This window comes from Pinus tabuliformis, chromosome J (assembly GCF_031772625.1).
Source record: "Pinus tabuliformis cultivar Carrire ecotype Pingquan chromosome J, CPIR1, whole genome shotgun sequence".
In the NCBI taxonomy this organism is placed as follows: domain Eukaryota; kingdom Viridiplantae; phylum Streptophyta; class Pinopsida; order Pinales; family Pinaceae; genus Pinus; species Pinus tabuliformis.
The window spans coordinates 553,707,849-553,817,319 of record NC_142295.1 but is presented as its reverse complement, the minus strand read 5'-3'; the positions used below and the strand labels follow the sequence as shown (position 1 = coordinate 553,817,319).

General features: G+C 39.0%; 1 protein-coding gene across 2 annotated transcripts; it reads left to right on the top strand.

The window, feature by feature from the left end:
- The first annotated feature begins 6,687 nt into the window (after positions 1-6,687).
- Positions 6,688-67,176, top strand: LOC149228206 (uncharacterized). Of its 2 annotated transcripts, none has more exons than XM_089378099.1 (2): positions 6,688-6,738; positions 6,887-8,062. In XM_089378099.1, the coding sequence occupies exon 2, from the start codon at positions 6,986-6,988 to the stop codon at positions 7,607-7,609; it is 624 nt and encodes a 207-aa protein (XP_089234225.1). In that variant the 5' UTR covers positions 6,688-6,738; positions 6,887-6,985; the 3' UTR covers positions 7,610-8,062. The 2 variants fall into 2 exon arrangements, 1 of the variants encoding a protein (XP_089234225.1); XR_016247846.1 differs by lacking the exon at positions 6,688-6,738 and adding an exon at positions 67,038-67,176 and having other exon boundaries at positions 6,760-7,668.
- Positions 67,177-109,471: the final 42,295 nt, after the last annotated feature.

Genomic DNA, 109,471 nt, shown 5'->3' with positions numbered 1-109,471 from the left:
ATAATAAAAAAAGAATATTCCGAGTTGTCACGATCTAATGAAAGGTCATGATTAAATTTATTAAGTTACTTGCATTTTATTAATGGGGATTTATAATTATTTGCATTATTAAAAGGTTTTTCAGCTACATAGACTTATAACCCTGAGATTTGAATTCTTGCCAACTCTTTTGCAACTTTTGTGTTTCTTGATTGCATTGGTATCATAAGTCTATTGGCTTTCATTAACCATTTAACTTATACGATTGGGATAGTATATTTACTAAATATTGTAAATTTCTAGATATTTTTTGGAAAATTTATATAGCTAACTATTATAGTAATACAACCAACTTAATCCAACTCTTTTTGAATTCACTCATACGCAAACTACATTTGACCAAATCTTGTTTTATCATACTTGTTTTGTCAAATTTTATAGAATTTTGATGTAAGACGAACCCGAACATAGTTATGATGCAAGAATTAATATATATATATATATATATATATATATAATTAATTAGATATTAAATTAATGTGTAAAATCCTTGTTTATAAGATATATAGATTTGATTATTTAATTTATATAAATATACCTACTCTATACATTTTAATAAATATATAACTTTTTAAGCGATAAAATTGATTAAAATCAATTATTAAGGATAATTATTATTAACTTTTATTCATGACTATAAGTTATTAATCACTATCATCAACAAAAAAATACACCATTTAAAAGGATTTATTAATCATCTAAAAGAAGCAACTTTCACCTTTGCCAAACGTCTTTTAAATAATCAAAATAATTTATTGAGAGCCTAGCTATGCTTAGGTTTCTGTTGTAAAAGCAGAAAATCAGTAACATAGACGATCATAGACTTCCTAAGCTAGCTTTAAATTCTAGCCAAAACCACCTAAGGCTCAATCGAGGGTGGCATAAAGACACAAGGGCCTGGTTAAACTATTGGGAGATCAACGAAAATGATGCATTGCAAAACATAAATGACATTAAAGATATTGTTACTTCTAAGTTCAAAGAAAAAATGTGGTGTGAGAAAGATTTAGCGGCTAAAAGAAAATTAAGTTATTATAAGAAGGTCATCAACCCCACCCTAGAAGATCAAAAGTATCTCTCTATTTTAACTAGCTCAAAGAAGAAAATTAATATAGCAAAGATTAGAACGAATTCTCATGAGCTCCATAGTGAAACAGGTCGTTGGGCAGTTCCTAAAACGCCATGGATGGAAAGGATCTGCCATATATGTGAGAATAAGAACATCGAGGATGAAGACCACTTCCTCTTAGAATGCCCCGCGTATAACCACATTAGATCTCAGTTTCACAATCTTTGTTACAACACTGACCTTCCTAGCCTTTTACAATGTCAAAATTATAGTGAGCTCGGGAGGCTTCACTCCAAGCTTTTTGAGCATAGGAATAAAATCTTAAATCAAAATAACTAATTTGTTTCTTTAGGTCCGATAGACCATTGTTTGGTCTCAGCGAACGTTAACCACCACCATCATCATCATCATCAAAATCAAAAAATAATTTAGACTTAAATATTATTTTATAAAAATTAATATCTATTATTATTAAAATGGCAGATTTTATACAGTTTAATATTACATATTGGTTTTTTTAATAATAATTTAATTTATTTACCTTTAATTGATTGGTTGAAGTTTTATTTTGTAAAGATAACCAGAGTAATGTTTCTATATCTTATTTTATAATGTTTCCATATCTTGTGATCTTAGTTATTGTAATCAGTGTAATCTAATTTTAATTATTTAATTGATGCCAAACATTTTTTTCATAAAACTATGTTATCATGTACCAATATATTACTAGCAATTTGATTCCCCTTCCACCAATCTTGTGGTGCTTAAATCATGCACTTAATATAACTAAGTTATATGGTCACATTCACCTCATAAGGTTACACTTGTTTTTCTTTATAATTCAAGTTAAGTTTTAACATTATTATACAAGATAAATATAGAAAGAAATAAAGAAATTATTTTAACGTCCACGAGGCTAAAGATAGCCTATGGAATAGATTGCTTCTTCATCTGCTTGATGTATTCAACCCTTTTTCTATGAAGCTTCAAAATTAATGCTCCCAGCTTCTCGACAAACCCCTCGCTAAATAGATTATCCCAAGAGCTAGCTGCCAACATATCTGCATAATTTCCCATGTTGTCTCTGAAGGCCTCACATTCTAAAATGATTTTTTTTGTTTCCACTTTTTCGAAAGAACAAAAAATTCGTACTCTTTCCTCCCACACTTCTTTTGGCATTTTCCAGTGCCCTGTTTCACAACGGAGTTGATGAGAATTAGTCCTTAACTGAGATATAAGAATTTTGGTTCTCCAAGAGATATTGACCTCTATGTATACTTTTGGTTGATGACTATGAGTGGGATTAAACACTTCAATATAGTACTTTTTCTTTCTTCCTAGCTCCTTATCCCAAGTATGCTTGTGGAACTTTTCCATAACAAAAGATTTTATCTCTTTGTTGTTTATGGGACACACGTTCAAGCAAATACCCCATTTACTAAACCATTTGTTATTTTGCTACATCCAGATATTTTTTCTCTTACACAAGCTGTCATTAAAGACAACCTTGGGCCATCTACCCTCTTCCATTTGCTCAATTTTTTTTAAATACCTTATGACTCGCACCATAACAATTGCTTCAATAGGAGCAGTCCCAGTTTCACTTAACAAAATAGCATAAGGCACTGCACTTTTAATCTTGAATTTGTTTGTAATCAAACGCTTTTTAATTTTCTCAATTTGTCTCCGCTGCATGTCGGATGTATTGCTGACCCATAATTCACAACCATAGAGAATCACCAGAATCACTAGAAGCCCAAAAAGAGTTTGAGTGGTTTTCCAGTTTCATAACTCTGTCTCTCTACACCTATTTTGAAGAGCATGAAATGCTTTCCAACCCCCCAAAGTTATTTTCTTTATACAACCATTCCAGCTTAGATTTTTGTTGAATTCAATTCCGAGATATTTGTAATCCACAACTTCTTCTAGAATGTTGCCTTCAAAGTAGAACTTATGTTGGTTATGTTTTATTTTCTTAGAGAAAACCACTACCTTCGTTTTGTTGATATTGACTTGCATCCCCACACTTCTACAAAAATGCTCAAGGGATAGGAAGTGCTCTTGCAAACCAAGAGCTGATTTAGCAATCAGAATAAGGTCATATGCATACAAAAGAAGCCTTATAACAAACTTGCCCAAATAGATACCATCACCCCCTTGCAAATTTAACCACTCCTCAAGCTTGTCGACATAATCCAAAAAGGGTAAGAGACAGTGGGCAACCTTGCTTGACCCCGATATCGCTTCTAAAACTTTCAGAAATGCCTGCTGAAGTTCTAATTTTGACTTTCACCTCTTCATACAGCCTATGCACAATTGCTCTCAAATGTTTAGGAACCCCAAGTTCCTCCATTCTGTGCCAAAGTTTATCCCTATGAACCGATTCAAACGCTTTCCTGAAATCAATAAAGCAACAAAAGACTTATTCCTTTTTCTCCCAAACTTTTTCAATGATGTGCCTTAAAGTTATACAATGATCAACTGTGGAATGTTTAGGTCTAAAATCTGCTTGCCCTTTAGCACGCTTATCTATTTCTTCTGCCCACTTGCTAATTTTGTTTTCTAGCATGCTTCCAATAGCTTTGCAAACAAAAGGTTTATCACGATGGTCCTATAATTGGAGGGATTATTGATGTGACCGCTCTTGAAAAGAGGTATTGCCAGACTAGTTGTCCAATCTATGGGGAGCCCCTGTTGTATGATGTTGTTGAATTTTTTTGTAATGTGAGGTGCAAGAATCTTTGAATCCCACTTTAGATATTCTGCTTGGAGTTCAACTAAGTCTTTTGATTTTCCAACACCCAACTTCTTAATACCCATCTCTGCCTCTTGCATCGTGAAGAGTTCAATATCAGTGTTGACCAAGGGGGAGGGTCACCCTTGGGATCCTGCTCATAGAGTTGTCTTTCATAGTCAAACCATTTAGAAGTTGTAATACTATTTCCAGTTTGTATCTTTTTCAGTTGAAGCTCCTTCCAAAATAATTTGGGATTATGTTCCCAAGGAAGATTAGTTCTTCTCTCCTTAAAACCCTGAAATCGACCCTTTTCTTGCTTAATAACTGCTTGTAAACTTTGAGCTTTATGTTATCCTTATTTGAATCTTTCCACATTCTCCTTGCCTTTTTGCATTCCTCGTCAAACCAAGCATTAACCAGAAAGCAATTTGTTTTAGATTCCTTAATTTTTTATCTTTTGCACTTTGCAAGTGCGCATTGAATTAAATGTGTTAATTCATGATTATGAAGACTGTGAATTGTGATTTTCTCCTTCTCGAAGAGCCTCTCTAGCGTCATTTTGAAGGTATTACAATTTTCTAGGGTCAAAAGAATTCTGCCCTATGGGAGGTTTTGTTGGACATGCTGAATATTTGACTCTAATTGTTTCTTTCCATTCCAAGAGAAACATAAATAAATTGGCTTGTGATCTGATTTTAAGTCCCACAGTTGATCTCCAAATAAAACTTCCTCCATTTTCTCACACAAACCATGCAAGCAAATTACATAATCTACTACACTTGCTCCACTGTAAGTGTTGCAAGTGAAACTACCGGACTTTGTCCATCTAGTCAAGCCATTACAAACGACTAAACCAAAGGCCCCACATAGAGTAAGCAGTTGTTCACTTTATAATCCATATATTATATATTATCTTTAACACTTTCTATATTTTGTCATATCAATATAACCGAATCCCAATGTGAATAATATATATATATATATATATATATATATATTTGCTCTATTATTACATAATAACATATTTGAGAAAATAAACATGAATAATAACATATTTATTTATAAAAAAAATAAATTTAAATAATATATAGGTAAAAAATTATTTTATATGATAATATATTTATTAATAAAAGATAAGTTTAACTAATTCATTTTTAAACCATGTACATACAAATTGTGTCTTATTCTATTTGTTCATACATATAATTTTTTTATATGACATAAATAAATTTTTTAAATTTTACTTCAGATTCCTTATTTTTTATATGACATAAATACAACTTTTAAATTTTTCTCAAGATTCCTTTTTATATGCCCTATTACATATTAACTTTTTTTTTTTTTTTTTACCATTTTGATATTCTTCTTTTAAAGAGATGGATTTCTTTTACATTAAAAAAGATGAATCTAAAAATTAAAAATATATGGATTCCTTTTAAATTAAAAAAGATGAATCTAAAAATAAAAAAAATACCTATAAATTTGTTTTGTTTTCTATTTGCTAGTAAAATACTAAAGCAACTTAAAATTGTAAGTGCCTTTGAGACATTATCAAATCAAACTTGAATTATAAAGTTTTCCATTATATTAAATATATTTACCTATATTTAAACTATGTGGTGGCTACTATGTAACCCTTGTTATTAAAAAAATATCTTTAATAAAATTATATTTAAAAAATACATTTATAACATTATATAGACACACATTGTAATTGCTAAAAATTACTCTTAATAAAATTCGTAATTTATAATTAGAGCTAAAAAAATATACATCTAGGTTATTTGGGCTTGGAGTATGTCTTAAAACTGCTTTTGGCTAAGAGCCCTGGAGTATGTCTTAAAATCGTTTCTGTTTGGCTAAGAGCGTTATTTGGGCCTGGAGTATGTCTTAAAATTGCTTTTGGCTAAAAGCGCTCGAGTATGACTTAAAACTGTTTCTGTTTGGCTAAGAGCTGGTCTTCCTCAAACGTAAGGAAACATGTTCACTGCCCAAGATAGACATCTAGCAAGAGTGAAAGCGAAACGTGTTCACTGCCCAAGACATGTATCTGGTAGGAGTGAAAGCGAAACATGTTCGCTGCCCAAGACCCAAAGCATCTTGCAGGAGTGAAAGCGAAACATGTTCGCTGCCCAAGACCCAAAGCATCTTGCAGGAGTGAAAGCCTGCTCCCTTACGGACCATTATAGACCACCAACAAGTTATTCTAGGTGGCATGGTTTTCCTTGAATAACGGTGATGAGTCAGCGTGCATTCACGGAAATGAAATGAAATGATATTTTAACATTCACAAGACTAAAAATAGTCTATGTGACTATTAGTTCCATGCTTTTCATCTTTTGTAATTCAATCATTTTCTTGTTCAAATTGATGATGACCTGACCCAACTTTCCAACAATCCCCTCAGTGAAAAGACAATGCCAAGAAATCGATGCTAGCATATTCCCATAACTTTCTCTGATGTCTTTGAATGCATCACATTCCAAAATGAAATATTTTTCCGATTCCACTGCCCCAGATGTGCAAACTCTACATACCCGTTCTTCCCAAGCTTCTTCAGGCCTTTTCCACCATCTTGTTTCACACCGAAGTTGATGCGAGTTGGTTCTTAATTCAATGATAAGAACTTTTGCCGTCCAAGGAATGCTAGCTCCAACAAACTTTTTTTTATTATAAATCACAAGTAAAGTTGAATTCCTCAATGTAGAAATAACTATCCTCATGTAATTTAACTAAATTATAAAAAGATTTACAACATGTAAGAAAAAATATTAAAAATAAAAATATTTATTAAATATATATTTTTATATTAAGACATGAAGCACAGAGAAATTTAGGTTTCAAACATTTGGAGAAGATATTTTAGTAGTGGGATCTACAAAATAACTTGACGGTAAGGAGTTCATATCTAAAAATATTTAGAAATTTAGAAACGCCTTGGACTCTGTTATTAATTTAAATGCGATGTGAAAAAACTAAACGCACTGCACTTCACTGCATTTCTCCTCTCATTCACCCCGGTTATGGTTTGTTTTCTGTAGGTTGTAACTAAACTCCCAGGTCTACAAATCGATTTTAGGTGATTGGAAAGCACTTCAATATCACACATTGCAAGCAGAGTGTTGGCCTCTGCATCACCCATGAAAATTCTCAAACCTCAAACCTTGCATTATACCTTTACACGACTCAGGCCATGGCAATGGCAATGGCAATGGCAGAAAAACTACTCATCCGCTTCAGCGAATGCAGCAGTGGCAGAAGAAGAAGTAGAAATAGACCAGAGAAAGCTCCCAGCTGACTACGATCCCGCGACCTTCGACCCCACAGAGCACCGGAGCCCTCCCACCGACAAAGTCTTCAGGCTCGTCGACGAGATAGCCGACCTCACGCTTCTGGAGGTCTCTGATCTCTCCGACATTTTGATGAAAAGACTCGGCATCAAAGAATTGCCTCCTATGGCCGCCCTCAAGCCCGGTGCGGCGACCATAGCGGCGGCCATGGGGGGCGCCTCCGCTAAGCCCTCAAAGGAGGAGGCCAGCAAGCCTGAAAAGACCGCATATAACCTCCGGCTGGACAGCTTTGACGCCGCGTCCAAGATCAAGGTTATCAAGGAGGTTCGGGCGTTTACGGACCTCGGGTTGAAGGAGGCCAAGGAGCTTGTAGAGAAAGCCCCAGCGGTTTTGAAGCAGGGACTTAGTAAGGAGGATGGAGAGCAGCTTGTCGAGAAACTAAAAGCGGTGGGTGCAAAGGCGGTTTTGGAATAAAGGCACAGTCGATTCTTGCACAGGAGCTGTTTTTGCGGCATTTTTCATTAGTTTTTCTGGTGAGCAGAGGTTTCCTTCTGTAATTCGCATGTTCGATTTCTGCAATCTTATTATGGGGGTCTTCGTCGCCTATTAGGGTTTTAAATTAGGCTTTTAAGAACGAGAGCCAATTTCTGCTCTTTTTAGGAAAAAAAGGCGAGTAGAGTTTTCCCGCTTTAAGTGGGATGCCCAGTTTCGAATTCTCGTTTTGGGCGTGTTATTTACCTGTGAAGGTCTCAGCTATAAGGATTTCAAGCGCCATAGTTGTTAAACCCTGAATATTCGATTTGGCAAATTTCCTCAACTGAATTATTCCGAGGGAACATACTATATAGCTTGTCTGGAAAGAATTTAGAATGATTGAAATAAAGAAATATTTATTACATTAAAAAAACTGTATGCTAATGCATGCTATATCTGCGGCCGTGCCTACGAGTGTCTTTTAACTTATCCACATTACAAAATTTTGCCTGTGTTATGTTTTTCTTTAAACTTCCCCTGAGACCTGACTGGTCTATAGAACCGCTTTTCTTAGAAGAATCAGAATCTCATTAAAATTGGATTAATGAAAATATGACGGCAAATGTCAATTTTTAGATTTCGTCTTTTTGATTGAACGTTTTAATTATGAAATTGATTTTTGTAGTTCATTTCGATTTTCTGAATCAAAATAACTTGGAGGGAGATATAACTACAATACTCATGTATATATTTCTCAACTTATCTACATTGCGCGTGCACACACACATATAGCAGATGGGATTGTAGCAGCAACAATCTGGCATTGTTTACGACTCTTTCTTGCAAACATTAAACGCTGTCCCCAGTATTTATATAGTGTGCTTAAGAATGAATACTATTGAACAGAAATACATTAGAATTTAGAATCAATTGTCTTCACCAGATCAAAATTGAAGTATATTGCAAGATATTGTCAAATTCGTCAATTTTCGTTATAGATTACAGAATTTTTAACAGTATACTGTTTGAAGCTACAGAAACAATCTTGCATCCATTATGCTTTCTCAGAAGCATTTGTGTTGTGTGCTAAAGAGCTACTTCATAATTAAGAACCACTTCTGACGGACTATTACTGCATATTATTTAAAATCATTATCAAATATCTCTGAGCTTTGAACTTTGCCAACTGAAAATTGGATAAACAAAACCTTATTGCATTGAATTGTGAAGCATTCTGAAATTTAATCAATTTCTGTCAAAATTTATATCTCACAGAAATTTAACAGTAAACTGTGTGGAGCTTCTTAAAAAATATTTTCTTATTAATCTGCCTGTGCAGAGCTCCTAAAACGAAGTCGACTTATGTCAGTGAAGAATATGTAAATTCAAGCCCTTTAAAGTGGAGGGGTACTTTAAAACTTGTTCAATTTAGCCAAACATAGGGTCCAATTTATACATCACAAAGAGCTTAGTTGGATTCCATGTAAAGTAACTTTTGAGTTTCATGTAATCTGCCCAGGTGTGGTAGCCTTAAGTCAGAATGATGGCAGACAGCTGAGAATTTCCTTCCTGTCTGGTGATGAATATTTTGCCATGTTTTCCACCTGCAACACGCTGTACAAATGACCACTCTGTTCAGCAAAACCAGATTTACAGTACCAACAAAAATTTAACAATGTGAGAGGGAGAGATGACTGAAAATCCTATAACATTTCAGGATAAAAACCTCTAATCTGTATTGAGAAGGAGAGTACAATAACCTATCTGACCCCTTTTTCAGCAGAGAGTAAGTCCCTAATATAAGTGTACTGCACCTGAAAACATTATATGACAAGAATGGACACTTTCAACAAAGACAAATAGGAAGTTACAGCAAGAAAAATGTGTAGGAATTTACAGGGTAAGTTCCTCAGACAGAACACCAAAGGACACCGCTCACAAACAGATCACAGATCAATACACCAGTACTTTTGACGTGGTTAAAACCCTCAAAGAGGGAAACAGTCCACGGCCTGAGCCAACGCGGCCACTTCCGGCAATTTATTAATAAAAGAATAAAAATTTACATAAGCTTCTCTTATAGATGGATTACCCTACAAATGACCCTCCATGCTTTTTACATAGAGATCATGGACCAATCAGGTGTTAAGCCACGGATCAAGTGTTGGTAATACCGAGGAGAGAATGAACCGTCGGATCACTACATATCATGACCGTCAGATTGTAAGTTACAAAATGTACATAGTAAAGAAACACACTTTACCTAACTCTATACTAGACCAAGTTGTACTTAACTATTTCCTATGTGTTGGAATATCCTAAGAAAATGGACAAAAGCAATCTATCTACTTGGCACTTTCATTACAAAATTAAACTGAAAAGAGGAATGCATGTCCAGGTTTAAGAAAAAAATGATCTCTGATTGACTCCTATCGAAATCATCTGCCTTGTTTAAATACTAAATACCATGTTATGCACAAAGCCATTGCTATAATGCGACAAAATGCGGGCAGTGGTTGTTCCAACAAGGATTGAAACTTGAATCATGGACTCCAATAGAAGAACAGGTTCGGCTCTCAAGGGACTGACAAAGTTCAGTATTGCCCATGAAAGCACTTGTTGTTAAGGTTCTGAAAAAAAGAGTGTTGCAGGAAGTGGGCCAGAGAAATTATTGAAGCAGAAAGGAATTGAGCTTGTAATCACCCCAAACATTTTAATATTCTTGTGAAAGGTACAATGTTCGCTGTTGTGTTAAAAAGGAAATTTTCCTAGGGATTTGGACAGTAGATGCATTCCAGCTGAGGTGGAGATTGATTGCCAGGCTAGTAATAGATCCTCTTCCAGAAGGGTCAGCAGAAGAAAGACTATTAGTCTATTACAACTCAAATCAAGCAACGTCAGCTTTTGGCAATTCTTCAATGCGTGGAGAATGTTACCATATAAAAGATTATTGCAAAGAATCAGCTTATTGAAGTTTTTCAGTTTGTCCAAAAGGGATATAATCTGACATTTAAGTAATTTTCACTGAGATCTAGCTGCTCTTTATCAATGAGATTACCAAGCTCAATTGAGATTCTAGCTGTCAGATGGTTAATGGGAACATAGAGAAACTCTGGAGATGTGCTCTTTCCAATCCCTGGAGGAAGAGATCCAGTGAAATGATTTGTATAGAGGTCCAAGAGCCCAAGGGTTTGGAGCCGACCTAACTCTGAAGGAATCCTTCTAGTCAATCGATTTCTTCCCAAACACAAGTGGAGATTCTCAATCGCCAACCACAGCTGGAATTGGTTCAAAATTCAAACAAAAGCATTTACTAATAACATCAAACTGAGTTAGCTTCTGGAGATGAAAACTTTCTTCTACTATAGAATCAGTAATCTGATTATGGAACAATCCAGAAAAACTTCTTCTGGCATAGAATCAATAAGCTGATTATGGGACAAATTGTAGTATGCTAGTAAAATTTTTGCCCTAGTTTACCCCAGGGTTTTCAAATAAAATTCATGTACAGTATGCCACCAGATAACGATGATATATAAATTGTAATAATCAATACTGCAATTATTGCTTACAATAAACTCTACAGTCCATTAAATACAATTGCAATCGCTATATGACTTCCCACTATGTAATTCAACAGTTCATCATCAGATAGTCTGAACCAGATCCACAAATTATAATCAAGGATATCCGTGTATCAACAAAGACTGGTCAGTTCAACAGTTTAATAAACTAATACTCAATGACTATAGTTCATACTAAATATCAATTGTCCAGCAGAAAATAAAATATACTACTGATCTGATAACCCGAAACCTCCAGGCAGTTCTGGTCTTTGAAATTCGACTCTGTTGACAGGACCCGAGCTTCAGTTTTTAACCGCAGAGATGCTTCTGTGTAAGCACAAGGAGACATTCCTTTCACGGAAAGGTACGGACTTATGTAAGAAGCTTCACTTCAGATGAAACTCCTTTTTGACCTCATGTTCAATCCAGAGTGACACAGAATCCCCTCATAGTGCTATAATATGTTCTCCCCAATTTGGACGGCTCCTTAGACTCAAATTGTTCCTTCGCTGATCTTTCAGAGAATCAACCTTCCAGCAAATTCTTTATCCGGCCTTTGAACAATTACAGACCCTGCACAATACTTCTCTGCCTAAATTAGAAGGGGTCTGAAGGCAAGAACAGAAAGAGCCCAAGGTAATTTCGTTGCCTTATTGACAGAGTTCGTTTCCCTTTCAGAAGTGTAATTTCCTGTGTTATCACCAAAGCCAAAACCCACAAGAACTTCACTGTCCTCCAGAAAATTCGTCTGTGCCAGAACAGATTGAAGAGAAGAATGGAATTGTGTCAACCAATGTTATCAAAATCGGACCAGAACCGGTGGAACCGGCCGGTCCGGCCGTTTTTGGTCCAAGACCGGTCGGAACCAGGCCTCCAAACTGGAATAGGCCGGTTCGGTATGGTTCTGTAACGGAACTGGCCAGTTCAGTACCAACTGGCCGGTTCAGGAATGGTTTTGTGCAGTTTGTACCTTCCAGGTCAGCGTAAAAAAATTGCCTTTTTTCATTTTTTTCATTTGGTTGGCCCACTTCTAATTCTCCCCTATGCCAACCTAATATTCAAACCTATGGTTCTCAACCCAATATTCAAGCCTATGGTCCTATTATTGCTATGCATTTCATGGTAATGTTAAATTCTTAAAGTAAAAGGATGGACGCAAGATATTTGAGAGTGGTTCCAATCTCATTGGATTTCATACGGAGAAAGTAGAATTGTTAATTTTAGGTATGTTCTATGCTTAGAGCAATTTATTTCAATTTTCACAGTTAGCTCAATATCTTTTCCAGATTAGCAATCACATCAGCATTAAAGTAATTTGCAGATAGAACATAAATATAGATCGCAGAAGACAAGCCAAGACAAGAGGAAACAAGATGTGGCGCTAGCTAGGGACATACCCCAATGTGGGGAAACCCTTGATCAATTCTTCCTATATGTTCTTCAATAGTTCAGCAGAGAGAGAGAGAGAGAGTACATTTACAACAGAAGTCAACACTTTGACTTATCTAAATAAGAGCATAGATCATCTCTAAGAAGATGATACATGTGATAGTTGAACTCAGTTGAAGACATGCTACTTCAACTGATTCTCCAAGGTGACTCCTTCACCTATCGTTGTGCTGCACCTCGTCATCATGCTGCACCTCACCATGCTGCACACATCATACTGCTGCACCTTATGTTGTCACTGCTGTCCCATGTGTCATAGGTGCACCATGCTAGCCACAGCTGTCCCACGTGGCATACAACTGCCCCGCTGTTAGTGACATTGCCATTCCATGTTTGGCATACTGCTGTCCCATTTGCTATGCTCCAATAAGCACCATTGCTTGGCTGCCCCATTTGGCATGCTGTACCTTGCTGCTGTTGCTGTCCTGTTGTGCCATCATTGCACCATGCCATTGCTGCTGTCCCATTGCATCATGCCATCATACTACTAGCATTGTTGTCCCATTGTTAGTGACATTGCTGCTTCTATGTGGCAGTATTCAACACCTAAGAAACCCCTCCACATGGCCGCTAACAGATTCTCCAAGTCTCTAATACATCAATGAATAATCATTGTAGATGCTGCCATTGGTTAGGGCATCTAACTATCAAGTCTGCCCCTCCACTTTGGCTACTACAGGCTGCAAACAAATCCCATTCAAACTGATCCAAAATCATGGACCCAACATAAGTCATGAATGGAGAACATACATACCTTTGTACTGCTGTTCATGGGCAGAGTTCTGGTCACTGGTTAGGGCAACCTACAGTCCTATATCCAGCCTTCAATTCTTTCCCAGATCTGCTGTTAAGGAGTGCGGTTTCCCTTTGTTAGGAGGCCAACCCTTCTTGTTGTGATTCTGGGCAGTCTAGCCCTCTTTAACAACCTCAACCTGCCCTATATTGCCTGTGGCCTGTTACAGCAAGACATCACAATTCTGCAGCTGCCTGTTTGGGGTCTGTCTTCCCTCCACTTGGCCCTCAAACAACCTAGAATTCCCCTTCACTGCTTCAGCCTCCAAGAGCAGTCCTTCGGCCCTCCTTCTAGCACTTCGGACCCCTGAAAGACCCTCTAAAGAGTCCCTGAATTCTCATGCTGTCCATGACTTCTTTAGGACAACACCTAGGTCATGCGTAGGACTCCTTTCCTTACTGCGTCTAGGTTACCCTTGGGACAGCGTGGAGGATTAGGGCATCTCTTCATGACTGTGGCTAGTTTATGCGTAGAAGCTAGGGCTAGGACTGCAGCTAGGGCAGATTGTTAAGCCTCCTTTCCTCCTGTGTCTTAGGGCTACTTCCTCCTAGATTTCTCTCACACTAAAACCCAAGACAAGTGGAGAGAAATCAAGAGAGTAGTGTGTGTGAAATGACTCTCAAGTCATTTCCTTTTATACTAAAACGTTGAGCACATGTGTGGGTTATTTGGCTGCTGGCTGACCTTGACGAATTGTCTTATAACACAAATAAATTCATAACTCCATGAATACTTATCGAAATCGGATGATCTTTAGATCAATCCTACACCTTTCGATGAGAGGGATCCAAGAAAAATATCAGTTGCCATAAATAAGATGACCCACATGGAGTTTGGCCCTAGTTGCCAATTTTAACACTCCCTCTTAACTGGGAAGAACTCCATCTGCTAGACTGTACTATCTCTGCGATCATTGCCCTGCACTGCTGAGCTCAGCTCTGCTGAACCATGAAGAAAAAGACCTGATCGAGAATGTCTCTTATCATTCTCTATTGACTCAAAGTCAGTTCCATATGAAGAGAGTGTGTCATACCACTCTTACTGATCCCAGATTAGTTCCAAAAGAGTGAGCCATTTCACTCTTATTGACGTGAAGTCAGTTTCATTGATCCCAGATCAATATCGCAAGAGAGTGTCTCAAACCACTCATGCTGATCCCAGATCAATGGAGGTCATCCTAGCATAGGGAGTACGATAGATACAATGATGCGTCCATCGATAGTATTACGATGGTCCCTAATCCCATTTACCTACTCATTGGCCAGATGAGAGGTACTTCCCATGAGTCTCAGACTGCATGGGTAGGATGCCTCGACAGGAGAACCACTCATCCTGTCCATAAGTCGCCACGGGGTATCACAGAGGAAGGCTGAACCATTCACCCTGTACACAGCACACCATTAAGGGAGGGTGGGTCGTCCTATGGTTTCTTGTTGCTCCAAGAAGTACCCCAAGCCCCCCGAAGCTCCCAGAGCTCAATGCATGCAACATGCAGGACCCTCATAAGAGGGTCTCTCAATGACTCCAAGTCGTTCTCGGAAAGTCACAAATTTGACCTTTCCTCGGGGCTTTGACAGAATGTCTACAACTTGTACATCAGTTTCAATGCGATGGAGCCTCCTCGCTCATCGATGTACCATATCCCAGATAAGGTAGTATCTGATGTCTATATGCTGGAGAAATCATAGAATGCAGGATTCCTCAACAATTGAATCCCCCCTGGTTGACACAGAAGATCACGGTGGTATCCATCATGTGTACAAACAACTCACTGAAGAGCTTCCACAACCAGGCAACTTCACATGAGATCATACTCGTAGCTATGTATTCGGTCTCAGCGGTGCTTATAGCAATTGACTTCTGCTTCTTGCTCATCCAGGCTATCGAAGCAGAACCCAAAGAAAACCATCACTCAAAAGTGGTTTTGCGATCCTCCGCACTGCCTGCCCAGTCAGCTTTCGAATAATCATGCAACTTCATATTTCCGGCAGTGTATCTCAATCCATGAGAGATTGTGCTTCGAAGATATCTCAGAAGATTCTTGGCACCAATCCAGTGAGGCTCAACCATATATGAGCTCATCATGCTAACTGCAAAACATATGTCTGGACGGAAGTTCACCAAGAACATCAATGCGAATGAGTTCATGAAACTCAGAGGCATTTCCCAAATTTGGTCTGGCATTACTACTACATAACTTCTGAAAGTTAAGCTCCTTCGAGGTAGTCATGGGCTTGCAGTTTACCATTCCAAATTCGGAATCCAACTCCCTCTTACTTCTACAAATGAAAGGGTCTGCACCTGTCAGAAAGAGGTCGTCCGCATAAGGTGCCAGTATGAGAGGTCTGTCATCCACAACCTTCAAGCAATGGTTTGGATTGGCTTCACTCCTAGTGAATCTCAGCTTCATTAGACAACTATCAATCCTCTCAAACTAAGCTCGGGGTGTTTTGCCTCAAGCCATAGAGGGCTTTCTTCCACTTGCATACATGAGATTCTTGATCATGAATCTCAAACCCCTCGGGTTGTTCCAACCTGCTACATGAGGGGAATGGTCCCCTTGTAGGATTTTCCTTCGGTACATCTCGGACATGTACCTCCATGCTCTTCTTGAATTCAGGCATCCCTGACACTATCTGACTCACATCGGGTAGGGCCTCACAATAAGCAGACCTCCGGTGCTATAGATGAGATGTGTCAACTGACATGGTCCCCAATGGACCATCCTGCTACTTGATACAAATTGCCAACCCTGAACCCAAAAAGCATCTTTGAAAATTCTATTTTCAAACACGTACCTTTTCATCGATGAATGCCACTCTGAAACCTTTGACTTCCATTGCCGAAATGGACACAAGGTTCTTCTTGCGATCAGGTACATAAAAGAGATTCTTGTAAATGAATCGAGTTACCCTCATTCACTTGAGGGGTAACATTCCCTACATCCTTTCCGGGATAGGGGGCATTGACTCCAAGTATAATCTCACTATTGTTTCCATCTCTACCAAGTTAGAGAGAGCACCCTTCTATCCGATGAAGTGCCTTGAAGCACTACAATCAATAAGCCGGATTCCCAAAGAGTTTGAAGGAGAGAGCCAATACAAGATAACTCTTCTTTATCTTATCAGAAACAACATTTGATTTTTCATCCCTGGGGTTCCTTGCTTTCTTTGAAGAGTCGACCCTTTCCTTGATGACCTGCATTACCTGTCATTCCTCCGATCATTGAAGATGTCCCTGGAATGGTTGTTATCATCATCAAGTGATGTGTCCCTACCTCGGACACTCCTTCGCATAATGGCCGAACTTATTACACGCAAGGCATCTGCCTTTCCATCCACCCTTAGATCTAGACTTCCCATTGAAGTGATCTTTAGTTCATCAGAAGCTTTCGCTGACCCATTTTGATAATGTTCTCTGCTTCGACTTCCCCCTTGGTGAATTCGAAGAGGGATGAGGAATCCACTGATCTTATTGCCCTTTCCAAATTGTCTTCGTTGATTGCTCTTTCACTCTTGTTTGGGCTTTGTCTTCACCTCAACTCCGATACCATGTTAATTTTAGGTATGTTCTATGCTTAGAGCAATTTATTTCAATTGTCATACTTAGCTCAATATCTTTTCCAGATTAGCAATCACATCAGCATTAAAGTAAATCGCAGATAGAACATAAACATAGATTGCAGAAGACAAGCCAAGACAAGAGGACATAAGATGTGGCGCTAGCCAGGGACAAACCCCAATGTGGGGAAACCCTTGATCAATTCTTCTTATATGTTCTTCAATAGTTCAACAGAGAGAGAGAGAGAGAGTACATTTACAACAGAAGTCAACACTTTGACTTATCTAAATAAGAGCATAGATCATCTCTAAGAAGATGATACATGTGATAGCTGAACTCAGTTGAAGACATGCTGCTTCAATTGATTCTCCAAGGTGACTCCTTCACTTATCATTGTGCTGCACCTCGTCATCATGTTGCACTTCGTCATCATGTTGCACCCCACCGTGCTGGACCATGCTGCACCCATCATCACTATGCTGGACCTCATGACCATGCTGCACACATCATACTGCTGCAACTTTTGTTGCCACTGCTGTCCCATGTGTCATAGGTGCACCATGCTAGCCACTGATGTCCCATGTGGCATACAGCTGTCCCACTGTTAGTGACATTGACATTCCATGTTTGGCATACTGCTATCCCATTTGCTATGCTCCAACAAGCAACATTGCTTGGCTGTCCCATTTGGCATGCTGTGTCTTGCTGTTGTTGCTGTCTTGTTGTGCCATCATTGCACCATGCCATTGCTGCTGTCCCATTGCATCATGTCATCATACTACTAGCACTGTTGTCTCATTGTTAGTGACATTGCTGCTCCTATGTGGCAGTATCCAACACCTAAGAAACCCCTCCACATGGCTGCTAACAGATTCTCCAAGTGTTTAATACATCAATGAATAATCACTGTAGATGTTGCCACTGGTTAGGGCATCTAACCATGAAGTCTGCCTCTCCACTTTGGCTATTACAGGCTGCAAAAGAATCCCATTCAAACTGATCCAAAGTCATGGACCCAACACAAGTCATTAATGGAGAACATACATACCTTTGTACTGCTGTTCATGGGCAGAGTTCTGGTCACTGGTTAGAGAAACCTACAGTCCTATATCCAGCCTTCAATTCTGCCCAGATCTGCTGTTAAGGAGTGCGGTTTCCCTTTGTTAGGAGGTTGACCCTTCTTTCTGTGATTCTGGGCAATCTAGCCCTCTTTAACAACCTCGACCTGCCCTATATTGCCTGTGGCTTGTTACAGCAAGACATCACAATTCTGTGGCTACCTGTTTGGGGTCTGCCTCCCCTCCATTTGGTCCTCAAACATCCCAGAATTCCCCTTCACTACTTCAGCCTCCAAGAGCAGTTCTTCGGCCCACCTTCCTTCACTTCGGGCCCCTGAAAGACCCTCTAAACAATCCCTGAATTCTCATGCTGTCCATGACTCCTTTAGGATAACACCTAGGTCATGCGTAGGACTCCTTTCCTTAGTGCGTCTAGGTTACCCTTGGGACAGTGTGGAGGATTAGGGCATCTCTTCATGACTGCGGCTAGGTTATGCGTAGAAGCTAGGCTAGGACTGCGGCTAGGGGAGATTGTTAAGGCTCCTTTCCTCCTGTGTCTTAGGGCTACTTCCTCCTAGATTTCTCTCACACTAAAACCCAAGACAAGTGGAGAGAAATCAAGAGAGAAGTGTGTGTGAAATGACTCAAGTCATCTCCTTTTATACTAAAACGTTGAGCACATGTGTGGGTTATTTGGTTGCTCGCCGACCTTGACGAATTGTCTTATAACACAAATAAATTCATCACTCCTTGAATACTTATCGGAATCGGATGATCTTTAGATCAATCCTACACCTCTCGATGAGAAGGATCCAAGAAAAGTATCAGCTGCCATAAATAAGATGACCCACATGGAGTTTGGCCCTAGTTGCCAATTTTAACAAGAATTTTTGATTTCACTCAAAATCTAGCAGACTAAACAATTTTTCAGGATAATAGGATTGTGGAGATTGCAACATTTCCATTGGATTTTGTCATGTACGTGGGTATGGAACAATTATTTAATAAAGAGCACCAATCCCTCTATGTACTTTGATGTTAGTGGCAATGGTTGTCGAACTCTTTTATCGTGACTCTACTAAAAATGTACCCATCACTCAAACAAAATCTTGACTTGACATGCTACACTTTTTCTATCTTATTTTAATGCTTAGAGGGTTATATTGATGACGGAAATCCCAATATAGGCAATGATCACAGACTGGAATGCTACTCGTTCTTCAAATGAGGATGAAGAGGATGATTAGGATGATGACATTGACAATTAGCACTTGTAGGCTGTAGTTGTAGTATTGTAGACTGTAGTATCATACTATCATGTTATTTTGGATTATAAAGGCCTTTTAGAGCCTGCTTCTTGATTTTTTTGGTTCAACGATGTTTTGCACTAAGTATTATTTTGGTTATATGCACTATTACTTGCTATATAAATGAGAGCTTTTGCATATTTGTATATAAATGGTTTGGATTCATATGAATGCACATGAATATATATGTTTTACTTTAAAATATGAATATTTTGTGTTTTTGGTAAACCAATTTTTTACCGGTTCCAACTAGTTCATGGTCCACAAGATTTTGTGGTTCGATCACCGGTTCGGTTCTGATAACATTGGTGTCATCTAGGGTGGAATCTTTTACCGCCGAAATTGATCAGAATAAAAGGGGTCTTAGAAAAACCCTTAGAACTAGTGCTCAAAAAACAAATGAGATGATCCACAATGATGATCCAAAATGAATTCAATCCCTCTCTATTTATAGATTTCCTAGAGGGGTCTCCTCTTCTTAAATGATTAATTAATCCTTACTTCAAACCCCAATTTTGGGTTTCTTCACCGAACCACCCCAAAACTTGCCCCAATAGTATGTGTTTTGGGGTTTTTTCCCCTTCATAGAGGACTATAGCCTACAGGGATGGATAGGCTATTTCGTCCCATTCGTCCTCAATTTGTAGAGGACGTTACACAAATACAAGGCATAGAGATATCACGCTGATCATCCTGCCCTGAGTTTATAAGATTCCTTTCATTGGCTTCATAATTGTCATGTTTATTTTCTAACCTTGGTAACTAACAAATTATTTCCTAGCAAATTTTTTCGTATTAATTTTTCAACTTGTTGAACAAAATGTACTACTGGGATTTTAATAGGTAAATTTAATTTTTTATTTTCAACAGAAGCAAAATAAACAACCAATTTCATGCACAGATACACAGAAAATTTGCCCTTCAAAATTCAGTTTTTCATTCAAATTTCTTCTAAGCTCACAAGGGCTTTTCTAAGCTACAACCATATTTAGAAATTTTCCGGAAAATTTCTGGGCACCTGTATGGGTTGTACAACCTTTGAAATTGTTGGATTAACCCCCCTGCTCTACAAATCTACTGCTGTAGTCGTACAACTACACATGTGGCTATATGATCTCACACGTGTGACACTTGTGCGCTGTACGAATTACTATACTCACACGTGCGATCTGCACAAGTGATTCACAACATGTGTGGAGCTGCTTGGCTTAAACTAAACCCTCCTGTGCTCCCATGTGTGACTCAACCTTGCTATTTCTACTGTATCACTGTTCTGGGATTGATTCCTTGTTGCAAAAATTCTCTTTGCTATTTTCCCTCAGCACGTGGATGAAAGTTCTTCACCCCATCCTTAAGATTTCCTTTTCGTGTCTTCTCCCTTAGACCAGACTTCTTTTTATAAGTTTGAGTTATGACTAAATCAACGACCCTAATCTCCAAAGTGATCGACAATTGAGATTAAATCTCAACTTCACTTGAGATCAACATTTGTGATTTAGCTAATTCATTAATGCAAATAACCTTTACATTTCGATAGATTTACTCACTTTTCTCATAAAAAGAAATTAATTTAATAATTAAAGTAATTGCTAAGGTTAAGAGTCAATTAAACTACTTTCACACGTTTAGACACTTAGCTTTGTGTGGAGGTTTAAGTCTAAGCTACAACATCAACATTCCCTCTTAGCAAGGAAGGTATTCTGCACCACTTCTAGCTTGGCCTTGGATAACACAAACTTCCCTTTCACCAAGGTTTGGTAAGAATGTCTGCAATCTGCTGTGGAGATATACTGAAACTTCACTGCCCGTTTTTGGATCCTGTCTTTGATGAAGTGATATCTGATCTCAATATGCTGTGATATCCTAAGGTTAATTTTCATCCTAGGGTTTCTTATTCAAGCTAGGGTTTCCATAGAAAAGCAACAAAAAACCATTCATTCATTCAGTAGCAGATATTCCTTCATATAATATATAAGTAATTCAACAACAATAAGAGATGTGCATGAATAACCTAATCAACAAAAGTATGATATTCCTCAAATCCACAATAGATAGGACTAATTGTCCAATAAACTAGGAGTGTATACAACCAATACTTCACCAATACGATACTGTTTGTAGGTGTAAAGAAACTAGATTCACTATTGAACTAATTTCATTGATTTCTTCTACAACTATTATATCCTATCCTTCTGCACAAAACCTAGACTGTCCTTTCTTACTCCGCTGGTCTTAGAGAGTGCTTCTTGTAGGCTCGACTGCCTTATTGGTGTACCCACAACTTAGATGTGCGGCTTAGATCTTCATAATGCCATGAAACAACTCACAATTAGGCTTGTACACTTGTGTTGGAGCTCAAGAATCCTTCTGTAATAGTTCGTAGCCGTAGGAGGGTCGAATATCAAAATATTCCCCTGTAGCAGTTCGATCCTCAATTCCTTGCCCTCACTACCTCGTAATGGTGTCCTTTGTGATTAAATTGTTGCCAAAATTGGGGCCTGAGGCTCTTGGCCTTGCGGCTTGCGGGTTTTTGCTTGCCAAATGAACCTTGCTGCTTCTACAGTCAAACCACAAAGAAAACTCTACCTGTTTGCCAGATAAACTAGAGGAGGGGAGGGGTGCTTTGCTATTTGATTCCCTTAAGCCAGGACGCCACAGAGATAACCTTTACTGCTTCAAATTATCTAGAATTGCCTTGACGCTTCAGATCAAGGGGATTTTGTGGCTAAAGTATACTTCAATTTGACCTTCGCTCCAAGAGAGGCCATAGGAATGAACTTTGCTGCCCTTGATTAGCTTCGCTTGACCACATAAACTACTTCCTTACTTCCCTGATTTGTGCAATGGAGTATGTTGTTCCAGAACTAGAGAAGGTGTCTAGGTAGGGTGGGATCAACTCCACAGAAACTAGACAAAGGATTGGATAGGGTGGGATTATCTCCACCAAAGCGAATCACGAAGAAGGGGTCTAAATCCTTAGAGCCTTGGCTTAAAGAAAAATTGAGACAAATCAATCCAATTCAATGATCCCAAAAATGATTCGAACTCTCTTGTATTTATAGATTTCCTTGTGGGGGTTTCTCCATAATTAATTGAGAGGGGTTCATGGCAACCCCTAACTTTGGGCTTTTTGCCCCAGCTGCTCCAAAACTTACCCCCATGTTGCCCATACATTGGGTAGTTGGGGTTTCCCCTTTATCAAATATTATAGCCTACGGGGATTGATAGGCTACTTTGTCCATTGAGGCAATTAATCCATTGGGGACATTACAATACCCCCTTCCCGACATTGCTTGTCCCCAAACAATCACAGATCTAGGTGCTGCAAAATTTTCCCTTCCAAAAACTCCTCTTCAACATCCTTCCTTAGATTTTGCTGCCCAATAATTAAAATGTTGGCAAGGAACACCATCATGCCATAACTGTTGTTTCCACTTGTCACATCATAGGTGAATATCGGGCAAAAGATACAGTTGTGTGTTGTTGATGAATTAAGCCCCGTCTCAGATGATGCTCCTCTTAACATAGCAGTAGTCTTTAGAAAAAATTGTAGGTAGTTGATCCCTCCTTTGGTAGTAAGGCCCTTACAATAATTTCTACAAGCTATCCATGCTTTGCTAGTGTCTCCTCTTCCTTTGAGGGTGACTTATTTCCATCTTTTAGAGTGTTGTCTTCTAGGCATGGCCGACCATTGAAAAACTTCAGCTCTGTGTAGGTGAAAGGCTCATCAACCTGTGAGGGTTCAATGGCAATATATTCCCTTGCAATCTTGTAGTTGTTTGTCCTTGATAAGAATGATTTGGCAGCCTTCATAGTAACTTTCTGACTTCGAGGTGGACTGAAAATCACCTTATTCCTACGGATTAGATCTTCCCTTCCTGTAATTTGGTCACCCCAAGATGCTTTGCAACAACATTGTGAGCATCGGGTGTAAAAACTCCGTAACAGAACTTGGCACGTAGTTCAAGGGCATGAGGCTTTCAAAAAATCAGTAGCTTTTGCTGCCAAATAGTGGCTTTTACATAAAACAACAAACTTTGCATCTTTTATAACACTGTTGCTTACCATTTTTTTTGCTACATACCTTTTTTTATGCCCCTTGAAGTGCTCCTTATAACCAGAACGACTTGTGCTTCTTCCCTTTAGTAGCCTTTGCTGCCAAATAGTGGCTTTTACATAAAAGGTAAAAACAACAAACTTTGTGTTTCTTCCCTTTACATTTTTGGAGGAATCTGCTACTAAAATTTGCTCTACCTTGTGGCCCCTGTTTTCACCAATAGTCTGTTCCATATACATTGTTGTGCAGTCCTTGAACTGAGGGTGAGTTTCCAGAGTGACTTCAACTGGTTTGTCATGTGTAGTTGTAACGAGCTTCTCCTTGAGCGTAGATTCAGGGACAAAATATATCTCATCTTCATAAAAGATGATCTCATCTTCCACCTTGTACCTGTCATCATGAATGAGTCTGTCCAATAATTCGCAAGCAAAATTTTTCTTAGAGTACTCTACTAAGAGGTTGGCTCTCCAATCTCTCATGAGAGTGCATATGTCAGGTCCCACGTCCTCTTTTGCCAAGTTTTCTCCCCGCATTTTCAATTTCAAATGATTCTGTAGTAGCCATTGGATCTAATTTTAGACAATCAATACTGTCTACAGTCAGTGGTACCTGCTTTTCAGAAATTTGATTCTGCAAGTTTGTCTCTTCCTTTCCCTACAGCACATGTAATCTATGATGTTCTACTGGACAATTTGATCCTTTTTTCTCTATTAAACCTATGTCTAGACTAACAGGAAGGACACTTGGCTCTTCACTTAGTAAATAATTTTCAACAAGGCAGTGTGATCCTTCTCTGACCTCCACATGTATCTCATGGATATCAACAAGTTGTTGTGATCCTTCCCCACCCTCCAAAGATGCCTTGTTATTTTCAACAACACAATTTGTTTCTTCTTTGTTCGCTCCAAATGTCTTGTGATTTTTAGAGAGGTGATTTGGCATTTCTTTGTCCTCCTCAAAGGACTTGTGATCTACAATAATGAAGTCTGACCCTTCCATATTTTGTACTGAAGGTCCCTGATTATTAAACTCTTGATGTACTACATAAGAATTTTGCATGCCTAGAACCTGTCAAACTACAAAAGGATCATCTTGTTGCATAAATACTTTATTAATAGTAACTTGAACTTCATGTATCCTAGTAGATTCAAGGGTTGCCTTGACATTTGCGACTCCAGGACCAATTTTTGTTTCACTAGTACTAGTTGTCGATGATGTTTTAGAGGCTTGATTCTTATGGACATCATTTGTATTCACTTTGTCAGATTCAATCTCAGATATCATCTCCAGAGAGCTTTCTCGTTCTCGTCTTTCAAGAAATTCATCTATATGTGCATGCTAGATTCTATGTTAGTCAATATGCCCTCTAAGAGATTGTAATTGAGGCACCATCGCTAGAGGTTTCTCTTGTTCTTGTCTTGGGTCGACAATGACCACATGCATTTTGTTAGAATATATCTCAAACCCTATCTCAAGGGAAATCTATGCTAGTTCTAGTCGTATTGTTCTAGGGCATTTGTTCACTCCATGCTGTTAGTAAGGTCCTGCAATCTTTGAGACTCATTTGAATTTTCATTTCTGTCAACAATGGGAAACTTTGCACCAAAAACTTGACTGTACAGGTTGTGCAACTCCATGCATAGTCCTGTATTTTTAGCTATCTCCAGTTGACTGGATGATTGGTCAATTTGAACTTGAGTTGGTACTGGTGAAGCTGCATGCTGGTGGTAATCCTCATGAATTTGTGCCCGCCTTTTTGACAACAGATTTTGGGATATATTGCTCCCTGATATCTGATTGGCTTCTTTTATCTTCATTGGTCATATAGTTATCCTCAACACCGTTACCACTAGGTATGGTTTTTCCTTTAGGATTTTCATTCTGTTTAGGAGGATATAGCCATGATCAATCTTTTGGGTGTGCCTTCGCCCATTCATCAACTTCCTTTGCTAGGTTCTTGTAAATCTCGTCAAGCTTCCGCTACGTTTCTGCATACTCCTTCCCAAAAATTGCTTCCAGTTGCTCCATCATTAAACAATCCTCCAGGCTAGCAGGAGAGCCAACTCTGAAACCACTATAATATCCTAAGGTAATTTTTCGTACTAGGCTTACTTATTCAAGCTAGGGTTTCCACAGAAAAGCAACAGAAATTCATTCATTCATTCAACAATAGATATTCCTTCATATAATATATCAGTCATTCAACAACAATAGGAGATGTGCATGAATAATCTAATCAACAACAGTATGATATTCCCCAAATCCACAATAGATAGGACTGGCTGTCTAATAAACCAAGAGTGTATACAACCAATGCTTTGCCAATACAACATTGTCTGCATGTGTAAAGGAACCAAATTCACTATTGAACTAATTAAACTAATTTCTACTACAACTATTATATCATACTCTTCTACACAGAACCTGGATTGTCCTTTCTCACTTCACTGGTCTGAGGGAGTGCTCATTGTAGGCTTAGCTACCTTCCCGGTGTACCCACAACTCAGATATGTGGCTTCTATCCTCAGAACACCATGAAACAACTCACAATTAGGCTTGTACACTTTTGTTGGAGCTTGAAAATCCTTCTGTAGTAATTCGTAGCCCTAGGAGGGCCAAATACCAAAATTTTCTCCTGTAACAGTGTAATCCTCAATTCCTTGCCCTCGCTGCCTCAGAATAGTGTCCTCCGAATTGCTGCCAAAATTGGGGCGTGAGGTGTTGAATTTTGTAGCTATGGTTGGTCTTCATATTAATATATTTTTATCATTAATGTTAAATGTTTATGTAAAGCATGTTCTTCATGCTCCAAAGAAAATTATATTCTTCATATATTAAAAAAGAAAAATACAAGGCATGTTCTTCATGACCTTTCAAAAGAAAATTTTAAATTCTGAATATTTGTTTTTGGCTCCACAAGATGTCCAAGTCGGCCCTCAAGCAATCAAGTAGGCCTAGCCCTCAATGGCACCAATTTGGCATATTGGATCACTATATATGTGAGGCATTCGACCTCTCCTCAAGCACAATTCACATCATCAAGATATAATATCTTCTGTCTAGCCATATGAAGAAGTCTAAGGAGCAAGTCAAAGGGTTAATGAGCAGAACAAAGTGTCAAAGGAGCAGATCAAATCTCTGTGAAAGGGCTGAAGTTTCTGTGGTATATTCTCTATGAAAGGGGCCGAAAATTTCTCTGTGAAAGGGCTTAAGTTTCTGTTTATATTTTCTGTGAAAGGGGCTGAAATTTTCCATGATATCTCTCTATGGTCAAGTCCAAACTTCTATGGAAGATAGGCCAAATTTCAGACCTTTGTGCAGACCCTTAACTGTGTTGACTAGGGCATATTGAGGAGGGCTTGACTTGGACTCTTGGTGGATGACTTTGCTGGTCAGTTTGCTTATTGTCTTGACTTTGATGTCTCTTGTTGAATTGATTCTCTAAGGAAAGGATTGTTGGGCTTTTACTCCAAGTGGGTTTTCCCAAGGTAAACTTTGTGTTGATTTTGTGCATTGTGATCTCTACTGTTCCTTCTACTTTTATGGTTGAATTTCTGAAGTGTAATTGCTTGATGAAGAAGTTGTGAATGCTAAAAGAATATATAATAAATCAGAAGTGATTATCAGTGTTCATAAATTAGTGCTAGTCTATATTGCACTTGAATTTTCAACATGAGCCTCTCGACCTTGCGGCCTGCGGGTTTTTGTTTGCCAGGTGAACCTTGCTATTTCTGTAGTCAAACCGCAAAGAAAACTTTGCCTATTTGCCAAATAAACCAGAGGAGGGGAGGGGTGCCTTCATTGTTTGATTCTCTTCATCCAGGATGTCACAGAGATAACCTTTACTGCTTCAAATTATCTAGAATTGCCTTGTTGTTTCAGACCAAGGGGATTTTGTGGCTAAAGTATACTTTAGTTTGACCTTCACTCCAAGAGAGGCCACAAGAATGACCTTTACTGCGCTTGATCAACAGCCTTTGACCGCATAAACTACTTCCTTACTTGTTTGATATGCTCCAAGTAATATGTTGTGCTAGAACAAGAGGAGGTGTCTAGGTAGGGTGGGATCAACTTCACCGAAACTAGACAAAGGATTGGATAGGATGGGACCACCTCTACCGAAGCCAATCAAAGAAGGGGTCTCAACCCTCAAAGCCTCAGGCTCAAATAAAAATAGAGGCAAATCGTTCCAATTCGATGATCCCCAAAAATGATTCCAACTCTCTTGTATTTATAGATTTCCTTGTGGGGGTTTCTTGTCCTTAATTAATTGAGAGGGGTTCATGGAAACCCCCAACTTTGGGCTTTTTGCCCCTATTGTCCCAAAACTTACCCCATTTTGCCCAAACATTGGGTAGTTGGGTTTTCCCCTTTTATCAAAGACTGTAGCCTACGGGGATTGATAGGCTACTTTGTCCCTTGAGGCAATTAATCCATTGGAGACGTTACATATGTTTGGACCTATAATTGAACATGGGATTCTCAGAGAGTTTGAAACAACTCTGATCATCATAGTGTATCACCATAAGCTCCAACCCCTAAGCAAATAATCCTGTGAACAACTTGCTAAGCCAAATAGCCTAACATGCCATATACTTTGCCTCTACTGAATTGGAAGTCTGGTTCCTGCTGAACAAGGAAATCATCGTTGATTCAAGATTAAAGTAGCACCCTGAGGTACTCTTCTTAACTACTACACTCCTTGCCCAATTTGAGCCTATATATCCTACAACTTCTCTCCATCACCACCAATATACTCAGGCGATACTCCATTGTATCTCTCAAGTACCTTAATTCATGCTTTGTTGCTACCCAATGCACTTGCATCGACTCTAACATGAATTGACTCAAGGTGTTCACAACAAGACAAATCTCTAGTGTGGTGTTGACCAAATCCATCAAGGACCTATCAACTGTCTATACAATGTGGGATCCACCAATTCTAAATCTAAAGTCAAGGCCTTCTTCACATTGGTGCTCATAGGTGTAGCCATAGGTTTGCATTTCTACATCCCAAATCTCCTCAAGATCTCCACTACATACTTACCTTAACCAAGGAAAATCTCACTTAACCTTTGCCATATCTCTAACCCTAAGAAGTAATGCATCAATCTAATATCTTTCATTTCAAACTTTGTGGCCAAGTCCTTTCGCCCTACTATGAGCCCTCTCTGCACTTGTGAGAAATAGTTCATCCACGTATAACACCAAGATGAGTGGATGATCAAGGCGGATATTGGTGGTCATCGACCAATTCCACTTGGCTCACAACACAGTTTCCTATTTTTTAGCATAGTTTCCTATTTTGGCAGTTTTTAGGTCCAAAACTTTCGGAGCCATTTTGAGGCCCTAAACGATATTTTTTGGGGAAACGGGCAAACGTGAGTCTATGACTAGCGTTTGCAGTTGAAAGTTGTTCTCCTTAGATATGCCTTTCTACGTGCTTGCCAAATGGAGATCGTATGTCAAAGTTACGAACCCAGGAAGTTGACTTTCCAACTTAACCCATCGAGGCCCATAAGCCTTTGGCGCTTCATCTCCTAGGGTTAGTGTTGGATTTTAGGGTTTCTGATTATTTCTTCATGATAAAAAGGCCTATAAGCCTCATTGTAACACAACTCAAGAAGGCGCATTGCCGTCACATCTCTTCTCAGAGATAAGCTACCACCATCATTCGAGTTGGTTTCTTTCATTTTGCATGTAAACAATTTTGACATTTCTATTTATTAATTGAAGTTCAGTTTCACTGTATCTTTGTGTGTTGATTTTAATTTGTATTTCATTTCATTCCAGTCTTAAATCCATATTAGTGGATCATTTCCAACAAGTATGAAATACAAGTTGGGATCTGCGTCACTCTTAGTGAAGCCCATGCTCAATAAATACCACCCATTAGTCTTGGAGTACCATGCCTTGGGTGCTTGCTTGAATCCATATAAGGCCTTCTTCAATCTACACACATGAGATTCCCTCCCATGTACTTCAAAGCCACGAGATTTATTTATGATGATGATGATGATGATGGTGGTTAACGTCCACTGAGACCAAATTGGTCTATTAGACCTATAATTTTCTTAGTTTCTAATTGTCTAGCTCCTCGTCTTTCTTGGCGAGATTGATGTTGTAGCTTTCTTTTTCTTCTCTACGGTCTTCCAACTTTCTTTATCTTACATCTCCTTCATCTCTTCTGGTTCTTGGGACATTGGTGTCTTAGCTTCGTGATCTATTGTGTTCGTCGTTTTGAAGATAGTCGGAGAAGCAGTTTGGTCTAGGAGATCTGCTTTGTTGTTAAATGAAGATTTATTTTGTGCGGTATTCGAATCCTCATAACTGTTGATGCTTGAGGGGTTGTCTATATACAACTCCTTCTTAATCATTCCATCAAGGAATGATGTCTTGACATCCCTCTGATGTATCCTCCCACCTCATGATTGAAGCAATATATAACTCTAATGGAAGTATTTTTGGCGATTGGAGCAAATGTCTCCTTGTAATCAACTCCCTCTTTCTGGGAGAACTCTCACCATGAACCTTGCCTTGTATTTTTCTATGCTACTATTCACAACATGCTTGATCTTGAAACTCACCTAATCCACCATTGACTTGCCCTATGGTCTTGGAACTATATCCATACATCATTCCTCATAATGGAGTTATAGTCCTCCATCATGGCATCCTCCCAAAATTGTTGATCTACTGCTTCCTAGAAACTAGAAGGCTTGGAATCATTAATGAAGCTCAAAAGTGCCACATAGTTTGGAAATTTCCTCAGAGGTTTATTCACCTTGAATGTGCTCCTAGGAGCATCCCTTAATGTTTGCTCAAATCATCAAGGTCTCCTGACAAAACTAGTAGGAGGTGTTGTTGACTCCTCCTCACCTGAACTCTGACTCCCTGACTTGGAAGTAGCTAATGAACATTGCTCATCCTTCAGAGCCTCTTGCTCCTTGTTCTCTATCATTGGAAGTGGCTCATGAGACTTCCCAAATGCTAGGTCCTCTTTGAACTTCACATCCCTACTAACAATTTTCTTCCTCCATGCTAAAATGAAGATCCCATATGTCTTCAAAGTCTCCTTGTACCCCACAAATATGCCCTTTTCTCCCGAGGGCTGCAACTTATCCTCTTCTCCATAGGAACATGGATGCACACTGGACAATAAAAAATGTTAAAGTGCCCTATCTTTGGCTTCACCCTTGTGAATGCTTCTTTAGGAGTCTTGTCCCCCAAGATCTTGTGAGGACTCTTGCTCTAAACATAAATTATCGTGTTGCATGCCTTTGTCAAAAGAAACATAGGCAAATCTTGGTCGTGAATTATTACCTTGGAAGTGCCTATGATGGACCGCTTCTTTTTCTTCGCAACCCGATTCCGCTGAGGGTTGTATGAGATTGTCATCTCTCTCTTGATCCTTTCCTTGTAGAAATCCTTGAAGTCATTGGAGGTGTACTCTCCCCCATTATCTAACCTCGAGATCTTGATCCTCCTCTTGTTTGATTCCCCAGGTAGGCCTTGAATTCCTAACACTGACTGAAGACCCCATCCTTGGTCTTCGTGAAGAAGATCCAAGTTTTCCTAGAAATCACCTATGAATGTGATATGACCCCTGTATTGATGCCACTGAGATTAGTCCACACATATTTTGAATGTATGGGATCCAAGATCCCCTTGGACCTACTCTCGTTGCTTGGAAAAGTAGTCTTGACATTCTTGCCAAGTGCACACACCTTGCTACTCAATGTTGAACTTTGGGAGACCAATGACAGTGTCCCTTAGAATCAATAATGCCCTGTAGTGCAAGTGCCCCATCCTTTTGTGCCACAACTCACACAAGTTGTCATTGCTATGTACCAAGGCTTGTACTGACTTTCCTTGTAACCTGTAAAGGCTGCCTTTTCTAATCCCAATGACCCTTACCGTGTCAAGGCTAGCTCCCTTTGGACACATGAGTACTTCTCCCTTCTGAAACATCACAAAAAATCCTCTGTCCTCCATATCTAAGACTAATAACAATCTCTTCCTCAATCCTAGAACATATAACACTTCCTTAGCTTCTAGTGACCCTCCAGACTTGAGTTGGAACGTGATAGTTCCAACACCCCTCACAACATACTTGGCATCATTACCAAGCTCCGCATGTAAATTTGAGTCCTTCTCTATCATACTACTGAAGAGTTCATGTTGTTGTTGTGTGGTGTGATGCACCACTGTCTAGGTACTAAGCGCTCCTAGTGGTAGTATGTAATATTCCTTTTAATTATTTTCTAAAATTTTCAGTAAATCTTTTCTTCAAAATTCTTCAAAAAATTTACACATATAATTTTGGCGCAAATTTAAATAACACCATGGCACTTATGCAAAAACTTAGCAAGAAAAAACACAAATAATATTTCAAAAACTCAGCCTTATTTTATTAACTGGATTATGATATTACACGCGTGTTAAATTTAGATAACAATGGTATGTTCTATGCTTAGCACAATTACTTCAATGTGCTTTTAAGCAACCCAATGACAATTTCCAAATTAGTTTCCAGTAACAATCACATTAACCATAAATCACATTGACAGTCACTGTAGATAAAACATAAAATAAAAATGCAAAAGACAAGATGACACCAGATTTGGCAGATGCCAGGGAAAAATCCCCAAATGTGGGGAAAACCCTTTGATAAAATTTTCTTATCATTATATCAAATGTTCAACACAGAGAGAGAGTACAAAAGCCAAAATTGACTTGCCAAATCAAAGTCAAAACAACCTGGTCAAATCTGCAGTCAAACTTAGCCCTAACGAGAAAGTTAAAGATGGTCAACACAACAGTGAAACAATCCACTTGGAGCTCAGTCAAATTCAGTGAAATTCGGCCTTCCTTGCTAGTCAAAGTCAGCTCAAAACAATCCTTCAAAGTCTAGCCAAATTTGGTCGAAGGAGAGAGAAAGTCTTTGTAATTGTCTGCGGTCAAAGTTGCAGTAAACCCTGAAGTCAATGCTTGTCAAAGTGCCCTGATTTTCTCGATTTTTGTGCCCAACAATGTGGCATAGAGAAACAACAATAATTCTCCAAAAATCGCAGTCAAAACTGGTCAAAGAGTCTGTGGTCAATGCTGATCAAACTTGGTCAACTCTTGAAATTTTTGGCCCTTTAATTCTATTCAGAAATTCGACCTCCTTTTGCCACACATGTGAGAGAGAGAGAGACTGCCCAATCTCTGTATGAACCAATGAGAGAAGGAGAGAGAAGAATGTGTGAGTGATGATGATGCCAAATGACGTGAGAGGTCACTTAAATTTGTACAGGAGAGAGAAGAATGTGTGAGTGATGATGATGCCAAATGACGTGAGAGGTCACGTAAATTTATACAAGTAGATGAGGGTTAAGTGACACGTCCATCGGGTTTCATGAGCCTACATGATGATGTGGCCGACTTGAACAATTTGCACATGTGTGGGCATAAATTCAAAAATACACTTATGTTTGTCCAAATTAGATGATCTTTATATCAATTTTGGTCCTCTTGAAAAGAGGAATTTAATGCAATCATCATCTCCATCAAATGCGCTGTCCCAAGGTGGAATTTGGCCGTAGTTGCCATTTTAACACTCCCTCTCAACTAGGGAGAACTCCACTTGCCAATCCATCCATCATCATCGATCATCATGCCATCCTGACGTCATGAACCATCGTTGTATCTCATCTCATCTCTACTCTGTGGAACACTAATATGAGTAATGAAAAAGAATCGATTAAGAGTGAGTCACAAGACCTTACCACTCTCCATTGACAAAAGCCAGTCCAAAGGTGGAACCTCAATTAGAATTGATCTCAGTTCAAGTTGTTGAACACCATGCATCCTAGACATAGGGAGTATGACAGTACACGATGCGTCCATTGGTAGTGCTATGGTTCCTATCCGCTTTTCCCAACTCATTGGCCATATGAGAGGTACTTTCCATGAGTCCTGGACTACGTGGGTAGGATGTATGCTGGGGCATTAGCAGGAGAAGGTGAACCACTCATCCTGCTCATATGCCATAGGAGAAGGTGAACCACTCATCCTATGCATATGTCAATCGTAGAGGAAGGTGAACCGCTCACCCTACACGTGTCATCAATCGCAGGGGAAGGTGAACCACTCACCCTACACACATGTCAACCGTCATGGGGTATCACAGGGGAAGGTTAACCACTCACCATGTACACAATGCACCAATAGGGGAAGGTGAACCACTCACCCTATGGTTGCTCATAGCTCTAAGAAGTACCCCGAGCCCCCAAGAGCTCACAGAGTTCAATGTCCAACTCAAGCAGGACCCTCATGGGAGGGTCTTTCCATGACTCCAAGTTTCTCTCGGAAGGCTAAGAATTTAACCTTCCCTAAGGGTTTTGTGAGGATGTCTGCGACCTGCTCATCAATCCTGATGTGTTGGAGCCTTATTGCTCCCCGTTGTACCATATCCTGGATAAATTGGTATCTGATATCAATGTGCTTGGAGCGGTCATGGAACACGAGATTCTTTGAAAGACGAATCCCACTCTGGTTGTCGTAGAAGATCATGGTGGTGTCCAACACGTGCTCAAATAGCTCACTAAAGAGCTTCCTCAACCAAACAACTTCACAACGGACTATACTAGTTGGAATGTATTCGGCCTCGACAGTGCTTAAAGCAACCTATTTTTGCTTCCTGCTCATCTATGAAATCAAAGTAGACCCCAATGAGAAGCAACATCTTGATGTGCTCTTTCGATCCACCACACTGCCAGGCCAGTCAACATCAGTGTATCCATGTAGCCTCAAATTGTGTATGTCAGTCCATAGTTGATTGTGCCACAGAGATATCTCAAGAGATTCTTAGCAACATTCCAATGTATGTGATGAGGCTCGACCATAAATTGTCTCAATGTATTCATAGCAAAGCATATGTCCGGACGAGAGTTTACCAAGAACATCAGAGCCCCCACAAGTTGTCTATATTCAAAGGGGTTTGCCAATTTAGGCTCAACAATACTACCACATAGCTTCTTGAAGTTGAGTTCCATTGGAGTAGACACAAACTTGCAATCCACCATCCCACATCTCTTGAGCAGCTTTACAATGTATTTTCCTTGAGAAAGAAAAATCTCGCGTGGATTTTTCCAGACCTCTAAGCCTAGGAAGTAGTGCATCAGTCCTAGGTCCTTCATATCGAACTCGGAAGCCAACTCCCTCTTGCATTGGTAAATGAGAGAGTCTGCACTTGTCAGAAAGAGATAATCTACATAAAGGACCAAAATGAGAGGCATGTCCTTTTGAACCTTGAAGTATAGGTTAGGAACAACATCGCTCCTCGTAAATCCCAACTTCATAAGATAGCTATCAATCCTCTCATACCAAGCCCTAACGACTTGCTTCAACCCATAGAGGGCTTTCTTCAACCTGCATACATGTGTCCTTCGATCTTGTACTTCGAACCCCTGAGGTTGTTCCAAGTAGACTTCCTCCTTAAGCGAGCCATGCAAGAAAGCAGTTTTAACGTCCATTTGATGTAGGCTCCATCCTTGAGTGGTAGCAAGAGCAATAATAGATCAAATAGTGCTATATTGGGCATCCGGTGCAAATATCTTGCCATAGTCCACTTCTTCCTTTTAAGAGAAGCCTCTAGCAACAAACCTAGCCTTGAATTTCTCAGCACTCCCATCTGCTCCATGTTCGATTTTGTATAGCCATTTTGAGGTGATTACAGACTTTCCTTCGGTCTAGGCACCACATCCCAGACATCATTTTTCATGATAGATTCATATTCCTCATTCATTGCATCCTTCTAGACTTGGTGCTTTACGGCTTCTTCGAACTTACATGGCTTAGTTTGAACAATAGTACTCATAGTAGCTAAGTACCCTTGATAACTGTTCGACTTCTTACTTTCACAAAATGTCCTTCTTGGAGCAATATGTCTTTTAGCATCTTCGAGAGTATCTTTGAGCTACAAAGGTCTTTTCCTTGAGGTAGAGCGATCATCGGGAGGTGGATCGATGGGATCCATCAGGCCTTCGACATCGGGCATAGGCTCATCTGTTAGAGGTTCATCTTATATTTTTGCTGCATCATCATTATCCTTCCTTGGAATGGGGAGATCTTTGGTTTTCCCAAGGGCAGTGTCATCATCGAAGGTGACATCATGGATTACTTCCACTTCTCTTTGACCAAGCACATAGATTCTATATGCCTTTGAATTTTCACTGTAGCCCACAAATGTACCTTTCTTTCCAGATGCTTCCAACTTTTTTCTTTTCTCTTTAGGCACATGAAAATACATGGGGCAACCAAATATTCTAAAATGAGAAACATCAAGTTTCTTACTAGCGAAAACTTCTTCGGGTGTCTTGAAATCTAGTGCTTGATGTGGGCTCTTATTTTGAACATACATGGCAATATTGGCAGCTTCTCCTCATAAGAATTTTGGTAGACTTTGATCATGGAGCATGGCACGGGTGGCTTCCATAATCGTTCAATTCTTCCTTTCAACAACTCCATTTTTCTCGGGAGTGTATGTAACAATTGTCTCCTTCTTAATGCCAACCTCTTTACAAAAGTCATTGAATTCATTTGATTCATATTCGGTTCCATTGTCTGTCCTCAATCTTTTGATCTTTTACCCTGTTTGATTCTCCACTAAGGCTCTGAAAGAACGAAACCATTTATGTTGATGTATGTAACTAGGTTTGGTCTTCATAATGACATATGTAATCACGATTTTATGTATTTTAATGAAAAGAGAAAAATAAATTTATTATTGTTAATCTTGAGGCATGGCTTTCATGCTCAAGGGAAATTTATTTTTAGGTCAAGCACCCATTGAGTGCTTCTAGGTTTGTCATAAAGTCAATTGAGTCATTGTCATGTATTCAAGACCCATTTGGGCATGTTACATATTGTAAAGAAAAATTTATTGAGTCAAAATAGAGTCAAAAGACCCTCCAAGATGTCATGGCACAAAGATCAAGTCAGCCTACATGAAGGGACAAGTCGGCCTTAAGATAGCAATTTGTACCCCTCAAAAGGCTATATATAAGAAGAAACTCGACCTCATTTGGACTCACACTCAAGCAAGTTCGATCTCCTCAAGATAGACGCTAGAAAAAGACGACAAAGAAGAAGAAGAAGATCAAGATCGAAGTTTTTGGGCCTATCTCTCTCTCTCGTTCGTTAGGGTTTTTACAATTTCTGGGCTAGATGAAATTCTGAAGTTATATCGAAGTTGTGAAGCTGCAAGAAGTTGCAAGGTCGAAGCTGTGAAGCTGCCTCTAGATTGACATTGTGAAGCTGTTGAAGCCGCATCAGGGTTGAAGCTGTGAAGTCGTTAGGTTGAAGTTGCTGGAAGGTCGAAGTTTATTGCTTGAAGCTGTGTAAGGAAAACTCATCAAGAAGGAAGGATGACTTGGTCTTGGAGGGTCTTGGTCAAGGGTCACAGGTCTTGGAATTCGTCAATTGAAGTTCTATAAGAAGAGAAGGATTCTGGTGGGTTTTCCTCTCAGTTGGAGAGGTTTTGGCCTTCGCTGATTGCCTATATCTTGTGTCTTATTGTCTCATTGTTCTTTATGATTTGGTATCTGTTTGATGATAGAGAACACTAATAATAATAAAAGAAAGAAGAAGTTAATCAAGTAAAGTAAAAATACATTACAAGCAGTTATCAAATTAAGAGAAATCACCTACACTTGTTGCCCCCTAGATTTCTCAACATGGTATCAAAGTTAAGGTAACAAGTCAAGTAAGGGCATCTCAATAAAGGACACTCAAGCATTTAAGGATCGAAGAAGAATATCAAGGGCTTCAAAGCATCAAGAAGATCCTATCATCTCCAAAGGCATTTTGAAGACAAGGACTACATCATCGTCTTGAAGAAAGTATCAATATCCTAACTTGTTCAAGGAAAGAGTCCATACTAGAATCATTTTTGGGAATCTCACTCACATCATCATCACAAGGAAGGAGACCTCAAAAGACCCTACGTCTACTCAAATTGAAGAGATCTTCAAATCGAAGCATCTTGAAGCCTAATCATCTAAGGGAAGGAAGATCAAGGATGTTATCATCATCATCAAGGATTCAAGGTGATCTCCCTCTCTTTGGGTTAAGGATCACTTTTGAAAGAAGACATCTTCTTGAAGAAGAAATCTTCTATTACCATATCATCATCAAACTCAAGAAGGCAACAAATTGAAGATATTGTCATCAAGGAGTATCTTCACAAGTAAGTATCTTTATGTCCACATCTGAATCTATCAAAATGTCTTTTTGCAAGTAGAGCAATAAGTTTGTTGGCTAATCAAAATTTCTTGCACGGAAGAAGAGGGTTGATTTAATCCTCTCAGAAAATGAAGTTGTGGAACATGTTAAGGGCTCAATCACAGAACCTCTGAAGGAAGAAGCTCAAGCTCTTGCAAAGTACATGAAAGGGGAAGTAAGGGTTCAAAGGATTCTCATAGAATCCATCAATGATCCCCTCATCCCCTGTGTATCAAAGTTAGAAACATCAAAAGAAATATATGACAAACTTGTAGAATTGTTCTCCGTAAGCATTGCAGGAGAAGTAATCTCGTTAAGGCAAGAACTCTACAAGATGAAGATATCAAAAGAAGAAGGAATAACCTCATACTTTATGAGGATATCTGAAATAAGAGATCAACTACAAGAATTGGGAGAGATAATGTTTGACAAAGAGATGACTACCATAGTGCTCAATGCACTACTGGAAGAATGGGGCAACTTCACATCAAGTATCTATGGGAAGAAGGAAGCTACTCCATTCAATGATTTGTGGTCACTATGCAAAATTGAAGAAACCAGGTTGAAGGCAAAATATGATGTAGGATCAAATGAGCAAACCCAAGCATATGTTGCTATGGCAAAGAGAAAAGGGAAGTTTGGGAAATTTGGTCCTTAGAAAAGAAAGAAGAATATGGCAAAGGTTCAATGCTATGGATGTCAAGAATATGGGCACTACAAGAGAGATTGTCCTAAGCTTAAGAAGGACAACAACAAAAGAGGAAGGGAAGAAGCCCATATCACTAAAGAAGTAGAAGAAGTTGAAAATAAGAAATCCAAGAAGGAGGAAGTAAAAGATCTCTACTATGATTGAGATAGTCTTCCTGACCTAGTTCTTTTCAAGGTTTTCTGTTGTGGTAGGAATCATTAGAAGCATGATAGGATGCATCACGGAGATAGCATCATAGAAGCATACGATTGAAAGCAGGAGCTCATGACATCATCATAAAGAAGCATTGAAAGATAGTTGAAATAGAAGTGTATAGTAGTCAACTATAGAAGGATATAACTCTTGGTAACCTCAATAGTACTTATGGGAAAAATAAAGTCATCGAGCATAGAGCTCATCATGCATCATTCAAGAGGAGCATTTGCCAAATAAGGATGATCAAGAGCCTCCATTGGAATCTTCTTTGGAAGGTTCACCTACTTGAAGAAGCAAGTGTCTCGCCAGGAATTCCAACTTGTATGAGATTCATGGTATAATGGTATGATGTCAAAAGAAGTAAAGCAGGTCAAGGGATTGAAGTGCTTCAATCAAGGAAGCTGCCAAAGGAAGTCTAGATGACCAAAAGAAAGAGATGAGGTATGTATGCTTGTATTTGATAAAATCGAGTCATGTCAGATGGTTGCAGCTATCATGAATGAGTGCTCTACCTTAAGAGCATGATCAAAAGAAAGGATCTCCTCCTTTGAAAGGATGCATGAAGGCATTGTTCACACATTGACTAGATGAAATCAACATTATATGTCCTCATATGAAATATGAGGTGGTTGATAAAGTTGAAGGAACTATGATTGGAAGATCCTGGGAGGAAATGTGTGAATAAAGAAGGAAGAGATCATGAAAAATGCAACCATGGAGAAGGGAATCAACATCCAAGGCCTAAAAAGATTTGACTATGATATCTCCATGGGAAAGATATGAAGATCTTTATAAACTCTAAAAATGAAAGAGACCCTTGACTTTGTATATCTTTTTGGAGATGTGTCAATATATATGCAGAATGTTGATGCAAACAAGGAGATGTGTCAATATATATGCAGAATGTTGATGCAAACAAGGAGATGTCATGATAAAAGACCATTACAAAGGTAATTTTGGTTTAATATTCATTTTCTATTTTTGAACGATATCTGGATGGGCTAATGCAGGGCTACCAAGGAAAGAGCTGTAGATGTCATCTACAACTGATATTCATGTGATAGGATGAAAGATCCTGAAGGAATCATGACATGAAGAAGGTAGCAAGGCATGAAGGAAAGCCAAATATGGACTAATGGATCACTTTTCGATGAAAAGAAGGATGACATGACTGACATAATTCCTGAATGAAAGTGATGGATGGTCTGTGCCCTACAAGAAGTACTAAAAAGATGTAGGCTCCATATCAAAGAAGAAACTCATGACATCGAAGGAAGGAGTCCTACAAGCAACTGTTTGTCCCATGATCTCCACCTAAAGAGCTGCTGGAAGCAAGTCCTTGGTTAAGAGGGAGCTTGGTCAAGTCCCTGATTAAGAGGAAGCTTGGGAACATTCCTTCATTGGAATGGGTATATCCTCCCTAGTTAAGAGGGAGAGATAGACACATCATTCTTGTCTTCACTTGGGAAGATAGAATGGAGGATTGGGTAAGCATCTGACATCCGATACTCTTTGAGGATGTGATAGGGCATCCAAGACAAGAGTAGTCGTAGAGGATCGATATTCTTTGAGGAATGGGAGTCTAAGATAAGAATAGTCCCGGTGAAACATACTCTGAGACAGTGTTGCGAGGGAGCGCCCCCCCGGATCCCGCTCCTAATCTGCGCTCTGGGCGGGAGCGACTCTGGAGCGCGCTCTTGTAAAAAAATTTGCTTTCCCTGCCTATTTCTGGAGCGAAGCAGGGAGCGTCGCTCCCATTGCTTCGGGAACGATGTTTATAACTCGGGAGCGATCGCTCCCGACCGCTCTCGGAGTGACGGGAGCGACTGACGAGAGCGAAACGCGCGGAAAAAAAAGAAGGTTTGGCGGTAATTTTTTTTTTGTGGAAAATTTGTGAGGGAGGGAGGGTTAAATAGACCCTCCCTCATTTCATTTCATCATTGTGAGAGTGAGAGTGAGATTGAGATTGAGAGAGGGTGAGAGTGAGGAGCAAGGCGAGAGTGAGAGAGAGCAAGGATGTTAAAATTGGCAACTAGGGCCAAACTCCATGTGGGTCATCTTATTTATGGCAGTTGATATTTTTATTGGATCCCTCTCGTCGAGAGGTGTAGGATTGATCTAAAGATCATTCGATACCGATAAGTATTTATGGAGATATGAATTTATTTTGATTATGGATTTATTATCAAGCCGACCAACATCTTAGGTAGGCTCAGAAGCCCAACCGACGTGTCTATTCAACCTCTACGTTTTTAGTATAAATAGGAGAGGATTTGGAGTCATTATGACGCACTCTTTTAGGTGATCTCCTCTCCACGTCTTGGGTTTTTGGAGAAGGAGAGATACTAAAGAGTATGATGCCCTAGCTACCATACGATGCCCTAATCCGTTAGCAATGGGAAGCAACTATACGCACAACAATGTGATGCCCTAGATGCAGTGTTAAGCAGTCATGAAAAGGAACTGCTGTCAAGGCATGGAGCCACAGTTAGAGGAGATTTGGCCGCAGTAATGGAGCAGCCCTAAAACACAGTCAAGGGAGACATTGATATGCTGTCCTAGAAGCCTTCATACGCTGCCTGTAGCAGCCTAAACGCAGACCTATTCACGCAGTCAATGGAGGCATTGAAGAAGAAGCTACAGTCATGTCAAGGAGATTTGGCCGCAGTTTAAGGAGGGTTTATGTGCCCTAACCGCAGTCAGTAAAAACCCTAGCCACAGTCATAGAGTTGGCTCTCAAATGTTGTCTAATTTTGCACAGAAAGGAGGTTTCAAATGTAGCTTTAATACACTGTTCAAAGGAAGCTTTTAATACGCTGTTAAGAGAAGCTCCAATACGCTGTTAAGTGTAGCACTTATCCGCACAAGAGCTAGGACATCTAGCCACTGTCAAGTAAGCTTAAAAGCTGTCTAGAAGTGACCTCTCCACAGCTTGTAAGGTTCTGTCTCATAGCTAGAAGAAGGCTCTATCATTACAGTCATCAGGGAGAGGCCTCAAGACGTTGTTAAGGAGCCCTAAATGTAGCCGGAATCGTTGTAGGTGATAGCGTAGTTTCAAGGTCATGAATAGCCATGAATTCATGATTTGTTTAGACATGTTGGAAGATTCGATAAGCTACAGCTAGCTGCTTTGCTAGGATGCAAGCCATAGTAAGTAGCTAAGGCTGTTCCATGGAGTTATTTCAGTATGCATTGAGTGTGGGTGGCAGCGTGGATTAGGAGGGACTCTCCTAGGTGGTCTGCAGCCCTTGATGGGCTTAGTTATCTAACAGCTATGCAGCGTGATGATGCACATCAGCAAGGGCAGCATGATAATCATGCACATTAGCAGGGGCATCATAATGATGATGATGCACCTTAACAAGGAGCTACATGATGCAGGGGCAACATAATGATGATGATGCACATTAGCAAGGAGCTACATGATGCAGGGGCAGCATAATGAAGATGATGCACATTAGTAAGGAGCTACATGATAGATCAGATCATGGGCAGCATGATGAATGGGCAACATGATAGATTAGATCATGGGCAGCATTGTGATCATGAGCAGCATGATGATGCTACACGGTAAGGTGCAGCAAATGGACGAGATGCAGCACTATGATAGGTGAAGAAGTCACCTTAGAGAATCAGTTGAAGCAATATGTCTTCAACTGATCTCTGTAGATATCAAAAGTCAAAGTGTTGACTTCCATTGTAAATGTACTATCTCTCTCACTTTCTCTGTTGAACTTTGAAGAACATAAAAGAAGAATTGATCAAGGGTTTCCCCACATTGTGGGGTTTGCCCCTGGCTGGCGCCACATCTTGTGTCCTCTTGTCTTGGCTTGTCTTCTGCAATTTATATTTATGTTCTATCTGCAGTTTAGCTTAATGCAGATGTGATTGCTAACTGTGAAAACCTAAATAAATTGCTCTAGCATAGAGCATACCTAAAATTAACATGGTAAATGCCCAAGCAAGAGTGAAAGAGCAATCACTAGAGACAATTGGGACAAGACAAAAGGATCAATGGGTTCTTCATAATTCACCCAGGGTGAAGTCGAAGCAGAGAATATTATCAGAATGGCACAACGGAAATTTTTGATGGCCTACCTAAAGATCACTTCATTGGGAAGTTCGAATCTAAGAAGGGAAGGAAAGACAGATGCCTTGTTTACAATAAGTTCGACCATTATGCGAAGGAGTGTTTGAATGGCAGAGACACTTCTCTTGATGAAGATAAACAAATCATTCTAAGGTCAAGGGAATGACAGGTAATACAGTTCATCAAGGAGAAATGGTCGACTCTTCAAAGAGAGTAAGGAACCATAATCTCTTTTATGTACCTGTTCGCAAGGAGAACCTGGTGTCCATATCCTTGCTCTCTCTTGCTCTCTCCTTACTCCTCACTCTCTCCTTGCTCTCTCTTGGTTGGGCCAAAATACTACTCTACATCTTGGTTGGGCCAACCTGCACCAGGGGGTGGGGTTAGGGCCAAACCCCACATAGATGAAGAGGTATATACATGATATTTGCAAGCATTAGAAAGTTGATACCTGACAGGGAGGAATGTGCTAGTGTGCGTCTTGAAATAGGCAGATACTTCAGTTGCACTGGTTTGTTTGGTACCTTTCATGCAATGGAAGATAGAGACAGATTTGATGCTCTCACATGGTGGGAATCATATGGCGACCATGGACTTTTGCCAAAATTAGCAAAAAAAGTTCTCTCACAGGTTGTAAATACTTCTTCTGCAGAGAGGTGTTGGAGCACCTACAGTGTCATACATAATGTGAAAAGAAACAGACTCAATGAAAACCGGGCAGAAAGCTTGGTTTATGTGCACTACAACTTGAGGTTGTTGAGTCATCACTGTGATCGGGCTTATGAGGATCCAACATATAATATTTGGGACAACCACCCAGAGGATGATAATTTGGAGGATGGCATTATACATCTTAAAGAACTGGAAGCAGAACTTATAAGAGAGGAAGATGAAGCAACAACCATGCCACCTCCACCATCCAGTAGCAGTGCTCGAGTTCCGAGTCTTGTTCCTTTGCTATCACCGCCTCTATCTACACCCTTACGTGGAGGGCATGTGCCTTCTGGTTATGGTCGTCGGTCTGTGCGGGAGACTCCTAGAAGACCACCACGACCTGCTCATACATTAGACACTTCTCGTGGCAAGGGCCACATGTAGTAGATAACATATTTACAATTTACTTGTCTTTTCTAGTTTCTATTAGTTTTCATAACTGTTGAGTCTTGACTCTTTCATATCATAATGATATTTTTGTAAACAATATATGACTGTGACAATTTAAGATTGAAGTTTGAAGCTGGCAATTATAACTCATTGGTAATGATTCTGAATTATGAATATGATGCTTCGTGAAAGTTGTTTCGTTTCATTTCATAATTCATTTTATAACATTTCATTTCATGTTAGATATTATTTCTTGTAATGGTTAAAGTTTGAACTTAGCTCACAAGTATAACTTTGGTGAACAATGATGATAAATGTTATATATTGAATTTTCAATTTTGAAAGCTTGAAGTTCAAACTTTAAGATTGATGAATCATGATTCACAAGACTCAATATGTTGTATGTTACTAACTTGTGGACGTGGTTGATGAAGATTATAACTTCTAGATGATTGATGTTATATGGTTGATGGTTCAATGATCAATCTATGTTTTTTTTTTTTGTTATGTTTTTATATCTAATTCATCATTCTACATGTTTTTGTTGACATATATCTATCAAAATATAAAAAATATATATATTATATAAAAATCTCTTTGGGATTCGCTCCCAAACTGGGAGCTTTTGAAAATGTCGCTCGCACTCCCTGCTTTTGCTCCCGCTCCCAAGTAACACTGCTCTAAGAGAACCAGGGTGAGGTATGTTCCGAGAGAGACAATGATGAGGGTGTCTATAAATCATTGGCCTCGCTAGCATTATGCTCTGATCTTGTGGAGAGATAGAGCGATTATTCATGGCCTTTCTATATGACAATGCTGGATGATATGATGATAAATAGATGGGTTACCAATTTGACTCTTCTAATGAGAATTATTCAGATTGAGAATGTCCAAGTACCTTGTATGGATTATGAATACCTCCCTAGTTAAGAGGGAGTGTTGAAGTATGTAACTAGGTTCGCTCTTCATAATGACATATGTAATCATGATTTTATGTATTTAATGAAAAGAGAAAAATAATTTTCTTATTGTTATTCTTGAGGCATGGGTTTCATGCTCAAGGGAAATTTATTTTTAGGTCAAACACCCATTGAGTGCTTCTAGGTTTGTCATAAAGTCAATTGAGTCATTGTCATGTATTGAAGACCCATTTGGGCATGTTACATATTGTAAAGAAAAATTTATTGAGTCAAAATCGAGTCATAAGACCCTCCAAGACGTCGTCATGGTACAAAGATCAAGTCGGCCTACATGAAGGGACAAGTCGGCCTCAAGATAGCAATTCATACCCCTCAAAAGGCTATATATAAGAAGGAACTCGACCTCATTTGGACACACTCAAGCAAGTTTGATCTCCTCAAGATAGAAGTTGGAAAAGGATGAACAAGAAGAAGATCAAGATCAAAGTTTTTGGGCTTCTCTCTCTCTCTCTTTCGTAAGGGTTTTTACGTTTTCTGGGCTAGACCAAAATTCTGAAGCTACATCGAAGTTGTGAAGCTGCAAGGTCGAAGATATGAAGTTGCCTCTAGATCAAAGCTGCTAGGTCGAAGTTGTAGAAATTGTTGTTAGGGTCGAAGTTGCTGGAAGGTCGAAGTTTGTTGCTGGAAGCTGTGTAAGGAAAACTCATCAAGAAGGAAGGATGACTTGGTCTTGGAGGGCCTTGCTCAAGGGTCATAGGTCTTGGAATTCACCAATTGAACAGGAAAGCTCATCAAGAAGGAAGGATGACTTGGTCTTGGAGGGCCTTGCTCAAGGGTCATAGATCTTGGAATTCACCAATTGAAGTTCTATAAAAGAGAAGGATTTTGGTGGGTTTTCCTTAGTTGGAGAGGTTTTGGCCCTCGCTGATCGCTTATATCGTGTCCTATTGTCCTTTATGATTTGGTAGTTGTTTGATGATAGAGAACACTAATAATAATAAAGGAAAGAAGAAGTTAATCAAATAAAGTAAAAATACATCACAAGCAATTATCAAATTAAGAGAAATCACCTACACTTGTTGCCCCTTAGATTTCTCAACAATTTGAACACTTCATCCTTCTTCTTCAAGAAATAGATCGATGTTTTGCGAGAGAAGTCATCCACAAAAATTGCATAGTATAAATATCCTCCCAATGATGTTACGAGCAACATACCAGATAGGCTAGGATGGACCAATTGAAGAAGATCGGTAGTTTGGCTTTCTCTTGAAGGGAATGGTCCCTTTGTAAGTTTCCTAGCTACAAAACCCTGACAAACTCCTTCATGATTCATGTTGAAATCAGGGATACCTATGACCATCTTCCTTACCCTAAGGTAAGGTTTTGTAATGTAAGTGGGCGAACCTTCGGTGTCGTAGCTCAGATTGAAGTGAAGCATCGCAAGTCAAGGCTCCCAAAGGACTTCCTCCAACTTGATAGAGACCATCAACCCTAAATCCAAGTGTGAATGTGTCTTTAGGGTTTCTTTGCAAATACGTACCTTTCCATCGATGAATGCTACCTTGAAGCCTTTATCTTCCATCACAGAAATAGACACCAGATTCTTCTTCAAATCGGGTACATACAATACTTCTTGTAGATGAATGGTTTGACCTTGATTCAGGTGAAGAGTGACCGTACCTATCCCTTTCACGGTGTAGGTGGCATTGTCTTCAAGTATGATCTCCGAATTAGTCTTCTTTTCAATCAAATTTGAGAGGGCCTCTTTGTACCTAGTGAAGTGCCTTGAGGCTCCACTATCAATCAACCAATGATCTAAAGTATTCGGTGGAGAGGCAGTGGATAGAGTGGAAATAAGATAAAACTCTTGTTTTGCTACAACATTACTCTCCTCATACTTGGAATTTCATGATCTTTTGGGATGCTGACTATTTCCATATCGAGCAGCAGGAGCCTTCCTTTTTCCTTCATTGTTGAACGTGTTGTTCCCTTGATTGCCATTGCCTTTGTTGTTGTTGTTATTGTCATCATCCCTTGAAGAATTCTTCTTGTGAGGACACTCTCTAGCATAGTGGCCGAACCTGTTACAATTGAAACACCTTCCTTTCTTTCCTTCTTTGAATCCTTGCTTGAACCCTTGACGCTGTCTCCTTGGACCAACATTATTTTTCTTCTTTGCATGAGCAGAGAAAGCAATAGGTTCATTTCCTTTTGAAGGCTTGTCTCTTTCCATCATTCTCGTCTCCTCTTGAGTGCGTCTAGCCAGTGATTCATCGAAACTAGGAATCCTGTCATTGTTGAGAATGGTGGTGTTAAACACATCCCATGCTCTTGAAAGACCCCCAAATGCAATGAGTGAGCTCCCTATCAACAATAGCTTCTTCAATAGATAAAAGGTCATTCTTGATTTGTGTGATCCCCATGAAGTAGGATTGGATAAACTCCCCTTTATCCATCTTGATGTCGTTCAACTTGTTCTTGAGAAAGAGGATTTGATTTGCATTGTTCACTTTGAACATCCCAACCAACTTATCATATATCTCTTTAGAAGTTCCCAAATAAAAAATATAGGCAACCAAATGCTTTTGAATAGATTCAACCAAAATTTTCTTGGCTTTGACCTCTCCTTTTCTATACTTCGACTTAGCAGTAGCCGGTGCATTTGAAGGAGGCTCCACCACTTCTCCCTACACATTGTCCAATACTTCATGCTCCTCCAAAGTCATGTTCCATTCATGATAGTCAAATTTGTCATTGAGCTTGTCCTCAGTTTTGAAGTAAGATGAAGAAGCCATTGAAACTTGTTCAGTAAGTCTTTCTTGGTGATTACTTTTCTCTCTCTTGCTTGGGCTTTGTCTTCACCTGGGATCTGATACCATGTTAAATTTAGATAACAATGGTATGTTCTATGCTTAGCACAATTACTTCATTGTACTTTCAAGAAGCCCAATGACAATTTCCAAATCAGTGTCCAATAGCAATCACATTAACCATAAATCACATTGACAATAACTGTAGATAGAACATGAAATAAAAATAAAGAAGACAAGCCAAGACAAGAGGACACCAGATTTGGCGGATGTTAGGGAAAAAACCTCAATGCGGGGAAAACCCTTTGATCAATTCTTCTTATTATTATATCAAATGTTTAGCAAAGAGAGAGAATACAAAAGTTAAAATTGACTTGCCAAATCAAAGTCAAACAACCCTGTCAAATTTGCAGTCAACTGCAGTCAAACTCAACCCTAACTAGAAAATCAAAGATGGTCAACACAATAGTCAAACTGTCCACTTGGAGCTTGGTCAAACCCAGTGAAATTTGGCCTTCCTTGGTGGTCAAAGTCAACCCAAAATAGTCTTTCATAGTCTAGTCAAATTCGGTCAAAGGAGAGATGAAGTTTGTAGTAATTTTCTGTGGTCAAAACTATAGTCACACCTAAAGTCAACACTGGTCAAAGTGCCCAAATTCTCTCGATTTTTGTGCCCAGCAATGTGGCCTAGAGAAACATAAATAATCCTCCAAAAATCACAATCAAAACTAGTCAAAGAGTCCCTTATCAATGTTGGTCAAACTTGGTCAACTTCTGAAATTTTCAGCCCTGTAATTTTATCTAGATTTTCAACCCCCTTTTAGGACACGTGTGAGAGAGAGTGCCCAATCGCTGTATGAACCAATGAGAGAAGGAGAGAGAATAATGTGTGAGTGATGATGATGCCAAATGAGGTGAGAGGTCACTTGAATTTATACATGTCGATGAGGGTGAAGTGACACGTCCATTGGTTTTCATGAGCCTACATGATGATGTGGCCAACCTGAACAATTTGCACGTGTGGGGATAAATTCAAAAATACACTTCAGCTTGTCTGAATTAGATGATCTTTATATCAATTTTGGTACTCTTGAAAAGAGGAATTTAATGCAATCATCGTCTCCATCAAATGAGCTGTCCCAAGGTGGAATCCCTAGTTGCCAATTTTAACAACGCCAAATCTGGATTAGAACATGTTGAAACACAAGATATTTGAATGTTTGACAGTATCTCCACGTTATGTCCCTATGAGAGATTTGATTGACCTCTCCTTGCGATCTCCGCGCTAAGCTCAATGAGTGGATTTGATTTGTGTTGAAAAATGTGTAACTAGGTTCGGTCTTCATAAATTTGAAATGTACTTTTGATTCTTGTAAATTGTAAAATGAAGGAAAATTATTATTATTAGTTTTGGAGCATGGGTTTCATGCTCAAGGTCTTTTATTTTATAGGTCAAGCACCCATTGAGTGTTTCTAGGGTTGGTCCTAGGTCAAGAAGTCAAAAGATTCATTGTCATAAGTTGAAGACCCCATCAGGCACATTTGAACTTGTAAAGAAAATTATTTTTGTCCTTAAAGTGTCAAAATACCCTTCAAAACCAAGTCGGCTTGGAAGTTGGCAAGTCGACCTAATTTGAGGAGCAACGTCCACCTTGAGAAGCCTATATAAAGGAGGAAACTTGACCTCCTTGGATCACATTCATCACTCACTCATTCAAGCAAAGGAGGAAGAAGAAGAAGGCAACAAAGAAGGAAGAGGACGAAGGAGACTTGTCTTTGGGCTATTTCTCTCTCACACGTGCGAAGGAAGGCTAGGGTTTTTGCAGCTAATCTAGGGTTTTCTTCTACATGTTCGATCTTGAAGAAGGAAACGAAAGAAGGTCAAGTGAAGGTCACAAGAAGCCATCCTCAAGCTCCAGAAGGAAGAGAAAGCCAAGCGAAGGTCTGAGGAAGCCTTGGGAGGCTAAAAGAAGCTCACACATGTGGCAACAACAACTGCAGGAGGGCTGAAAATTTCAGGTCTGCAGTGAAGGTCGAAATTCTGCAGTTGGGGGTCGAAGTTGTGCTACTTGAAGAGATTTGACTTGAACAAGGAAAGCACATTATCTAGAAGGGTTGGACTTGGTCTTGGTCTTGGTCTAAAGATCTTGGAATTCGTCAATTGAAGAATCTATAAGGAAGAGAAAATATTTGAGGGTTTTCGTCTCAAGTGGAGAGGTTTTGGCCCTGGCTTGCAACATATATTATGTGTTCTTGTTCTTGTTTTTGGTAGCTGTTTGATGATATACAAACTTAATAATAAGTAATGAAACTAATAAGTAAGAAAAAGTAAAAAGACATCACAAGCAGTTATCAAGAAAAGAGAAATCACTCTAATCATTACCCTATAAAATCTTAACATGGTATCAAAGCTAAGGTTGGCAGAGGGCATTATGAAGATCTCTACTACATTGAAGAAGTTTATAAAGAAGTGTTCAAAGGTAGCAAGTCATCTCAAGAAGGGTATCAAAAGAGCATGGAATCTCCTATTTACTCCAAAGAAGAAAGTAACCAAGACAAAGGACGAAGGGCTCTTCTTAGCGCTCACTGGCACATTTCAAGATGAGAACATTTGGGTAATTGATAGTGGAGCATCAAGGCACATTACCGGGCATCATAAGCAACTAAAAACATTGTCAAAAGGAAAGTCTTCTTTACTCCGTAGAGCTTGGAGATAATAAGAGCTATGTTGTGAGAGGAATTGGATCAACCTTAATAAAGCTGGAGAATGGAGACAATATTCATCTCAACATCCTATTTGTTCTAGGTTTGCATAAAAACTTACTCTCCATTTCAAGTCTTGAAGATAAAGGTGATAGAGTGGCTTTCATTGATGGAAAAGTTGTAGTATGGGGTAAAAATTCAATCATAGAAAATGCTAGAGTAATTGGGACTCGTGAAGGAAGACTTTACAGGTTGCTATCCCCTCTTGCTCAAGCCTTAGTTCACATTGAAATCAGTTAATGTGAACTTTGGCATAGAAGATTTTGTCATCTCCATTTCAAAATTCTTCAAACTCTTAAGTTTTATAGTAGATGGAATCCTCGAACTAAAAGAAGATCACGAAGGAGTATGGAAAGGATGTGCATTGGGTAAGAACACCAGGAGACCATTTGGAAGTATTGCTTCACGGTCAAAAGAAATCTTGGATCTTATTCATTCCGATGTCTGTGGTCCTATGACTCTTAAATCACTTGGAGGTCATCTATATTATGTCACATTTATAGATGATCATTCAAGGAAGACTTGGGTTTACTTAATGAAATCCAAGGATGAAGTATTTACTAAATTTCAAGAATTCAAAGCTGAAGTAGAGAACCTTACAGAAAGAAGAATCAAGATATTAAGATCCGATAATGGAGGAGAATATACATCCAAGGAAATCATAACTTTCTGTAAGGAGTTTGGGATTAAGAGGGAGCTGATAGTCCCATATAATCCTAAACAAAATGGAATTGCAGAATGATAGAATTGATCCATTGAAGAAAGTGTAAAGCAATGTTTTTTTTTTCTCAATCTGTCTACTTCTATTATTATACAAAAAGATTCAAAAAGTTACAGCAAGGCCGTAGCCTTGAAAATCTTGCCATGAGATTGACAATTAGCCCAGATGAACACATTCCAAAATTGGTGGACTTCCTTCTGTTGCGTCTTCTCCTAAGACTCGAAACATTGCGAAACAGGGACAAGCTGAGACAAACAACCATTGCGCTGCTGTACAACGCTAAACAAGGACTTTCAGACATACAGACCCAAACAGTCGACACAGAGACATATAGACACATACTATGACCTGACACAGGCAGAATTGCGAGTTTCAAAAACAGAGTAATGCGCCTACTTCTTAGGCTGCCGAGAGCAGAATGCCATACAAGATCAGTCATCATCCGTAGTGTAGGGTTCCTCCACTACCCTGCACCCAAATTGCAAAGAGTCTTCCGAGTCTGAGCGAAGGACCACCGAGCCGGTTGGGACTCCCTGAGCAGGCTCGCTTGGACCAGCAGGGGCAGCTTGAGTCGCCAAGGAGGAGCTTCCCATGACCGGGCGTTGAATATCAATTGGAGGCGCTATCCCTTGTTCTGGCGGAATTGCTGATGTGCTGCTGCCTGGCCGCTGAGATTTTCACAATTTTCTATAGTAACAGAAACTAAGAAAGTGGAATTGGCAAGAGTGCAGGGGATACGATAACGGACTGTTGGATGCGCCGCATGCTCACATTCAACCATCCTTCCACGCCCGTGACCTCTGCCTCTTCCAGCTCTGGTAACATGAGGGCGGTTTTGCTCAGGTGCCAACTCGACCGAGGAAGAGGGGGAGATGGGGGCAGACCTCTGAGTGGTGGCACGTCCACGGGAGCCTCCACGTCTGCTTCCCATTCTAGGACGCTCTCTCGGCATTGCAATATACAGTGGATTAACAAGCGCGCAAATACACGGAGGGGAGTGACTAACCAGAACGTGAGCCCTTTGAACTTGAGCGCATTGCCTATGAAACACTCTCGAGCCTGAAACAGAGACGGAATTGGGCACTGAGAGTGAATGCCCCTGAGCTACCAACATCACCGCAGAGGAATGCGAAGAGGCCGCAGAGGAATGCCAAGAGACCGCAGAGGAATGCGAGGAGGCCGCGGGAGCACAAAGATTTTGAAGCGCCATTGCACAATTTACCAGGAGGTAGATGGAGGAGTAAAAGAACCGCATTAAAAACCCTGCGTGAGACCAGCTCACTCGTTCTGCAAGGTACCTCGTGGCGTGCATGTGCTGACACCTGCCCATGTGAAACGCCACCTTCGTACCATCATGCCAATTGAACACCCACATCCGGGAAAGTGTAAAGCAATGTTACATGATCAAGATTTACTGAAATTTTTGTGGGGTGAAGCTATAATGACAACTGTATACATACAAAATTGAAGCCCTCATAGGTCTCTAGATAACATGACTCCCGAAGAAGTGTTCACTGGGAAGAAACCAATCGTAGATCATATTCGATTTTTTGGTTGTCCTGTCTATATACATATACCTAAGGAGAAAAGAAAGAAGATGGATCTATCTGCTATGAAGGGAACATTTGTGGGCTACAATAACTCTTCTAAGGCCTATAGGATCTACGTAAAGGAAGGACACCAATTAGAAGTTAGTCGAGATGTAATATTTGACGAAAATATTGCATTCAAGAAATCAAAGGATCGCCCTATGGACTCTGATGATGAAGAACTTCTGGTATTCAAAGAAGTTACCAGGGAAGAAGTAGAATGAAACCATGAAGATGAGTGTCCCTGTGAACCAATGCAATCTGTGGTAATTCCTGAAACTAGAAAAAGAGCTAACTGGTTGAAGTCCACACTTCTAGATGTAGAAGGTCATGGAGCAACTCAAGGTACATTCAAGGAAAGCAAGAAGCCCAAACTATATTCTGGGTATGCAGCCTACATGACAAAACTAATTAAACTAGAGCCATCCACTTTTGAAGAAGTTATCAATCACCAAGAATGGAAGAATGCCATGAATGAAGAATATCAATCTATAATGAAGAATGGAGTTTGGGAGATTGTTCCTAGGCCTGAAGACAAATCTGTGGTAACTTCCAAGTGGCTCTACAAGATCAAACATGCAATAGATGGAAGTATTGATAAATATAAGGCAAGATTTGTGGCTAGCGGCTTCTCTCAACAAGAAGGCATCGATTATGAAGAGACATTTGTTCCAACAACAAGGTATACAACTATTCGTTCGTTGTTCTCTTGGGCAACATTGATGGGATCGAACAGCCACTAAATGGATGTCAAGACTGCGTTACTAAATGGCACAATTGATGAGGAACTCTATATAGAGAAACCCTTGGGATTTGAAATTAAAGACAAAAAGGCATATGTTTTCAGATTGAAGAAGGCATTATACAACCTCAAGCAAGCACCAAGGGCATGGTATGCTAGGATGGATGCATACCTACAAAGATTAGGCTTCTCAAAGAGTTCTACTAATCCAAACCTTTATATTAGGGTTGTGAAGGGAGAGCTGGTAATCATTCTTTTGTATATAGATGATCTTCTCTTGATAGGTGTGGAAGGTCAAATTGAAGAATATAAGAAGCAACTAGCAGCAAAATTTGACATGAAGGACCTAGGGCTGATGCAGTACTATTTGGGACTGGAAGTCTAACAAGGACCCGATGAGATCTATCTAAGTCAAGGAAAGTATGTGATCAAGATGTTGAAGAGGTTTGACATGATGGATGACAAATCAATGGAAACCTCGATGATCACAAACTTGAAAAGACGAAGGAGTTCTGAATCAAGCCCTGTGGATCCTTCCAGGTATAGGAAATTGATTGGCTCACTAATTTTCTTGGTGAATACTCGACCAGACATATGTTTTGCAGTAAATATTCTTAGTCAATTCCAAGTGGAGCTGAAGCATGATCATTAGATAGCAACAAAACATATACTAAGATTTCTGCAAGGAACAATCCACTACTACCTAAAATATGATGGGAGGAATGATGTCAACTTGATTGGATATACAAATTTTGACTGGGGAGATAGTGAGCAAGATGGAAGGAGCACTGCAGGAGGATGTTTTAGTTTGGGATCCTCCATGATCTCATGGATGAGCAGAAAGCAAGATACGATTGCTTTGAGTAGTACTGAGGCTAAGTACATTGCAGCCTGTGAAATAAGCAAAGAAGTTGTATGGTTAAGAAAGCTGCTATCAGACCTATTTCAAGGACCAATGGACCCTACAGTGATAACATCGGTTGTATACGATTGTCTAAAGACCCAATGTTTCATGGAAAGACAAAACATATCAACAACAAGTATCATTACATTCGGAAGCTAGTCCAAGATGGTGTGCGACAGCTACAGTATATCTCCACTGATGAGTAGGTAGCTGACATATTGACAAAATTTCTTCCTAATAAGAAGTTGGTATTTCTGAGAGACAAGCTTGGTTTGGTTGATATATCCTCCTTGATTGAGAGGGAGAGATAGGCACATCATTCTTGTCCTCACTTGGGAAGACAATATGGAGGATTGGGTAAACATCTGGCATCTGATACTCTTTGAGGATGTGGTAGGGCATCCAAGATAAGAGTAATCATGGACCGATATTCTTTGAGGACTAGCTATCCAAGATAAGAATAGTCTAAAGAAGGTCATACTCTGTGAACACCCGGGTGGGGTATGTACCTTGAGAGACAATGATGATGGTGTCTATAAATCATTGGTCTTGCCAACATTGTGCTCTGATCTTGTGGAGAGATAGAGCTGTTAGTCAAGGCCTTGCTATATGACAACGCTGGTTGATATGATGCTAAAAATATGGGTTACCAATCCGACTCTTTTTATGAAATCTCTTCAGATTGAGAATGTCCATGTACCATTTATGAATACCTCCTTAGTTAAGAGGTAGTGTTGAAAAATGTGTAACTAGGTTCGGTCTTCATAAATATGAAATGCACTTTTGATTTTTGTAAATTGTAAAATGAAAGAAAAATATAATTATTATTTTTGGAGCATGGGTTTCATGCTCAAGGTCTTTTATTTTATAGGTCAAGCACCCATTAAGTGCTTCTAGGGTTAGTCCTAGGTCAACAAGTCAAAAGTCATTGTCATAAGTTGAAGACCCTATTGGGCACATTGTAACTTGTAAAGAAAATTATTTTTGTCCTTAAAAGTGTCAAAATACCCTTCAAGGCCAAGTCGGCCTGGCAACTGGCAAGTCGGCCTAATTTGAGGAGCAACGTCCACCTTGAGAAGCCTATATAAAGGAGGAAACTCGACCTCCTTAGATCACATTGATCACTCACTCATTCAAGCAAAGGAGGAGGAAGAAGAAGTCAACAAAGAAGGAAGAAGACGAAGGAGACTTGTCTTTGGGATATTTCTCTCTCACGTGCAAAGGAAGGCTAGGGTTTCTACAACTGATCTAGGGTTTTCTTCTACAAGGTTCGATCTTGAAGAAGGAAAGGAAAGAAGGTCAAGTGAAGGTCACAAGAAGCCATCCTCAAGCTCCAGAAGGAAGAGAAAGCCAAGTGAAGGTCTGAGGAAGCCTTGGGAGGCTAAAAGAAGCTCACATGTGTGGCAACAACAACTGCAGGAGGGTTGAAAATTTTAGGTCTGCAGTGAAGGCCGAAATTCTGTAGTTGGGGGTCGAAGTTGTGCTACTGGAAGAGATTTGACTGGGTTTGACTTGAACAAGGAAAGCACATCATTCATAAGGGTTGGACTTGGTCTTAGAGGGTATTGGTCTTAGTCTAGAGGTCTTGCAATTTGTCAATTGAAGAATCTATAAGGAAGAGGATATTTGCGGGTTTTCTTCTCAAGTGGAGAGGTTTTGGCCCTAGCTTGCAGCCTATATTTTGTCTTTTTTCTCTTCTTGTTTTTGGTCGCTGTTTGATGATATACAAACATAATAATAAGTAAAGAAGCTAATAAGTAAGAAAAAGTAAAAAGACATCACAAGCAATTATCAAGAAAAGATGCCCACGGGGCTTTGGATTGATGGTGAATGGGTGTACTGTTAAGGCACTCCTTGCGATAGGTCACCAGTTCAAATCCCCCATGGGTACTTAGGATAGTCTTAACTAGAAAAAAAAAATAAAAAATTTTATCAAGAAAAGATAATTCACTCCAATCATTGCCCTATAGATTTCTCAACAATTTGTTCCCTCCTCTTTGAATGGCTAGGGTATATCTCTCAATACGGAAACCCCTCCTCACTAGACCAGCTTGGGTGGACCATTGACCACCAAAATAACCCTCTACATAATATGGGCTCTCACCAGTGTTTTAAAAATGGGCCGGTTTGAATCGGTATCCGGTCAAACCAGCCAGTTCATTAGCCGACCTGGTCAAACCGGCAGAAAAACCGGGTGTAATCCACCTCTTAGCCAAAAAATCACATAAACCGGTCCTAACTAGCTAGTTTAGGACGAAACCAGCTGGTTTATGGGCAAACCAACCGGTTACGTCCTAAAACGGCCAGTTCATGCCAAGGCCGCGAAGGACCCACACAACGTAGTTTAGGAAGGTTCCAGGGTGTTTTGGAGGGACAATAAGGGTTGTTTCCCTCCAAAGACACCCTCTCCAAGCCTTTAAAAGGAGCTCAACCCCTTCATTTGCTTCACACATCTCATTTGGAGATTTTGTGAGTTTGATTGTGAGCTTGCAGAGTGTTGAGTTTTCGCTGGAGTAGTGGAACAACAGAGTTTGAGTTAAGTAGTAGTCATCATGCCTCCAAAAGCCAAGGATACTGCATGGGCTCATTGTGATATGATTGATGGCAAAATGATTTGCAAATATTGCCAAAAATCTATTGGAGGGGGGTGTTAACAGGTTCAAGCAACACTTGGCTGAGATAGGAGTCCATGTAAAGCCATGTCAAGCACCAAATGAAGTAATAGGGCATATTAGGGAAAAATACCTGCAGAAGTTTGAGACTCAAGTCACTGAACCAATAGAGAAGTTTGTGACTCAAGCCGTTGCAAAGTTTGGGAGTTGAGACTCAACCAATTGAGTTTGATCATGATGACTCATGAGAAGTTTCAAGTGATAACAATGATCACTATTATCATAGATTCAAAGTTGTAGTAGGCCAGTGGCCCCATAGTTTGTAGGCTTTGTTTTGCACTCTAGAGGCCATTTAGAGCCTCATTGATTATATATTCTGTCGCTGATATGTATTGCACTTGGTGTGATTTTGATATATTCACCTTTACATGGTATATATATATGAGCAAACATTGCATATTTTGTGTCTATTGGTTTGGAATCATAGTTTTAAATCTTAAAAATAGTTTTTTTTCATTAAAAAATAATTATTTAATGTAATTTTCTAAAGATCAGTTCATTTAGACCTGACCAATCCTGGTTTGACCGGTTTCAGTTTGAAACCCGGTTTATTAGGTGGACTGGTCCGGTCACCGGTTCTGGTTTTTAAAACTATGGCTCTCACGTAGACAAGCTCCAAGAGCTCAACTCAACATCAACGAAACTATAGTCCCAAATGCATCCCTAAGGAGTGAACTCTCATCTCCTTTAATAATCATGGACTATCGGAATACCATGGGTCATTCGAATCAATGTTGCATGAAGCGGGGGTGTTTTTTGGAAGTGAAGCGACAAAAGCATCATTTTCCAAAAATCCTTGGAAGTGAAGCTTCCTAGAAGTGTCTATATATATATATATATATCATTGCATTTATATTCAAAAAAACATTCAGAGTGTGAAATTAGTTGCAGAATATATCAAAGCATTCATATTATACATAATTCAAGATAGAAATGGCATTCATAGCACATTAGTGATTAATTCGAGCATTAACCATCTAGAATCTAGATTATCTCTCATCTTGTCTAGCCTTTTGCCTCTATTTTGATTCTCTAGGGATATTAGTCAACATTGCCCAATTTTGATCAAACTGCCTAATCCAAGCCTTATAATATGATAGAAAATTTTTAACATGCTTGATCAATGATTTTGACTTGAGTGAAGGGTACATTTTTGCTAAGGCCATGACAAGGGAGTTCAACAATCAACACCACCAACACTGGGGTACATATAGGGCTTGGTGCTCTTGATTAAATTCCAATCACATACCCTCATACATGATATAATCTAGCGAAATGCCACAATGCCATTGATCATGAAAACTGTTGTTTGTTGAATTTTGAATGGGATATAAAATTCTATTTTCTCCAAATGAACTCTGATGAGGTTGGAACCACTCTCAAACATCCTAAGTAAGTCATTTCATGGTAATGTTAAAATTTAAGTAAAAAGATGAAAATGAAAGATAAGGAGAATGACACTTTTACTTTAAGAATTTAACATTACCATTAGGTAGCATCTAGGAAGCGTCTAGGAAGCATCATGGGAGCACCTTGGGAGTGTTTGGGAAGCATGGTTTCTCACATAGCAGTTCGAAAATTCCGAAAAAAGCTGGGTGAAACCATGCAAGCGGTTTTCAGCACTGTGGTGGAACCATAGTTCGGACTTGCAGCATCGTGTCAGAACCGTCGCAGTTCCGATTTTCATAATCGTGGCTCCGCAGGGGAGGCAAAGCTGGCTTTTGAATCGAGGGTCTGTGGTTTTGCACAATGTTGCACAAAGCGGGGACGTTTTTTGGAAGCGGGGATGTGGAAGCGCCAACTCCTCAAAATCTAGGAAGCAAAGCGTGTTAGAAGCATCTACTATATATATATATTTATATTTTTTTGCATTTATATTAAAAAACATCCAAAATACCAAATTAGTTGTAGAAGATATGAAAACATACATATTTTTACATAAATCAAGATAGATATGGCATCCATTGTACATCAATGATTAATTATTCCAGCATCAACTATCTAGAATCTAGATTCCTCTTCTCTTGTTTAGCCTTTGCCTCTACTTCAATTCTATAGGGATATTAGTCAACATTGCCTAATATTGATCAAACAACTTAATCCAAGCCTTATAATATGGTAGAGAAAGCTTAACATGCTTGATCAATGATTTTGACTCGAGTGAAGGATACATAATTGCTAAGGCCATGACAAAGGAGTTAAACAATCAACAACACCAACACTGGGGTACATATAGGGCTTGGTGCTCTTGATTAAATGCCAATCACATGCCCTCATACATGATATAATTTAATGAAACGACACAATCCCATTGATCCTGAAAACTGTTAAGTCTACTAAATTTTGAATGGGATATGAAATTTTATTTTCTCCATATGAATTCTGATAAGGTTGGAACCACTCTCAAACATCCTGAGTCATTTCATGGTAATGTTAAAAATTAAGTAAAATGATGGAAATGAAAGATAAAGGAGAATGTCACTTTTACTTTAGAATTTAACATTACCATTAGGGAGCAACTAGGAAGCATCTAGGATATGAAGGGGCACCTTGGGAGTATTCGGAAAATGTAGTTCTTCACATAACAATTCGAAATTTCCAAAAAAAAAACAAAAAAAGCCCTGCGGAACTGTGTGAACTGTCCACCTTCTCTCGGATCCGCTCGCGATCCACAGTGAATACATGCCCAAACCTCCACAGATCCGCATCCGCGGATCGGGCCCCACGAATCCAATTTTCTAGGAATCGCCAAAAAAAGGCGGAATTGTGGATCCGATTTTCGGATCTGCGGTTTTGCCAAAGGATCGTTGGCGGATCCGTACGGGACGTGGTTCTGCCTCCAATTCCTTGGGGGGGAGACAATGCCTGCAACACTGGTTTCGCTCGCAGTTCCGCATAGGATGCAAATTTGGCTTTTGAACCCGAGGTTCTCAGTTTCTCACAAGACACGAATTTGGCTTTTGAATGGGGGGGGGGGATGGTTCCCGCAACACTGATTCGAATACCATGGGTCTTTTCCTTCTTTAATTAAAGTGACTTATAATATATTTTTTTTCTTTAGTCATTTTTAATTAATTATTTCTCCCATAGCCCATAATTAATTTTAATTTGTAACCCAAGATATTGAGATACTCTCCTTTCCCAGTGTCTGGAATAAGGGACCTTACAATCCTCCCTTCTCGAAATTGCTTGACCCTAAGCAATTTTAAACTCGATACTAGGGTCCCAAATGAACCTGAAGAATTTTTGTTGCATCACTGAGATGGAATCCAGAATCTGTATACCAGGACCAATTCCTGGATCCAAAATGAATGTGGAAGGCTTTGTGAAACTCCTGCTACATCAGTACTAGCGATTCTTATGCCTCCCGCCTTCCAGTTGTGCTCCTCTACTTGGTCAAGCTTTGCCATACAAGGGAATAATCCAATTGGAACCTACTGCCAAATAGGGAATCTAGCTTCCCCAGTGTCTGAACACTCCAATTACATTGTACCCCTAGCTAGAAGTAATCTCCCATAAGTTTTCCATTTGATAAGGTAACAACTCATGATCTTCTTCCAGTTTAACCGCTGGGGATCTCTATCATAGTAGATGTCAACTGCCACCATAACACCTCTAAAGTCCCTAACTTCGCGAAGAGTGTCTCTCTCACCAATCATCGACAATCCCTGAAACAGAACACCACGTTCATGCTGAGCTAATGTGATTATAACTAAGATGCCACTATGCCATAGCTCTTGTTTTTGCATCTCGATATACTTGAGATCCTGCTCAAACGTCTTGCAAGCTTGTATCCCTAGTTCCTCGTACCATCCATCCATTGTCTTCTCTCTATGTTGGCTGAGCAATAATGTGCAAGGTTGCTCATTATCGCATTTCTGTTCCCCCGCAATTGTGAACTCCACATGCTGCGAGCCTTGCTTATGTACCTCTAAAGAGGGTTGTTGAATGTCTCACTTTCCGCTCTTGCTAAAATCAACTCAAGGGCATGCTTCTGTTGCTGTCTTCTCAGATGTCTTAACTGCTCCTCAATACTAAAAGGCTTGATAACTGACCTTGCATGCATGATCCTCCATTCTTCAAACTCACTATGCTTCTTCAATATTGCGCCCTTTAGCCTTGAGTTTTTCCTTTATTTCTAAGAGGTCTCCTGCAATCTCTTGCAAATTTGCAACTTCTTTGTACCTGTTTAGTTTACCCATCCAATCTTGGGTGTCACTGCTTCCATCATCCTTCTGTGTTATGGTTTATGTAGATGATGAGGATGATGCTTCACCAACTCTTTCTTCTTCTATCGGTTACTCATAAATTGACATGTTTAGGGTATGGCATTGACCCCACGCTCCACAGTTTCACCTATTCTTTTGTCCTTAGCACCCTTTGACTGCAAGAAATATTTTCCTTTACCAATTCCTCGCTAGTGACTAGTTGTCCTCCCTTCTTGCTGTGATGGACAATTTTGCTTCCTTCCCTTTTGGTTCTTACCCTTGTTTGCATAATGTGTGACCTGCAACCCCATTGAATTTAGCTCACTTTCAATTAGTTGTCTTTTGAACCATTTAAAGTTGAGCTCAATCAATCTTCCTAAGACTTCATGAGCAATGGATGAAACAACTTGCCCTTCCTCCAAATAGCCAACACCTTTGATTGCAACTACTTGCAAATGACATCATCAGCACCTAAAATCGAGACAAAATCTTTTGTATGCTAGCTTTTACAATGCTCATATGATCTTCTTTGATGTTGGTGAAGAAACAATGGAATATATGGAAATCAATTTACTGCAATCTAGATTGATCATAATGGCACTCATTCTTGTTTTGGCCACCATATCCAAGATCTTGAGTTTCTTACCAAAGGTAAGGTCCTCGATATCATGCAATCCTTGGAAGCTCTCCACAATCAGTTGTAACACCCTTCTTAGAATGTCATCGTTGTAGGGGGGAATAAGAGTAGTTATCCTTAAGATCTCACAGAAGCAAGAAACAACTACAAGTCTTGCCTTCTAAGGATGTTCCATAAACTTGTGTTGGATCAAGGCAAGCATTGATGGCTTCACTGCTCAACTTAATATTCTCCAATCAGATTGTGCTACTTTGGACAAGCATGTGCTTAACTCCACCAGTTTAGAGACATCATCCCTTGCCTTCATAAACTTCAAATTTGATCCAAGTACAAACAACCAATTTCCTACTTCCTCTTATTTCTTTTGATCCCTTTGTTGCTTTTGTTGAAGAGTAATTTGGAACCCATTGGAGAAGGGTTTGTTGATTTGCCTCCTTCTTTGCTCCATTAGAATGTCATTGCCCAAAGATGTATTGTTGAATTGCTACATTCTTTTCACCAAGCTATTTTTGGCATTTGTGATGCCTTCTAGGGCCTATTTTACTCTATCGTTCATGAACTAATAAACTTGAAAAATTTTTAGATTCCTCTTTCAAGGGTTTTGACAAACACTTCGTAGGAAAGTATTATTTTACCATTATTAGGGTTTTCTTGAGAAAATTATGGTATGAAATTTTCCTTAAAAAAACACTTCCATACAATTTTCACAAGTTCATACAATAGAAATTACCATCAACTAATTGCAAAAAGCCCAAAATTTAGATAAAACTACTGCAACTCGGATGATAATCTAATGGAATTCTTGGAGGAATTTTACAATAATTTTAAATGCAAAAACTTGAGTGATGGATTTTCCTCCTAATCTGATAATTCGGCCCAGAGGAAAGACCCAATTTGACCTTTTCTCCAATGACAATTCAACCTTCAAATTTAGGGCAAATCGATTCACTTAAAATTCCGCTGATTTGAGTTGTTTCAGAATCTAGATTTGTTTGTAGCCCTAAAGAAGAATAACTCGACTTTAGTAGTTTACCAATTCGACATCCACAACAACCATTTTACACTGAGTGATTTATCTCCTTGCTCGACCCGATTTATGTTCATGAAAACCCAAAATGGAACTTGGTACAATTGTTTGCTCAGAATGTCAACTAGACGCAACAAATTAACAATTCGTCCCTCTTTATTCTTTTGCTTTCAACCCTGATCTTCTTTGGTCAATGGCAATTCAGCTCTGCTAATTACTAAACTCGCCCTCAACAATTAGAATGATTTTTCCTTCACGCTTGGATACACTCGGTCAACCAAAAATCATCCAAAACGCACATATACGCTCGACCTGCCTCAAACCATCCAAAATGCACAAGCCTCTAAGCGAATTCGTCCCTCCACAATGGGGATTCCTTTGTCCTCAAATTCTGCCTTTCCCACGGTTGATTTAGTTATAAAGTGTTAGCTCAACATAGTCGACCTTGCCCCTTGTCAAACAAATAGTATCGAACCTCCGTGAAACAACGAATGCAACCTTCAACAAATGCAACGATATAACCCTTAGTTAGATAAAGATTGCGTCCCACTGTAGGGGTTTTTTATTTTTAAGTCGACCTTCGTGAAACTGATTATCTTGGTTCAGGCGAAATGATAATTTCGGCCCTTACAAAAATGTTGATCCTAAATAAATTTGACCCCCTGTTTATTCAGTGGAGTCCCAACTTCAATTTGCCCAAGCCTCGCACAAAAATTGATTTGGCCCAGACTCAACTCCTACAACAAACAATTCGGCCACAATTCACTTGCTTGCGCTAGGGTTTCGACCTGCGCTAGGGCTTTTGACTTCTTCTCTGTGGGTAGCCCTTAAGGCTGTTCAAATCGACTTGGATTTCAACCTGCATTAAAATTTCACTTCAGAAATAAATGATAGACCTTCAATTGATAAATCCCTTAGGTTGGCAGGGAAACCAACTTTGATACCACTGTATTATTCCTTTTAATTATTTTCTAAAATTTTCAGTAAATATTCTCTTCAAAATTCTTCAAAAAATTTACACGAATAAATTTTGTTGCAAATTTAAATAACACCATGGCACTTTTGCAAAAACTTAGCAAGAAAAATCACAGAGAATATTTATCAGAAACTCAACCATATTTTATTAACTGGGATATGATATTACATGCCAAATCTGGATCAGAATCTGTTTTTTTTCCATAGATAAACATGCGTAATTCTATTCATCAAAGAAGAATGAAATTACATTTTGCATATGCGAAAATGCATTCCAGAGATACAGATTGAAACGATAGCTAATATGGTCGGGAAAAAACCCAAAAGGGCCAGCAAGAAGACCATTCTAGCTGGAGATTTGCTACACATTGCAAACAAAAATTTAAACCCTAGGGTTTGCACAATAAAAACAAACACTAGGGCTCAATAAAGAAACCTTGCACAGTAGAAACTACAGAGCCGAAACCCCCAAATACATATGGACCAAGAACAGTCTAGAAACTAACAAACAGGGCGCAAAGGCCCGCAAACAACACAACAACACCACCTAAGCTCATAGTTGCATGAAACGCCACCAGAGAAAGACTAGGCAACAAAGACAATAGAGATAAACATTTGCACATAGAAGACCAGAGCCCCTAGACAACATGTGGACAGGTGCCACACCAATGAGGCGAAGGTGGTAGGGGCAAAAGCACAAGAAACAACAACCACACAAACCTCTAGAGACAACGAGTCCAAAATAGGAATGACGAAACGCCACCCAGGAACACCTCGAGAGCAGAGACGACAAAGGCGATGGGGCACAAAATCCACTCAAGCAAGAGCTAGGAGTGACGACATCTAATGACGAACACCCGACCGACAAGGGTAGTGGCAAGAACTAGGTCGCAAGGGAACAACTACACGAAAAAGGGGGCATTGATGGCTAGGGTTCCAACCATCGAGCCCCCTCCCCCCTCAATGTCGAACCCCCTCGAGTCCTCTTTGTAATGCATGCACTTACTCGTGTCATCAAAACATGTTAAAATCACCAACAAGATATTTGAATGGTTGACTTTAGCTCCTCCACGTTATGCCCATGCAAGAGATCTGATTGACCTCTTCTCACAATCTCCATGTTAAGCCCAATGAGAAAATCTGATTTGATCCCTCTTTGAGTGTCTAGGGTATATCTTTCAATAGCAAAACCCCTCCTCACTAGATCAGCTAGGGTGGACCATTGACCACCGAAACTAACCCTTTACATAATGTGGGCTCTTACCTAGACAAGCTCGAAGAGCTCAACTCAACTACAACAAAACAACAATCCCAAATGCATGCTTAAGGAGTGAGCTTTCATCTCCTTAAATAGTCATGGACTATTGGAATACCATGGGTGAATACCGTGGGCCTTTTCCTTTTATTTAAGCGATTTATAATATTTCTTTTTTGTTACACACTTTTAATTAATTATTTCTCCCATAGCCCATAATTAATTTTAATTTGTAACCCATGCTACTGTGATACTCTCATTTCCCAGAGTCTGGAAAAAGGGACATTACATAGTGCTGGTAGATAGATAGGAGACCAACTCCAAGTCCTTCTCGAACTTTGCTGCAAACTCATCAACTTGTGTTGATGCTGTTTTTGTTGCGACTTCCCATTCCCCTTCTTGTTCTCCAAACATTGTGGTGCATAATGCCCATTTTTTGGCAAATGAAGCACTTGATTTTGCTCAAGTCCTTGCTTGGCTGTGAAGTTGACTCCCCACCTTTGATTTGACAAAACACTTTACTTTGCCTTTCTTGGCTTGACTAACCAAGGCTAGGTTCTCCTCTCCACTTCCTTGCCCGTTAGCCTTAGACTCTTCTCAAGCCTCTTCCTGGATGCAATTATCCCAAAGGCTTTCCAAATTGGGAAGGTGTTCCCGAGAACAGATCCCCTTGACAAATGATTCCCAAGACTTGGTGAACCCATTTAGTGCCACATTCACAAGTTTTGCTTCCTCCACTTTTTCTCCAGTTGTTGCAAGTTGATCATGCACTTGGGTGACCTTCATGAAGCAGCTGCTCACATTATCTGATCTTGACATCTAGATGGATCTTAATTTATTCTCTAAGATCATCTTTCAGTTCACATTGTTGCTCTAGAATAAATCCACTAGAACCTTGAACATTACCCTGGCTGTCTTCTTCTCCACCAAGTGAGGGATCAAGTGGCCTTTCATGGCATCCATGACGATCCTTTGAGCTTTTATATCTTCTTTTCATGGGCTACCAACAATTTTGCATTTGTTGGTGGCTGAACGTTCTTATCAACAATTTCCTAGAGATCGTTCTCTTTCAACAAGGTAACCTACTAACCCTTGCCTTGCAGCATAGGAAATTAAAAACCCCATCTAACTTGTTCTTAAATCTGAGTTTGGTTTCTGCCATCATTTAGATCTGAACAAATCAATTTACCGTGTGCTAATTTCTTCTAGCACCGTCAAGAAATTACTGTTGGTTTTCTACCCTGCAATATTAGAAATCAGCCCCTCTTCTTCATAAATGCTTTGATACCATGTTAATTTTCTCACCCCAGTAAATGACAAATTATTGCCTAGCAAATTTCCTTGTTGATTTAATTAATTTCTCAGTCTGTTGAATAAAATGTACTGCTAGGATTTTAACTGGTAAATTTCATTTTTAATTTTCAGTGAAAGTAAAACAAACAACCAATTTTATGCACAAATAAACACGCAAAATTTGCCCTTCAAAATTCAGCTTTTCATTCAAATTTCTTCCAAGCTTACAAGGGCTTTCCCTACCTGGAAATAATCAGCTCACTAAGAAAATACAAGCTACACCTACACAATATATAGAAATTTTCAGGAAAGTTTCTGAGCACCTATACAGGATGTATGGCCCTCTGACATTGTTGGATCAACCCCCTTACTATTCAAATCTGCTGCTGCATCTGAACAGCCACACGTGTGGTTGTACTATCTCACACGTGACACCTGCACACTGTACGGACTGCTGTATTCACACCTTCCACCTGCACAAGTGATTGGCGGCACATATGGAACTGCTTGGCCTCAACTAAACCCTCCTGCTCTCCCATGTGTGACTTGGCCTGCTATTTTTGTTGTGCAGAAGTTCTGGGGCTGATTCCTTGCTGTATAATTTTTTTTGCTGTTTTCCTTTCGTTGAATTTTGTAGCTATGGTCAGTCGTCATAATTAATATTTTAACCCTTGAAATATATAAGACATGTTCTTCATGTTGGTTTCAAAAGAAAGAATTTTTAATATTTGGAATTTGAATTTTGGTTCCAAAAGGATCAAGTTGGCCCTCCCAGTGTCAATTCGGCCCAGCTTGAAGGGAGACACCCATTTGGCCACACTCAAATTGGCATTCATTCTCTCAAATTTTGGCATCCCTTTTTGGATCATCTGAGGCTTATTTCGGATCACAAGAGGGATGGGGTTCTGCAGCATTATCTGAAGAAAATACAAGGACAAAATCTGAGGCTACATGGAAGGACAAAATCTAAGGAAGGCCAAAATTTGTGAGGCACAAGAAGACCGAATTGCTGAGGCTATTAAGAGCAGTTTGACCAGGTGTGACCAGGGCTATGTTATTAATCAGTTTGACTTTATGTTTGACTTGAAGAATTAGATGTATCTCTGTTGAACTTAATAATTTCTCTAAGGAAAAGGTTGTTGGGTTTTTCCCCCATGTGGGTTTTCCTAGGGTAAAATTCTTGTGTCTCTTGTTTGGCTGTCTTTTTATTATCCTACTGTCTTCTATTGTTTCTACTGTTGAGATCTTCTATGTAATTGCTTTATGATGAATGTGAACACAAGAATTGCTGAGGCTATTAAGAGCAGTTTGACCAGGTGTGACCAGGGCTATTTTATTAATCAGTTTGACTTTATGTTTGACTTGAAGAATTAGATGTATCTCTGTTGAACTCAATAATTTCTCTAAGGAAAAGGTTGTTGGGTTTTTCCCCATGTGGGTTTTTCTAGGATAAAATTCTTGTGTCTCTTATTTGGCTGTCTTTCTATTATCCTACTGTCTTCTATTGTTTCTACTGTTGAGATCTTCTATGTAATTGCTTTATGATGAATGTGAACACAAAAAAAATTAACTTAAGAAATCATAAGAAGTAATATCAGCTAGAAGTAATATGAAAAATCAACACATTTGGCACTTGGATGAAAGTCCTTCACCCAATTACTAAGATTTCCTTCTCTCACTAATGTTTCTTCTCCCTTAGCCTAGCCTTATTTTTACAAGTTTGAGTTATGGCTAAATCAACAACCATAATCTCCAAAGTGGTTGACAGTTGAGATTAAATCTCAACTTCACTTGAGATCAATGGCTGTTATTTAGCTAATTCACCAATGTAAATAACCTTGCAATTCATTAAAGTAACTCACCATTCTCATTAAAGAAATTACTTTAATAATTGAAGTAATTGCTAAGGTTAAGAGTCAATTAGACGATTTCCACATGTCCAGACACAGACCTGTGTGGAAGTATATGTCTGAGCTACAAACTTTAACATGCCACAAGTAAACATAAGACTCCCAAGCAGATGAGATGCCTGTTGAACTTGAATTTTAGACAAATGTACACCAGTTGGCTTTGCTTTAGAGGGAAAATAATTTTCAAGGCAGAATCTTCAATTTTTAAGAATGCTCACAATTATAGTGATAGAAAAACATTAGTAAGAGCTAGTTCTGACAAGTTCCTCTGACCATGCAGGCACTTCTGACATGGTCAGTCTTTCATTTGGGTCATGCCTAACAGAAATCTCTGCAATATCATCTATTCTTAGTAGAGGCTTTACATTTCTTTGTAAACCCACACTGCCATCTAGAATGACTGTTGTCACACTGATCAGCGGCACTGCCCATTCGATAATGTTGGGTCGATCAAAATCCTTGTCAAATTCTTTTCTTCCACTCAGAATCTATCTTAAAACCTCAGCAAATCTATACACATCACTCTTCCCTATAAAGTAATATTAATCAATATAGATAGCATCTCCGTTCTGGACAGGAGAAGGCAAACAGTACTCTCTAAATAAAGTTAACCCAAAATCTGATATCCCAGGAAGACATAGCTTATAGCTTCTCGCATTAAGATGATTTGTAACACTTACAAATTCTGACAGTCAGCAATGATTTAATAATTTGGATACATGAAAGTCCTAATAACATACGTTCTTATGATCAATCATGATTTTAGATCATACAAAGACTGCTAATACTGCATCTGTTCTCATCCTCTAAAGTGCAGGGGTAACAACTTTCCTCTGCTGTTGAAATGATTGCCGAGTATCATGTCCATGGAGATATTGGATGAAAACATTCGGGTCTTTTCCCAAAGTACATTATCAGGCCACAGCTGAACTTCTAGAGTTTTGAAATGGATCTGTTGCTGTGGCAATACATATTGTAACAATAACAGCTTTAAAGATATGTAGAATCCAGTTCATTCAAACGGAAAGATTAAATTGTTCCACTAGAACTGCTGAAGCAAGTTTGTTTATTTAATGCACACTAAGATCAAAGGTAAGCATTCTGCAATGCAAATGCCCAAAAGAATCTGTAGATTATTTCTTTGAGAAATTTGTGCATTACCTTTTTTTTTTTATTTTTTTATTTTCTGACATCTCCCATCTGTATCCCAATATTAAGAATTTCACTCATGAACACTCATCAACAGACAACGATTAGCATGCCTAAAACTCCTTTTCCTTGGTTTTCCTTCTCTTAAATGTATCTGATGTTTCTCCATCGGTATTCGCAGAATCATGTAAGCATGAATGGACATTTGGTATGAAAGTCCAGCAATTGCTGTTGACTTTATATTAGTTGATAAAATTTCCCATCGAGTCTGCCACTCCCTGTTTTCCTGTTGTTGCTGGTTACAATGACAACTGACCTGCTTCTGCTACAGATATCCAACAGCTAAAACAGAAGAAGTGTAGTGCTTGATTAATAGGATGACCTCAAGCAGAGGTTTTCTGCAGCCAAGGCTGTTGGCACTGCAATATATATAATATCAATAAAAATCTCAAGTAGAATTATTGCAGATGTGCAATAAAAAATGCATTAGAGGTAGAACCACCTTTGATATCTCAGATGGATGCCTTACTTCGGCAATGAGACTACTTTCTTTACTGTTGATTTTCGCTCTGGCATAGAATTAAACACAAAAGGTAGCTATTCCTAGCGTCTGTGATATCCACAGATGAGCCATTCCATTATCCAGAATGTACTACAGTGGTTCACGGTTTCACATCATCTGTTTGACCCAATCTAAACTACACTATCCATCACCAAATGGCGAGTTCATTGTGCTTCTGCCAGTCAAAATCTCAAGGAGAACAATTCCATAGCTATCTTTAGCTGTCTCAATGTTACTTGGGAGCGGGAGCGACATTTTCAGAAGCTCCCGGTTTGGGAGCGAATCCCGGAGTGATTTTTTAAAATATATATATATATATTTTAATTTTTGATACATATATGTCAACAAAAACATGTAGAATGATGGATTAGATATAAAAATCATAAAAAAACATAGATTGATCATTGAACCATATCACATCATTCATCTAGAAGTTATAATCTTCATCAACCATGTCCACAAGTTAGTAACATACATATTACAACTGCAACATATTGAGTCTCGTCAATCATGATTCATCAAATTCAATCTTAAAGTTTCAACTTCAAGCTTTCAAAATTGAAAATTCAATATATAACATTTATCATCATTGATCACCAAAGTTGTACTTGTAAGGCTTAAGCTAAGTTTAACCATTACAAGAAATAATATCTTAGATATTTCCAAGTTCTAAGTTCTCACTGTTAACATGAAATGAAATGTTATAAAATGAAACATGAATAATGAAATGAAATGAAACAACTTTAGTCTTTCACGAAGCATCATATTCATAATTCACAATCATTACCAATGAGTTATAAATTATAATTGCCAACTTCAAACTTCAAATTTTCATTGTCACAGTCATATATTGTTTACAAAAAATATCATTATGATATGAAAGAGTCAAGAGTCAAGGACTCAAGACTCAACAGTTATGAAAACTAATAGAAACTAGAAAAGACAAGTAAACTGTAAATCTACATGTGGCCCTTGCCACGAGAGTCTCCAGGAGTATAAGCAGGTCGTCGTGGTCTTCTAGGAGTCTCCCGCACAGGTCGACGACCAGAATTAGAAGGCACATGCCCTCCACGTGAGGGTGTAGATGGAGGTGGCGACAACAAAGGAACAAGACTCAAAACTCGAGCACTGCTACTGGATGGTGGAGGTGGCATGGTTGCTGTAGTTGCTTCATCTTCATCCCTTATAAATTCCTCTTCCAGTTCTTCAAGATGTATAGTGCCATCCTCCAAATTGTTTTCCTCTGGGTGGTTGTCCCAAATTTTATGTGGGATCCTCATAAGCTCGATCACAGTAATGACTCAACAACCTCAAGTTGTAGTGCACATAAACCAAGCTTTCTACCTGGTTTTCATTGAGTCTGTTTCTTTTCGCATTATGTATGACGCTGTAGGTGCTCCAACACCTCTCTGCAGAAGAAGTATTTACAACCTGTGATAGATTTTTTTTGCCAATTTTGGCAAAAGTCCCTGGCCGCCATATGTTTCCCACCATGTGAGAGAATCAAATCTGTCTCTGCCTTCCATTGCATGGAACTTACCAAACAAACCAGTGCCATTGAAGTATTTGCCTATTTCAAGGTGCACAGCTGCACATTCCTCCCTGTCAGGTATCAACTTTTCTAATGCTTGCAAATATCCACTAGTTACCTCTGCATCTAAATGGGGTTTGGTCCTAATCCCACCCCCTGGTGCAGGTTGGCCCAACCAAGATGTAGAGTAGTATTTTGGCGTAAGGATATGCGCCAAGCAATGTAGTGGAAGATTAAGTCTATTCCATCGAACACACACACAATCATGAATCAGTTTGTACAAGTCGGGATCTCTGTTATGAACAGTATCTTTTATTTGCCCCAACATGGTATCCATCTGCTCATACACCTCACCAATCACTGGTTTGTCTGTATCTACAAACCGAATCATGTGATAAATGGGCTTGGTGAAATCCAATACTTGCCTCACACTTGTCCAAAATTGACCATCAAGAGCAGCCTCCTCCACCAGTTCAAAACCTCGCCTGTTAGCTGCATTTGTAGCCCTTTTCTTTAATACCTGCCAATGTGGACTAGATACCATGCTAGCCAATAACTCTCTTACCTTCAAAAGGCGCCTGAAGGTGAGGTAATAGCTACCAAATCTAGTCTTCGTAATCTTCAACAACTCCAATCTTGAGTGACTGCGGAAAAGGCCATGTGTATTGCTATGATTTGTAATAAATTTTATTGTTTGTTTGTCTTTCTTGCACAAATCACCAATCCATTTGTATTGTGAATTTTTGTTCTTGACAACATCATGCATCAGAAGGTTCAATGTGTGAACCAAACATCCATACCAAAATATGTTGGGGTATTTATCCTCAATAATTACTCATGCTGCCTTACAATTAAGAGCATTATCAGTGATGACTTGGATGACATTGTATGGCCTAATACGGTCAATTGTTTCAAGTAATGCTTCTGCAATGTTGATGACGGTCTTGAACTTTTCTGAGTAATCATGTGCAGTTAGAAAGATGGCACCACTAACAGACACAACGAGAACACTTATCAATGGCTTGCCTTTTACATTTGTCCATCCATCAGATACAATGGACACCCCATGGTCAGTCCAAGAACTTGTCATTCTATTCAAAGAATGTGATATTTTTGCTTTTTCATGATCGAGGCCAATGGTTCTTGCCTTGTCATACCCAGGGCTCTTGTATCCTTTAGGGGCATCATTTATGGCAGAAACCATTTCGTGCCAATAAGGTGAGCTTGGTTCAAAGAAACCCCTTGATTTTTTAGATTTGTATTGGTCTTCCTCCTCTTCCCTTATGTATTTGGCTCTATCTGCCGCTGACACAGCTGCACAAGTTTTCATTCCTATTTGTTTATCTCCATCCCATGGCCTTTTCCCGCAGAGGTGTTTTCTGGCACAGGTGTATGAACCTGTGTAATTATTGTTGCAATGGGGGCAATGAAATTTAGTGGTTCCACCTCCTTTCCCTGCTTCAGGGCTGTTAACATATTTCCACGATGGGGTTTGGTCTTGTTTAGTTTTTTGAGAGTCATGTTCACCCTCCTCTAGCTCCTCACCAAGGTTTTCATCAAATCCACTTTCTCCAGCTTCTTCATCCCCCTCTTCATTTTGGCCCCTTCGTTTCCTACTCTCTAACGCCATAATAATCAGAAAAGGGATCAAGAAGAGGAAAATGCCAAGAAATATAGTCAGGTCTATGATGTTTGATATTTGTAGGCTTTTGAATCTCCAAAATTTAATGGGAATGGGAATGGGAATAGGAATAGGAATAGGAATGAGAAAATTAATTTAATTAATTTAATTAATTTAGATTAATTAATTTAATTTATTTAGATTCATAATTTTTTTACTAAATAAACTAAAATAAACTAAATTAAACTAACTAAACTAAACTAAATTACTAAATTACTACCTAACTAAGGTTTAAAATACTAAATTACTAAGTTACTAACCTCCTTGCAAGCTTGCTCCTTGCTCCTCGACGCTCGCTCCTTGCTTCTTTGCTCTCCTCAACTCATTCAAGTCACATTGAAATATTTTTTTGCCCCTCAAGTTGTTTTAAAACAATTATTTTTTATTTTTGTTCGCATCCGCGGCAATTTTTTTCGCGTGATTCGCTCCCAGAGATCGAGAGCGATCGCTCCCTGATCGCTCCCGAGCTTTAATTTTCGCTCCGGGAGTGGCGCTTCCGAATTCGCTCCCGAATTTGGCAGGGAGCATAATTTTTTTTATCGGTTGCGCGCTCCCGACCCGCTCCCGCCCGGAGCGCGGATTGGGAGCGGGTTCGAAGGGGGGGGAGCTCCCCCGCAACTCTGAGCTATCTTTTGTATACATCAGTCTTCTCTGTAATGTTCATTGTGTAGCAATGTGACCAAAAGAGTCAGCAACCCTCGACATGGCATGGTGAAAATCAAAAGCAGTCATCAACTTAGCAAGGGCAAAATCTGCTAAATATGGCGAAAGTTGCATCCAAAAGTATGCCATTGCATTTGACATGCATGTGTAGAATTGCAGGCACACCATCATGTTGCGAATATGAAAGGCCTTGAATTGCTCCAACTCCCATTTTGTACCTTGCATTCCAATCAAGAGTCCTCATCTCTAAGTAATTGAGCTAGATATCCATCTGGTATGCAATTGCAGAGAAGAAGATGAACTCGCTGATTGTTACAATACTCAAGTGGCTTAACAATGCAATGAGGGTGAATATTACCCAGGATCTCTGTTTTTGATGCAAAAGCATCCTGTGGGTATTTTACATCATACCTGTTAGAAGAGCATTTATTCTTTAATTGTAGTCACTTTTACCGCTGGCATTTCGTCTTTGTAAGCAACTCTAGAGTCTAGAACAACCCTTACTGATAATGCTAGTTTCTTTTAGATTCTTTAGACCATCTTCTATGATAAAGTTGAGCTTCTGGAAGGGAATGAATGTCCACAGTGAAGGAAAACATCTCAGATTGTCTCTTGCCTAAATCTTCGACCTGTTTTAAGTACTAAATACCATGCTTTGTACAAAGCCAATACTATAGTACCAAACAAATTGTAGACAAGGACAGTTGTTTCTCCAACATAGGTTGAATCATCAATGATGGGTTTCAAGAGGAACAAATTTAGCAATCAAGGGAGTGACAGAGCCCAGCATTGCCCATCAGAGAACTCAATTGTCAAGGTTCTATAGAAAGGGTGTTGCAGGGAGACAACAGTAGAAGTTATTAAGGAAACATTCAAAGAAGTCAAGCTTGTGAGCACCCCAAGAACCTTGATATCTACAGATTGGTGGTTGTGTGAAAGCTCCAATGATTGTAGTTATGTCAATAGGGAAACTTCCTTGAGGATTTTAATGCATACTAGCTGAGGTTGAGATTGATTGCCAGGTTATTAATGGTTCCTATACTTGAAGGGACGATTGAAGAAAGACTATTATTGCTTAAATAAGGCAATGTCAGCCTTTGGTAATTCTTCTATGCTGAGGGAATGCTACCAGAGAAAAGGTTATTGCTAACTATCAACTTGTTGAGGTATTTCAGTGTTTCCAAAAAGGATGAAATCTTGCCACCGAAGTAACTTTTATTGAGATTTGACTACTCTGGATTAAGGAGATTTTGAAGTTCAACTGGGATTCTATTCGTCAAATCGTTATTGTGAATATCGGGAAGCTCTAGAGATGCATTATTGCAAATATATGAAGGAAGACATCCAATGAAGTTATTTATATAGAGGTCCAAGAATATAAGATTTTGGAGCCATCCTAACTCTGAAGGACTCCTTCAAGTCATTGATTTTATTTTAAAGGCAAATGGAAAATAGATTGACAATCACTAGCCATCGCTGGAATTGATCCAGACAAAGCTTTTGCTAATTATGTCAACTAAGTTTTTGGAGACAGAAACTTCTTCTGGTATAGAATCGGTGAACTTAATATGGCACAAATCCAAGGCATATAGTTCTGTTGTTGGTCATCTCGCCTCTGGGTTTATAAGATTGCGTGCATTTTCATAAATTCCACAGGATAAGCATAAGACTCCCAGGGATGTGAGATGCTTATTGGCTAAGCTTTGAATTTTGGCTGGAAACACCCTCGTTGGATTTTCCGCGTGAAGAAAATAATTTTTAAGCAAGAATCTTCAATTTGTCAAGAACACTAGTAATTATAGAGATAGAAAAACATTAGTAAGTTGCTAGAGCTAGTTCTTATGATGGAGCAACGTTTGACATGGTTGGTCTCTCATTTCGGTCATGTCTAACAAAAAACTATGCAATATAAGTGATTTCTTATAAAGGTTTTGCATTTCATCGTAAATCCACAGTGGTGTTAACTGATCGCTACCTTACCCTCACTGATCATGGCCACTGCCCATTTTGATAATATCAGTGTTGGAAACACTGGGGGGGGGGGGGTGAATCAATATTTCTTTTTCCGATTATTGTTTTTCCAGAGTTCTTATGATGGAGCAACATTTGACATGGTTGGTCTCTCATTTCGGTCACGTCTAATAGAAAACTATGCAATATAAGTGATTCTTTGCAAAGGTTTTGCATTTCATCGTAAATCCACAGTGGTGTTAATTGATCGTTGCCTTACCCTCACTGATCAGGGCCACTGCCCATTTTGATAATATCAGTGTTGGAAATACTGAGGGGGGGGTGAATCAGTGTTTCTTTTTCCGACTATTGTTTTAACTGGTAAAACAATAGTCGGAAAAAGAAACACTGGTTCATCTTCCCTCTCAGTGTTTCCAACAATTGGTATCAGAGCAGGTTCCTTCATTCAAAGCTTAACAACTTTAAGGTTGACCTTTAGAACACAAATGGCGAAGTCAAGGAAGAAAGTCTCCAATCCTCCTAAAGATGTGTCTCCCTCTACTAAGAAAATTGAAGACAATCAATTTGAGGAGGCTCCAAGGCTCAATGGGAACTTTAATATATGGGAAGCAAGAATGAGGAATTTCCTGCAAAGTCGAGGCATTGAAATATGGAAATTAGTGATTGCTGATGGCAGGATGGATGAGGAATCCAAGGAGTACAATGCAAAAGCAATGAAGGCAATCTTGAAAGGGCTACCTGATTCTATAAAGAACAATCTAGGAAAATGTTCATCAACAAAGGGTATATGGGACAAACTTCATGACCTTCACTCAAAAGGGGCATTGACCATGACCATCAGTCAAGAAGATGATGGAAATCAAGAAGGAAATTGTTAAGTCCCTATAATACTAGTGATTATCCCATTACTATTGTAGTTGTATCCCTTATTAATATTGTCGTGCCCCTATTGTCCCCATATTGTTATTACTGTGCCCCATAGAATCCCTCTATTGTTATTTTTGTGCCTTTATATTATTATTGTTAGGTCCGATGGGTTATATTGTGACTCCTTAGACCCCTATATATAGGAATGAGGTTTTGTCATTTGAATCATCAAAGAATCATTCATTTGTGTAATGTAAAGGAGGTTGCCCCCTCGAAGAGGCTGAATTCTAAGGCGTTGATCTATTTTTTCTATCTTTTTATGAGCTGGTTCCATAACATTTGGTATCAGAGCTTTGAATTCTAGGGTTTCGTTGCTCTAAATAGGTCATTGTGGCATTTGCGCTATAACTTTTTTTCTGCGACGTTTCATACGCTAAAAAAAACCCATTTGGGCCGAAATCGTTTTGAACCGCAGGTCCAAATTTCAGAGCTTTTCACGCTATATTTGCGGAGATATGATCTGAGGAAGTTGGCATTTTTGCAGACTCTTGAATTACATTCCAAACAGGTGACCTGGGGAAAATAGTCATAACTTTTGTTTTGAGCATCAGATTGAAATTTCATAAGAAGTTACAGAAAGAGGACGGACTGTAGTTTCCTATGTATATTTTTAAGATCCTAAGGTCGAAACAGTGACATGTGGCACTTCCTACAAGTTTGCTATTCTGAAAAGGTCTATAATCAGGTCATCTTGGGAGATTGTGCATAACTCTGCCTTGGAGAATTTAAATTCGATCAGACTGGTGGCATTGGAAAGAGGACACAGAGGGCGATTGCAGGTCGCAATATTTTAGAACTGGATGATTCGAAATTCCAGAGATACATCAGAGGCAATATTGAGCTCCTACAAAGTGAAAAAAGGTGTGTAGATTTTTTTAAATTTTTTTCTTAAGCTTGGTTTGAAAAATTATTTTGAAGGAAGTCAAAGGGCATAGTAGAGCATTATTGTTGGTAACTGATGCCCCGAGGAAATAAAATGCAAACACCTAGTAAGCAACCTGAAAGCTCTAGCATGACTTATGAAAAAGAGGAAGAAATGCAACGTGATATATCAAAATTACGAGACCAAGTGCAACAAATGTCACTCGCACAAAAAGTAACAAAATCTAAGATGGATGGTTTAAATAAAGATGTAGAAGCTAAGATGAATGACGTGGAAGCTAAGATGGATGATTTGAAGACAGATTTGAAGACAAACATGACAGATTTGAAGACAGGCATGACAGATTTGAAGACAGATTTGACAATTTTTCTACAAGAAATATTTACTAATGGTGAAAGGGTAGTAAAGGAAACTCATGATGAGAAAAAAAGAAATGTTAATCATGATTTCATAGACTCTAATGTTGGATCGAAGACCCACCATATTCCAAAAATCGATATGAGGAAGTTTGATAGCAAGGATCCCGCAACATGGATATTACAGATGGAGCAATTTTTCGATCTCAATAATGTGCAAAACACACAAAAGGTATGTATTGCAACTTTATATTTGGAACCAAATAAGTTTGTATGGTATCAATGGCTTTGCTCTCGTAAACAAATTATCACTTGGACAATTTTTACGGAAGAATTGACAGCACATTATGAGGATATAAAAAGCAACACTTTTGTTAGCCAATTGATAAGTCTCAAACAAAAGGGTTCAATAATGGAGCACATTGAGGAGTTCCAAAAATTGAACATAAGGGTAACAACGCTTGAGTAGTTCTGGATGCTTAACAACTTGAAGGTTGACCTTTAGAACACAAATGGCGAAGTCAAGGAAGAAAGTCTCCAATCCTCCTAAGGATTTGTCTCCCTCTACTAAGAAAATAGAAGACAATCAATTTGAGGAGGCTCCAAGGCTCAATGGGAACTTTAATAAATGGGAAGCAAGAATGAGGAATTTCCTACAGAGTCAAGGCATTGAAATATGGAAATTAGTGATTGCTGATAGCAGGATGGATGAGGAATCCAAGGAGTACAATGCAAAAGCAATGAAGACAATCTTGAAAGGGCTACCTGATTCTATAAAGAACAATCTAGGAAAATGCTCATCAACAAAGGGTATATGGGACAAACTTCATGACCTTCACTTAAAAGGGGCATTGACCATGACCATCAGTGAAGAAGATGATGGAAATCAAGAAGGAAATCCAAAACCCATCATAGAAGCTGAACATGAGAATGATGACATCAAGGCCAAAGCAGACCTAGAAGATGAAGAGAATGAAAAAGATTTTGTAGAAGAACTCCTCGCTCAACTTATCACTGCGATGGAAGAGATTAACAATTTGAAAAAGGAAAATGAGGAACTTAAGAAGATAGCACTAGTTGGTGACCAAGATCAAACAAGGAAGAAAGTTGATCTCATCAAGCTTCAAGTACAAGAAATGGATGAAGAGTTTGCCAAGCTTAAGAAGGAATTTCATCAAAGCAAAAGAAAACATCATGAAGAAGTCATATCCATGACAAATCAGTTGAAAAAAGCAAAGAATCAAGAAGATACCTTGTCAAGTCAACTTGAACAAAGGCACAAGAGCTTGAACAAACTTGAAGAAGAGATTGGTCAGTACAAGGTAGAGGTCTCCTCTCTCAAGTCTCAACTACAAGAAGCCAGGAAATAGGGACAAGGAGTTGAGAAGAAAATGGAGAGCAGTCAAGAAAAGAATGAAGAAATTTTCAAAATGAAGTCATATATCATCTCCCTTAAAATAGAAGCAGATGAAGCTACTCGTATCAAGGAAGAAACTGAGAAACAACTTGCTAAGAAGAATAATGAGTGTGAAAGATTGGAAGAAGAGATTGTCTTCCTCAGAAAAAAGGTTGAAGGGATGAAAAAAATCTTGAAGAGATCTCAGGCCTTGGATGACATGCTCAGCTATCACAAATGTCCATCTGATAAATCAGGGCTTGGGTATGCAGGGGAATCCTCAAACAAGAATGAAAATGCTTTAAACAAAAGAGATGTGAAGAAGCCAGAAAGAAATGGTGATGCTCCCAGTTCCAGCAAAGGCAAGGAGAAAAATCAAGGCTACAATAGAAGAAATCCTGCTCCAAGAAGAAATCCAGCTCCAAGAAGAAATGGAGATGATGTCAAAGATGCGAGAGGCAATGGTTATCATCAAAGGATCTCAAGGCAAAAAGGCTTCAGAAGTACATCAAGGAAACCTCCATCTCCCAGGTACCAAGGTTCATTTTTTGGTTATTGTTATTCTTGTACAAACTTTGGTCACATGGCAAAAGACTGTAAAGTATATCATAAAGATAGATGTTATGGTCCCCAATCATCTCATAGAAATAGATATTATAGTCCCCAACATTCTCCAAGAAACAATTTTGCAGGAAGAAAACATGAATTCTTATTCATGAACAATGTAGAATGCTTCAAGTGTCATAACATTGGTCATATGGCACGAGACTGTAACTTAACTTGGGCTCTTACACAAGCTAGAACCATGCAAAAGAAGAAAGTTACACAAGTATGGAGAAGGAAGGAAATACAATCCGAAAGTCCCTTGAGCTCTCCAGCTAATAACATATATCATTGGCCTAAATTTTGATAATCTAAGCATTTTATGAGAAGACTTTGCCAAAAGGAGATGATGCATACAGTTAGGGGGAGCCTGTAATTCTTGATCACTATTGCAGAAGCTATTAGTGAAAAGGGTCCTGATGAAATCCTTGTTGAGCTATATTAACAATCATGCTTTGATGAAGATCATGTCTCAGGAGTACTCCATTGAAGAATAAGATCCGATACATCTGGAATGGAGTTTGAAGTAAGAGTAGCTGGCAGCATATAACAAACTGAAGCATTGCAAATAGATGCAAATCAGCAGAATGTTTTAAAAGATAGTCACAGATTGTATATCTAAATATGCTAGCAGAAATAACATGCAGAGACTTGTACAAGAACACAGGGAAAAGATGGCTCATAGAAAGGAGAATGTTGTGTAGTCAAATATAACTTAAGCTGATACAAATTAATGAGAAAATATAGCAACAGTAAGGCACAACCTTTCACCTTTTCATCCAAATGCAGTGAAGTTGAATACTGGATGGTAGTCACTCAAGGAGAAGCACAGTTACACAAAGGAACTCAGATTTGAAGACAGACAACAAAATAGACAATCTCGGTGGCAGTTTTTCTCTTGATTCGGACTATGAAGGTCTCTCAATTCTGCCTATGAAGACAACAATATGGATTGAAGCATAAAAGCCTGGACTTGGACACTTGGTGTATGGCCATTTTCAATCTGAATGAAAGCATTAAAGTAGAGCATCTTTAAGCATTGTTGAAACCATGATAGAGTAGTTCTGAGACATGAAGAGGGAATAATGTGCAAATTGATGATAAAGCATCAATCCTTCTATCTTGAGTAAAAAGAAGAAGAGCACTATGACAGGGGGAGTCACAGAGCCAGGAAAATCTACCATTCATGAAGAACATAAGCGATGTGATAGGGGGAGTCTCTGAGCACTCATTTGCCATTGATGTTAAAGGGGGAGAGAAGAAGAATATTGCCATCTATAACAAAGGGGGAGATTGTTGACCTACGTTGTCATTGATATCAATATGGAAATATTCTAGACACTAGAGAATGACATGAAGCCAAGGGGAAGCCGAGCATATCCATGAAGAGACAGGAGCAAGGCCATCAAGATAGCCAAGCCATAAGCAAGAGGAGTCACCAAAGGAGGTCTTTGAAAGACACTGCTAAGCCAGAGGAGCCACATTGGAGTAAGAGGAGCCATATCGAAGGAGCATTGCATGTAATACATGCCCAAGAAGAACCAAGAGGAGCTACAGGAAGAGCCACATAGATATATAATATATATATGTCAAAACAGAGTTAGCGGAGCTACAAGAGCAAACAGAGCATATATATATGCCAAAGAAGAACATAGCAAACATAGTACGAAAACAGAACCATCGGGAGCTATCGGAGCAACAATGCCAAAGGAAGAACTAGCGGAGGAGTAGAGCTATCGCATATGCCAAGAGTGAGGTGCATAAGCAGAGGTGCATATAAACATAATTAAAACAACAGAGCATATATATATATATATATATATATATATATATATATATATATAAACAAAGTTAAAGGAGCGGAGTATATTGATGCGATAATACACGGACCCGCATCTGCCTATCGCAAAGTTCAAAAGGGTTGTCACCCCCGAAACCCTTCGATTGTGATAATATATGCGCGGACCCATGGGACCATTGCAATATGTTGCAATTTAATATCGTGTCTGCCGCGTTGGGATTATGTATCGCAAGTGGTTAAGGCCCTGCCACATTAAAACCTCCGATTGCGATAAAGTATGTGGACCTGCTGCGACATTGTAATATGACTTAATATATTATCGCATCCGTCGCATATCGCAAGCCGTAAAGCCTTGCCACATTGGAAGCGCCGACTGCGATAAGGCTGTGGACCCGACAAGTATATTAACTATGGTTTAATACCATATCGCATCCGGTCCATCGGAGCAGGGGAATTGGCCATCAACCATTGGCTATGCAATAGGGAATGACTTATTAAAGACCTTTAGGAATGCGTGATTGTGATTGCGATTGTGATGTGGCGTATGGGACCTCCCTGTCAGTACAGTCGCTCCAATGAAATCCTTCGAAAAATATAAAAGTCATATATATATATATATATATATATATATATATATGAGCTGAGATGCTTCATTTAGTGGATTGATCTCAGGCATCTATATTACGAAGAAATAACAATTCACGACTAGTGAACTTGAAAAGAAAAAAAAGAATCTCTGATATTTGCCGTGCGCGGGCCTTTGAGGCAGAAATGCAATACAATAACGCTCCCGATAGTTCAGGAGGTTGAATCAAGCCGATTGCGATTGGGACGTGGCTGTCCGTTAAACAATGCCATCTCTGTGTATCCCTGTAATTATTGTAAAAAGGAGCGTTGTTACAATTTAACGTAAGACATGATTTCTCTGTGCATTCGTGGACCTCTCTTACGAAGTAATGTGTCTGAGGAGTCTGGCGAGCACGAAGAGAGAGAGGAAACCACAAAGACCGAGGAGGAAGCCAAAGGGCCAATGAAGAGAGGAAATTGACAAATAGAGGCATGAGGAATGAATAAAAGACAGGAAAAGAAGAGAACACTATTTTTTTTTATGATGTTGAAGGCTGTTGAACACTGTGGAAAATAAGCTGGAGGAGACAGAGGCAACGAGAGGATCTAACAAAATAGAAAGAGGGCCGAAGGGCCAACAGGACAATAGACAGTTGAAGGGGAGAAATAGCCAGCAGAGAACATAAGCTTGAACAAAAAGTTGTTCTTTATGCAGAGCTTAGTGCAGCTAACAGTAGACTGACTAAAGCTGTGTGAAGACATTATCAGAAGTCATGAAGGGTACTGGACACTCTGTGTGGGCAGTATGAAGAATTGGGAAGACTACTTCATAAGAAGACTAGTTGTCATTGATGCTGTAGCTTGGAGACTACAGTGAAGCTATAATCAGACAGAACTCAGTAGAGAAGAGTTCTGAGAGCAGAACATTACTATCAAACGTGCCTTGACAAGATTGGGTCGGAGTCCTTGGCGCTGGTGCCTCAGAAACAAGAAGGATAGGAGTCCTTGGGGCTGGTGCCCTCAGAAGTAAGAAGGATTGGAGTCCTTGGGGTTGATTCCTTAGAAGTAGGAAGGATAGGTGTCTTTGGGACTGGTGTGTCAAGAACTGGAAAGGATTGAAGTACTTGGGAGTTTGTGCTCCTAAGTCCAAGATTGGTACTTGGCAAAATAGAGTTGGAGCTCTAGACGTTGGAGCCTCACCAAAGTCCAAGTTGGTGCTTGGCAACTGATTGCAACCATCTATATATTGTATCTATTTTACTGCACATTTTATATTAATAAAAGCATTTATTCTTGTTGTTCATCTAGTGTTATGAATATATATGTTTTAACTGGTAAAACAATAGTCAGAAAAAGAAACACTGATTCATCCCCCCTCTCAGTGTTTCCAACAATCGGTATCAGAGCACCCCAAGAACCTTGATATCTACAGATTGGTGGTTGTGTGAAAGGTCCAATGATTGCAATTGTGTCAATAGGGAAACTTCCTTGAGGATTTTAATGCATACCAGCCGAGGTTGAGATTGATTGCCAGGTTATTAATGGTTCCTATACTTGAAGGGACGGTAGAAGAAAGACTATTATTGCTTAAATAAGGCAATGTCAGCTTTTGGTAATTCTTCTATGCTGGGGGAATGCTACCGGAGAAATGGTTATTGCTAACTATCAACTTGTTGAGGTATTTCAGTGTTTCCAAAAAGGATGAAGTCTTGCCACCGAAGTAACTTTTATTGAGATTTGACTACTCTGGATTAAGGAGATTTTGAAGTTCAACTGGGATTCTATCCGTCAGATCATTATTGTGAACATCAGGAAGCTCTAGAGATGCATTGTTGCAAATATACGAAGGAAGACGTCCAATGAAGTTATTTATACAGAGGTCCAAGAATATAAGGTTTTGGAGCCAACCTAACTTTGAAGGACTCCTTCAAGTCATTTATTTTATTTTAAAGGCAAATGGAAAATAGATTGACAATCACCAGCCATTACTAGAATTGATCCAGACAAAGCTTTTGCTAATTATGTCAACTACGTTTTTGGAGACATAAACTTCTTCTGGTATAGAATCGTTGAACTTAATATGGCACAAATCCAAGGCATATAATTCTGTTGCTGGTTGTCACGCCTCTGGGTTTATAAGATTGCGTGCATTATCTTCATAAATTCCACAACATAAGCATAAGACTCCTAGGGACGTGAGATGCTTATTGGCTAAGCTTTGAATTTTGGTTGGAAACACCCTCGTTGGATTTTCAGTGTGAAGAAAATAATTTTCAAGCAAGAATCTTCAATTTGTCAAGAACACTAGTAATTATAGAGATAGAAAAACATTAGTAAGTTTCTAGAGCTAGTTCTTACCATGGAACAACGTTTGACATGGCTGGTCTCTCATTTTGGTCATATCTAACAGAAAACTATGCAATATAAGTGATTCCTTGCAAATGTTTTGCATTCCATCGTAAATCCACAGTGGTGTTAACTGATTGCTGCCTTACTCTCACTGATCATGGCCAATGCCCATTTTGATAATATCAGTGTTGGAAATACTGAAAGGGGGGGTGAATCAGTATTTCTTTTTCCGACTATTGTTTTATCAGTTAAAACATATATATTCAGAACACTAGATGAACAACAAGAATAAATTCTTTTATTAATATAAACTGTGCAGTAAAATAGATACGATATATAGATGGTTGCAATCAGTTTCCAAGCACCAACTTGGACTTTGGTAAGGCTCCAACCTCTAGAGCTCCAACTCTATTTCGCCAAGGTACCAATCTTGGAATTAGGAGTATCAACTCCCAAGGACTTCAATCCTTTCCAGTTCCTGAGACACCAGTCCCAAAGACACCTATTCTTCCTACTTCTGAGGCATCAACCCCAAGGACTCCAATCCTTCTTACTTCTGAGGGCACCAGCCCCAAGGACTCCTATCCTTCTTGTTTCTGAGGCACCAGCCCCAAGGACTCCGACCCAATCTTGTCAAGGCACGTTTGATAGTAATGTTCTGCTCTCAGAACTCTTCTCTACTGAGTTCTGTCTGATTATCACTGTAGTCTCCAAGCTACAACATCAATGACAACCAATCTTCTTATCAAGTAGTCTTCCCAATTCTTCATATTGCCCACACAGAGTGTCCAATGCGCTTCATGACTTCTGATAATGTCTTCACACATCTTTAGTCAGTCTACTGTTAGCTGCACTAAGCTCTGCATAAAGAACAACTTTCTGTTCAAGCTTATGTTCTCTGCTGGCTACTTCTCCCCTTCGACTGTCTGCTGTCCTGGTGCCCTTCGGTCCTCTTTCTGTTCTGTTGGATCCTTTCGTTGCCTCTGTCTCTTCCAGCTTATTTTCCACAACGTTCAACAAAATTAAAAAAAAAACAACGTTCTCTTCTTTTCCTGTCTTTTATTCATTCCTCATGCCTCTGTTTGTCGGTTTCCTCTCTTCGTTGGCCCTTTGGCTTCCTCCTCGATCTCTGTGGTTTCCTCTGTCCCTTAGTGCTCGCCAGCATTCCTGAGACACATTACTTCTTAAGATAGGTCCACAAATGCACAGAGAAATCACGTCTTACGTTAAACTGTAACAATGCTCCTTTTTACAATAATTACAGGCATACACAGAGATGGCATTGTTTAATGGATAGCCACGTCCCAATCGCAATCGCACTTGGCTTGATTCAGCCTCCTGAACTATCAGGAGCGTTATTGTATTGCATTTCTGCCTTAAAGGCCCGCGCACGGCAAATATCAGAGAGATTTTTTTTTTTTCTTTTCAAGTTCACTAGTCGTGAACTGTTATTTCTTCGTAATATAGATGCCCGAGATCAATCCACTAAATGAAGCGTCTCAGCTCACACACACACACACATATATATGACTTTTATATTTTTCAAAGGATTTCATTTGAACAGCTGTACTGAGAGGGAGGTCCCATACGTCATGTCACAATCGCAATCGCAATTGCGCATTCCTGAAGGTCTTTAATAAGTCATGCCCTATTGCATAGCCGATGGCCGATTCCCCTGCTTCGATGGACTGGATGCGATATGGTATTAAACCATAGTTAATATACCCGTTGGGTCCATAACCTTATCATAGTGGGCGCTTCGAATGTGGCAAGTCTTTACGGCTTGCGATATGCGATGGATGCGATAATATATTAAGTCATATTACAATGTCGCAGCGGGTCCACATACTTTATCGCAATAGGAGGTTTTAATGTGGCAGGGCCTTAACCACTTGCAATACATAATCCCGACGCGACAAACACGATATTAAATTGCAACGTATTGCATTGGTCCCATAGGTCTGTCCATATATTATCGCAATCAGAGGGTTTCGGGGGTGACAACCCTTTTGAACTTTGCGATAGGCAGATGCGGGTCTGTGTATTATCGCATCAATATACTCCGCTCCTTTAACTTTGTTTATATATATATATTGCTCCACTGTTTTAACTCTGTTTATATGCTCCTTCGCTTATGCACCTTACTCTTGGCATATGCGATAGCTCTACTCCTCCGATAGTTTTTCCTTTGACATTGTTGCTCCGATAGCTCCCGATGGTTCTGTTTTGTCCTCTATTTGCTTTGTTATTCTTTGGCATATATATGGCATATATATATGCTCTGTTTGCTCTTGTAGCTCTGCTAAATCTGTTTTGGCATATATATATTATATATATATGTGCCTCCTCCTGTAGCTCCTCTTGGTTCTTCTCGGGCATGTATTACATGTAATGCTCCTTTGATATGGCTCCTCTGGCTTGGCAGTGTCTTTCAAAGACGTCCTTTGGTAACTCCTCTTGCTTATGGCTTGGCTATTTTGATGGCCTTGCTCCTGTCTCTTCATGAATTTGCTCTGCTTCCCCTTGGCTTCATGTCATTCTCTAGTATCTAGAATATTGCCATATTGACATCAATGACAACCTAGGTCAATAATCAGGTGGATCAAAATCCATGCCATATGCATTGGTTCCACTCAAAATCTCTATGGAAAATAGCCAAATCTTAATGTCACTCTTTGCTGGGTCAATATAATAGATAGCATCCCCCTTTTATATAGGTGAAGGCATGCTTTTTTCTCTAGATAGAGTCATCCCAAAATATGCAGCACTAAAAGTTAACTTCCTGCATCAAGATGGTTTACAACACTTAAAATTTCTGGCAACTGACTGAAGAACATGGGTACATGGAAGTCCTAGTAAGGTGCTTATGATTGATGATGATTTTGTCTCATACCAATAGTGCCAATATTACAACAGGTTTTATCCTTTAAGCAAAGGGGTAACAACTTTTCCTCTGATATTGAAATGATTGCCGAGCTTCATGCCCATGGAGATATTGGAGAGATCATGTGTTATGAAACCAACTCAAGAAAAGATAGAAAAGATAGATCAACGCCTTAGAATTCAGCCTCTTCGAGGGGGAAACCTCCTTTACATTACATAAATGAACAATTCTTGGATGATACAAATGAAAAGACCTCCTTTCTATATATAGGAGTCTAAGGGGTCATAACATAATTAGAGCCGACATAACAATAATAATGTAAGGGCACAATAATAACAATAGTGGGCTTCTATGGGGCACAATAATAACAATATGGGCACTACATGGGTACATCAATATAATAAGTGGGTTATACTAATAACAATAAGGGGTTACACTAGTAGTATAGGGGCCTAACATGCCCCTCTCCTTCAAAAAGTGTTGTCCTCAACGCTTGAGTAGTTCTTGATGCTTCTGTATAAAATTCTTGTCCTCCCATGTGGAATATTCAGCGGGTAAGTTCTTCCACTAGATGAGATACTCTGAAATTGATCGATTTCGTAGCTGTCGGGTTCTTGTTTCTGTGACTGCTCCAGGTTCCAATATGATTTTTCCTTCCTCTTCAATTTCTGGCAATATTGTTTGAATTGGGATCTTTTGCAACTTTTGAATAAGTGGCCATACTTCTTCGTCCTTCTTCCATTCATCCCTTGCTTCGTTTATCCAATCTGGTTGGATAATATAAATAACACAAAACAATGCTTCCACATCCTCATCCTTGAAGAGTCTTCCCATTCGGTAAGGTTGCCATTTTTTAAGTGCATGTAGTATTGCCAACATTTCCTTCTCATAAATAGCTTTCTTGAGATGTAGCGGTAAAAATACCCAATCACCTACATCAAAACATTTTTCACTACGATGTTGATCTACCTGTTGTTTCGTTTGATTTTGTACCGAAGTGGCGTTATCCTTTAAAAGTTGGAGAACTTGCTGTTGATGCTCGATGTGATCTTTCACTGCTTGAACCTTTTTCTTCTTGATATGTCCTTATATCTCTAGAGTTTGAGGAGTGGTAATTTCTTCCAATCCTTTACAAGATATGGTCGGATTCATTTCTTGATGCTCGATGTGATCTTTCACTTCTTGAGCATTTTTCTTCTTGATACGTCCTTCTATCTTGATAGTTTGAGGAGTGGTAATTTCGAACAATGAATTACAAGACATGGTTGGACTCATTTTTTCTTTCTCGATGTCATCTTTCACTTCTTGCACCTTTTTCTTCTTGATATGTCCTTCTATCTTGAGAGTTTGAGGAGTGGTAATTCTTTCCAATGCTTTACAAGATATGGTCTGATTCATTTCTTCTTTCTCTGGGGTGGGGTCCTGGCGTATATCTTCTTCTTTTGATATTTCTTGATCCTTTTCTTCCTCCTCTTCATATTCTATGTAAAATAATTTCTTCTCAGCACACTTATGACCTTTAGTGCATTTGCTATCACAATTGTAACAAAGCCCTTTTTCTCTTTTTTCTTCCAATTGTTGTGGTGTAACCCTTGTAGGTTGTGGAAGTCTAGGAGAAACAACACTTCCATATTTATAGTTGTGAGGGGTACGCTTCCTGGTTTCCATAATTTTTCTTTCTACTATGTCACAAAGCCCTTTTACTCTTTCCAATTGTTGTGGTGTTTCTCTAAAGAAGGTGTTGCTCTTTGTATCCTCATAATGTGCTATCATTTCCTCCATGAAAATTGACCACGTAACAAGTTGTTTACGAGAACAAAGCCCTTTGTACCATAAAAATTGATTTGGTTCTAAATATGAAGATGCAATACATACTTTTTGTAACAGTTGTACACCATGTAGATCAAAATATTGCTCCATCTGAAGTATCCAATTTACCGGATCCTTGCCATCAAACTTCCTCATCTTGCTTTTTCTTGATTTTAGGAGCTCGACCTTGAAACGACTGTAACTCTGTACTTTTGGATCTTTAAGTTCTGAAATTGTGACTTATAGTAGCCCTCTGTGTCCTCTTTCCAATGCCACCAGTCTGATCCAAATTGGATTCTCCAAGGAAGAGTTATGTGAAATCTCCCATAGTGACTTGCTTATAGACTAGTTCAGTAGAGCGAATTTGTACGACGTGCCACGAGTCACTGTTTCGACCTTTGGATCTGAAACATGCATACAAGAAACTACAGTCCGTCCTATTTCTGTACCTTCTTACAAAATTTCAATCCGATCCCCAGAGAGAAAGTTATGACGATTTTCCCCAGGTCACCTGTTTTGAATGTAATTCAGGAGTCTGAAAAAAGACCAACTTCCTCAGATCATATCTCGCAAATATTGCGCGAAAATCTCTGAGATTCGGACCCGAGGTTTAGCGCGATTTCTTCTCAAATGGGTTTTTTTTGCGACTTTTGAAACATCACAGAAAAAAGTTATAGCAAAAATGCCACGATGACCTGTTTGGAGCAGCGAAACCCTAGAATCCAAAGCTCTGATACCAAATGTTATGAAACCAGCTCAAGAAAAGATAGAAAAAATAGATCAACGCCTTAGAATTCAGCCTCTTCGAGGGGGCAACCTCCTTTACATTACATAAATGAACAATTCTTGGATGATACAAATGAAAAGACCTCTTTTTTATATATAGGAGTCTAAGGGGTCATAACATAATCAGAGCCGACATAACAATAATAATGTAAGGGCACAATAATAACAATAATGGGCTTCTATGGGGAACAATAGTAACAATATGGGCACTACATGGGTACATCAATATAATAAGTGGGTTATACTAATAACAATAAGGGGTTACACTAGTAGTATAGGGGCCTAACATCATGTGTGGCCTTACCCATATTCCATTTATCAGCCCTTGAACTTAAAAAATAGTTGTGAAATGGATGTGTGCCTTAAGCAATGCACACAACAACAAGAACAACTTATGAAGATAAGTACAACCTAACTCACTCAACTTCATAGATTTGACTGTTTCACCACCATAAGAACAACTTATGAAGATAAGTACAACCTAACTCATTCAACTTCATATATTTGACTATTTCACCACCATTGCTGAATCAAGTTTGTTTATTTAATGCACACAAAGATCAAAGGTAAGTTTTCTCCAATGCAAATAGTTTGAAGAATCTATAGATGATTGATCTTGAGAAACTCATGTAGCTTGCATTACCTTGTTTTTCTCTAACAACCACCTTATGAATCCCAACAGTAAGAACTTCACAGTTTCATGATACAACAATTAGCATGCCCATATATGTGTGTGTGAGTGGGGTTTTGTCCTTTCAATTTATCTCATGTTTCTCCATCATTGTTATCATAATCATGTCATCAAGTATGAGCATTGAGGATGGAATTCTACAAGTTGTTGTTGACTTTGGAATAATTTGTAAAAATTGTAGAGAACATATCATTTATAGTGGTGAGTACTCTCCTTCTGTTGGCCATTAAAATTGCTTCCATCCATGTAGAGGAAAAGTTTAAGGAGTGATCTAAATGTTGCAGGTGGATACACTACATGGCCACTCGGTGAAATTGTCAGAAGGGACTACAAGCCTATGTGATGGCATGAATTTTACGGAGAATGAGGACTTTATTATGGGATAATTGAGATGTACTTGTTCACTTCTAAGCATGCTCCTGCTAATGGTTCTTATAATAGAATATTGTTTGCTAGATGGTGTCAAGCGATTTCTTAAAAGAGTGAATTAAACTATAAAAGCTCCAATATTTCTTTGTGATTGAAGAGAAACTTATGCTTTAACTCAAATGTATAACTCTGTTTGAATTTTGTGCATCTCATATGTTTCACATTCAGCTTTGCTTTGCTATTAATAAACTTCAAGGCTTTCTGATTCATGTACCACTTAAATTATTTAGGCAACAAATAATGTCTCCAATGTTTTAATATCCATATCACAACATAGAATTCTAGATCATATGTGGGGTACTTCTTCCTTACCTCATTCAACTTCTTTCTTTGAAATGTTCCAATAGCTACATGGGTTGCATCACACTTGGAATACTTTCTTAAATTCAAGTAGCTTGTTTTTCAATGTGTCAAAGGTTCTCTGTGTCAAAGGTTCTTTGTGCTTGCATGCTCCAGTAAAATCCTTGTGCCTTCATGAACTCTGTAATATGCGTGCAATTCCACTGAAGGCATTCTATCAAGGCATGCAAATTCCATTGGACCTTTTGATAAATTTCTTATAAAATTTGGCGATGCAATGGAAACTACCTACCTCATGGCCATTGTGTGACATTGGCCAATCTAATAAAACCTTGACCCATTGTGTGACATTGGCCAATCTAATACAACCTATACCTTCTGTAGGTCAACATACTCAATCTTTGCGATGAGTATGACAAACCCCAAAGAAAGCATATCTTGTTTGAATAACTCACACCAAATTTATGTTCAAATTCTCTCTACTCAAAACTTATAGCACCGATATGATATGTTGCAAATTCCTTCCTTTGCCACCACTACAAATCATAGTATCATCCAAGTACTTAACAACAAACTTATCCAATCATAGACACAATACTTTAGCCATAAATTATAGAAGTACTTTGTGAATTAGTCAAACAAAAGGCATGACTTGTTTTTCATACAAACCATTCTTTGTTATGAACGATGTTCTTCATTTATCTCCTTTAGATGGATTTAATTTGGTGATAACCACATTTCAAATCAATATTCGTAAAATATATTGTGCCACTCATGTTGTCTAACAAGTAATCTATTATTGGCAACATAAACTTATATTTCACTGTAATCACTTTCATTGTTCTTGATTTGGTGCATAATCTCCATTTACAAGCTTTTTTTGGTGGTCAAAAACACTAGCACAATACATAGACTTATACTCTCCCTTATCGATCCTCTTGATAATTTTTCTTCAACTTGTCGATTCAATTTTGCGTGATCTAGTTGGTTCATTATATGTGCAACATATTATAATGGTTAAGTAACATGTAGTATCAAATCTATCTCATGTGCAATCTTCCTCTTTGGTTGAAGTTCATTTGGTGAATCCTCTTTCGTGATATTTGGGAGTACATCCAACAACCTCTCCTTTGGCATGTCTTTATTCTGTGCATTGGTCTCATGTTTGTGGCATTACTCTTCCTTCATTCACCTTTCAAATAAGGGCTTAATGTCCTATGTTTTCTTCACAATAAAAGACAATTCCTTTTTGTCATTAGTTGTACCACTCTCGAGTCTTTATTCATTGTGGGAAACCATTTGAACTTAAATCCTCCCTTCATGATGGATAAGTGTTCTTTGTTCCATCATGCTTTGTGATGGTCTTCCCAACAATAAGTGACACACAACCATAGGTTCATTACACATTATCTTCATTATACTCACCATTGTGAAAAACTTTCATTGGTCAATGAAAAATCAGCGCCTATCCCTTTTTAAAACAAAATAACTTGTAGCACTAGGGATGTCTCTGTCACACTAATCCTATGTTCTCAACCATCTTAATTTCTACCATATTCTTTATACTCGAATCAATTAAAAATTTACAACATTTACCTCTTAATTTACATTTGGTTCTAAAAATGTTTTTCCTCAACTATATATATGTGTTTCTATTTGTGACACATTCACTTTGCCCAAAGTTGAATTTTCACATCATTTTGGTCTAGTTGCATTTTCTTCTTTTTAGTTGTGTTATGGCCACATTTTCTCATGCTTCATCTCTTTATGCAAATTCTTTTGATATATGGCCTTGATATGGGTGTTAATCTTGCCTTGGTCAAAGAGTAATTTCTTGATTAGGTTAGTGATGGGTTATCTTTGGTGGTTTTTGCACCCATGATATTGGGTAATCTATGTATTCACTCGTGGTATTTGATGCGATGAAACCCATTTAAAAGTTTGCATACTTCACAAATGGGGCATAGAGCAGACAATGAGAGGGTGTTCTATCAAGACACACCGTGGTGTAAAGGTCACTGGTTCGAAACTCCATGGGCAAAAATCCAGTCATGCCGAGGGCTAATGCAACCTAGGGTAGGTGCGATTCCCAGGGGTTTTGATGACTTAGATTCCCTTGGGTCACAACTACTCATGCCACAAGTTAGGTGTGCCAGTCATCTCAAGACTCACATAATGTAGCAAACTTTTTTTTTTTTTGCATACTTCATTGTAAAACGCTTCAAGTGTTTTAATGTTGGTTTTATTAATATGTACTTTGAGGGTAATGTTTTTGTCCATGTAGGGGCGGCAAGAGCGGGGGGGGGCGCGGGTAGGGTGATTTTTCTTTCCGATAATCAATTGGAATATAAATATTTTTGGGGATTAAGACATGCAACCAATAATGTTGTTGAATCCTACACTCTTTTTCAAGGGATTAAACAAGCTGTGAAAATGAATATTTAAGAAATCACCGTGATAGGAGACTCCTTATCATATCAAAGATAAATAAATCTCTCCCTCAGGATGCAAGACTTGCTCAGATAATTACAAGAACCGTCAAGAATCATATACCAAAATCTCACTTCTACCAGATGTTGAGAGTAAATAATTTCAAAGTTGATGGAAAAGCTAATCATGGGACAGAAACCTTGAATGGGATGGTCAACTCATATATGAGCGCCCCCTTAATTTATTTCATGAAATTATTCAAAGGTGGCAACATGATCCTCTCTCTGCGTGTATCATGAATAAAGAATGCACTCACAGGTGCCTTTGCCTGGAGTTGACATTTAGAAGTTTTATGGCGATCTGCAAAGTACAATATACTCAGGCGAGGCTTGTATCTTACCATCCCCAACTCATCAGGAAATACGAGCCAATGTCTTGAATCAGTTATGATCATGGAGAATTTGACTTGCTAGTTTATTAAGGAGGGAGAGTCTGATCATTATGCGAAGAGCAATCTAAATTATATAATCACATAGGAGGAGGATATTACAAAGGGGTATGATATGGAAAAGTGGTGGTGGCTGGTGAAGAGGTATTGCTCACCAAGAGAAGTAGATAATAAAAGACTGGTAGTTGTATCTGTGAGCGTAATTGGTTTGGATTCTTGGCTATGTGATTTGTGCTCAAAGGTAAACTCTGGCCCTCTCTATTTTGTCTTCAGCTGTCTCTGCATCATGAGCTATTACCAAACCCCCGACCTGCCATCCCCATGGCGAACCACTGATATTTGCGTCGTTGGTCTGAGTTGCTCTTGTATCGTTGGTGGGAGTGGCACTCATATGGCCCTCTTGCATCAATTGGTTTGGCTCCTTTATTTCATTATGCATAGAAATGAGCTCTTGCTGGAACTCATAATGAGTTCCAAGATCACATTAGGACATGGAATATATAGTCTAGAAAATTTAGTGGATTTTAAATTCAAGGTGTATTTTATGTGTAGTTTTAAGGGCTTTGTTGTAGAATGGTGTTGTCATTGATGCCAACATTTGTGATTGAACGCTCTTAATATTTTTCTGGATTACATTAGTTGGAAGCTCCAATGGAAGGATGGTTGGAAACCCTAGTAGCCCCACATTTGTTGAGGCTTTTAAGGATGAAGCTTAGTGAATTTGATCTCAAGATCATCTTTGTTGGATTCTCTTCGTCGAGCCGATTTCGGTGGTATGTTGCACACCGCAAGAGGCCTCACAGTTTGGGAGTTATGCTTGTTTGAAAATGAAACCCCCAACTTGTGTGCATAATCCCCAACAGAAGATGATGTGGCAACATTTTATTGGTTAGATTATGGTACATTTCATAAGATGAAATAAGGGGTTAAAATCTCAATTTTCTTATGGTCAAAATTTTGGGGAATATGTCAAAAGAAATATTCAAATTATTATTAAAAGGACAAATCTTGAAAATTCAAAATTTGCCTTTTCCTCCAAGACAAGTTGACCTCAATGCAGGGCGTTAATAATCATTTTTAAAGCTAAAACATATACCTTTTTTATGGTGGTGAGTCAGATGCCCTAATGCCTCTTGAATACTAAAAATACAGAGGTGATTTAGCCATCAAATCATGATCGAACTATTGAATTGAAACAACTTATGACTGAACTAGTTTTCGGCCCTGTGGAAGATAGACATATCATAAGGAGGCTCGAAAATCCTTGTTTGATGTTGTGGTTTTGAATGTTGGCTTTGGGAGATTTTTGTTTATGTATGGGTTAAATGATTTATCTTCTGGGTACTAGGGCTTCACTAGTTCTGGTCTTATTTGCAAGTAGTCCTCAAGAAGTTTGTATGCCATCAAGGATAAATGTTGTGAGTTCTTGCCACTTTTGAAGCTAATCCTAAGGCAACTATTGAAAATTGTGATAATTCTAATCTGGAGCAATATGCAAAAACTACACAATGCTAAGGTTGATAAGGAGCAGCGTAGTCATGTAATCTAATTGCTCTGCGGCCCGATCTTCTTGGGTTTAGTCTAGGACTGTGGGATATTCCTGTGGCTGCTTTTATGAACAAAATCTCGCACAATCTGAAGCCTAAAACTTATGTGGTAAATGTGCAAGGTCTAAGGTTTTGTTTCAACCTTCAAAACAAGGATTTGTAGCACATATGAAGAACGACCTTATCACTAATTCTCGGTGGCCTTAATTACCAAAGACATCTTGCAGTTAAACAAACAAATTTCTGAACGTGATATTATTGAAGCTTTATTTATGAAAAGTTCGAACTTTTCTGTAGCTATCTCAAGGTGTCCTAATAGGGCGAAAGGTTCAGGAACTTGTGCATAATGATATGCAACAGGGATAATTGTGACATGTGCTTTTATGCTATGCTCTTCTGTATGTCATGCAGCATGCTCTATGTATGCATTACTTTTATGGATGACTGTGACCCTGATATGTCAATGATCTGACCACTATGTTCTCAGGACCGTGATGTCAATTATGACAGTAAGTTTGTGATAAAAATCCTTGAATGTCGAAGATATATGGTAAAGTCCTTATGGTTGACATTCCCTTGTGAACAAAGAGAGAAATAACTTGCATTGTAATGGTTGTTTGACCAAAGAAGGAATGAAATGTTGTTGCCATTATTGAATTAGAACTTGCAGAAAATTGTTTGGGACTTGGGCAAAACCAAATCTAAAGAAGAATTCATAGAACAAGCATGACCACACAAAATGCTCCGTTCAGTTGATTCGTGCTATATCCCATTAACTCTATCCACAAAGTATTCGTTGATCAAAGTATGTATCTTGATGCCATAACCGAGATTGTGAATGCTATTGTTGTGAGAAACTGCTATTGAGCTAGAGTAAGTTGTGTATACCAGAGCATTAATGTTTTAGAGTGCTTCGATAAGCAATATCATAAAGATAGTACATTGCAAAGCATGCCTGTAGCCATGTGTTGAATATCTTATGCACTATTGGATAGATTGTAAAGAGTCTTTTATGGATATTTTATTGAGTTTTGTTATGAATGTTACTACTATATGTTCCAAATGTAAGGCTATTGTATGAGTCATTAGACTACTATCCTAATCAAGCTGGAGCAGAAGGGTCATCTTAAGAAATAAAGACAGACATAAACTTGTTGAGGGAAAATTAAGCAAAGAATAGTTTTTGGTTTTCTATTGGTCACATCTTACAACGGTTGAAAGAGTTTAGAAAGTGAAGAAGTTTGTTTTATCATTTGCAACAGTTTGCAAAGTGTTATTGAGTCTATAAATGAGTCTTAGAATGTATAGATAAGGTTTGACAATGCCCATGATTTGAGTAGGAATTTTGTAGTCATTACTACTAGGACAACTATGTCAAATATTATGTGACAATGCACAAATATCTGATTGTGTCGACTTTTTTTGGTACTAAAGAAAGATCTTTAAGTTGCATGTAATCATGTATGTTAATCAAAGTTGATATGAGTAGAGCTTGTGTGTTGTATTTGAGCAAGAGTCATCTAGCTAGGGTTTGATGTAGTGTTGAGCAAACATACTTTTGAGTAGTTTGTTGGTTCAAAAATTGTTCGGATCAGAATTTGCAACTGTTGTTAATGTGATTAGAAATTGCTAGGGTTTAACACTGATGATATCATTGGTCAATGCAGTAGTGATACTAACAACTAAAGATTGACAAGGGTTGATTTTTTGTGCGGAAGTTAATACAAGGGTTTAAAATGAATTTTTAGTAGATTCAGATTTGATTGACCAAAGAAGTTTTTTGTTGATGCAGCCTTGGTTTGATACGCAGATAAGAGCACATGCACAATTAATTGATAGTGATTGTATAATAGTTTCTTATATCACAATTTATTTTCTATTAACATTGAGCGCATGTGGATCTAGTCTGAAAATTGTAAAACATGGTCTGTCCACTGATTAGGGTGGCAAGGCGGTACAAGGCAGGATAATGGAGTCTCTTTAGGTTGGAGCTTGAGAACACTTTAGGGCGGTAGGGTGATGCTAGGGCAGGTTGGACCCTGTGCAGGGCGTTGGAGCTTCCGTCCAATTGCCGTTGGTAAACAGGGTGTTGGAACATCCTTCAGGTTGGAGCCTGTAAACCAAAGTGTTGGAGGGTCCTCTCAGTTGTAGTTGGTAAATAGAGCATTGGAGTGTCCTACAGGTTGGAGCCTGTAAACCAGGGGGTTGGAGCCTCCCTCAGTTGGAGCCGAAAATACTGATGTATATTTTATTGAAAGACAAATATTAAGAAGCGTTCGATGATTTTTGTCCCGAAGGGGTTTCTACCTAAAATTTGTGTCTATTGTCTTTATTATTGTGCATTGTTGAATGGTGTTCATGAATGTTTATATTATTTGATGCTAATAACAATTAATGCTTTGTGAAGTTAAAAATATACTAATTGGTAAGAAACACTAATTCACCCCACTCTCAGTGTTTCCAACATTTGTTGCCTTACTGTTACACTTGCCTCATAAGGAATTATCTATTGAAGCGAAGACCTATTATGTTGAGCAATATCAGAAGCTCACTTTTCCCCCAAAATTATATTCAATCACAACTAGGCAGATAAGAAAGAGGTCAGAATCATGGAAGTTTCTTTGAGAAATGGCGAATACAAGCTCTCATATCAACAGTTGCGGAACATCACTGAAGAAGACAATGTATGATATGGTTTTCAACCCTTCTCTAATATTTAAATGTACTCCTTTTGTTTTCTAATAGATAGTTTTTGGAAATGCTGCAAAAGCTGTTGTGGCTTAATTAGAAATGAAAATGTAAGAAGGAAATTTTGGTTTATAGGAATGACATACATTATGAACTAGGAATCATGGAGAATCTCTCCTGATATGAACATGATGTAATGTAATTTCTGAGTTTAATACTCATCATTTCAATATAAAATCCTCAGTAAAAAAATAAAGTTAAAAATAAAATAAAATCGTCCATGTATTTGTTGTTTTGTGTTCATTTTTCCGCCTTCGCTACGCATGATTTTAACTAAATGAATATTAGAGTAAATTTGGGGTCTAAAATGGGTCTCGTAAAAAAAAACCATGTTGATGAGTTGAAATTCAATAATCAATAAAGTTTCAAGAAATTGGGTCAACATAATCGTTGAATTGGATTTCCATGAGTCAAATATTATTATGTGTCACATTTATATTTGGTAATGCTCAATATTTTTGTGTAAGGGTTCGACTTTATATTATAGTGCCAAAAATTATACAAAGTGTGTTCTTCTAGGTGTTATGGGCCACCATGTTGGGAAACCGACCCGATAACACATATAAAGATTCTTGAAATTAAATAGGTTTTCCTTAACTAGCATGTCTGGGAAGAAATAATGGCAGTTCAAATCATGGCTACAAAAATGTTATTTGCAAAAAGGAGAGCCTCCCTTGGATGAGTCTACTTGAGTATGACAAAATTGAGAAGGCGTTGACATGGGAAAATTTCTATGTAACAAAAAATTATTTAACTATGAGACTTGCTATAGGATGAACACTTGAAGAGAATTTATGAGCTTGGCGCTCCTTCCTGCCGAGAGCGAGCTTCCAATCTCTATCCCCGACGTGAGGAGGTCCACTGCAAGAACCACGACCATCCTATGAATTGAGCCCTGGAGGGCCTGAGCGTGATGCCCATTGCAATGAGGGTATTCCATCACCGAGACAACTAGAGCAGGCTTGCGAATGAACCAATTGTCGATTGGGAGGAAAGGATTATCATAAAAGGCATTGCTGCTACCTGTAATTACCACCATACTCACAATTGCTTTGGATGTCTATTTAGCTATAGAGGTTGACATGGTTATAAGATGGCGCAAGGAGGGACGACAGCTCAACCGGATGCCATCCTTGTGCTGCATGATCTGAGCCAACAATGGACCATTATGGCTCTTTGATGAGCTGGTGAGTAATTCTCATTATGTTCCACGAGTAAAACGACTTGCATGGTACAATCTCCTACATCGAATTCGTGTGAGAAGCATGTTGAAATGAGTGTCGATGTGACGATGTTTTAATGGCTTGGCCAAGTTTCTTTCACTCTCCATCAACCTCGTACACTTGCCGAACGACGTCGGGTTTACACACTTGCAGTGGGGGATTTGGCAATGTTTAATTACTTGTAAACTGCACCTTGGTTAAAATCTTAGTAATATGATTTCAAGATATGATAAATATTCTTGAAATATTAAATATTAAGTATTTTATATTATCACTAGTTCAAAAATGTGTAGTTAACTCAATTGAAAGTTTAAGCATGTCGAGAGAATGAAGTTAACAATCATTTTTCCCAACCATCCTATAAGACCCATTCAACATTATGTGAAACATATATTATTATATTGTAATCATTGTTATCGTATTATATTTAGTGGTATTATATTATATAACAATATATCAAATTTATAATATAATACGAAAACCATACTTACAATATAATCACAAATATAATATTATTATATAACTAACTATATATATATATATATATATATATATATATATATATATATATATATATATATATATATATATATATATATATATATATATATATATCTCACATTTAATTTCTAATAACAAATAAATATTCAAATCATAGATTTTTGGTAGTTTCTATGATGAAGTTTGAACAAAGCATTGTGTGGAGAGCACAAGGACATGAGAAAGGGCACAAAGTGCTCTTCAAAACTTGGATCGAAAAAACTCCCTTGGCAAAAAATAACCACAGGCAAAAATATTCTCCTTGTAAAAAACAATTCGATATCTCGATAGTCTTACATAGCTTCCTTATCCCCTATCCAAAACCTAGTTTTTGATATGCCACCAACTTGTCATTGTATATATTTCTAAACCAATATTTCAATAAAAATTTAAACAAAAACTCTTGAGTCTTTCTCAACAATGTAGAAAATTTATGATCTGCACCCTTAACCCAATTTACAAGTTTGCATGTGTTTGTTTAGGACCAACCCACATGTTTTGTCATGTTGATATAAATTTCATTATGCATTTATTGTAAACATTAAAAGTGTACTTTACTATTTTTCACTTCCGTATGAATGGGTAATTAATACAAAATTTACACAAGCATTCACACATATGAAACACTTATTTTTGGTCAAGCTGACATTGGAAAAAATCCCCACAGCCTCTTGGGGAAAACCGGTCTTCAAACAAGGATTTTATTGCTTGAGAAATTTAGAATAAATACATAAAATAAACACAATACTTATTTCTCTTTTCTGCTGTAGCATTATATGCAAATTTCTGTAAATTTGTGCCCATTGTAATTTTTAGATTTTCACAAAATTTCATGCCCATAATTTTTGCATTTTCTCATAGCTCATCTCCTCAAATTTTGTGCCCAAATTTTGCCACGAAATCTGTGCAATCCATGCCATGATTTATGTGCTCGAAGGTGATTTCTGCCTCGAAAATCCTGATAGACAACTCCTTGATTTTCGCATTGTTCGATTTTTTTGTCCTGAATTTGTGCCTCGAATTTTGGGCATGATAGTAGCAAACTTCTCAAATTTCAAGTTGTTCAGCTCCTCGAAATTCATACATCTCCTCGAAATTTAGGTCTCCCTGCCTCGAAATTTGTGCATGTTGTCGCTGTTAATCTCCTCAATTTTCTTGTTATTGTCGCTGCCTTCTCCTCCTTTGAATTTGTGCCCTTCTCTAGCTGTAAATTTTCTCCTCCTTCATGATGTTTCTTGTCTCCTATCTTCTCTTCATGTTCTCTCAAGTGTGAAGTGAAAAATTAGATCCCTTTTTTCTCTTTTCTCTCCTTGGAAAAGATTGAATCCCTAAACCTAGGATCCAATGGCTAAGATTTAATCTCCAAATCTCAAGATGTGTGGTTGAGATCATTTCTCCCAAATGACCCCCCTCATACATTGGCCTCATCACTTAAAAGTCTCCTAGTACCTTTTTCAAGTTATGTACCTTTTCTATTTTCTCATGAAATGATTTTTCACCTTACATTAATATTAGAAAAATAAACTTAGTATATTACACATAAAGTCACTCTGTAAAGTACAAGGGACTTTAATATTAAAAAAAAGAACATGGCACAACACTTTTAAGTACCTCTTCCACCCATGACATTAATATAACTCATAAATGTCATTGAGGCAAAATTAATTAATGTGTTCACAAGGCTAAAATGGATAAAAGTCTAGTAACACCTCTCCTTGGTACCATTTTCAAAACTCCCTCTGGCCGAGGAAGGTGTTGCTCACCACTCCCATCCTGTCTCTGAAGAAAACATGCTTGCATTTTGGCGAAGACTTGGTGACAATGTCTACTACTTACTCATCAGTGGATATATATTCAAGCTTCATTGCCCCTCGCTGAACCCAATCTATGATGAAATGGTATTTGTAGAAATTTTGAATAATTTAACACATATTCACAAAGATTATCCTGATCATACAATTATAAGCGGAAGATGTATAATACATAATCTCCTCTACGTTGATCATCAATTTACAGAAGCAGAAACATTCACAGGCACACATAGAAGCATCAATCACACATATCAACACAATATTTTCCCGGGGAAAGCATCTCGCTAAAAACCCCAACTATCTGTATATTATAGTGATTGAATCATTTAACAATACATAGTACAATACTCCTCACAAGTACTCAGTACTATCTCCACATGCTACACACAATACAGCTCAGATCTGATCTCCAAATCTATTCCACTGCTTGCCTGCCTCCACAGCTCAGTACCTGCTCAAGAATTGATGAGAATGGTTTACCAAACTCGTATTTGACCTGCAAATAATCACTCACACTCTGTTGGACGTGAGCATAGGCTACAATTCTTGATATTGGCCAATTCACTGGCATACTCAATCCCTCTGATTGTGCAAATCATCATGCATAGCTATAGTCACAACTGATAGCAATCTGATCCTCTAACACCTGTCCCTGCTGAACTGAACATGCACTGACATGCAACTGAGTTAACTGATGTATTCATTAGTTGCATTATGAGTTAATAACTTGTGAATTAATTAATAACTAATTCACCCAACTCATCTCTAGTCTATTGATCAGTTAGACTAAATACAACCAATTTAACAAAGCTAAACTGAACACAACTCCATCAACTGCACCTCTAGTCAACTAAACTCAACTCACTTGAGTTCTAACTGAAGTCCTGCATGCAAATATTAGTCATCCCATAGGTAACCACGTATTTCCCTCTAGGATCTGCATGTACCACATCCGTAGCTCATCCTGAAGTGCTCCAAGAGAATAAGATCAAGTTTATAGTCCAAATATTATTATGAGACAATAATATTTGACTTTTCTATTTTTGACAGCCAGTATAAAAATAGACTTTGATCACTCACACTGTGATCACCCACACTGTGGTCACCCACACTGTGGTCACCCACACTGTGATCATTCACACTATGGTCATCCACACTGTGATCATCTACACTGTGATAATCCCTGCTGGGATCAAAAATAAAACTTGCGCCATAATTTGTCTGCGGGCCCACTTAGTGAAGGCGACTCTTTTCACTAAGCTCCATCATCTTGTTGCATTCTCAACAAGCATTTCTTGTTGCACACTTTTCAACACTCCCTCTCAACAAGAAAGGCTTCCTCTCAAACCCGATCCTATAACTCTGGAATGTTCTCCATGCAACACATCTGGCCGGTCCACTTGCTCTGTCATCAAAGTCTCTGACTGCTATTGCCTCTGTCGACTGAAAACTCCGCATCTCTGTGCTCTTCAGTATCTGACTGCTCTAGCCTCTGTCACTTTGATCTCTGACTGCATCTGTGCTGCTGCTAGTTCTATCTCCCAACATTGCATCTGCACTGCACCTCCCAACTGACCTCCCTGTTGGGCTAGAAACATCCTCTGATGCTGAAGCTCTACCTGCTGCTGACAAGTGCTCCCTCTCTGACATCTACGCTACTGCAACATCTCCATGCATCTCGCACCATTGCACACCTCTCTGTGCCACCTAGCACTGTGCAAAACACTTGTGCCTCTCGCATTGCTGCAACCTGCTAGCTATGCGCTGTCATGGGATTCCCTGCACTGTCGCTCTCTCTGCCGCTCCATCCGCATCTGTCTCTACCCAATCAATCAGTTCCTGCTACTACACATTGGGGCTCCCGTAGCAAGGTCTCATCCAAGAGGTTGGGTACCTCAAGGATCTTACCCCTCCTCCTTGGGACGATCAATCCACATCACCCCACCTCCTACCTGGAGGTATGGCTGCATGCGATCCCTCAGCCCACCTGGCTCGAAGTTTCCCGCTACTGGAGGTCTCTGGATGAGTAGATGTCTCTACTCGATCTCCTCTCAGCTTCCCTTGTTGTGGCTGCTCCACAACCTCCTGAAGCTGCTGCACCAATCGTGGCTCCTCCACAATCGTCTGAGACTTCTTCTGGCTCTGCATGTTGAGAGGTAATGTATGCTCCCTCTCAACCACCAAGTCTCCATCATGACAACGAAAGCATCGCACTTTCGATTTGTCAACCTTCTTCCCATCATTGGAAGAACAAGATTCGGAAAGAGAACCATTCTCCTTCCCCTTCTTCACCTTACTCGCTAAGGCACAGTTCTCCTCATCTTGCATAGATGAAGAACTGTCTTTGGTGCTCCGTCTAATCTCCTCCTGCATCAAATCCGACCATAGTTGTTCCCAATTTGGCAGTTTCTCCCTTCCATTCACCGAGTCCTAGTAGCTATGCCAACTCTTAGGAAGGTCAAGGAGTGCTAGACTCACCATCCTCATCCGACAGCCACCCCCACACTTCCCAGTTCATTGCGGCATTGGGTGAACTTCATGAGACACTGGGGCATACTGTCTCCATTCTCACACTGAATGTTTCTAAGTTTTATCTCTTGCTTTGGAATTAAATTCGAATTCCAATAGCTCAAAACTCACCTGCTTCTGATCTAGAATTCGTGAGAACAAAGTATTTCTTGTACATAGATCGACTGTATGGGCATTCATCGGATATCTCACCTTCCAAAAGAAGGATGAATCCAGAGGCTACCTGGCCCGATTACAGACTCTGCCTGAAGAAATAAAATGTAAACACTTTCTAAATAATAGATCAAATGATCAATCCTCGCTTGATATCCTGTAAAAATCTCTTCTACAAATCAAGCAGCTTTGATACCATGCAGAAACTTTTTCTACAATTATCTAGCTCTGATACCATGTAGAAATTTTGAATAATTTAACACATATTCACAGAGATTATCCTGATCATACAATTATAAGCGGAACATGTATAATACATAATCTCCTCTACGTTGATCATCAATTTACAGAAGCAGAAACATTCACAGGCACACATAGAAGCATCAATCACACATATCAACACAGTATTTTCCCGGGGAAAGCATCTCGCTAAAAACCCCAACTATCTGTATATTATAGTGATTGAATCATGTAACAATACATAGTACAATACTCCTCACAAGTACTCAGTACTATCTCCACATGCTACACACAATACAGCTCAGATCTGATCTCCAAATCTATTCCACTGCTTGCCTGCTTCCACAGCTCAATACTTGCTCAAGAATTGATGAGAATGGTTTACCAAACTCGTATTTGACCTGCAAATAATCACTCACACTCTGTTGGACGTGAGCGCAGGCTACAATTCTTGATATTGGCCAATTCATTGGCATACTCAATCCCTCTGATTGTGCAAATCATCATGCACAACTATAGTTACAACTGATAGCAATCTGATCCTCTAACACCTGTCCCTGCTGAACTGAACATGCACTGACATGCAACTGAGTTAACTGATGTATTCATCAGTTGCATTATGAGTTAATAACTTATGAATTAATTAATAACTAATTCACCCAACTCATCTCTAGTCTATTGATCAGTTAGACTAAATACAACCAGTTTAACAAAGCTAAACTGAACACAACTCCATCAACTGCACCTCCAGTCCACTAAACTCAACTCACTTGAGTTCTAACTGAAGTCCTGCATGCAAATATTAGTCATCCCACAAGTAACCACGTATTTCCCTCTGGGATCTGCATGTACCACATCCGTAGCTCATCATGAAGTGCTCCAAGAGAATAAGATCAAGTTTATAGTCCAAATATTGTTATGAGACAATAATATTTGACTTTTCTATTTTTGACAGCTAGTCTAAAAATAGACTTTGATCACTCACACTGTGATCACCCACACTGTGGTCACCCACACTGTGATCACCCACACTGTGATCATCCCTGCTGGGATCAAAAATAGAACTTGCGCCATAATTTCCCTGCGGGCCCACTTAGTGAAGGCGACTCTTTTCACTAAGCTCCATCATCTTGTTACATTCTCAACAAGCATTTCTTGTTGCACACTTTTCAACAGTATTTGATCTCTATATGCTTTGACCGGTCTTGAAAAACTGGATTCTCAGAGAGTTTAATACAACTTTGATTATCACAGTAAATTGTAGTTTGTCTCAACATCTGACCAAATAAACCATGAAGCATCTTGCAAAGCCATAGTGCCTCGCACCTTGGCTGACTAGCTTCCATATACTTTGCCTCTGCGCTGCTCAATGGCACTGACATCTGTTTCTTGCTGAACCATGACACAACTGCCGAGCCCAATGATAAAAACATCTAGAAGTACTCTTTCAGTCATTGACATTGCCATCTTAATCTGAGTTTGTGCAACCAATCAATCTGACTCCATCACATCTGACATAGTCCAAACCATAATCCACTGTGCCCTGTAATTACCTCAACACATGTTTTGCAACCACCTAGTGTACTCTCATGGGCTCCATAAACTGACTCAATGTTTGACTGCAAAACAAATATCCAGTCTAGTGTTGACTAGATACATCATTGAACTGATCAGTTGATGATAGAAAGTGGGTTCCACCAACTTGGAATCAACATCATGCAACTTCTTCCAGTTGGTGATCATAGGAGTAGCCACAGGCCTACAAGAATTCATACAATATCTCCTCAAGATATCTCCAACATAGTGCCCTGGACCACGAAGATATGCCCATCCTCCTACGAAACCTCCAACCCCAGAAAGTAATGCATCAAACCCATATCAGTCATATCAAACTCTGAAGCAAGATCTCTCTTGTAGTGCTGGATGAGTTTGTCCTCCCTTGTAATAAACAAGTCATCCACATATAGTACCGTAATGAGTGGATCTTCACCTACTAAAATAAAGTATAGGTTTGGATTTGAATCACTCTTCTGGAAACCTATATGCTACAAGTAGGCATCTATCCACTCGTACCATGCCCTCGGTTGCTACTTCAGTCCATACAAGACTTTCTTTGGCCACACACGTGAGACTCCATCCCATGCAACTCAAAGTCCTCGGGATGATCAATGTACACCTCCTCATGTATAACACCATTGAAAAAGGTGGTCTTTACATCCATATAGTGAATCCTCCATCCCATCTCCGCTGCTATATATATCATTACTCTAATGGAAGTATAACAAGCAATCGATGCAAAGGTCTCCTCATATTCATCTCCCTCTACCTGTGAGAACCACCACACCACAAAGCGAGCTTTGAACTTCTCCACACTGCTACCCGCAACATGTTTGATCTTATAGAGCCACCCAAAAGTCACCACTGACTTCCCATTAGGACGTGGCACTACCTCCTAGACATCATTCTTCATGATAGAGGCATACTCCTCCACCATGTCATCCCTCTAGATCTGTTTTCTAGCGGCCTCCTCAAAACTAGTTGGCTCTATCTCCACAACATCTGCCACAAAGCCACCCAACCTCTCTTGTGGTCTTCTCTTTGTCAATGACCACTTGGGTCTCTCCACTGCCTCTTGAGCCTCCTTCAGGATCTCCTGAAGCCATCTTGGCTTCCTCTTCCCTGGAGTAGTCTCCTAAGGTGGTATGGGAAAATCCTCAACTGGTGCCTCTCCTCATGGCGAGGAAGGCTTTGAAATAACCAATGGAGATTCCGAACTCTAAGATATTGTGCCTAACGAATTTGAACCACGTGATCTAGTACCAGGTGAAACTGTGCTATGTGAGTCGGTCACCCCTGAAGAAGGTGAACCTCCTAATCCAAAAGCACTACTTGATGCTCCTGAAACCTATAGTGTGCCCCCCTGCTAAGGAGCATGCTACTCTACCTGATCAACCTCCTGAGACCTCCTCAAAGCCCTCTCCTCCTCAAATGTCACATCCCGTCTTAGGAAAATATTCCTTTTGTGCAGGAAGATATATATAGTAGGCTTTGTTGGTCTCACTGTAACCCACTAGGATACCCTTCTTTGCAGTGTGTTCTAACATCTTCCTCTTCTCCTCAGGGATGTGTGAATATGTAAGGCACCCAAATATCATGATGTGCCCAACTTTTAGCTTCTTGCCGGTATACACCTCCTCAAGAGTTTTTCTCCCCAAGACTCCGTGTGGGCTCCTGTTATGCAAATATACACCAATATTATATGCCTCAACCCATAAGAAGAATGGTAAACTCTGATCATGCAACAACGCTCTAGCTGCACCCAAAATGGTCTTGTTCTTCCTCTCTGCCACCCCATTCTGCTGAGGGTTGTAAGGCACAAGGTGCTCCCTCATGATTCCGACATTCCCACAAGAATCCCTCATCTCCGCATATGTGTACTCACCCCCATTGTCTAATATCAACACCCTAATTTTCCTCCTTGTCTGGTTCTCCACAGGAGCTTTAAACTCTTGGAATCTACAAAAGACCTCATCCTTCATCTTCGGGAAGTAAATCCAGCTCCCCCTTGAGTGGTCATCAATGAATGCCACACAGTACTCATATCCACTTAATGAAACATATTGTTAAAATTGGAAACTAGGGCCAAACTCCATATGGGTCACCTTATTTATGACAGCTGATATTTTTCTTGGATTCCTATCTCCAAGAGGTGTAGGATTGATCTAAAGATCATCCGATTCTAACATGTAAAAATGAAGATATGAATTTATTTGTATTATTGACAAATTGTCAAGGTCGGCCAACAATAAAAACAAGCATTTTAACCCCCAACTCATCCTCAACGTTGCATATAAAAGGAGGAGACCTCAAGTCATTATTTGATCATCTCATCTCATGATCTCTCTCTCCACTTGTTTGGGTATGTCTTCTCAAAAGGAGGACGTGGTGGAAAGAAAGATCTCAAGCCCTAGCTGCAGCCAAGAAGGAGCCCTAAGACAACGTGAAGGAGCCTGGAAGGACAACATGGGAATTTCTGTGTGCTGTAGGTGACAGCGTGGTGAATAAGGTTGTTCTAGGGCATGAACCAAGGTCTAGTTTAGGTGTGTTTGCTAGGCAGGGAAGCCACAACCACAAGGAGAAGTAATTCGTTGAAGACAAGTCAGCGTAGGGCTGGATATGTATGCGGTTGGGTGCTGGTAGGTGCAGACAACTAGGCCGAGTTCATGAGGAAGATAAACATTGTTGTTTGGGATTGTTTGGGTAACATTTGTG

Excerpts from the sequence above, each read along its gene's own strand:
- LOC149228206 (XM_089378099.1), top strand. The coding sequence starts at position 6,986 with ATGAAAATTCTCAAACCTCAAACCTTGCATTATACCTTTACACGACTC.